General features: G+C 51.1%; 46 protein-coding genes across 46 annotated transcripts in view; 23 read left to right on the top strand and 23 right to left on the bottom strand.

Moving 5' to 3' along the window:
• NECHADRAFT_93018 (uncharacterized protein) overlaps window positions 1-1,597 on the bottom strand; it is a gene marked incomplete at both ends in the record, with an annotated part of 1,732 nt that extends 135 nt beyond the window's left edge. Inside the window, 2 exons of the mRNA XM_003045407.1 lie at window positions 1-1,252; window positions 1,308-1,597. The exon at window positions 1-1,252 is cut by the window's left edge and continues 135 nt beyond it. Of these exons, the coding sequence (XP_003045453.1) occupies window positions 1-1,252; window positions 1,308-1,597 (1,542 nt within the window). The remainder of the gene's footprint in view (window positions 1,253-1,307) is intronic.
• Window positions 1,598-4,851: 3,254 nt separating this feature from the next.
• NECHADRAFT_79537 (uncharacterized protein) lies at window positions 4,852-7,436 on the top strand (the record flags this gene model as incomplete). Its single annotated transcript, XM_003045543.1, has 3 exons — window positions 4,852-4,986; window positions 5,038-5,613; window positions 5,667-7,436. 3 exons carry the CDS (start codon window positions 4,852-4,854, stop codon window positions 7,434-7,436), a joined length of 2,481 nt encoding a protein of 826 aa, XP_003045589.1.
• Window positions 7,437-8,275: 839 nt separating this feature from the next.
• Window positions 8,276-9,752, bottom strand: NECHADRAFT_39199 (uncharacterized protein; the record flags this gene model as incomplete). Its single annotated transcript, XM_003045406.1, has 6 exons — window positions 8,276-8,308; window positions 8,361-8,789; window positions 8,840-8,861; window positions 8,916-9,064; window positions 9,194-9,377; window positions 9,436-9,752. The coding sequence occupies 6 exons, from the start codon at window positions 9,750-9,752 to the stop codon at window positions 8,276-8,278; spliced, it is 1,134 nt and encodes a 377-aa protein (XP_003045452.1).
• Window positions 9,753-10,448: 696 nt separating this feature from the next.
• On the bottom strand, window positions 10,449-11,800 carry NECHADRAFT_79535 (uncharacterized protein; the record flags this gene model as incomplete). The annotated part of the gene is made up of 2 exons (XM_003045405.1): window positions 10,449-11,678; window positions 11,759-11,800. 2 exons carry the CDS (start codon window positions 11,798-11,800, stop codon window positions 10,449-10,451), a joined length of 1,272 nt encoding a protein of 423 aa, XP_003045451.1.
• A 790-nt stretch (window positions 11,801-12,590) lies between these two features.
• On the top strand, window positions 12,591-15,728 carry NECHADRAFT_79534 (uncharacterized protein; the record flags this gene model as incomplete). Its single annotated transcript, XM_003045542.1, has 1 exon — window positions 12,591-15,728. The coding sequence occupies one exon, from the start codon at window positions 12,591-12,593 to the stop codon at window positions 15,726-15,728; it is 3,138 nt and encodes a 1,045-aa protein (XP_003045588.1).
• Window positions 15,729-15,934: 206 nt separating this feature from the next.
• Window positions 15,935-16,865, bottom strand: NECHADRAFT_68763 (uncharacterized protein; the record flags this gene model as incomplete). The annotated part of the gene is made up of 3 exons (XM_003045404.1): window positions 16,225-16,865; window positions 16,092-16,173; window positions 15,935-16,043 (listed from the first exon to the last, which is right to left on the bottom strand). The coding sequence occupies exons 1-3, from the start codon at window positions 16,808-16,810 to the stop codon at window positions 15,935-15,937; spliced, it is 777 nt and encodes a 258-aa protein (XP_003045450.1). The 5' UTR covers window positions 16,811-16,865.
• Window positions 16,866-17,365: 500 nt separating this feature from the next.
• NECHADRAFT_27974 (uncharacterized protein) lies at window positions 17,366-18,127 on the bottom strand (the record flags this gene model as incomplete). The annotated part of the gene is made up of 2 exons (XM_003045403.1): window positions 17,366-17,882; window positions 17,943-18,127. Coding segments are annotated over 2 exons (702 nt in total), but the record flags the coding sequence as incomplete, so codon positions are not given.
• A 2,284-nt stretch (window positions 18,128-20,411) lies between these two features.
• NECHADRAFT_79531 (uncharacterized protein) lies at window positions 20,412-22,228 on the top strand (the record flags this gene model as incomplete). The annotated part of the gene is made up of 4 exons (XM_003045541.1): window positions 20,412-20,610; window positions 20,678-21,667; window positions 21,844-22,056; window positions 22,104-22,228. 4 exons carry the CDS (start codon window positions 20,412-20,414, stop codon window positions 22,226-22,228), a joined length of 1,527 nt encoding a protein of 508 aa, XP_003045587.1.
• A 2,468-nt stretch (window positions 22,229-24,696) lies between these two features.
• NECHADRAFT_39473 (uncharacterized protein) lies at window positions 24,697-25,899 on the top strand (the record flags this gene model as incomplete). Its single annotated transcript, XM_003045540.1, has 4 exons — window positions 24,697-24,763; window positions 25,001-25,365; window positions 25,415-25,455; window positions 25,506-25,899. Coding segments are annotated over 4 exons (867 nt in total), but the record flags the coding sequence as incomplete, so codon positions are not given.
• A 1,040-nt stretch (window positions 25,900-26,939) lies between these two features.
• Window positions 26,940-27,857, bottom strand: NECHADRAFT_39256 (uncharacterized protein; the record flags this gene model as incomplete). The annotated part of the gene is made up of 1 exon (XM_003045402.1): window positions 26,940-27,857. One exon carries the CDS (start codon window positions 27,855-27,857, stop codon window positions 26,940-26,942), a length of 918 nt encoding a protein of 305 aa, XP_003045448.1.
• Window positions 27,858-28,666: 809 nt separating this feature from the next.
• NECHADRAFT_79528 (uncharacterized protein) lies at window positions 28,667-29,798 on the top strand (the record flags this gene model as incomplete). Its single annotated transcript, XM_003045539.1, has 3 exons — window positions 28,667-28,827; window positions 28,979-29,653; window positions 29,714-29,798. The coding sequence occupies 3 exons, from the start codon at window positions 28,667-28,669 to the stop codon at window positions 29,796-29,798; spliced, it is 921 nt and encodes a 306-aa protein (XP_003045585.1).
• A 1,916-nt stretch (window positions 29,799-31,714) lies between these two features.
• NECHADRAFT_93011 (uncharacterized protein) lies at window positions 31,715-32,434 on the top strand (the record flags this gene model as incomplete). The annotated part of the gene is made up of 2 exons (XM_003045538.1): window positions 31,715-32,141; window positions 32,187-32,434. The coding sequence occupies 2 exons, from the start codon at window positions 31,715-31,717 to the stop codon at window positions 32,432-32,434; spliced, it is 675 nt and encodes a 224-aa protein (XP_003045584.1).
• A 462-nt stretch (window positions 32,435-32,896) lies between these two features.
• Window positions 32,897-34,081, bottom strand: NECHADRAFT_79526 (uncharacterized protein; the record flags this gene model as incomplete). The annotated part of the gene is made up of 3 exons (XM_003045401.1): window positions 32,897-33,808; window positions 33,870-33,889; window positions 33,946-34,081. The coding sequence occupies 3 exons, from the start codon at window positions 34,079-34,081 to the stop codon at window positions 32,897-32,899; spliced, it is 1,068 nt and encodes a 355-aa protein (XP_003045447.1).
• A 957-nt stretch (window positions 34,082-35,038) lies between these two features.
• NECHADRAFT_39231 (uncharacterized protein) lies at window positions 35,039-36,582 on the top strand (the record flags this gene model as incomplete). Its single annotated transcript, XM_003045537.1, has 2 exons — window positions 35,039-35,312; window positions 35,369-36,582. The coding sequence occupies 2 exons, from the start codon at window positions 35,039-35,041 to the stop codon at window positions 36,580-36,582; spliced, it is 1,488 nt and encodes a 495-aa protein (XP_003045583.1).
• Window positions 36,583-36,778: 196 nt separating this feature from the next.
• NECHADRAFT_39238 (uncharacterized protein) lies at window positions 36,779-37,054 on the bottom strand (the record flags this gene model as incomplete). Its single annotated transcript, XM_003045400.1, has 1 exon — window positions 36,779-37,054. One exon carries the CDS (start codon window positions 37,052-37,054, stop codon window positions 36,779-36,781), a length of 276 nt encoding a protein of 91 aa, XP_003045446.1.
• Window positions 37,055-37,724: 670 nt separating this feature from the next.
• NECHADRAFT_79524 (uncharacterized protein) lies at window positions 37,725-38,831 on the bottom strand (the record flags this gene model as incomplete). Its single annotated transcript, XM_003045399.1, has 2 exons — window positions 37,725-38,649; window positions 38,818-38,831. 2 exons carry the CDS (start codon window positions 38,829-38,831, stop codon window positions 37,725-37,727), a joined length of 939 nt encoding a protein of 312 aa, XP_003045445.1.
• Window positions 38,832-39,406: 575 nt separating this feature from the next.
• Window positions 39,407-40,028, top strand: NECHADRAFT_79523 (uncharacterized protein; the record flags this gene model as incomplete). The annotated part of the gene is made up of 2 exons (XM_003045536.1): window positions 39,407-39,882; window positions 39,932-40,028. 2 exons carry the CDS (start codon window positions 39,407-39,409, stop codon window positions 40,026-40,028), a joined length of 573 nt encoding a protein of 190 aa, XP_003045582.1.
• Window positions 40,029-41,403: 1,375 nt separating this feature from the next.
• On the bottom strand, window positions 41,404-43,503 carry NECHADRAFT_79522 (uncharacterized protein; the record flags this gene model as incomplete). Its single annotated transcript, XM_003045398.1, has 6 exons — window positions 41,404-42,056; window positions 42,118-42,561; window positions 42,756-42,824; window positions 42,899-43,063; window positions 43,130-43,333; window positions 43,398-43,503. The coding sequence occupies 6 exons, from the start codon at window positions 43,501-43,503 to the stop codon at window positions 41,404-41,406; spliced, it is 1,641 nt and encodes a 546-aa protein (XP_003045444.1).
• Window positions 43,504-48,508: 5,005 nt separating this feature from the next.
• NECHADRAFT_39290 (uncharacterized protein) lies at window positions 48,509-51,259 on the bottom strand (the record flags this gene model as incomplete). The annotated part of the gene is made up of 3 exons (XM_003045397.1): window positions 48,509-50,532; window positions 50,583-50,971; window positions 51,063-51,259. 3 exons carry the CDS (start codon window positions 51,257-51,259, stop codon window positions 48,509-48,511), a joined length of 2,610 nt encoding a protein of 869 aa, XP_003045443.1.
• A 2,079-nt stretch (window positions 51,260-53,338) lies between these two features.
• On the bottom strand, window positions 53,339-55,251 carry NECHADRAFT_100268 (uncharacterized protein). Its single transcript, XM_003045396.1, has 3 exons — window positions 55,020-55,251; window positions 54,660-54,964; window positions 53,339-54,607 (listed from the first exon to the last, which is right to left on the bottom strand). Exons 1-3 carry the CDS (start codon window positions 55,079-55,081, stop codon window positions 53,517-53,519), a joined length of 1,458 nt encoding a protein of 485 aa, XP_003045442.1. The 5' UTR covers window positions 55,082-55,251; the 3' UTR covers window positions 53,339-53,516.
• A 657-nt stretch (window positions 55,252-55,908) lies between these two features.
• Window positions 55,909-56,870, top strand: NECHADRAFT_39582 (uncharacterized protein; the record flags this gene model as incomplete). Its single annotated transcript, XM_003045535.1, has 2 exons — window positions 55,909-56,264; window positions 56,315-56,870. The coding sequence occupies 2 exons, from the start codon at window positions 55,909-55,911 to the stop codon at window positions 56,868-56,870; spliced, it is 912 nt and encodes a 303-aa protein (XP_003045581.1).
• Window positions 56,871-61,847: 4,977 nt separating this feature from the next.
• Window positions 61,848-63,232, top strand: NECHADRAFT_79518 (uncharacterized protein; the record flags this gene model as incomplete). The annotated part of the gene is made up of 3 exons (XM_003045534.1): window positions 61,848-62,042; window positions 62,170-62,961; window positions 63,020-63,232. 3 exons carry the CDS (start codon window positions 61,848-61,850, stop codon window positions 63,230-63,232), a joined length of 1,200 nt encoding a protein of 399 aa, XP_003045580.1.
• Window positions 63,233-64,388: 1,156 nt separating this feature from the next.
• NECHADRAFT_39463 (uncharacterized protein) lies at window positions 64,389-65,598 on the bottom strand (the record flags this gene model as incomplete). The annotated part of the gene is made up of 3 exons (XM_003045395.1): window positions 64,389-65,207; window positions 65,295-65,375; window positions 65,470-65,598. The coding sequence occupies 3 exons, from the start codon at window positions 65,596-65,598 to the stop codon at window positions 64,389-64,391; spliced, it is 1,029 nt and encodes a 342-aa protein (XP_003045441.1).
• Window positions 65,599-71,287: 5,689 nt separating this feature from the next.
• NECHADRAFT_100265 (uncharacterized protein) lies at window positions 71,288-72,309 on the bottom strand. Its single transcript, XM_003045394.1, has one exon. It carries the CDS (start codon window positions 72,010-72,012, stop codon window positions 71,668-71,670), a length of 345 nt encoding a protein of 114 aa, XP_003045440.1. The 5' UTR covers window positions 72,013-72,309; the 3' UTR covers window positions 71,288-71,667.
• A 1,166-nt stretch (window positions 72,310-73,475) lies between these two features.
• On the top strand, window positions 73,476-75,754 carry NECHADRAFT_39197 (uncharacterized protein; the record flags this gene model as incomplete). Its single annotated transcript, XM_003045533.1, has 6 exons — window positions 73,476-74,384; window positions 74,445-74,607; window positions 74,743-74,832; window positions 74,883-75,038; window positions 75,091-75,156; window positions 75,210-75,754. 6 exons carry the CDS (start codon window positions 73,476-73,478, stop codon window positions 75,752-75,754), a joined length of 1,929 nt encoding a protein of 642 aa, XP_003045579.1.
• Window positions 75,755-76,441: 687 nt separating this feature from the next.
• NECHADRAFT_79513 (uncharacterized protein) lies at window positions 76,442-77,807 on the top strand (the record flags this gene model as incomplete). Its single annotated transcript, XM_003045532.1, has 3 exons — window positions 76,442-76,488; window positions 76,541-77,471; window positions 77,529-77,807. The coding sequence occupies 3 exons, from the start codon at window positions 76,442-76,444 to the stop codon at window positions 77,805-77,807; spliced, it is 1,257 nt and encodes a 418-aa protein (XP_003045578.1).
• Window positions 77,808-78,549: 742 nt separating this feature from the next.
• NECHADRAFT_39434 (uncharacterized protein) lies at window positions 78,550-80,038 on the bottom strand (the record flags this gene model as incomplete). Its single annotated transcript, XM_003045393.1, has 2 exons — window positions 78,550-79,042; window positions 79,092-80,038. 2 exons carry the CDS (start codon window positions 80,036-80,038, stop codon window positions 78,550-78,552), a joined length of 1,440 nt encoding a protein of 479 aa, XP_003045439.1.
• Window positions 80,039-80,812: 774 nt separating this feature from the next.
• Window positions 80,813-82,301, top strand: NECHADRAFT_79511 (uncharacterized protein; the record flags this gene model as incomplete). The annotated part of the gene is made up of 7 exons (XM_003045531.1): window positions 80,813-81,008; window positions 81,060-81,079; window positions 81,134-81,167; window positions 81,222-81,295; window positions 81,341-81,729; window positions 81,777-81,872; window positions 81,926-82,301. 7 exons carry the CDS (start codon window positions 80,813-80,815, stop codon window positions 82,299-82,301), a joined length of 1,185 nt encoding a protein of 394 aa, XP_003045577.1.
• A 1,913-nt stretch (window positions 82,302-84,214) lies between these two features.
• Window positions 84,215-86,545, top strand: NECHADRAFT_39397 (uncharacterized protein; the record flags this gene model as incomplete). Its single annotated transcript, XM_003045530.1, has 10 exons — window positions 84,215-84,670; window positions 84,718-84,877; window positions 84,927-85,093; window positions 85,147-85,216; window positions 85,265-85,406; window positions 85,456-85,568; window positions 85,614-85,819; window positions 85,872-85,967; window positions 86,018-86,264; window positions 86,310-86,545. 10 exons carry the CDS (start codon window positions 84,215-84,217, stop codon window positions 86,543-86,545), a joined length of 1,893 nt encoding a protein of 630 aa, XP_003045576.1.
• Window positions 86,528-88,422, bottom strand: NECHADRAFT_68754 (uncharacterized protein). Its single transcript, XM_003045392.1, has 7 exons — window positions 88,330-88,422; window positions 88,237-88,260; window positions 88,156-88,181; window positions 88,063-88,104; window positions 87,959-88,013; window positions 87,108-87,898; window positions 86,528-87,056 (listed from the first exon to the last, which is right to left on the bottom strand). The coding sequence occupies exons 1-7, from the start codon at window positions 88,339-88,341 to the stop codon at window positions 86,669-86,671; spliced, it is 1,338 nt and encodes a 445-aa protein (XP_003045438.1). The 5' UTR covers window positions 88,342-88,422; the 3' UTR covers window positions 86,528-86,668.
• A 2,457-nt stretch (window positions 88,423-90,879) lies between these two features.
• NECHADRAFT_6410 (uncharacterized protein) lies at window positions 90,880-91,835 on the bottom strand (the record flags this gene model as incomplete). Its single annotated transcript, XM_003045391.2, has 2 exons — window positions 90,880-90,981; window positions 91,032-91,835. Coding segments are annotated over 2 exons (906 nt in total), but the record flags the coding sequence as incomplete, so codon positions are not given.
• Window positions 91,836-96,355: 4,520 nt separating this feature from the next.
• Window positions 96,356-98,752, bottom strand: NECHADRAFT_106067 (glycoside hydrolase family 55; the record flags this gene model as incomplete). Its single annotated transcript, XM_003045390.1, has 1 exon — window positions 96,356-98,752. One exon carries the CDS (start codon window positions 98,750-98,752, stop codon window positions 96,356-96,358), a length of 2,397 nt encoding a protein of 798 aa, XP_003045436.1.
• A 2,565-nt stretch (window positions 98,753-101,317) lies between these two features.
• On the bottom strand, window positions 101,318-103,870 carry NECHADRAFT_100263 (uncharacterized protein; the record flags this gene model as incomplete). Its single annotated transcript, XM_003045389.1, has 2 exons — window positions 101,318-102,642; window positions 102,690-103,870. 2 exons carry the CDS (start codon window positions 103,868-103,870, stop codon window positions 101,655-101,657), a joined length of 2,169 nt encoding a protein of 722 aa, XP_003045435.1. The 3' UTR covers window positions 101,318-101,654.
• A 2,484-nt stretch (window positions 103,871-106,354) lies between these two features.
• Window positions 106,355-106,858, top strand: NECHADRAFT_79505 (uncharacterized protein; the record flags this gene model as incomplete). Its single annotated transcript, XM_003045529.1, has 1 exon — window positions 106,355-106,858. One exon carries the CDS (start codon window positions 106,355-106,357, stop codon window positions 106,856-106,858), a length of 504 nt encoding a protein of 167 aa, XP_003045575.1.
• Window positions 106,859-107,727: 869 nt separating this feature from the next.
• NECHADRAFT_68747 (uncharacterized protein) lies at window positions 107,728-109,082 on the top strand (the record flags this gene model as incomplete). The annotated part of the gene is made up of 2 exons (XM_003045528.1): window positions 107,728-108,161; window positions 108,230-109,082. The coding sequence occupies 2 exons, from the start codon at window positions 107,728-107,730 to the stop codon at window positions 108,876-108,878; spliced, it is 1,083 nt and encodes a 360-aa protein (XP_003045574.1). The 3' UTR covers window positions 108,879-109,082.
• Window positions 109,083-109,871: 789 nt separating this feature from the next.
• On the top strand, window positions 109,872-110,976 carry NECHADRAFT_79503 (uncharacterized protein; the record flags this gene model as incomplete). Its single annotated transcript, XM_003045527.1, has 2 exons — window positions 109,872-109,921; window positions 109,974-110,976. The coding sequence occupies 2 exons, from the start codon at window positions 109,872-109,874 to the stop codon at window positions 110,974-110,976; spliced, it is 1,053 nt and encodes a 350-aa protein (XP_003045573.1).
• A 684-nt stretch (window positions 110,977-111,660) lies between these two features.
• On the top strand, window positions 111,661-113,051 carry NECHADRAFT_79502 (uncharacterized protein; the record flags this gene model as incomplete). Its single annotated transcript, XM_003045526.1, has 2 exons — window positions 111,661-111,815; window positions 111,869-113,051. The coding sequence occupies 2 exons, from the start codon at window positions 111,661-111,663 to the stop codon at window positions 113,049-113,051; spliced, it is 1,338 nt and encodes a 445-aa protein (XP_003045572.1).
• An 851-nt stretch (window positions 113,052-113,902) lies between these two features.
• Window positions 113,903-115,306, top strand: NECHADRAFT_79501 (uncharacterized protein; the record flags this gene model as incomplete). Its single annotated transcript, XM_003045525.1, has 2 exons — window positions 113,903-115,219; window positions 115,286-115,306. The coding sequence occupies 2 exons, from the start codon at window positions 113,903-113,905 to the stop codon at window positions 115,304-115,306; spliced, it is 1,338 nt and encodes a 445-aa protein (XP_003045571.1).
• A 246-nt stretch (window positions 115,307-115,552) lies between these two features.
• Window positions 115,553-116,325, bottom strand: NECHADRAFT_79500 (uncharacterized protein; the record flags this gene model as incomplete). Its single annotated transcript, XM_003045388.1, has 3 exons — window positions 115,553-115,558; window positions 115,602-116,007; window positions 116,060-116,325. The coding sequence occupies 3 exons, from the start codon at window positions 116,323-116,325 to the stop codon at window positions 115,553-115,555; spliced, it is 678 nt and encodes a 225-aa protein (XP_003045434.1).
• Window positions 116,326-116,878: 553 nt separating this feature from the next.
• NECHADRAFT_39169 (uncharacterized protein) lies at window positions 116,879-118,582 on the top strand (the record flags this gene model as incomplete). Its single annotated transcript, XM_003045524.1, has 7 exons — window positions 116,879-117,006; window positions 117,057-117,443; window positions 117,494-117,563; window positions 117,619-118,031; window positions 118,082-118,226; window positions 118,280-118,423; window positions 118,475-118,582. The coding sequence occupies 7 exons, from the start codon at window positions 116,879-116,881 to the stop codon at window positions 118,580-118,582; spliced, it is 1,395 nt and encodes a 464-aa protein (XP_003045570.1).
• Window positions 118,583-118,730: 148 nt separating this feature from the next.
• On the bottom strand, window positions 118,731-119,908 carry NECHADRAFT_79498 (uncharacterized protein; the record flags this gene model as incomplete). The annotated part of the gene is made up of 2 exons (XM_003045387.1): window positions 118,731-119,435; window positions 119,492-119,908. 2 exons carry the CDS (start codon window positions 119,906-119,908, stop codon window positions 118,731-118,733), a joined length of 1,122 nt encoding a protein of 373 aa, XP_003045433.1.
• A 578-nt stretch (window positions 119,909-120,486) lies between these two features.
• Window positions 120,487-121,099, top strand: NECHADRAFT_79497 (uncharacterized protein; the record flags this gene model as incomplete). The annotated part of the gene is made up of 2 exons (XM_003045523.1): window positions 120,487-120,841; window positions 120,891-121,099. 2 exons carry the CDS (start codon window positions 120,487-120,489, stop codon window positions 121,097-121,099), a joined length of 564 nt encoding a protein of 187 aa, XP_003045569.1.
• A 1,022-nt stretch (window positions 121,100-122,121) lies between these two features.
• Window positions 122,122-123,785, top strand: NECHADRAFT_79496 (uncharacterized protein; the record flags this gene model as incomplete). The annotated part of the gene is made up of 4 exons (XM_003045522.1): window positions 122,122-122,374; window positions 122,449-122,756; window positions 122,810-122,943; window positions 122,999-123,785. 4 exons carry the CDS (start codon window positions 122,122-122,124, stop codon window positions 123,783-123,785), a joined length of 1,482 nt encoding a protein of 493 aa, XP_003045568.1.
• NECHADRAFT_68745 (uncharacterized protein) lies at window positions 123,743-125,234 on the bottom strand (the record flags this gene model as incomplete). Its single annotated transcript, XM_003045386.1, has 1 exon — window positions 123,743-125,234. One exon carries the CDS (start codon window positions 125,232-125,234, stop codon window positions 123,909-123,911), a length of 1,326 nt encoding a protein of 441 aa, XP_003045432.1. The 3' UTR covers window positions 123,743-123,908.
• A 1,150-nt stretch (window positions 125,235-126,384) lies between these two features.
• On the top strand, window positions 126,385-127,580 carry NECHADRAFT_79494 (uncharacterized protein; the record flags this gene model as incomplete). Its single annotated transcript, XM_003045521.1, has 3 exons — window positions 126,385-126,830; window positions 126,886-127,183; window positions 127,233-127,580. The coding sequence occupies 3 exons, from the start codon at window positions 126,385-126,387 to the stop codon at window positions 127,578-127,580; spliced, it is 1,092 nt and encodes a 363-aa protein (XP_003045567.1).
• A 340-nt stretch (window positions 127,581-127,920) lies between these two features.
• NECHADRAFT_100260 (uncharacterized protein) lies at window positions 127,921-130,817 on the bottom strand (the record flags this gene model as incomplete). Its single annotated transcript, XM_003045385.1, has 5 exons — window positions 127,921-128,994; window positions 129,359-129,940; window positions 129,999-130,103; window positions 130,190-130,325; window positions 130,384-130,817. The coding sequence occupies 5 exons, from the start codon at window positions 130,815-130,817 to the stop codon at window positions 127,921-127,923; spliced, it is 2,331 nt and encodes a 776-aa protein (XP_003045431.1).
• Window positions 130,818-132,302: the final 1,485 nt, after the last annotated feature.

The raw sequence follows: 132,302 nt of genomic DNA, 5'->3' as shown, positions 1-132,302 counted from the left end.
CATGGGTATCTCCAGAACATCCTCGTCCTCCCTCAGTGGACTCTTGTCCACCTTGTCACCGACCAAATCCTCGGGGCGTAGTGGTGCGGGAACCACTTCCAAGATGATGCTCACCCAGTTCCGGCCGCGTTCCCAGATCTTACCAGCTTCAGGCTGACCATTGCTGTCTTCACCCTTCCGCCTCTTGTCTCGGTCATCATCCTTGAGAGCGTCATCCCACATGTCCGTGTTGGCCCCAACCTCGAACTGAGGGCACAGAATGGTCACCTTGCTGGAGAACCTTCCAGGTGTGCTGTTTGGCGTCGCAAGCGTGACTTTGATGCCGTCAAAGATGGGGTTGTTGAATGTGAGAATGTAGTGATAGGGGTTGAGAGGTTTTAGAGGAGGCTCTAGGGAGATCTGTGGACGATGGGTGGTAGGAATTGGCCCGGCTGTGGGATTGAGAGGGCGGATGCTGATTGTCGGGATGTAGGCCTTTGCGACAAGGCGAATCTTGAATCTCGTCGACGTGACCTTGTTTTCTGGCTTGGAGATGATATGTCGACACACCGAGCAACGTTTGGAACGCTTCGTCCTGAGGAGGTATGGTATCGGTCGTAGGCCATCCTGGAACCGCTTCACCTCTACCTGCTGGGCGTTTTGCTCGTTGGAAGCAGTCGTATCCCATCCCTCCTGATGTAGCTTCTTGATTTCGGCAGACTCATCTAGATCCGCCAACTTGAGCCCTTCCTCTGTATTGAGAGCCTCCCGCATCACGTCTGAAGGACCCTGACGCTTCCGAGTGTGTCCATGCCCTGTGTAGATGGACATTATCCGAGATAGGGCAGCTGGGGACGAGAAGCCGACGTTGTCATTGAGCAGAGACATGCCACCTAGTGAAGCATTCGCATCTACCAACTGCGCCTGGTAAAAAGACTTGAGGTTGGCAAACTGCAAATCCGTGTCCACATCGTTATCCGCCGGCGGTGGCTCCTCGGGGTTCTCCTTGCGCCGCTCCTTGAACTCCTTTGCTGTGAGCTTGAGGTCGCCGCCGTTATTGATCTTGGAGAGCTGCGAGTGGATGCCGCTAGGGCGGTCAAAGTCGATGCCGATCTCGGTCGAGGTCCAGTTGCAGTACTGGCAGAAGAGGGCGTACGGGCCGTGACCGTGGGACGAGGCGTCTGTTGCGAGATGGGCTGGGTCTGTAGGCGCCAGCGCCATGACCTGGAGGGGGCCGATGCATACGGGGCATTGGTAGCAGCTTCGTGTACACCTGTGCAAGTCACGTTAGGACGGAGATATTATGACTTGGGAGGGTTGGTGTGTACCTGTTGCCTTCGCTGCGGAGGTTGCTGCTGGGAACCTCAAACAGGCAGTTGGGGCAGTAGTACGTGACTACCTCCTCGTTGACACATCGTGGGCATCGAATCTGCTGGCAATCTTCGCAGTAGAGGAGGTGCTCGAGGGGGTAGAGGCTGAAGTTGGATCGAGGGGCACGGGGGTCAAATGTTCGCTCATCGTCGGAGGAGTCCTGTGGCTGAGGGCTGTCTGGGAGGTCGGGAGGCGACAGGTCGGAGCAGGGACATTGTATGTACGTGTAGGGGATCACGGGCGCCATGGCAGCGGTCATGTCCCGGAGTTGACGAAGCTCGACATTGGGTGAAGGGAGCTGTCTGGAAATCGGGGCCAGGTGAGGTGGTCGGTGTGAGGTGAGCAGCGGCTGGCTTTCGGTGAAGATCCAATCAGGTCAGCTGATCACCTCAATCACCACACCCTCACTCTCACTCTTTCACAGCGTTCTTGTCAACGTGTCTATCGTTTCCGTCGCAGTGACATATCCCGCTGTCTTGATTTAATTTCATTCAAAAACATGAGAAGACTTAATTGAAAGACATGTTCACCAAAAACGGATTGATCTTCTAACAAGACAAAGCTGATGCGAACCAGGGAGCCTCCAAACATGGCATTCATTCCCCCACGTGAAATCTTGCCGAATCGACAAAAAGCAACAAATGGATTGTCTCACAAAAAAAGAAGAAGCAGGCGTTTTCAGTCCCGCTCTCCGCCCTACAGCCCGTTTTCAAGGTACTAAACCCCATCTCCCGAGTCAGTGGCGTTATTCAATTGGGGGGACGATGCCCGGAAAAGGGCGGTCGATGCTTCGGTTGGTGAAACACACAACTGAACAAGAGACAAGCATATTTTTTTCTGACACAGGCCCTCTAATTGATTTCTGGCATCCGCTCTCTGACGGGCTTACGGCGGCGAAAAGAGGCGCTTCCAGCCTTTCGATAGCTTGACTGCGAGGTGTCCAGCCTAGTGTGGGAACGGTAACGGGAAGCTGTCTAGAACGGCCTGCTGGAAGCAGCTATTGATGAGCTTTTTCTTTCTCAAAAGGCAAAGCCGATAGCGGCGTTTCTTCGTCCATGGGATGAGACCAGATGCTTTCAAATCACTCAACTCGTGTATCTTTGTCTCGCTTTCGGGCTCCGGTCTCCTCACCTTGACACCTGCACAACATTCTGCGGGGCCAGCTAACAAGGGGATGATCAATTGAACACGGCGGGTCGATCCATTTTGTTTTGTTGACTCTCTCGGTCGTCGCGTCATGATGAAAGCACAACTTTGAGGGTTGGACCACCACCAATGGCTAAATCCTTGGCCTGCAACCATGTCAAGACTAAGGCGAGCTGAGCTGGCACGGGGATCAAGGAAGAAAAAGAAGGACCACCAATACTTGGTATTAGCGTATCCTTTGCCAAGGGAAGCTATGAAGCTATAATGAGGATGAGCAGATAATATGTGGAAGACTTCTAGAGCGTTGCCTTCTATGACGATAATATCATCTCCTCCTATCTACCATTCTTCCAAGAGTTATTGCGTCATAAAGAAGCAGCATTTGACAAGAGCTAGAAGTACCTTTGGTCTTGGGGTGCCTCATTTATTTCTCAACCGCGTGTTGGCCAAAGCTCGCCTCCCGTGCTCTGGACCATCTGCCCCTTGGCCTAAGCAACTCACTAGTCCACGAGGCTTGCTGGATTTACCGAAAAGGGCTGAAGTATTGAAGTTTCCTGGGTGCCTGGACTGCATGAGGTGTGTGTCGTCTTGTTTACTTTGCCACCCGAGATGTTAAAGGGTCCAAAGGAAGGGGATCTCTTTGACTGCGCGAAGACTCCCATTGGGTATCTTGCAGGGATCTTGGCCAATTACGATCAATATCTCCGTACCCTCACTCAAATTGAGATATAGAACTAACACGTTGCCACTAAGCTAGCAAGTGTCTTAGATAGTGACCTAGTAGTGGGGACTGGTACCGTGTGGGAGTCTTCGCGCAGTCAAAGAGATAAGCAAGATCAACGGCTCTCTTGTGATGATGAACGTCAAAGCATCCAGGGGCATGGCTGATCCATGGCTTCGGATCCCTGGTCCTTTCAGGTGGAGGCGGAGGCTCCAATTTCAAGACCCGCCGGGCTGGACGAAGGATTAATCCCCGATCTAATGGAACGTCAGAGACTAACTAACTAATAGATGGGCTTAGATTAACCACGGATTGATAGAGCTCATTTCACCATGGACATTTGAGCTTCGCTCTTTCAGGACAGGACGGACAGCGAAATTACGCCATGATTTCTTCAACCAAAGCCAAGACTCTCACAACGCCCATCATCATGCAATTCCCCGCTACTGGGGTGTCCGGTAGGACCGGCCTTTGCGTTTTCCTTTGACGTTGGGTCCCCCTCTCAAAGAGGGTGACGGCATGATGCTGAATGCATGCTGCACAGCTGAGTCAAGGGTTGCGTGGACCTCCTACAGACGTGTGCCGCTTCGTGGGTGGTGTTCACAGGCAGTCCGATAGATCGGATCGGAGCTGAAGCAGCCAGCCACACATGGAGATGGGCAGACAAATGGGGGAGGCTCTCCTGTTTCTGGACCGGTGAATGGATCCTTCACCTCTTGTCTTGCTGTACGACGTGGGATGAGAAAGGCCAACAGCGTCGAGTGTATGTAATGCATGCATCAGCTCACGCCGAGACCGAAGCATAATGTTGACACAGCGGGGTCCAGATCTGGTGGTTTCCACGGCCGATCAGAGCCTTGTTGCCAGCTGAAGCTCTTGCTTCTGGCGGTCGGCGAGCTGCTTGCAGGGATCGCCATCTTGTCCCACAAGATGAATGGGTCGCGCTAATACCGGTGGCTTGAAGGGTGTCTCACAAGTTTCTTGTCTTGGGGCCCATACTCCAAAACGCAAATTCCGACCGTCGGGGGGCTTCCTAGCCGAGAGGAACCCAATTCCCCAGGGTTCTGGACTTGGGTGCCTCGCGTTGACGCGCGCGTGCGATGCAGTAGTTAGTGAGCTATTAACCCAGGCCTGTCCCCTGAGGTGATCTCCCGTCTGGCGAATTCTCTCTTTTCTTGAGATTCCCTGCGTGGCACTCGTTTCTCATCATGGAACCCCGGGCTTGACGACTGGTTTCCTAATAGAGGCGACATGTCGGGTTTCTTTTACACCCTTTGACCCTTCCCCTTTGCCGTTCCCGACGACACGAAGCAACCATTGTTTCAACCAACCAAAGATCGCAGGCCGATTGGAAGGAGGGCAAACCATTGAACGCCTCTCGGAGTTGAGCTCTGGGGAAAGGAAAAAACGCCAAAAACAGATTTCGCGGCCCAGGTACGAAGGCTTGGCCTGCAAGATCCCGTCGACACGGCTGGCAGCATTGCTTGTTGAGCCGCGCATTGCTTTCGCATCAATCATTGCATATTTTTTATGACCAGGGGGAGGGGAAATCCTTTCTTACATATACGACCTGGGGAGCTTCAGCACATCCTCACAACGACACGAGTGAATCTTCACACAACTTTTTTTCTTCAATGGCAGGCTCGAGGAGGAGTCCTCGTTTGAGGCAGTTTGGTGACTTTCTCGAGGCCAGAACTGATTCTCTTCCTTCTGTGCAACGGTGGGATGGTGCTGCAAGGACATGTACTGACTGGGACAACATCCGCCGGGTGAGTTGGTATCTACTCTTGTGGTTGTCAAAGACTAATGATGGGATATAGGACCCGGAACTCTGGTTCAGGAATGGAAACTGTCTGGTTCACTTATATGGAAGAGGACAGTCAAGAAGAGGCCCTTCATTCAAGGTGCCCTTCTCAGCCCTACTGGAGACACAATGTTACCCTCTCATACAGCGATTCCTCTTCTGGGAGGGTATTCAGACCCCGAATGTACGAGAACTCATCCTCTGGAGTCGAAGGAACCCCACACGAAAAGTCGAGCTGTATATCCCACCGCCACCGACGACAGACAAGACACAGGCATTCCACTACCACTTGGCAACTCGCAACTTTTTCGCATGGGTGTTTCGGAGATCAATGGTCGGATCAAGCCTCGGCGGCGCCCTCATCGGACTCCTTCACAGCATGCACGAGTTTCGCTCCGGCGTTGATGATAACGTGGCGGACATGATGGACTACTTTGACGAGGAGGGTTACTTGGACATGGCTAACCAGCCTAACCACGCCTTGGCGATGCTGCAACTGGCCGAGTTTTTTGAGATGAAGGAGCTTTACGTCAGAGCGTTTGCTCACTGCGTTGGAATGAGTGATCGCCTCTTTAACAGTCCCATCTTTCAGGTATTACACACTCGGTGAAGAATGTTGGAATCAAGCCACTGACGACCAAATAGGAACTCAGCCCTGAGTCGCGCAAACTCATTCGCAAGGGTCGGATAGAGATGGAATACCGACTGACTCAGTCGACGACCATGCTCAAGACGTTTCTCGACGATGAACTCTCCGAGGCGCACCTGAGCGTTTCGGCTGGCGCTCTAGCTCACCTTGAGAGGTTTCGAAGCTTTCTCTTGTCATTTTACACGACAAAGATGGGGTATTACCCGCCTACTACTGTTGAACCAGATATCGATATTTTCGATCCTCGCATTTATAGGATCATGCGTGAGGATTTTGAGGCTCTTTATGACCTCTTGGTTGATGATGGGTTCACTTCTACTTCTACCATGCCCCCAACAGCTCATGGAGGCATCTGCACATTACAACTAGTGCAATCATTTGATCTTCAACGAGACTACACCCCTCTCGAACATCCTCTCCCTCTACTTCCCGACAACAACCATGGCTCCCGCCGGATGTCATGGTTTCCTGGACGCGTCACCCTCCGGTCGGATCGCCGGGTCACGGCTCATGCGGCACTGACCAATGCGTCCAACCTGCTGAAACCGGGCGTGTCCCAGAACGACCTCGTGCGAGCCTACCGGAGATTCGAGGAGGATTCCATCATGTCGCCGAATAAAGCAGACAAGCAGGAAAAAGTGTCACTCGCTGACGCTCGCAAGGTCCGGTGGATCTTGATCTATGCCGTCTGTCAGGTTCTTCGGACCGCGACTGATGTGCCGCCCGAGGTTGAGGAGGATCGCGATGAGGCTAGTTACAGCCTCTGTATTTCTACTGATAATATCCCGCCTTGGAGTACTCCTCGTGAGATGGGTCATATTCTTCGGCGGCAGACACAGATTGTTACTGGTTTCGACTGGAGTGTGCATGAGGATTCGCACATGGAGGAGTCAAGTGGCAAGATTGAGATCAAGCCTGATATTGACTATTTCGCTCTTACTCACAAGGAGCGCCCTTCAAGTCACTGTGGTTCTGGCAATATTGAACGCCGAGCTTCACTTCCTGCACGCCCATCACGGTCAAACTCGGTGACCCAGGCCCTCAGTCGTTCTTCGACTATACGACGCTCTATGCGCATGTTCAAGTCTTCACCGGCTAGCACACCTCCGCAGACGGTGACGCCGCCTTCGCGACCCATGTACCACGAGATCGTTATACATGGGTATGGCAATGGCACTAACGACGTGAACTTGGAGTCTGAGGAGCCGCATATCGATGCTACAGGATGGCCACAGAGGAGTGACTCGACAGGGTCAAAGGGGGATGAACTCGTGGCATCACCCGAGAGTATGGAGAGCAATGACGACACGATTGACTCTCCTCTCGATACACCTCCCATCGTGGAGTACTACGTTGAGCCTCCTATACCCAAGGACGTCAAGGCACGACGTGAAAAGAGACGTGATGTCATGTCCATGGTTGCGCGCTCCGTCTCGGGCCGCGTCTCCAAGCGACGGCCCATCAGCGCCCTCTTCTCCGACAGTTCCAGATACGCCGAAAACGTGGAACACATGGTTGAGCGTCACAGCTCACTCGGCGGCAAGTCTAGACGCCATAGCATGCTCCCCGATCTCCGTCGCAAGGGCGGCCTATCCCGCAGCGCCACATTGCCATCCCGCGCGAACGGAGAGGAGGAGCCATATATCCTTCATGAAGACTCTGACTGGACAGTCATGCAGACATTTGTAGAGAGGGAGGATGACGAGATGTTGTCGGCCTGGGATGAATACGCAGGTTTGGGAGGATTGACGGATATGAGTCGTTGAAGTTTTTTAACGGCTGTACTTGTGCCCGCTCAGCAAGCGGTGATTTTTTTCCTTTTCTGTCTTGTTGTTTTTAATGCAGATACCCCCTTCTTTTTTTCTCTTATGTATGAACGACATGTCTAGACGAGATAGCTTTACTACCTGCGTTGAGGGATGGGAATTTGCTATGGATTACTTTAGCGTATTTGTCTGGAATTATTCCACAAAAGATGGGATTGCTTTTTCGCATTCAGTGCTTCATGGGATATCTGTTACAATGTAATCTGTGTTGATCTGCCTCTACTTTGTTGTCCTCTGTATCCTTTGCCTGGAATTGCGCCTTCTCTCGTTGTTGACGAGACGGACCTAAGAACTCCGCCTATGTATCTTGGGCCCCCTCTACCAAAGGGCTTTACCAAAAGACCTGGGATCATCAATGTTCATGCTGCGACATACATGGCCACGAGCGTGAATGTTGCTCCATTTGGATTTTCCCTGATGCCCGACGCTACTGGGGAAGGCTGCAAGATTGAAACCAGCCGCTACAAGAGCAGATGGTCAACGGCCCCTTCAAAGACCTGATTGCTTACGACGGTGAAGTCATGGCTCCTCTTGGCGCGTTCAACTATATGCCGGCAAGGCTGTTCGATATAGAGCAATGTTTCTTCGAGGTGAACAGAACAGGCACAGTTTGCAGACCCATGCCTTGCTTTCATCCTGTGATATAGAACTCGACCTAGTTACGCAGTTCTAGTCAAACATAAACGCAACGCAAGTTACTCTGCTTTCAATGTTTACATCATATTCAACAGGCTGTTTGCTACATTTCCAAAACCACCACTTCGCTATGGTTGTGTCGTTCAGCTATACCAGCCACTTTGGTTCCACCTCACCTATAACCTGTCAGCATCCACATCAGAAATGTTTGATCAAGTTTGAACTCACCCAGTCTGGGTTAATCTTCTTGAGGTCAGAAATCCCAAGGTTGGCAGCATCAATAGCAATCTCGTACTTGAGGATATCAATCGCCCTCTCAACGCCCTCGGCACCATAGACATTAGAGTACATAAAGGATCGACCAAGGCCGATGGCTTTGACGCCTAGAGCCAGCAGCTTGATCACATCGGTTCCGTAGCGGACGCCGCCGTCGGCCCATACTTCGGTCTGCTTGAACACCTCTGGGGCTTCGTTGTGAATCTCGAGCGCGGTCTCAATGGCTGAGGAGACGCCGTCGACTTGGCGGCCGCCGTGGTTGGAAATGATGATGGCTGGCACCTTGTGCTCGACGGCGAGTTTGGTATCTTGGACACTGTTGATGCCCTTGACTACCACGGGGAGGTCGGTAAGGCTGGCCAACTTGTCATAGTATTCCCACTGTTTCTTGTTAGTTGACGAAGGATTATGTTCACGCAGCGGTCACTTACGTTGAAAAGAGACAGCTCCTCGCTAAGGTTTCCATTGTTAGTCTGTGATGGTTCGTTGGAAGGGTAGCGGGCTTACTCGGGGTTGAACGAAGACTCAAATCGCCTACGACGAGGTCGGTTACCGTCAGCGACAGCATCAACGGTAAAGACGATAGCAGCAGCACCAGCCTTCTCGCTGCGAGCGAGGAGCGCTTTTGTGTTGGTGTCGTTATTGTCAAGGTATAGCTACAGGCAGCAGTCAGCCTTGGAGCCTTTCGCACCGAAATCAGGGTTCATTTTGCCTGCTGGAAGAGGATCTGGCCCTCCGCCTTTTCAGCTGCAATCTCCTCGATCGTCTTGGAGGCATAAATTGACGGCTGGATGGTGGTTAGATAAAGGTTTCACTGCATGAAGTGGGAAAAGACATACAATGTAGAGAATATCTCCAGCAGCAGCGCCCTTGACAAGGCCCGACTCGGCTTCAGGATGGCATCGGATGCCCTGGGCTGCTGGACTAATATAGAAGGGTGCCGAGAAGTTATGACCAAGAATGGTAGTCCTAAATGCCTCGGTCAGCAATAAAATCACCAGATATGTCTTCACCCATCAGGACTTACGGCAGTGAATTCCTGACCTTGGTGATGTCAGTCAAAGCCCTCTGTCTGAACGTGTATCTTTGAAAGGCCTCGAGGTTGTTCCGATAAGACCACTCCCCGCCAGCACCGTGACGGAACCATGAGTAGTTGCTCTGTGGCAGGTAGTTGCGAGCAGCAAAGTCAAAGTCGTGAAGGGTAGCGATGGCGGAAATGTTGGGCAGGGTACCAGGCTCGATTTCACCAAGGAACTCTTCAAGACCAATATCAGGCTCATTTAAGAACGGACGAGCCGCAAAGGCACCAGATGCCAGGGCAGCTGTAAGCAACTGAGGACGCATAGTGAAAGGGATTTCAAGCCAAGACCTCGATCAATGGTGTAGACTGTACTGCAGCTACCTCGATGCAGGAACCGAGCATGCTCTCACAGGTTATATACGTCGAGGGCATTCGTACATGCAAAACCCCCGGCTTTGAGGCGGCCGCCGTGATACCATACTAAAGTGTTCAGGAGCTGGCATCGGACTTGGCAGAGATCCTCCATCGGGCAAAGATTCCAAGTTTGGTGCAAGTGATGTATTCCGCAAGCCCTAAATGGAAAGAGAGCAACCCCCACGGGGCGATGTTGCTACAACCCAAGAATGCGGTCTTTTGGTGGGAGGGCCGGTGGGAGGTCCGAAAAGAGTATGCAGGAACCAATGTATATCCCCACGTTTGATGTTACTATGACTTGGTCAATCATAATGACAGGAACTCGCAATTTAAGAGATCAGGAAGAAAGAATCACAGGCCGGCGTGCTTGGTCAAAGGCTCGACGAGAGCTCGAGAGGGACTGAGCTTCAGAGCAATAACAGGAGAAATAATACAACCGGAACACAACTTCCGCTTAAACTCAAACTTCCATGGCACACGGGGTGCCGGGGGTTTAAAATGGCCCGCAGTCTGTGGAGGTGCTTTATAATCTTATCAGATCGAACAGGGATCTTAATAACTTTGATCACTGTAAAGCTCACAAGTTGGCTTGGCAAGAGTAACTCCTACTCCGATTCCTCTTCCGGTCCGTCCTCCGGTACATTCTCCCTCATGTGCTCCCATTCCTCCTCTGTAAACACCTGGCTGCGAAAATACCCCTGTTCAGTTGGTCGGACAAAGCCTGATGGCGTCATCTCTACCGTGCCTCTCATCTCGGAGCCCTCCTGTTCCTCAGCATCTATCAATCGCATCCCCGTCTTCTTCTCATTTAGCCAAAGGATGGGTATCTTCCTTGGATACCTCTTCTTCCATTGGGCCTCACTGAGTATCCCAAGCTCCTCATCCGAGACCCGCGGCGCATGGGGGTCAACAGCAGCGGGCAGTTTCGGGCCTGTAGTCAATGTCCTCCACGGGAATCCTGCAACAAGATCATAAAGTGGACGTCTATCCAACGTTATAAACGCTCCGTCATTGACGCGGATATACCAGGCGAGGTTGTTTTCGTCCACCGGTGTAATGTGGATGATCGGGAAGGCCCAGGTTGTGATTTCGTTGTGACCTCTTCTGACATGGCAACGCAGCAAGGTCCAATATCTGTCCTTGTTGAAGTCGTTACCGCTTGGAACGGATCCTAGAACCGTGATTTCGCCTGTATCTATATCTTGCAACTCTACCACGTGCTGTAAGCCTCGAATAATCGAGTCCCAGAGTGATTTAGGGGGGCGATGGCCAGAGTACCAATCGCCGTCGCCATCGTGGTGGTGGCCACCACACCTTTTCCTCCCATCCATGCTCACGCAGTTAATATGGAGCCTTCGGATGCATGCGAGTTTGATGGGACGGAAAACGTGGCCCGAATCCCACATGCCTAGCATGGCATCACATATAGAGGCGAGGTCGATGTGAACATGATGCATGCGAGGCAGCAGGCGGCGTATCTCCTCGCAGAGGTGCGTCGGGTCGCCGGCATTCCCCCCGATTCTGGTCCCATCTCCACCTCGTGTGACAAGCTCCAGATTCACGCAACTTGCAGGGAGTGCTTTGAGAACGGTCGAGATGGTTGACCTGAGAATCCACAACATGAGCTTGGGCTCAGCGGGGTGTGTTGTTAGGGAGAAAGATTGAAGTGCTTCCATGTGCGCAATGACGTCTCTCGCCAGTAGAAGAATTCGTGTGTTCAGCCGCTTATGCGAAACCGTATTGAATCCACCCTCTTTCTGACTAGGTCGGAGAGTCACGGACCGGGTGATGGAGCGGATAGCCCGACGATCATGGCATGCCAGAAAACGATCCATCTGATACCCGCGGAGCAGTACTATATGTCTGTAGAGTATAGAAAGCATAACATCACACCACTCTCGGTTTACCAGTAAACAGGAGGTGATGGTGGACCTCCCATTCTGAGAATGGTAGACATTCTGGAGTATTCTGAACAAAAGTTCAGCTGGGATAGCTCTGATATTGACTGTCATCTGAGGCAATTCGGTAACGGCAGTCGAGTTTGGTGTCGGAAAATGATGAGCAGGGATGGAGTGAGATTGTAGTAAGATTCACAAGAAAAGGGTAGAGAGCTGGTCAACAAAGGCTGGGGGTTGATCGACTTGGCTGTTTGTTGCTAGTGGCAGATACTATCTACAATTGTACTTCAGTATATCACATCATCTATACCTAGTTCCAGGCAACAGCGCGGGTCTACCTTTTTTCCGCACCTCCAGTCAACCTTGAAATATAGATTGAGCGGATTGCTCGCAGTTTGTCAGACAGGCCCCTACGGGCAAGGGTTTACCCCTGTGGCCATGAACGATGAACGCAGAGGCCCTGCGGGTCAAGAAAGATAGGCGAGAGCAGCGGAATATTCTTACAATGGGCATAATACAATACAATAATAAATTTAACATAATTTATTGTATTAATCAATCTTTTAAACCCTTTCACTAATATCTACTCCTTTTAAAGAGAACTCCTACCGGGGTCTAATGTACCTACCGTACTTAATTGAATTACCTTTGTTCTTTTATCCGTGGTCTTGTTGAAATCGAGCAAATCGCATCTGACGAATGATACCCCAGACGGTTGGTTATCCTGGCTTGGCAAAGGCAGGCTGATCCTTCACGGCCGTGGCTGGTAACCCAGCCCATCACAAGCTGAGAGACTTTCACAGCCTGATTTCAGCATGCGCGCTTTCACTATCGTACCAACTCGGCCCCATGGACCCAATCTCGGCTCTTAGCCTGGCGGCCAACATCTTCCAGGTCATAGGCTTCACCAACGACGTCGTCACAATCTCCAAGCAGATTTACGACGCCGGCAGCCCTGCGGGTCTCTCTGAGCTGGAACAGATTGCGACTGATGCCTTGAACACGGCTGACGATATCACGACACGTCTTCGCGGGTGCGAACCTGCGCCCCCGGGCTCTGCTGACTCGGTGCTGTTGCGCATAGGTGAGGAGACTGTGCGCATTGCCCAGGAGTTGAAGGACCTCCTGGAGAAGTTGCGGGCCAAGGGCGCAGGCGGGAAGCCTTGGCATACCCTTCACCAGACCTTCATGACCATATGGAAGAGAGATGACATTGATAAACTTGAGAAGAGACTCGTTGCGGTTCGGGAGGAGCTTCAGTTTCACGTTGTCGCCTTGATCCAAAAGAAGCTTGACTATCAATCTCTCCGGCTCCAAGATGTCGTTGTCAAGTTGGACGACCAAGCCCAGGCTGTTGTCCCGCAGCTTTTTGGCCAACTTGACAAGATCAAGACGCAGAACGACACCATACTAGACAACCAAATGCACAGTGAAACTGTGGCTCATCATCGACACGAGGAACTTATGGGAGCTGTCAAGGTAGCAAAGTATCAACGCAGTCAGCTGTCACCTTCAGACACGGAGAGAATGATTGAGAATGCACAGACCAAGATCTTGGTGTCGTTGTGGTTCGCCACCATGCAGGATCGAGAAGACAACATACAGCAGGCATATGATAGAACTTACGAATGGCTTTTTTGTGATCCTGTTGCGGAGCAGAAGCCTTGGGACAATTTTCGCACCTTTCTTTTGAACGACGCGGAAATATACTGGATCACCGGCAAGGCTGGGTCCGGCAAGAGTACGCTGGCAAAGTTCGCCGCCTATCGCCACGAGACTTCGGCGGCCTTGTTACAATGGGCAGGCGGGAAATGCCTTAACAGGGCGAGCTTTTACTTTTACTACAAGGGTGCTGAGCTGGAGAAGTCGGAGGTCGGCGTGTTGAGGTCGCTGCTCCATCAGGTACTGTCCAAGCGGCCCAAGCTGATCAAGTCTGCTTTCCTAGAGCGCTTCGAGGCGATTCGCTTTGATGCGGAGGGAGGAAAGAGTTTCATTCCCACGTACTGGGAGCTGAAGAGGGCGCTGGAGGCGCTGTTGAAGAGCTGCCCGGATGAACGCTTCTTCTTCAGCGTTGACGGGCTTGACGAGTACGACGCGGACAATCATCAAATGGGGGAGTTGGTAGATGTGTTTGAAGCGCTCTCCAAGTTCCCCAACGTCAAGTTCCTCCTCACGAGCCGCCCATGGCCTGTCTTTAAGGAGCGCCTGGCTGGATACCCAAGGCTTCGCCTCCATGAGCTCACGCGGCCAGACATCGCTGGCTTCGTGGACCGGGAGATCAGTGAGCACATGTCCTCTCGGGAAGTGACGGAGAGTGATGACGCACTCATGAGCTCTCTGAAAGGAGAGATAGTAGAGAACTCTTCCGGCGTCTTCCTCTGGGTGTACCTGGTTGTACGGTCTCTCCTTGAGGGGCTATATAATGGGGACTCAATTGGCGAGTTGCGGAAGCGCATACTCGAGCTTCCAACAGACCTCGAAGATTTGTATCTGCACATGTGGATCAGGATACCAGAGAGATATAAACCACAGGTCTCTCGTATTTTGCAGATACTGTCTTTTGGAACGTCCGAGGGCGCGCGCACCAGCCTCCTGGGCTTGGCACTTGCAGAGGATCTCGACGAGGAGGCTGTCTTCACCATGCCGGTGGCACCGCTCAAGAGGGAAGAAGCCCATCGGCGGATGAATTCCATGGAGGTCCGCATAAATGCTCGGTGTCTTGGAATCATCGAAGTGCAGCACGTCAAGATGGTCCAGGTTGATCCGTGGATGCCATCGCTTGACTCGGACTGCTACGAGAACCGCATCGAAGGCGAGCTCGGAAATCCGTTTGTCACCTTTATCCATAGGACCGTGTTTGAGTTCGCCTCGTCGCCTGAGGTCTGCGTCAAGCTGAAGGAGGCCACGTCGCGATTGGCAGGAAGGTTTGGTGATGTCTTTCAGCCAGAGAGTGCTCTTCTCCGCCTGCTCGTCTTGCGCATCAAGACTTTTGCCGAGGAAAACCTTCACAAGAACATCAACGAGGCATCCGTGTTTCCTTCGAGCCTTGAGGGGTTGGTTTACTATGCCTTGGGGACGTGTCGAAAGGCCGAGAAGGCATCAGGGAAGGCCCAGACTCGTCTGGTAACGGAGCTGGATAAAACCATGACTTATTTCTACAACAATGTGTACGACTGTCCTGGTACGTACCACTGGAGCAACGCCCTACGTTTGCAGAGTGACATTGGGGGTCCTGCCTGGATTCCAGTGCACCAGCTCATGCGTAGCCAGAGCGACATGTTGTCCTTGGCTGTGCGGCACGGCCTCGTCCGATTTGTCAAGGAGAACGAAGCAGTCAACGAGTCGGTGAAACGCAAGCCTGGGAGGCCACTACTGGATTATGCACTGAGACCGGGCTGCAAATCCTTTGGCTACAAGGAAATCCTGATGCTTCGTCGATCCTCGGAAATGGTCGCCTTCCTCCTCAAGGCGGGCGCGAGGCCGAGCCAAAGGTTTGACGGGAAGTCGCTGATGGAACATTTCGTTTGGGATCTGGGAGAGGACCCAGGCAAGGAAGAGGTTGTGGAGATGATTGTGCTGTTGCTCCCTTACGTACAGAAATGCAAGCTGGAAGTCCAGTACTTGAAACAATTGGCAAACCGCCTGAGGGCCGCTTCGTATTGGCGAGAGATGGAGGGGGATGTTGAGAAAGCAATATGTGTGCTACACACACTCCAACACAATGCAAGCTTGAAGCAGCTACGGGGCATAGGTGAGAGTGAATTGATCAGACCAAGACCTAGAGAGAGGCCAACGACGCCCGAGGAGAGGCCAAAGACGCCCGAAGAGAGGTCAAAGATACCTGCAGAGAGGTCAGAGATACCTGAAGAGAGGCCAAAATCTCTTGAAGAGGGATCAAAGTCACCTAACGAGAGGTCAAGGACGCCCGAAGAGAGGCCAAAGTCAAACCGGCTGGTATGGAAACTTTTCTGTTGTTTTGGAGAGTGAAGAGGGTGTCTAGATACCCACCGCGAGGCATTGGATACGTGGTATACAAATTGTGTCGTTAATGAGTAGCGAATCATTAATTATTGAAACTTGGATAGGGTATCAGCTGCTCAAGGCTCCCGGTCGCTCATAACTCATGCCTCATGGTCGGTTCATCATCCCATAGCCCGACTCGATCAATGAATGAAAACAGACCCATCACAAGCTTACTCCAAGCTTTTCTTGACGGATTGGCCGGAAGCCATGGCCAGGCCGTCGAGGATGTTATTCCCAAACACCCAAATCATGTAAGCTGGGAAGATGAGCCAGAAGCCGCTGGGTGGAATTAGTATTGTGGAGTGACAGGCAGTGGAGGAGACTTACTTGGGGAGCATCCAGAGGTAGAAGATGTCGAGCGGTGTGTTGTGGCCGATATTATCGAAACCGCTGTAGTATTCATTGGCCCCTCGTGTTCAGTCAGTAAATATGATCATCAATGCATCATGGCATCGCTTACAGTACAAGGCCGTCTTGCTCAGCGTCATGACAGCCGCGCTGAAGCCAATCAACACAGCCAAAGCGCCATCACGGCCACTGAGCGTCCTCCTCGCAGCCCCATCCGCCGGCCTGCTGTCGGCGCGCGTCCACACTAGCCAAAGGTAGACCACATACATGAGCGACTCGACGACGTTGAGGGCGCTCTGGGCGCCGGTGAAGCCGTTGTGCGCATCCCAAGACTTGAAGCCGTATACGTGATCGACCTTGCCGTATAGCTCGTATGGCACCCACAGCGGCCAGTGGAGGTTCCCACCAGGCATGGTGCGGGGGCGACCAAGAACGTAACCCGTGTCCCATGCGACGAGGGGAACCGAGACTGCGAGCCAAAGGAGGGTGGTTGTTGAAGGCGTGTGCCGCCATGTCGCGGATGGGACATTCTCGATCGAGACGCGGCGCTTCTTGGACGTCGTGTTGGATGTGGTTCGAGGTGCTCGCTTGCGTGTTGTCGACGGCGTTACCGGGGCAAAGTCCGGAGGAGGAGGAGATGGGGAGAGGGATTCGGGAGCGGCGCTTGCTGCGCGCGAGGTGGCTCTGGTTGTGACCATTGTGAAGCTGTCGAGGAGAATGATTGAGGCGTCGAAGGAGAGAATAATGCAGTTGTTGCAGGGAGAAAAGAAAAGTAAACAAGTCCGGTGATCACAAACAGGGGGAGCCTAGTTTAAACAACAACAACCCCTCGGAGGATCAGTCCGGGTTCCGTTCGTGATGGGTTTCCCAAAAAGGCAGCTGTCAAAAGGTCCCTTCCACTGCCCGGGAGCGCCAGATGCCGTCCCATGGGTCAGCACTGTACTCCGTAAAGTGCCTGACATCCGCTGCAGCTTTTGGGTGAGTGGGTGCTGGGGTCTAGTGGACTCGGCAGTGGTTTAGTGGCGTTCGAGATGGTGGCATCGATGCGGGGTGAGCGTGGTGGTGTGGTGGCTAGTCTGTGACGAGTTTAGTTGGGGTTTGTTGAAGATGCTGGGAGATTAATTTAATAGAATTTGTTATTTGAGTGGTACAAGGTCATACATGTTTCGTATGTACATTCACGCCGAAAACGTGTCACCGCCGTTCTCGAGGTACTCCGTCTCCTCCGCTGTTGGGTCCCTCCCCAACGCGTTGTTCCGGTGAGGATACCGTCCAAACCTCTCGATAATCACTTGGTGCTTCTTTTCAAAGTCGACATTGATCTTGCCAAATGCCTTGGCAGTCTCGGGGTCCGCCTGAGCAACCTCTCTAGCTCTCTTCTCATATTCATCTGCCCCGCCAGTACCCTCCAGAAGGCTCAAGATATCCTGCTGCATGCGTTCAAACCCCAGCACGGCCTTTTCATGGGCCGATACGTCTTCTGAGTGCATGAGGGGCATGTAGAGCCAGTTTCGGTGGGAAAATTGCCACCGCAGTTCGGGAGCCTTGTAAGGTAGGCCTTCTTCGAGAGCCTTCAGCGTGAGCTGCACCGCGAGGGGATCGAAGAAGGTGAAGCAGATGGCCGCATCAGCGCCACGGTAGCTGTTTCGGGGAACCTGATCTAGCAAGATGACCAAACTCAGCCAGTCCAGAGGGTCGCGTGGCTGGGCAACGGCCAGAGTGTCCTCCACTGACGTGATTTCCGCGGCCCTGATGGCTTCAAGGATGGGGCTGAAGCGAGCACTGCGGCCGTGAGTTTATGAACCAATTGGTAACGGGAGAGTGACTTACACGCAGATATCGTCAAATTCCTTGCCGCCAAAGTACCATCGGCGCTGATTCTCGGCTCGAGGAAAAACCCGATCGGCCTCACTCGTAAGATGCTCAAACCAAAAGGCCCGGAGTTCCTCGAGCTTATTGTGGGTGAGGTGTCCTTTAAGACCACCAAAGTTTCTCACAGATTGAGAGTCCATGTTTGTCGACAGCTTCCGGGCCGATGAGCTGAGTGTATTTGTCCCCGCAAAGTAACGATGGTACACCCTCGCTGGCAACGAGCTCGAGGAAGGTAGCTGGGACAGAGCGAGTCGATGATCTGAAACCCATTCAGCACTTAGATAGCAGAACAGTATAAAGAACAACCAACATGCTACACGACGTGCTGGACCACGCGCAGCGGCCGATGCTCTCACCAAGGCCCTCATGATGAAGGTTGACGGAGTGAGATGACGACTCACCTGGGATTTCCAAGAGATGAACCAACTCTTGACTTTCGAGTACAACAGAGTTAAAGAGTTTAGAGGCGGGAAACCAAGTCAATTAAAGTAACTAGCTGATGAGTAATGACATCAAGCTAACGATTGGATTTGTCAATATGTTTCCGGCTCGGTGTTCGCTCGTTGCCCGACTTCCGATCGGATCCACTTCCCCGGATCATCGGGCGTCCGAGGTTGGATCCGGAGCTTGGCCCGTCTTGATTGCCTGATTGGGTCAGCTGAAGCCGGAGTTAGACGGCGGGCACCGGAAGCATGCTGAGTATCTTTACGGGTTATGTTTGGCCAGTGATAATGCGATTGATTGCGGCGTTGTGCGGCGTTGGGTTTGTCCAAATGCCCTCTCTCTTGAAAGCATCGGCTCAACATTAAGGGATCACTCATTGGCCCTCCTCAAAACATAGCAGCCTTATCGCCCTCGTCTCGATGAAATGACGGGCGATAAGCAAAAGAAATTCTGGCGCGCCGACTCACAATCTTGGGCGATTGATGCAATGTAGCCTTACTAGATTTCGAGTTCTATGACATTCGACTCAAAGCTTCCAAAGTCACGGTCGAACCAAGATTTTGAAAACTTCACCTCCCTCATAGCTTCGTCTTTCGTTGTTGCCCAAATGCCGTGCCACTTTCCTTTCATTTGCACCTCAACCCTGTCTGCCACATTCAGCATTCTTGCCCACCATTCTTTGTCCACGGGATCTTCGGCGAGTATGGTGACGGTATTATACAAGGTCATGCCGGGTCCTATTTCGACAAATGTCTCGTTGGTCGGGGAGCTGTCTCTTGGTGGAAGAACTCGGCCCCCAAAATTCACCATCGGTAGGTTGTCGGGGGTGATGTGAAAGAGTCCCAGGCCGAAGGCTTCAGGGTCGAGCGGAGTGCTGATGTTGAGAAATGTTACCGGCATAGGACTTTTGTTCGTTACTTGTATATGGATGATGATGATGGGGTCCTTGTTGACTTGCTCGATGTTGATGGTGAGATTTCGAGCTTGCTCAGCCTTCCTCTCTGCAGCCTCCCGCGCGAGGGCCATCTTTTTCAGGTGTTTATCCATGCATTCCCGCTCCTCGCGCGTATGCGTACATGGATGTGGGTATCCCTTGAAGCCAGGGGGGTATTTTCGGATGCACTCCTCATACGCAGGCCTGCAAACTTTACTCATTGAAATCAGTGACCCTGCCCAAGAATGGCCTTCAAGTAGCCTAGCCATGACGAGCAATAGGAATAGAACTTGGAGTCTAGATGGGCAAGCCATGGTCGTTTGTGATGATGGGGTTGCTGATAGGTTGGTGATGGTAAGCGCCTAGATGAATGATATAGGGTTGGTAGCTTGATGCGCACGGCTGGCGGCGGGACATTCGACGAGTATTTAAGTCTGAGCCAAGAGCATCAAAGTCGTTGGGGAAAGCGAATCGATGACATATGAGAGGGAGACATATAGATGTTCTCGGCCCTTTTGACCATGAGATGTGCCATCTTCTCTACCAAGTCAGCGTGACGTTCTTCTGCTGCGTTGTGAGTCAAGTACGCTGTATGGGCTCGTGGGTCAGTATCAGAGAGACAATGCGGTGAAAAGCGCGTTTCTCAGCCGTCTGGTTAGAAGGAGTGGCCTCCTGGTATTTACCTAGCTACCTATGCAACAAGGGATTAAGAGCAGACCCCGTGAACTACAGTCTGAAGCCAACCGTAAGAGAACTATGCCATGGACCCCCCCCTTCAATTAGACAGGTACAATATGCGCACCTAGAAGTACTTGTTTCCGAATTACAAACGGTCTGTGACAGGTTCATTCCCCCTCAAGACAGACTACTCGTGCACCCTGTGCCAAAACCTAAACCTCCTCATAAACCCTTATCAGAAAGCTTGACCCTCCTCTTCAAATACTAATAAGTAGATCATCAAAGATCATCAATGTTTTTAAAAATTCTTTATTTAAAGACGTGCGGCCACGTCACCACTCAAACGAACCTCTTGCATCCTGGTCGCCAAAATGTGGTTATCCTATGGATCCCTTCTCTTCGCGGCTACCGCGTGGATAATCGCCGTCAACGCACAAAATGACACTGGAGACAAGTATCCAGAGCCCGGTAGGCCGTTGGCACACATCACCGAGCGACATAACACATGTGGGCAAGAGGGGAAGGCCGGTGATTACTCAGGCTATATATCAATAGCAATGGAGGATAAACGTAAGAGCAGGCCGAGTCGCAAACAGTTTCGTTGTGTTGCATTGCGAACACTACTAATCTGTCCCAGCCAAGGTAAACATACCAGTCAAGGGAGAAGTCCCAACCAGAGAATATGCAAACATGTTCTTCTGGTTCTTTGAAGCTCGACACAAACCCCAAGATGCGCCCGTCGTCCTCTTCCTCAACGGCGGCCCCGGTATCTCGTCCATCTACAGAGTCTTTGACGGAAGCGGCCCTTGTAATATCGACTGGCAGGGGAACATAGGCCCTAATCCCCACAGCCTCAACGAGTACGCCCATGTCCTCTACGTTGACCAACCAGTTGGTACCGGCTTCTCCTTTGGAAACGCCAGCTTCATGGACAACCGCAAGGATGCCAGATACCTGCATCAATTCATGCAGCACTTTTATGTCGAGTTTCCCCAATATCTAAAGAACGAGTTTGGCATCTGGACTTCGGACTGGGGCGCTACTGCTGGAATCGCCCTCGCTCAGAGGATCCTCAGGAAGAACTTCTCCCTCACGTGGATTGGTGTGGGCCTAACGTACCTTGGTATGGGCGGCCTACAGGGCGATCCCCAGATTAGACTCTCCATGATGGGTTTGGAGAGTCCCAAGATTGATCCCCCTTCACAGCTTGCACACATGTACACATACATGGCCCAGAACCCGTGGATTAATGTGCAATCGTTTGAGGACAGCGAGGATGCACTATCAAAGTACATGAAAACGCTCGAGGCCGATCTAGTAGCGTGCTCTGAGAGGATAAAGCAGGACTGCCACGAGGAGTTGGAGGGATATAGGCGAGCCCTCCGCAGCTTGACAACTCCATACGGGCTGCGGACCGAGTTTGACCTGTGGGACATGCGAGATGCTCGTCACAATTCTGACAGATCCCGCAATATCGGGATGAGAATGACACCAGCAGCAAAATGGCTGGAAGATCCCAAGACGCAAGCACACCTTGGAGTGACGGTCGGGAAGTTGGCGCGCGAACCCGTTAGGTTTGAGCCATGGAACATAACTATACTCGGGCCCTATTCACAATACCAAGAGAGTAAGTGCAGAGTTGGTCACTCATCATGCGAAACGCTAACAGGAACAGTCATCAGGTCCTGGAGGAAGGAACTCAGAGAGATCGTGTACTCGAGGATAAGAACTATGATCGTTAGCGGCGATGCCGGCAAGTCTCGTCCATCTCTCTTATCTATTAGACGCTGACACATGAAGTAGACCTGATAACGAACCCTCTCGGCCTCCAGTGGCTTTCGCAAAACGTGACGGTGGGACTTAATCACAAGTTTGAAGTTGAGCCGCTGGAGTGGGACTCGTACAGCTTCAATCTCGAGCGGGATAATCGGAAGCTGGCTATTGGCGAGTGGAAGAGGCTGGGGCACTTTACGTTTGTCTCTGTCAAAGGGGCCGGGCATGTCATTGCGGAGAGAAGTAGGTACTCTTTGAACTCCTGTCTGATACTTTGCTGACACGGATAGAACCCAAGACGTTGGTTAAGCTCTTTTGGTCTCATGTGAGGAACAAGCCGGCAAAAATACCGCTTATACCATGGAGGAAAGACAAGGAGATCATTGAAGAGCATAACTGGGATCAGGAGAGTTGAGACCCCTGCGAGCTGGCCCCCATCCTGTGGTGGTTTTAACCATTTGCTGTTTATGTAGCTTAGTATACCCTTTGAATTTGAAGAGGGTTAGGTGAACTTCCTCTAAGATGATGAATGTATTCTTATTATCTTCACCACAGAAGTTTGATGATGTTGCTAACTCCAACCTAAGCAATGACGGCCCTTTGGGCGCTCTGGCGTTCTGGCGTCTAAGGTTTTAAAATTACGTACCTATATATATTGACATGAAGCAACTTATATCTATACTCATTTCCTCTAATAGCTATGTAGCTATGATGGGAAATTGTTGACGTGCCGACTGACACTCTATGCTTCCGCTGTAGATCCAGATTTTTCTCCGTCAAGCGAAATTCCCTAGATGACGGACCTTGCATCGGGAACCCCTGCAGGTTTCAGCTCGGCGGAAACATGCCACGTTATTCCAGCAGGTGGTAGATATCGGACGAGATGCGGATGTCCTCTTCCGGGGATCCCTTGTGGAAGAGATCTTCAGGAGCAACCGTCTTTTTTAAAAAAGGGAATGAGGGGGAACAGGGCTTTCTCCAACAAAGTGACTCCAATCTCATCTCCAAGAGCGGACAGGGATTGGGCCAATGTATGGGGGATTGACTCGAAATCATGCCACATGGTGTGCATTCACCAGGGGACTGATCTCGCTCTCCCCGCGAGAAAAGAAGGAGACAGATTCTTGCAGTTGAGCCTTTCGCTTATACGAACTGCTGCCGGGAGACGAGGCATCGCCTGATGAACAGATCTCAGCTTGATGCTCCAGCTGTCGGATCAATCTCTAGTCCTTGGAGTAACTCGCCGTGATCATGGCCTGTGTCAGGCCTCGGTTGCGTGTAAACAGCCCTAGCGCGTGCTAACGACGCCCGAAGCGACGCTGGAGGGCCTAAGATCGACGCCGTTTAAGGCTGTCAGCCCGGATCGACAGGCGCTAACTCAAACCACTGTGAGGCTTATCTGCAGTTGCTCTGATGGATGAGCTCATGAAACCGGAGACTTGGTTCCGTCTGCAACAACGTGTTGGCTGCAGAAAGGGAATTTAATTTGGTTATGCAGCTCTTGGGTAATGTGTTGGTGGCGTCTTGGTCAGCCCAGAATTGGGATCCGCTGAGGACTGGTTGGTTCCCTGGTTATGGGAATGGCGTAGCATTTGGAGAGATGGAATTACTCTTGTGCCATTCTCGGGAAATAAAGAAAGACGTTTGGAGCAGCCGTATGGGCCAAGGCAGTTGTGATCATGAAGTTTGCTCTCTTCCTTTCTCCTGCGTCTCGTTCCTTGCATCTCTTAGTTGCTGGTCCCTGTCACTCGCCCACCCTGCCCTTGTTTGTCTTGTTTCGCGGGCATTGATGCCTGTTATCCGATGCCTGTTTGCGGGGGAAGCCTCAGAGATTTCCATCCAGCTACATCCTTCGACTTGTTCCTACTGTAGGATGTTGGTCCAGAGATTTTCTCCAACTCGAGCAGCAGAAGACGACGTCAAGGATCTTGATCCGTCAAATATGACTCCCGTCTCCCGCGTCGAGATGGATGGGCCCAGATCCACCCGGGTATGACTCGTACTGAGCATTGCGCCCACTTGCTACCACTGAGTAGTTAGTAGCAGCTATCAACTCCACTGCCTGAGCACGCATGGAATATGTACTCTATTTCTGTGATTCAATTGGTAAGTAGTCACTGTGGTCCTGTCCTGCTGAGCCTGTGGTGCTATTCAACGTCTGATGGAAGCACGAGGCTGTCACGGCATCCACCTTGTAGACACACTCATCAGCCTGAACCCCATTTCTGAGAACTGAGCTCTTCTTACCGTTCAGTGAGTTTCTGATGGCATACCCGAGATTCCTCTTGACCATCAAAAAAATCTCCAAGAGGTAGAAATGGGCAGCCCAGGCTCTCCTTGTCAATGAGACAGGCGCAGGAATTGCACAAACAAGGATGACCTCGACAAACACAGATGCAACCTTTGAGGATGTGACTGTGCTTCCCACCCTCAAACCAACCAACGCCTCAGCCGCAGATTTCCAAACAGGCCATGAGTCCTCTCTCCCCCTACCATTGATCGTCGCGCGGCCCGCTGGAGGAGAAGAAGCTGCGGATCCGACTACGCTCTGTCTGTGCTTTATACCTACTTGCCTGGTCATGACCTTGTTTTAAAACAGCCATGAGATCGGGAGCTTCTTTAGCGTCGATGCGCCTTGCTTTTTGGAATATGTATCCTGCCGCTCCCTGTTTCGGCTGCCACTCTTTCATGTTTGCCGTTTGAGTTTGTGTTTGCTTTGTCGAATATCTCCAAGAATACACCGAAACGTACTCTCTTTCGAATCTGACGTCCGCTGACTGCGGGCTCCCGTTGCCATCATGACCGAACTATGGAAGGGCCCGCTCTACAAACCAGGTCCGCTGAAGAGGAGGCCCGTCTTGGGATCACCGCGGCTAACATGTTTTCCGGACAGTCAAACCGAGCATAGATGATATGAATATCGCGAGCATCGCCTGGGGAGTTTCCCTGGGTGTTTGCATATTCACGTTTGCAAAGGGCACGCGACAAACCATCAAATCGTGGAGAAGGGGCCGAAAGTTGAACCCTTATATTATCCTGCTGTGGATGGAATGGGCGAGCAGCTCTATTATGAGTGCTATTACCTGGTGTTATCTACGGTCTTACATCCCGGGAGGTTTTCCCTTCTTCTTTGTACTGGGTATGTCATTTACTTGCCTCGATGACCCCCATAACTGACGCAGGGCAGTCTTTCTCTGGTGTATCCAACTTCAGGCCCTCATCCAAATCATCATCAACCGAATAGCCATCCTCATGGTCGTTCGACAGAACGCGAGAAAGCTCAAGATCGGCGCATTCATCATCATCCTCTTTGTCAACATTAGCGTGTTTTGCATCTGGATCCCAGCTCGTCTGGGGATCAACAAGACCTGGAAGGACATCAACAACGTCTGGGACCGCATCGAAAAGGTCATCTTTTTGCTCGTCGATGCCGGTCTTAACCTGTACTTTATTCACCTGGTGCGGTCGCGGCTTATTGCGAATGGCCTTACCAAGTATGGGAGGCTGTTTCGCTTTAACTTGGGCATGATTGCCGTATCCATGACGATGGATGTACGTTGGACTTGTCTGGTACAGTGAGCTCATGCTAAAATTGACTCAGGTCCTTCTCATTGCCATGATGTCTCTTCCCAACGACATTGTGTAAGTCAGCTCATCCAGCTGCCCCTACTCACTCACCAACACCACGACAGATACGTCCAATTTCACCCCCTTGCATACCTCGTCAAGCTCCATATCGAGATGAACATGGCCGACCTCATAACAAAGGTGGTCAAGGCCAGCAACCCCTCAGGCTATCCCGACTACTCGGGCTCTCGCTCCCGCACGACACAGCAGGGCAAGAGCTCAGGGCGCGGAGTCACGGGCAAGCACACGGCGTCCATGTTCGCCGGCGGGAACACGACATACATCGAAGCCGGGGCCGAAGACATTGAGCTGCCAACACGAAACGAGCACGGAATCCAAAAGACCGTGAGGACTGAGGTGGTTGTCAAGCCGTCGCGACAATCACAGTACGACGACCCAGACATGGCGAGCGAGTCAAGTTCCACGAGGCAACTCAAGAGGGAGCACTTTCCGGTATGAGAAATGGATACAACTATTGGAAAAAAAAGAAGCACTGTCTGATCCAGATGTTTGATGAGCCGTCCAGCACCGCTTAATAGTATACGATACCCGCCTGCGTTTTCGAAATCTTCTTTTTTATAGATCATTTAGACTACAGTACTTGTGTAATAGAAAACAAGGCGCGACCCTTTGTCATTGTCCTGGACTTGCACCGCAGCGCCCTCAAGGCCCAAGGCCAACTCAGCTCTGAATCCACCAATGAGTGTTAATTGAACGACTCGTCACAAAACAGAAACGAGAGTAGATGAAATGAGACTCTTCAGATCCCGGGAGATTGGGTAAAAGTAAGCAAGACGCGATGCCTGTCTCAACTCTGGCCCACAGCACTCACACATGGGGGTTTGCGACAAGGCACTGGAAGAAGCTGTCACATTGTTGGTCATTTTTACCGAGGCATAATCGGAATTAAACTCTCGTCTAAGCAAGGTACCACAGTTAGCTTCGATCAATGATCGACGAGGCCTGGCAGGCCAGCTGAGAACGGACTCTGTTCCGCACACCTGGTCCGATGCCCCGACAGCCAATCTCTGACAAGAAATGTCAGTCATTTCTGAAGACGCCTTGGCAGATTCACGACTCGAATGACAAGACGACATCTCATCTAGACGAACAACGGCTCAACGCTCCCCGTCATGCGATCGCAATTAATTTAATCGGGACATCAGGCCACGTCTTACCAACCCTGGTGATCGCCATCATGGCCCGACCTTTAAGACTGGATGGCCAACATGTTGCCAGGTTCTCGTCTCCGACTAATACGACTGTCGTCAATCGGCCTATCTCTGTGTCAACCCCTATCACACACGACCCGTCACTCTGGGTTTTACAGCACATCAACCCTTGACATCGGCACGACCCTAGGCTCATGGTACTCAATGAATAGATTCAGCTAGTCGAACATCTAACTATCGCTCTTCATCGTAAGGCTGTGGCCAAGAGTGCTTACACCACCGCATATTCCAAGCTCGCAAGTCTTATACCTCCCAGAAGCCAGTGGCCTATACCATAAACTGAGCGAACCAGTCCAAGAACTGCTGAGGCTCCTCCTGAAAATAAGTATACCCATGCCAGCGCTTCGTCGTACCCTGGATCCAGTGCAGTTTCTTCTCGGCGATGGGGATGTTATCATACATAGCCTGGACATCCTCAGGCCGTGTGCCAGGGTCATCATGGACCTGGTACAAAAAGGTCGGAACGTTGACGTGCTTGGAGTCAGACACTGGGGCAACATCATCGATGTGAAAGCTTGTCTTGAGGAAGAATCGCCGGTCGGCTTCCTCCATGTAAGAAGCTGGGGCTCCAAGTGCCTGGAGAAGAGTTTCGAAGACGAGTCGCAGAGTCAGAGGTTGGGGAGCAACCATGCAACGGACGCCCTCGAAAGCTTCGGGGTGACGCTTCATGGCGGCCAGAGTCGCGTTGGCTCCGGCACAACGACTAAAGAGACCGATGGGCATGTCGCTGGTGTCTGGGCGGTTGCGGATGTAGTTGAGCGAACCAAGAACATCGCGCCATTCGTAGAAACCAAACAGGCCGTTGTTACCACTTCCGCTGTGGCCGTGGTTGCGCAGGTCATAGGCAAGAACGTTGTACCCAGCGTCATGAAGGATCTTGTAATCGGGGATAAAGTTGACATCAAAGTCGTTGCCTGGGACGAGCGAGTCCCAGGGCTTTAGATGAGAGGGAATACCAGCACGGCTGAACCAGTGAGGGTGGTTGGCTATGATGACCTTGTTGGAGCCCTTGCACGGGATGAACCACCCCTCCAGGGGAACCCCATCTTCAGATGGGAAGAAGACATCCTCGTACTCGAGGCCAGCTTCTTCCGGGTAGTGGATGATGGGTGCGAGAGTCCAACCGCGGAAATCGTCAACCACAGCCTGGATTGTGGCATAGATCTGTTCCTCGGAGAGGGTCATGTTGGTGTGTAGATGGTGTAATGGATGATGTATGTGCTGTGGCCTGGCTGAAAAGGAGGAAGTGTGTGGGAGCTGCTGCGAGTTCTTGTTATCTTGTGGCAATAGTTGAGTCCGTGCAAGACTTATAAGGTCTTTTATCCTCCATCCATCTTCTGCCTCTTGGCATTCTTGATCAAAAGCAGACAGCCCTCCACAGGTCGAATCTCCGCCAAGCTTCAACACCTGCCATCACAATTACGGTCAACTGAGGTTGTAAGGCTGTCAGACGTCGAATTGGTTGCAGCCACTCGGCTCAAGGTTAAATCCATATGAATATTCCCGTTGTTTTCACTTTTGTTAATCGGACTTGGAGATGGTTTCTTCGCCACATCCGACGCGGACTTTATTTTTCCATAATCCCGTTTAACTCCAGCCTACTTGCCCGGAAATTTCAACTTTTTCAAGTCGCCAAGATGTACGAGGGATAAATGATTACTGACGAATTACTTCTTGGCAACTTTAGGAAACTCAATCAAGAGTTACTTAAAAAGGCTTCCTAGGCATGAGCCCACTGGGGTCAACCTCTAGCTTAACTTCAGGATACTCGCCCCCTTCTGTGCGGATGACTACGTGAGGGGAGGTTTCCCGGTATTCATGAATTGACCATGAGCAGCTCATTCTCATGAGACTTGCCATAAATGAGGGTCAAATTGTCAACCTGAGTTGAAAGACTCGCTGGTCCAATCCTATTAATGCCCGATGTCTTGTTTGCCATGGAGCAATTAGCAGTTCTCTCAACCAAAAACGGCACTCGTAGATATTCGACAACAATGGGTGATGAAAATTGGCCATCTATGCAGCCCTTGGCCGCGGCTCAGGGAATATGCCGTCATAGTGCCGAGTTCTCTGTCCTTAGAACAGCACTCTTTGTCATGATTCCTGGCGCAGCAACTATGTTCTCTCTTGTTGAGTCGTGTTTATTGTTAAATTTGTATGTTCTTTGTTTACGCAGTGGTTGTTCTCCTCTATAACTAGAAGTTACCTCATTCTTAACAATGCCTCCAGTATAATCTCATAAAGAACCATCCTTACCACTCTGAAAGAACCAACCTATATAATCTTTTATATGAAACGCACGCCAGCTTCGCGGCTTGGCCGCTACAAGACTTGAAGCACCCCACTGACCAAAGACATACTTATCAAACAGTACAGATGCATTGCATTCTCACCGAAGCCGGCACGGAATGCCGCGATAGCGTGCTAACGACAGCTGCAAACATACTTGGAATCTTGACGTTCGCATTCGGCCTATTTCTATCATTCACTGCCTTAGTAACTATCACTCGGAACGCTGACAACGAAGTTCGAGACTTGGTGATGGCTCTTGACCGGACTGATGTGCATCTCGGGGATATTAACGCCTACCTAGCACAATTAGAAACCGAACGAGACCCGATCATGAAGGTGATGCGACCCACGGTGACTGGCAGCTACAGGGAGTTCCTGCAAGCCCGAGATGATATCAGGGACTATTTGAAAGAGTTTGCACCAGAGATTGCCCAAGAACAACCGAAGCCACCTAATACCATGGGTATCAACCATGGGAACACTTGGCCGCAGAACACGACTGCACCTCCACAAGCCGGACTGGACTACAACAACAATTCTTACCAGACTCCCCAAGTGCCACGGAAATCATCGTCCCTGTGGACTCGCTCTAAATGGTGGTATCACAAAAAGGAAACTGCGGCAAAGATGACAAGGCTTGAAAGTTGCAGGCAGCACTTCAATGCCATCCAGCTGACTCTTATTGCGAGGTAAGTTTGAACACAGTTGACCCTTCGTGTTCGATGACTAACCTGTATGTTCAATTACAGAAAGATGGAGCAGCAGAAATCGTCAGCGGAATCATTGTGTCGGGCTGTTGATGGCCTCACTCCTAAGTCTGCGTACTTTGAGTAGAGGTCTGTGGCAGGTTAGTCTTGGTGATTTGGGAATGGCGGAGATATCTTTCATAGTCGATGATCTTCAATAGGCTTCCCCCCCTAAGCATTGCGGCTCTGGGCTAGTATCCTTCCGAATACTGTTAAATTCTTTTGTATCTATTTCCGAGGTGGGTTTGTCCCAGGCATACTATGAGCTACTAGTTGAAATGAATAGAAAGACTAGGTTTTTAAAAGAAATAGTGAAACATCGACAACTCGCGTTAGGGTATATGATAGGTGAACGATCCGCCATCTTTGCATGAAGAATTGGTGTTGGTGGAATGTCCTGGTTCTGGGCCACAGCCGACCCAGCCCAGGGGAAAATCGCGCCGTCTGCAGTTCCTGGTTGCATAGCTTCCGATAAGGTTATGAGGCTTAAGCCAGAGACCGATCTGGGCTTGATGCCCTGAAACCTTGTTCCGTAGAAGGTCTAGATCTCTAAACTTAACTCGGCACTGGAATTTGCCAAGCCTATTGACGTAGGGTAGCTCCGGATGGTTTCATGCAGGCCTGCAGGTCAATCTTTGAAGCGTTGTTTTGGAACTTGCTTGATTGGTGCATGGATGAAGATGGGAAGAATTGGACGTGATGAGATGTTTCCTAACCGTTGTGAATAGACGTCGGGCTTGATAGACTGAACTAAGGTGGCAGAAATGTACCTTGTTATACAATGTGCACATAAAAACCAGCCCGGCCTCTACCCTTGGCTCTTTGTCGTGAACTGTCATTTGAGATCTAGACATTGGCCCATCTCCCTGATATATATTATGTGATCTCTTACAACATGGATTTAATACCAAGTATATTCCTCATCTTAAGTAATAAATAGTCAACTTGTGTCCTCTTTATAACCAGTAGAGATGGATATCGAGTTGCCCTTTGCGAGTGAACTCGTTGTACCAAAGCGTTTACTGGCTGTAGTAAGCCAGGGGGCGTTCAAGCTGGTCCCCCAAAATGACATTGGATGACGCATTTCTAGATATTAAGCCTGCCAAGGCCAAAGAAGTTGGAAGAGGCTTGGGAGACACCAGTAGAAACACAACTGTGAATCAAGGTGTTTGTTGTGCCAAGCTCTCCATGGACCAGCCCGGTTTGTGAATCTCCCGTCTGGGCTGACGGCATAAAATATCAGGAACACGGGAGCTGGCCTCAGGATAAATGTCAGATCTCGATAGCGTGGTCGAGTAGTAGCCAATATCAAACTCAGCCTGCATATCAAATGCAGTCAGACTAAGATGCCCAGACGCCAATGATACCAGACAAGCAAATACTATGCACGCTTACAAAAATATCTCCTTCGTATGCCTCGTACTGCGTACGTAACCCTCTCCTTTGTAAATGCCGCACAAACAAAATTACAAGTTACACAAGAGTGAAAGCCTCATCCGCGTACAGCTTGCTTTTCTAGGCAGACGAAAGCCAAGAACGACGAAAACATCTGGGCGCTTAAGGAAGAAAACGTGCAAAGCCCTTCCCGTCGTTCAATCTCTGGGGCAACCCGCCTGGTGAGACAAGCCACGGGAAGGACACACGACAAGGTGTCAGATCCTTCTTAATCAAATCGACACGATGCACGTTTTGGATGTAGATCCATGAGGCCCCCGTGATGGTTGCGGGCTTGGCTTAGTGCCTCGTGGCTGGAATGTCTTGGATGCCGTGGGCTAGCCCCGATGACCCGATGCCTTAGGGCTGGCCGCGTCCGGCAACATGAACAAGAGGATTCAGAGAGAAGGCTTGAGTATAAATGTCGTTTACCAACTTCCAGGTTGTCGATCCATCCTTCGTTCTTCTCTCCTCAGCTATATATCACACATACACTCGCCACCAAAAAAGTCACTCGTTGGCCCTCCTACTTAACCTCGACACTCGCTACAATATTTCCATCTTGCCAACATGAACAAGATCTTCCTCTTCGCCCTCTCGGCTACTGGCGTTCTGGCCGCTTACCGAAGCCCTCTCCTCGCCGCTCGACAGGTCGTCGCCATCCCTTGCTCCGACCAAGGCCTCAAGGATTGCGGCACAGGCTGTATTCAGCAGGATTGGACCTGCTGTCCTAGCAAAGCTGGAGGATGCCCTCCGACTGCATACTGCGATGTTGGTACCAATGGCGAGTACGGCTGCTGTCCCAATGGTAGTCAATGTGGTGGTGATGGCGGTGCCAACACGCGCGGCATGACCAGCACCATTGTCATTCCTGGTAGAACGACGACTATTTACAACCCTCTCGACACCGAAGAACCTCAGGGACCCATCGTGGAGACACAGACGTCTCTCATCATCGAAGTCAGCCAAACAACCATCGATATTCCCATCTCTCAGGGTGGCGGCAACACCGCTGCACCCAGCGGCGATGGTGGCTCTGGAGGTGACGGCGGTTCTGGCGATGGCGGTTCCGGTGGTGATGGCGGTGCCGCTGGCTCAAGCGACGTCCCTCCTGTCATCCAGACTCCCAGCCCGGATCCCAACCCAGTTCCTGCTCCTGGCACCGAGACTGCATCCGGCACACCGGTTCCTGTGCCTGTCCCCACACCCGTCACCGTCAACGCGGCCTCGTCCAATGGCTACAGCTGGATCGGTGGTGTCGTGGCTGGTCTCGCCGCTCTACTGCTTTAGAGCCCTTTGACTAAACTTTGTCTTTCATTTGTCGCGGGAATGGCTGCTGGCTAGTGAGCAGCTAAGGAATGGTCTGGACCGTCAAAGGTGTGGCTGCAGCTATAGTTTCAGGAACACATTGCGCTAGGGACAGGTACAGGTTGTGTGCCTGATCAGATGTAATCGTCTATCGATATAATTAATGAACGAATCAGTTGAAGTCTCACGTTAGATCTGCTGGGTAGATGCGGGCGGATGATCACCCGTCTTACACGCATACGCGACGCGGGGATTCAGCCATTGAAACACTAGAATTCGCATTAATCCGGCAATAAGATGACAAGGAGTCAACGTCTGGTGTATGGAACCATGGGTTCTGATGTAAAGATCACAGCAACGAACTGTTGAACCGTTGCCAAGTGCGACAAAGGCACAATTGATATGCGACAATGAATATATTACTTTTACCTAGACAACTCCCGCTTACTCAATCTTGATGCACACCTTGCCCTGGTGCTTGCCCGACCACTGGTACTCATAAGCCTCCTTGAGCTGGTCAAGGGTAAAGATCTTGGGATCCACGACAGGTCGGAGCTTCTCTGGGTTGGCCTCGATAGCGCGGCACATGTCCTCCATCTGAACCCGGCTGCCGACCAAGATACCGCGGGTGGTGCAGAGGTGAGTAAGGTTGTCAAGGAATCCAGGCTGCTCCTTGTCGGTACCACCAACGAAACCGATGATGGTGATAAGGCCGTCAATCTTGATGCTGTTGAGCGACTGTTTCATCGAAACGGGACCAGCAACCTCGACGACATGATCGACACCGACACCGCCTGTTAGCTCCTTGGCCTTGGCGCCCCATTCCGGCGTGGAGCGGTAGTTGATGATGTGGTCGGCGCCGAGCTTCTTGAGGAGCTCCGCCTTTTCGTCTGAGCTGGTGGTCGCGATAACCTTTGCGCCGGCGGCCTTGGCAAACTGCACAGCAAAGATGCTCACGCCACCGGTACCCTGTGTGAGCACCCACTGCCCGGGCAGCACCTTCTTGTCCGCGACACCGAAGAGGGCGTTCCACGCGGTGAGACCGGCGCAGGTGAGGGTCGCGGCCTCGTGGAAATCGAGGTTGGAGGGCATGGGTACGAGACCCTGCTCGTCAAAGGCGCCGACGGTGCGGAGCGTGCCGTGGAGGGCGCCGCCCAGGCCAGTTCGCATGGAGAGGCCATCGAGAGAACCGCCAATGTGTCCCTGGTTGAAGAGAGTGACGACCTTGTCGCCGGGCTTGAAACGCGTCACATTCTTGCCGACGGCCAGGACGGTACCGGCGCCGTCAGAGCCGGGAATGACGTTGGGGACAGCCGGGAAGGGATATCGGCCGAGCGGGATGATGAGGTCACGGTACTGTGACGTTGTTAGTGAGGGGAAACTTTAACGTTATTGCACAGTAGAGGAAAAGACGCACGTTGAGGGACGCGCCCTGGACTGTTGGAACGAGTTAGCTGGGCTCAAGGCATTCAATTGTTGTTCCTGAAACTCACTCTTGACCAAGACTTGGCTGTCGCCGAGTTCAGCAAGAGGCTGCTCAGAGAATTGGAGGGCATTGAAGCCATCCTTGCCATCCTGAGCGGTGACGTTCCACTGCTGGACGGTCTGGGGAATCTGTGTCTGAGCCATTGTTGAGGATGTGATGTCGAGATGTGATGATGAGGAAATCTCTTGCTTCTGGATGATGGAGATCACCAGACTAGCTCTATATACCCCATTCCCTTGATCCAGAATCCCAAGATGCCATAGTTGGATTTGTAAGGAACCTCTCCGTGGAAAGCGCCTTGTTCCTAGCGACTGGGGACTTCCCTGGCGCAACCTCGGCGGTCCGCGGGTCCGCAACGCATGGCACGTCCATCCAGTAACTAGTCATTGACGTGATGAATTGTCCGTTGATCGTTCACCGCGGAGAACAAGAGCCTGGCAAATGCCGTGTATGGTACGGGGGGCCGCTCCGGGTAACACCCTTCCAGCCCGTAACAAGCAAAGCTCCCCGTGCGATCGTGCACCATTGTGTCTTTTATTGCTTGATAATGCGGTGGTTCCCCGCCTAGTGACCCACGTTTGGGCCGGACGTTTATGTCACTTTTCCGACTTTTCGGACCCGGGTCGGGATGGGATGGTGGGGGAGGGGAGGTTTCTAGAAGAATTCATGCGTTGACAGGTGGTTTTTTGTGTGTCGTTGATCTTGGAGGTTGCATGTTCCCATGACTCGTACCTCATGCGGTTCCGGTTCCGCTTTGGTCAATTGGCGGTGTCTACTGTACTGTACTGTGTATGAGGACATTGCCTGAACAATTAATCGTGAATGGATGGCAATGTAGGGTATGTTGATAAACACGATATTGAGAGCTTCAGATGAAGGTAAAGAATAGAGCTATCCCATTCCTACCATTCCTTCCAATTGACATCCATGCATCAATTGGCGTGATCCCCTTATCGGGGTTACAGTTGCCCCGCTAACTTGATCCAAGCCAGTTCCATACTCTGGACACATGTCAGCCAGCACCTTGACCGCGTATAGTTACACGACTTGAAGCAAAAAACAACTGATAACTTGATTAATAGTTCCTGACTTGACTATCCATGGCTCAGATCAACATCCAGCAAAACGGACTCGGCCTCCAACTGCCAAGCTCCAGTGGATCCTCTGCATTGACGACCCCTCGGCGCACCGCTACGCCCAACCCCGGCCCCCCCTCTGGTCTCGTCGTCTTTTCAGGTGGAAGCGCCGCGAACAATCTCGTCGACGTCTTTGAGAGTGTCCGCGAGGCTAACCAGTGCACGCTCAGCTACGTCATTCCCATCTCAGACAATGGCGGCAGCAGCAGCGAGATCATCCGCGTGTTTGGTGGGCCAGGTGAGACCCCTTCTCCTTGCATGCAGGTCGCAGAGCTAAGACTGACCGGGGCCAAGGTATCGGAGACGTGAGGTCGCGTCTGGTTCGTCTTATTCCGAATGATGGGAGTCCTGAGACGGCTGCTATAAAGCGCTTCTTTAATCATCGCTTGCCCAAGGCATACACTGAGGCGAGGTCCGAATGGTTCGAGATTCTAGAGGCCACGCATTCATTATGGGACGACATTTCATCACCGAAACGCGAACTCATCCGGTCTTATCTCAATAGCTTCAATCTTGAAGTTGTGAAGCGCATGAGACCTAGTAGTCGGTTCGACTTTTCTGGCGCCAGCATTGGGAATCTGTTCCTCACTGGGGCTCGCCTCTTTACTGGTAGCTTTGAGGCTGCCATTTATCTCTTGAGCTCCATTTGCTCAGTGCCAGATCGGATAGCAGTTCTTCCTGCTCTTAATACCAACTTTGCCAGTCATATCGCTGCAGGCTTGGAGGATGGGACAATAATCACAGGCCAGAACGATATCTCTCATCCCAGCGCGCCAACTGCCGCTGTTCCCGGGACATCAGCTGGCCTTCACAGCCCGACAGTATCGAGACATGAGGTGTGGGATCATCATCATGTAGAAGATGCCAACCTTCCGGGAACTCTACCAGCGCTGCGACGGCCTGCTATCGCCTTCTCCAAGGAACAGGAAGAGGACTTGCCGGCGAGAATATCCAGGCTCTGGTACATCAATCCATATGGCGAGGAGATCAAGATGCCTGCCAACCCACGTGTCTTGGATGCACTTCGCTCAGTACACAGCATAGTGTACAGCATTGGATCCCTGTTTACATCCCTCATCCCAAGCCTTGTCCTCCGCGGTGTGGGGGATGCCATTGCCAGTCCTCAGATCCGGAACAAGATTCTCATCCTCAACGGTACTACCGACCGAGAGACAGGTCCCTCTACGGTTCCCTTTACTGGTCTCGACTTTGTCCGCGCTATCGCCAATGCCTGCGCCGAATCAAGAGGTCTACTAAAGATAGAACAAGATGAGTTCTCCCAGTACGTAACGCACGTCATCTACATCGAAGGTCCAAATTCGCCCAAGGTGGATAAGCAACAGTTTGGGCTACTTGGAATCGATGCGACAAGACTATACGGACCCAAGGATGAGACAGGCAGAGGAGGAAAATACGACGCCAAGGCGTTGACACAGGCGCTCGAATCCATCATTGGGAGAAAGGATGCTCGGTCTGATAGGAGTAGACGCAATACTCTCGTGGGATGATCAAGGTTGGTGTAATAGAGGTATTTTGCATTAAATAGGAAACTCGCTTTGGGTATGTAATCGAACCTGGGCTGACCCGTTTCAGCCGTTCTGTATATCTTCCATCGCCTTGTAACACCTTCCTGCAGTGCGCCATGTTGTACAATCCTGTTGTCCCTCAACCATTAAATCCCCACGCCTATCCTTTCCTCCACAATCACAGAGACCCCTGCGATAATAATAGATAGGTCATGACGACCGGCCAGCAAGTCGATAGTAGTAGCGCGGCCATGACGGAGCTGAAGCCGACATAGTTCTTGTCAAAGGGACCCTTCCAGCGGTCGACGAGGGCGCAGGTGCTGAAGATGACGGCACATCCGTAGAGGGAGGCGGCCCAGAAGATTCCGAGCTTGATGGCGGAGCCGCGGTCTTGGGGGCTGAGGACGACGCCCGAGGTGTCGGGGACAAAGGTTGAAGAGAGGTTGTTGCCCATTGTGGAGGTTGGGTAGGATTGAAGTTGGAGATGTGTGTTGGTTGGAGATGGGGCCTTGTGTTTTTTTGTTGGTAAGAAGTTTGAGATTGAGAATGTAAAATTGATCCAGCAACTGTTTAGCTCGCCTGCGAGTAAAGAAAGGAAACTACAAATTCCCTCCCAAACAGCGAGACGGCGTCAAGAAAAAGGCCTTCTCCAATCCCCCTCCTCGTCACATCGTGAGCAGACAGGGGTTTCCCAGCCCGTCACAACAGACCATGCCCTGTCGCAGGCTGGCGTCGATCAGAGACTACTGCGGCAAGCAGCCAATGAGACGTCTCAGGTGCCATCGGACCAGGCCAAGCCGGTCGCGGATTCGTCTTGGTTGGTGATGCGGGCTGCAGAGGGGGGACCAAGGCGTCCAATTGGCGCAAGGGTTTAAGCGCGGGGAGAAGCACAGGGGGTGGTTGATGATAAGAATGGTGAGTCGATTGAAGGCTTGTGATGAGCCCATTAAACAGTAAAAAGCCAATGACTTTTCTCTGTGAATTTTACACTCCCAGCCTCTGGTCATGCTGACTTTTGTTCACCGCATTGACAAGACACTAGGTCCATTGTTTGGCGTCTTGTCTCGCGGTTACAAGCGAGTTTTGAGTTGCTGCAAAATGTGACAGTGGTAAAACGTCTCGCCTCAGGCTTTCTCTAGCCTCTCTAACCATTGCCTCGCCAAGTCCGAAACCTCCCACTCGTCCTCGTCCCCTTTGGCTTCTTCCACAAGAGCCTTGATTGTCGGCTTGAGCTCCTCCCACATGCTTACGGGCACACACTCATCCACAAAGTCGAGAAGACTCGCAATCCACCCTCCGTCTCCTCTCTCTTTTTCGATGAGCTGCCTGATCGGCCCCACTGTCACCTCCGGGAACCTGGCCAGCTGGGCCCGACAGCCACGGAACGGGGGCCAGTTTGGGTCGGCGAGCCAGTCGAGCAGGCCCGGGACGTGCGGGCGCATCTCCTCTGCTGTTTTTACACGTTCTTTGAGAGTGCGCTCGGCGACGTAGTCGCCCTTTGTTTGAGGAGTCCACACCGCCGCCGGATCATCCATGAAGCGGATGAGCGATGCCGCTTCGCTGCGTAGGCCCGTCGCACCTTGATAGTGCGACGCCGTCGTGTCGGAGGCGGTTGTTTCGGATACGGCTTTCAGAGCCGGACGGTAGTGGTGAAGATCCTCAAGAGGCAGGTCCACGACGACTTCGTTGAGGGCCGTCCAGGCAAGGTAAAACTCGTCTTGGTCTTGAATCGGTGATTTGAGAATGTCGGAGACGGCAGCTACTGTTGGAGCTTCCGTTGCGCGTGATCGGATCACTTTGGTCCCGGGTGGTTTGCGCTGGTGAGATTTGAAGATGGCTTGGCTGGTGGATGAGAGGATTGCTGGGACTCTAGCTCCAAATGCCTCCTCATCCAAGCCAGCGAGCAAGCCGAGGTCTGTCGTGTTGCCATTGCCCCCGACGCTTGTTGACGTGTTTTCTTTCATGTCTTGAGTGCTCATCGTGAGTTTGTCTTTTGTCAATGTTTGTGAGTGAGATGCAAGTTTTTGGTGTTTAGTGTCTGTCAGCTTGCTGAAGACATTCACTAGCAAAGCACGCCGTCAGAGTCACACCGACCTCTTCGTAAGCACTCTTCCAAAGCCACAATTATCTAGCTCCACATGCTGCATAACTGGGCAGCGTTGCGTCTTTGCTGGAGCTTGATGTTCTCTTGCATGGTCAATACAGGGATCAGCTCACACCTTCATGGTCATCGTGGTCGAGGTTGAGTCGATGAGGCCATTCACAAGCCCACGTCCATTCTACTTCCCAAATGCACAAAACGAACAGTGAAAATGCCTTGGTTTAGACATTTACATTTGTCTTTCCTGCCTCAGTGTCACACGTTGGCCCAATCCTTCACCACTCGATGTCTTCACTCGTGGTTAGCTTGTGCAACCAAAAGTGGGCATTTGAGACTCAAAATTCCATATTGACTGGTACCTGAACGGATTTCTTTGTCTTCCCAGCATCCAGCATTCTCCGGTAGACTAGATTCTCAAGCATCGAAGCACCCGGAAGGGCCTTTGTGAGCCGCCAAGTGCAAGCCAAGTCGACCTGTTCTTTGTGCTGTTTACGAACAGCATAGAAAATGATGGAACAATACAATGAAACAAAGATAATGCTGTTTACCTATTTTCCTTTGTTCCAGGAACACTTAAGGCATATGAAAACTTGGAACCTTTCCCTGCGAACCACCAATCGACAACTCTCAGAAACCCATACTTACAGACCAGACAGCACGGAGCTACTCTCTGGCCAGAACGATATCAGGGTGACTTTTCTAGATATGGAGGCTATGATATGGCAACACGTTGATAGGGATGGCGTCTACCCTAGATGCGCCAGAGACTGGGAGGTGTACGATTTCTACCTGGCCCTCCCCGACCTCCAAGCCTCCCTCCGCGAACTCTGGGATGACTGGCTCTCTAAGCAGCCCCCAGGTTACGCCTTCAATCCCTGTTTAAACCGCTGCACATGGGTTCTCCTCCTTGTAGAGATCGAGCCTCTCAGGTGGTGTTACAACCGCCCCAACCCGAACAAGGAGACTTGGAACGAGACTGCTCATCTTGTCCGTCTGCTCGTGCGATGGCAGGTCGTGCATAGAATCATGGAGCGGGCTGATAATGGGCCCTTGGATGTAGAGAGCCGTATCATCTTTGTGCGTGATACCCTCGCCATCGTTGCTGTCTGGGCTAAACTTCAACTCTCTGGGCCGGCAACGATTCGTCACGTAAGGGGGGCGGCGACTCCCCCGTCGCTTCGGTAAGTCATCTCTCTGCTCGATCTGCTCGATCTGCTCGATCTCTTGTAGGTACTATGCTTCCAGGTGTCATTCAGCGAGTGCGAAGGGAGTCAACTGCACTGGCGTGGAGGAACCCAGGTTGGTGGTTCAAGCAGATGATAGTTGACAATTGACCAGTCGATAAATAATTAATCATTCTTTACCTCTTCAATAAGCTTCTCCATATGGCTACGTCTAAAATTCCATCATTAATTGCAAAAAGATGGTCACAGGTCCCTCAGATAGCAACATCCCATAGCTCTCAGGGAGCTGGGCTGGTAAGGCCCGAGGATCAATCAAGGAAAGGAACGCTCGATTTCACCCCTTCGCACCGGTACTCGGTCTGCATTTATTACGTATCCAATTCGATCCGAAAAAATCCCAAAATCCTCGTCTCGGCATCAACCGTATGACGGCCTCCCATATGATGCGCTGAGGGCTTGGACAGTTCGGAGTTGAATCTAGGACACATGGAATGCCAGAGATCGTTGGTGACCCGTAACCGTGAGGCCAGATGGGGGCTGGTCTCTTTGTTGCGAGAGGTAGATGCAATTCTGTTTGATATGGTCTTGTTTTTTTGGGTGCAGGTGATGGGCAGGTGTTGGTGTTGAGTTGGCAGTGTCAAGGACCGTCAGGGGCCGTCAGGGGTTGATATGTGACCTCATGCAGGTACCGCACCAAAAACTGGTGGAGTGGATTAAAAGTGGGTCTTGATGGATTGGAATAAGCTTCTCTCACAGATGGAATGAATTTCATGTACGGAGTACAACCTTTAGTATTACTTCAGGCCTAGGGAGAATATTTGATACTCTCTCTAATCTCCTTTAACTAGCGCACTTCATTCGTCTCATTATGTCAGGAAGTTTGACAAGACAAAAGATCCTCCAGCTCATCCCATGTACAAGTGACCGTGAATGAATGCAGTTGCAGACGATATTAACCTCCTATGCCTGCCACCTTGAACAGGCACCTCAATCCGCTCTGCCCCGTTCCAGCAAATCAACACCTAGATATGAATTTCCTTGTCTGAATATTGACTTTTATAGTTAAATGTCGGTCCTTGATGGGATAATTGGGCCAGAAGACAGTAAAAATGTTGAACTCGAATCCAAGCCCGCCGCCGCTGCAATCAGTTAGTCTCTCATCCCTTGATCTAGGAGTCCATCATAACTTACCTCCTTCAGTAGCTGTCCCGGCGCTCCTTTCATCTGCCCGTGAATAGTTGCAGTAGACGGTATCAATCCCTTCGATCCCATCTCCCACTTTGAACAGACGCCTTCAACTCCCTCGCAGCAAACGAACGCCAAGACATGAATCTCCTAGTCTGAATGTCGACCTCGAATCCAGGCTCCCCACAACTGCAATCAATTAGTCTCTTGTACCTTGATCCCAGATTCAACAATCCTGACCTACCTCTTTTGGTAACTGTCCTGACGTTCCTCTCATCTGTCCCCAGCCCAACCCAATCCCCAGGACAGATGAGAAGTCCCTTAGTGACGGGACTAAAACCATCGACGATTCCGGTTCTGGATGATCCTGTCCGCCTGCTGATTCGCCCTTTGAATGTCCTCAACCTCCCGAGCGTCCCTGAATACTCGTGGAACATTCGCCTGGAACCCCCACTGTGGAGCGAATGGGCCAAGCCCATCTCGCCTTCGTACCCAGCGAGGTCCGGGACTGACATCCCTAGAATTCCTCCCACTCAGCGTGTAGTATCCGTCGTCTTCGTACTCTACTTCTTCTTCCACTCTTCGTGGCCGGCGGTGACCAGGGCTGACCCATCTAGGACCTTGGCGATGGTCATTGCGTCGCGGCAGGCCTTGTCTTTGCCGTCTGCGGCGGTGAGAAGAGTCCGAGTCACTCCCAGAAAAGTCGTTCCACCCACCATCATGGAGGCGACAACCGCCTTCTGGGCGCCTGGCGGGATTCTGACACCCTCTATGGCTACAGACGTGGTTCTGGCAAAAGTTGAATCCGTCCAACCGTCGAAGCTCGCAGCTGTGTAGCCTGCAGACGTGATCAGAGCAGAACCGGCTGTTCATGCGGGCCTCTCCAGAGCAGCCCATCCACGAGCACGTGTGCATAGCGCAGTGTCGTGAGTTTGGGTCATCCGTGTTGGTGATGCATTGCTGGCACTCCTCGGTTGTGCAAGTATCTGAAAAGTAATGGTCAGTCTAAATCTTGTCTAGCTATTGTCTAAGATGGATGGAACTCACGAGGGGTACACCACCGGTTCTCTGGGATCAATCGGTTGTCACGCCATCTGTTGCATCCCACCACACCGCACTTGTGCTGCGGGCAGTAATCGCTGTTGCCATCGACTATGCCATCACAGGGGGGGTTGATGGGGGCCCGGCACAGGTGGTGGTAGGCACACAACGTCTCTGGATGTCCATTGCCATCCAGGTGTGTGAAGCGCCTGCAGCCTGCAAAGCCACAGGGCTGGTGTTGAGAGCACATTTTCTCGTTCTGGCCCTGTGGATAGACTTCCAGAAGACACCCAGGCTCGTTGCAAGTGTGTTGCTTGCAGAGCAGGCCGTCGGGAACTCGGATCTCTTCGCAGCCTGGCTTGCTGCATTGGTTCTCCTTGGCATGTGCTGCGCAGAACAGGGTGACAGAGTCGCGACGCCTCTTGTAGCAGCCTCCCTCTGTGCAGGCATCTATGTCTTGTCAGTCTTCATATTCAGGCAGGATGAAGAGGGGCACGAACGGTCCGGACAAAACCATCTGTCTGCTCCAATCTCGGAGTATTTCAGGTCGTAGGGTTCAAGCCTGACGTGACAATCAGGGTCGGCACATTCGGCGTCTAAGTTGATCAGCCTCTGGTTCATTGGTCTGGGTGGCATCAACGTACGCTTCTCACAGAACTTTTCACCCTTTCTTGTTTGGTCACCACAGTTGTTTGGTCCAGCTTGACAGGCGTCTATCATCCGTTAGATACGACTCGTACTCAACTTGGACGTGGAATGCTCACGACGATGGCAGAAATGGTAATACCCTCTCGTGGAGGAAGACCTAGCAGGCTCATTGGAACATCCATCAGCCGCGCATTCCTGCCTGACACCTTGTCTTTGAGCTCCGGCCGGCATTCGGACAAGTGCTTCGCGCCGCATGGTGTCTCGAGGTGCCGGATGTTTGGATGAGTGTCGCTGATGAGGTTATCTGTAACCTCCATGTTAGCTTGCGTTGCCGTGGACTCGACCCCTCGACGAGGTTGCATGGACTGACCTTGGAGTAAGGATAAAAATCTGATGTTTTGATCTTTGGTTATAGTAGCTTGTAGTTGCTTGTGATGAGCAAGAATGATAGTCGCCATTCCAGGGATGAAAGCCTCGTACTTATACTGGAGATGAGGCTCTTTGTCGATAGCCCCCTTAGGCGCCAACGAGACTAAAACCGATGGCCCTTCCATCCGATTCTGCCTCTTCTCAACTGGACAGTGACTCACTGTCGAAAGCGGGTGCTCCATCAAGGCATCCGTCTTTCGTCCTGTCACCCCATCTCTGTGCTCTCATAGCAAGAGGCCTCCGCGGTGAGGGGGGTGCCGATTTTCGGGCTCGAGCATATGTAAGGCTTTTTGACTCTCCCCTGAAGGCAAACATGTTTCTGTAGCCTCGCGGTTTGGATGAGGCGGTGACGATGTGGCTGCCTTGTCTTTGTGGTCTTGACCGTGGACAAGCATAGGTTTGGGGTAGAGACACCTGGCTGGAAGTACAGCGGCGTACAAGTTTCGGTCGTGCATCAGAGCTCAGCGTCGGGATAAATGGGAGGGGGACAATTTTTGTACAACATTATGGGCTCGACTGCTTGTTGAGAAGGAGTTTCAAGGTGACATGAAGCGATGGATTGAGAAGAGTCTATCAGATGATCAGCTCTCGTTTGTTAAGAATTCGTCGAGGAGTCTACCTCGGGTTCGCTTCCGGTTGGTTCCGTCCCGTAGCCGTGAGAAGAATTAGAACGGGTGTGTTCCCATTCGACTCCCATGCTGAATTAGTCTACATGCAACGTCTCACAAACTAGCCATACGCGTGACGTACCTTGTTGACAGCCCTCGTCAAGATTGTTTAGCCGCCCCTTTCCGTCCTGGTACTTGACCGGCTTCGAACTAGCGAGTCAACGGCATAGCTGAAGACTCTGGGACTCTTGTTGTAGATTTTAGGTCGAAGCAGGTTGATAATAGTAAGCCTGACCGAGGGTGCTGGTCGTCCATGACTGCCAAAAGAGACACGAGGCCAGCCCAAGCAAAGTCGTGATGATAGGCAGCGATGGTGGTGGTGGTCGAGTGTTGTTGAGGCTCAAGCACCTGCTCCGCTGTCAGTATCACAGTCTGCCACAAACTTCTCGTCGCCTCGTTTTCGAACGACCGTGTGTCGGCTGCTCCGCCCCTGTCCTCTCGATTGTCATGTGCTAGTTTTTCTGGCGAGGTCTTCTACGGCGTCTAACGTGGGACTCGTCATAGGATGGTCGAAAGCAAAGACGCCCGGTCGTAGTGGGAACTCGAGCTGCATGAGTCATAGCATAGAGCAGGCAGACTGTTCGTTGGGCAGCGTCTGTGCAGCCAGAGACGGGATGAGCTCCCTCTGCCCCGGTTGATTCGGTTGGTCAGCTTTACCGCCAAACGCTGAATCTTGTGTTTCAACAGCCGCGGGGAGTTCCCAACTCACATTTTGGTCCTGGATGCCTCTTGGTGAGTCCATGCGGCTCTGCTGAGACACGTTGGGGTTTGGTAGGAGGAAGTCTGGTGCATGCATACGTCAACTGCAAGGAATGGAACATGCATGTCTCTCCTCCACCATGCCATGTTTTGATGACATCAAAGAGCAGCGTGTTTCGGTCCATAAAGAATCATCATCAAAAAGTCCAAGAGACGTCTGTTCCAAAGAAGGATAGTCACGTGTGGGGTTCGAATAGGTGAGGGCTTCGCAGCCACCAAAAAGTAGGAGCCTGAATTTTGAGAACAATTTTCTCTATTCCGCTACAGAAGTTCCAGACGATTCCCCATCCATCGATGCCCACTGGCCTTTCCCAAGCGTTCCTCGCCAGCGCATGCAGGCAACCGTCGGCAGTTGTTTTTGTGACCGCTTGCCGAGGGGTTTGCCCTATCAAACCTCGGATGCCCCTTTTTGCCCGACTGTTTGTCCCGTTGTCATTGTGATACTGGCCGTGGAACCGAACTGCTCGTGCCTGGCTGGCGAAATTCCCAGCTCCTGATCCGCACCCGGTTGTAAGATCAGTCATGGCAATGCTTCCTCGCTCGCTCCTTTCTGTGACACAGTGCGGGTTTGCAGGAATGGAGGAAGGATTCTCAAGAGTTTGGTAAGGATCGTTTCTCATTGAGGTTATCTGGGAGAGGAGAGAAATCAAACTAACAGCATCCCATTAGAAATAGGCCAAAACCAAGAGAATGCCAGATTCGCGCCGTGCGGACAAGTCGAACAGAATGGACCATCGGGGCCCGAGATAAAAAGAACGATGAACGACGAACGATGACCGAGGACGAGGCCAGGCCAGGCCCAGGTCCCAAGACCAGCAACACAATCTGGCCCGGGCGAACCACCAGGCGAACCTGAGTCCCCTCAGGGCCTCAGTGGGCTGCCCTAACAAAACGACAGAGGTACAGATTCAAGTCATCTAGCGGAGTCTGTGACAGCAGGATTGCCTGAGCTCCCTCTCTAGGTGCCATCTGACCACTCGCTCTCCGCCGTATCTCTGCTTCAACTACCCGTTAGTCCTACGCAAACTCAATGGGGGAGAGACTGCTGACTCTTACCTCTATGGTCCTAGAGACACTGAGATGGCGCACCAAGACTTGTCGGGCAGCAATTCTTCACGAGTATTTCACGATCGGGATGGCCTCGCATTTAAATAGCACCTTTTCCTAAGTACAATGTGTTCCCCCCGCCTCGCAAGGTTTCCCCAATGCAGGAGGAAAGGGGGCTCGAGGACTTGTGGAAGCTGACGGCTCGGCTAGGACAAGCCACACAATCTTGATCATAGGCGAGGTGTGCTACTCATTATACCTGCTGACTTCGGGGATAGATACACTTTTGATTTTCTTGCTGATTCATTGCCTTACCGTGAGGACACTACGGACCGATTTGAATCCCAGATGACGTGGCCATCGGACTCCGAGTACGAAACCCTTTTCACCGGGCTCTTGATCGAGTAGGAATAGGCGTCGTGAGACGGGTTTGTGGATGATCAGTCGGTAAGAACTTCCCTCTTATGAAGAAGTCCGGCAGTTGGATGATCAGACAAACCCAAAGACATCCTCGGGATGAGATTGCGAGACCACGAACTCCCACTCTTACAGTTGAACAACGTGGTTCTTTTCCCTTGAGTGGAAAGAGCGTTGGATAGGTAGCAACGAACCCAGCTGACTTAGAATTCTCATGCTAGTGTACACGGACGGACGAAGAGTGCGACCCAACAAGCCCCAGAGCAGTGAATCATCTACTCAGAGAATCTATCATCTGCCGATGCTCTCACAGCAAGTACCATTCCCAGCCGAATACGTGAACGGTCTACACAGGGAGAGGGGATGAGCCACAAACATGGCAATCTCCGGAGACATGGACAATTCAGGGGCCGAGGCAGATGAAAGTGGAAGTAGCTCCGTTTCTATACGTTTCAAGCCATTGATAGTGTCGTACAGTCTTTTCCCAACCCCCAGTACAACAGACGGTTGAGTGGGAAATCATCCGCAAAATGGTTCTCTTAACCCCCTTGTCTGCCGAACCGCCCCTGACTCGGAACGCCACCAACCTCGCTCCAAGGTTTCTTCCAAGACTATCACGTCAAGTTACGAAAGCAACGAAGACGATCAAGGCCTTGTTATTGAGACCTTTGTCAGCTACCCCACAGGTATGTCAAGTGCTACTCTCCTAATGCTCCTCCAAACCTGCCCTCGCCGCTACCAAAAAAAACATGATCCGTTCGACTCCAACTGCCGAGACAGCATGCAGCTAATCCGACACTCCTCTAGAAACTGAATCAAGTTGTCTCAGATGACTACACTCCACGTCCTCCCCGAAGACCAACCCCTCGCCTGCGTTCTGGGCCAGCAGATCCTCAAGATAGGGGCACCCGAGCCGAGGATAGAGAAATGGCAAAGGCCCAAGATGAAGGATGGCAAGATGACAAAGGGGGGGTGGAAGAGATGGAGAAAAAATCCATATCATGTGCTCACGGCATATGAGATGAGGAAGGATGCACTCTTCATTAACCTCAGTGTGTACCAAACGGCTGGCAAACCCTGAGTTCAAGGTTAGTAGTGGCTTATCTTTGCTCAAGGCTCGCTGTTTCCCGCCAACACCTGAATCCAATGATTCAAGACCAACCCCTTTTTACTACCTGGCCTTGACCATGTTGCCTAGTTCAAACCCTAACCTTGGCCTGGAACAGAGTCCCCTCGATCCCGAAGCACCCACCGACCCCCGATCCTCTTCCGCCAGTGCCTCCTCCGAATTCCCTATTTGCCAAATCTTTTCCAACACGATACGATCCTCTGGGCGTCTTATATCTCTCTATAGAGGATCCAGGCCAAGAATTGGGTTCTTTGGTATTGAGCATATATCCGACAGGAGGTTAAATGGTGCTTGGAAAAGGGGTACTACTAAGCATTCTAGAAGAGTCTTCCAATTCAATCTCTTCCATTTCCCGCCCCTTACCCTGAGATGCCTTCGTCTATCAAGAGAAAAACCTTGTCCAGCAGAATTTCATGGGTTCCAAGACCCCCACGTAACCCTCCACCTCTCTTCAAGTCTCTATCGGCCGACCACATCTCCATTGTTCAAGTCACGGACTAACAATTGCTCCACTGCAGAAATGACTCTATATTCGAACGTGTCCCCGGCCTCCGTCCCAGCACCGACTTCGAACGTACCAACTCTTGGTCCCCCTTAGCGGAAGTAGATATCACTTGTTGCTTTAGACACCACAAGCTCAAAGTCATCTTCAGAAACCTTTCCCAGACGTTTCCTCGAGACGTTTCATTGATAAGAATATTCGTTTCTTACCCGAGTATGTTCTCCATCGGTCTTTGTCTAATATTTGTACAGTGAGTACCTCCTTCTTCCAGAAAAATCAAACTAGGTTCAGTGTTAGGATGTCGAGCTGGAAGCTAACAGAAGTTCTTCCCTAGACGCACCTCTGCCCCTGATACACACGATCGTTCTCCGATTCCCAAAAAGTTCTCCACGTACAAGGGTCCCGAAGTCTAGCGAGTTGATGTGGTGGTGATGGGCGATACCACGTAGCACCTGCGTTCCAGAATCGAGACGATGCCGAGGTTTATGGCAAGATGGAAGAGAACCGGTTCGGGCAAACGCCTACAGTTTACTGGGGGAACAAGAGATATCAAGGGACTGGGATTATACAAAGAGTCAGTCGAAGCATAGGCTAGTCACGGAGCAAGTCACAACGAAGGGACCAAGGAGAACGTGAATAATCGTCATGTTCCTCATGCGACGTTAGACCATAGTTATAGGTACATCAAGACACCCAACGTGCTTGCTTGCTTGTTTGTGCTATGCCTGTAGCCATCCGAGGCTACTCATGAAACGCCAAAAAGAATAATGCAGTCTGCCACCCTTCATCATGCAGTATTTACTTCAGGGTTGCCTTGAGAGGCAGGTTGCGGGAGCTGCTCCCGACATATACGGTCTTCTCGTAGTCTGTAATGACCCAGTTCTGAGAGACGACGTCCCAGTTGCTCAGGTCGCGGCGAGTGATGTCAGTTGTGAATCTGACACTCTGGCCAGGCGCAATGTTCTCAATTCGGTCGAACCCGCGAAGGACGCGGACGGGCTCGTTCTCGCCACCGAGACTAACGTAGAGCTGCGGGATCTCGTCCGAGGTGGCGTTGCCAGTGTTGGTGATGATAGCACTAACAGTGTACAACACATCCCAAAGATGAGGGTTTCCACCTGGAGCACCAGAGGATGGAGGTCGCGGCTGAGCTGACCCGTCGAGAGCTCCGGGGGGCAGGAACTCTTCGGCCGTCTTTCCGTAGTCGGGATCGCCAGAAGCCTCTCTTCCGGAAGAAGAAGTATTCAACCAGGGATAGATGAACTGGTAGATGTAGCGAATTCCATCGGGGAACGTGTAATCGGCAAGGTCGGTACTGTAGTTGCCAAGGACCGGAGCGGCAATCGTCTCGCCAATAGGAGGATCGAAGGGAATCTTGTTGTGAGCTTGAATGTTGAGTTCAGAGTACTCAAACGTGGTCCAGGACAGACCATGGCCAAACTCGTAGATGGGACTGGACTCATCATTAGACTTGCTGCCGTCGGTGCTAGGAGAAACCTGGTCAAAATGACGATAGTCGATAAAGACTCCCTCCGTGAAATCATCTTGAGGAGCACCCTGACCATTGTTGGGCTCGTATAGGACATCAGTGCCGTAACTCTTTCGGGTGCGACCCCATGTGAAGGGAGAGCGACCAGGGCTTGTTTTGCCATAAAGGATGTCCACAAGAGCATTGCCGGACTCCTGTCCAGGTACACCAGCCCACACTATGGCGGTAATGTTCGGGTTGTCATACCATTCCGTCAGGATGACAGGGCCAACAGTGTGCAGAACAACAATGGTGTTGGGGCAGATTGAGGAGACGTTCTTAATTAGGTCATCACCCTCGTTCCACAAGGTCAAATTCTTCCGATCGCCTTCGTTGCCGTCAACATCGATATATCCCTCTCCGGAATTGGCATTGGCAAACACAATAGCCGTCACGTTAGGTTGGCTAATGAGACTGCGTGTCTGTTCCCACTGGTTGTTCCGCAAGACACTCTCGTAGCGAGTGCCGTCGAGGACAGCCTGGTTCTGTAGCGCTGAGTCGGGAGTAACGAGGTAAGGGAACTGGGCTGTTCCTGAGCCCCAGGACATGGCCAGAGTGCCGTTGTTACATCCGCGGTCGTTACAGCCGTTGGGGCCAGCAGGGTTCGGGCCGGCGTCCTCGCCAACGACGGCAAGGAACTTGGGCTTCTTCAGAGGCAATGAGCCAGAGTTCTTAAGGAGGACGGTGCCCTTGGCGGCCGAGAGTCGAATGTGTTCGCTGTGGTCGTGACGAACATCAACTCCGAAGTTGATCTGTTCCCAGTTCTCTTGGGCAGCGGCTTGAACGTAGCCAAAAGTGTCTCGAGACCAAGAAGAAAAGTTGATGTCAGGAAGGTCCTCAACAGTCTTGCCAACCTTGAAGAAAGCTGCCATGATTCTCATAGCCATGTCGTCAATACGCCAGTCGGGAACAGTGCCATTGACTACAGCGAGGGTCAGGTTACCACCCCAGAAGCTGTATCCGGTGTTGAACAAAGTGTCACCGGGCATGGTCATGTCAAGGCCTGCAACAGCGGTAGCAGCTCCAGCATGTTGGGCTTGCCAGTCACTCATGACGAAGCCCTGGAATCCTAGCTCGTCCTTGAGAATTCCGTTGAGAAGCTTAGAGTTTTGGCAACCGTAAGAGTTGTTCAGCTGCTGGTAGGAACACATGATAGCACCAACACCAGCCTTGACGGCATCTGCGAACGGCCAGAGATAGAGCTCGTGGAGGGTCTTGTCATCAACGTTCGACGACAGGGACTCGGTGATGTTGTAGCCGCGGCCAATGGATTCGGGGGCTTGGCGATGGTGCTCTAGGTTGTTGTGAGCAGATTTATCAGCGAGGAGAAGTGAAGAGGCATACCTTGTTCGTTGCCGATGTAGTGCTTAGCACAGGCGATAGTACCACCATCTTGAATGCCGCTAACAGTCTCGGCCATGGCAACGCCAGCAACGTAGGGATCAACCGAGAAACCCTCCCAGTTGCGGCCGCCAGTAGGAGTACGACCAAGAGGACCAGTAGCAGGCCCAAGTGCAACGTCGATGCCTTTTTCACGATGCTCGGTGCCCATCAGGAGGCCACGTTGGTACCAAAGGGCACGGCTCCAAGAGGCACCAGCTGTAATACCAGTAGGAAAGGCAGAGTTATAGTCAGACAAGCGGATGCCGAGGGGGCCATCCTGCATGCAGAGACCACGCATTCCAAAACGAGGGAGTGAACCCACGTTGCCGACGCAACGTTCGCCCATCCATCTGCCTCGAGTGTTAGCAATGCTAGTAGACGATATAGGAAGCAGGCCAAAGCAAAGTGTCACGTCAGGAGAGAGGAAAACAAGTGACTCACCCAACACCAGTGGTCAAGTTGACCTTTTCAAGAAGGGTAAGCTGTGAAACAAAATCTTTCGCCTTGAGATAGGCTTCCTCCCAGCCAGGAGCAGCAGGATCCATCCATGGCGAAGGATAGTGAGGAGGTGAATGCGCCAGAGTGTTATTGTTCACACCGAGCTGTAGTGGTTTCTGGTCAGCTTGCGAACCAACCATGGGGACAAGCCCCGAAAATGCCGCGAGAAGGACGGTGAACCGCATCTTGTCGATCTCACAGAAGCGAATTGTCCTTTTATTCCTCGTGCCAATTTTGTAGTTCGTCTAACCACTCGTCGTACATACGCTCAAGGGCGTAGTTAAAGAAGAAAATGCAAAGCAACAAAACACCCAGAATGAAGATCACAACAAGTTCCAAAAGAACGAGGTCGTAATCGGGGGGAGCGGTAGGGGAACGCATCTCGGAAAGCACAGCGGCAAAAGAATGGCAAATAGCTTGAACTTGTGCAGGGGTTGTGAAGCGGAGCGACGATGATGATTTGCGGTGGTGAAAGGCGGAGGTGGAGAAGAAAGAAGGGAATTGTGGGAAGATGCAAGGGTCGTGTGGACTCGAGGGAGGGGTCCTTCAGTGGGAAGTGGGATTGCTCACCCTGGGAGGAGCTGCAGCGTCTGTGGCAGTGGCCAGCAGAAGAGCCCCGAGGAGCCAATCCGACCTCATTCTTGCTGTATTTTTCTGTTTGACGGTTAATTATGTGTTGGTATTTGTAGAGACTCTCGAATATGGATAATACAAACATTTAATCTGCTCTGTATTTATGTTGTTTTGGAAATAGGTCTGTGTTGTGGTCGGCCCATCTGCCGTATGCCCCTGGAACCACTGTAGAGCTCAGTCAATGGGACGATATAAAGACCAGGCCCGAGGAATCAAGCCTGAGGGGATGCAGTCAAGCAGGAGGGAATTGGCCTATATATAAAGAAAGGCTGAGACTACTGGTCAATTTAAAAGTAGACCCAGCAGCTGCTGTGTGGCCTTTTATGTGCCGATATTGCTCTCGTGCCAGGGCATCCGAACAAGCGCATGTCTTGCCCAGGATCTTTACCCTCTCCCTCCCCTCTTCTTCCCAAATGCTCACGCCAACCCATTTTTTTCTCTTCCGCGTATCCCTTCCCCCCCTCGAGAAGGGCTCCAGACTTGGTACGACATATCCTTCAAGGACTCGGAAGCTTTTTTGGACACCAAACTCGATGACAAGCTCCAGAACGCTCTCGCCGATCGTTAGTCGTACCCCACAAATCCTCCAACTGTGAAGGCTAGGGCGCGGTCCAACAGCCCGGCATTGCCAGGCTACGCCCCCCCCTGCGACTCGTGGGGAATAGGGCCGATGATGGACCAGTTCAAGCAGTTGCAATGACGGCAGTCATGGGCTCTTTTGCTGCGAAATGACCAGCTGATGCTGATGCTTCGGCTTTACTCGACCGACAGGCATCAACCCATCTTCTTCAATGGTCTACAGATGTAAGGTTTCTGGCCCATGTTGACGTCAATTTCTTTTTTACGTGATGCATCCCAAGTCTTCTTGGCATTGATCCTTGTCGAGGGCAGAAGAATCGATAGTTGATTCCAAAACTCCCGGGCTGGAGATGGTGATCGACATGCTAGCTTTCCCAACGGCGTAACTCAGTGTTCAGTTTCATCTCACTCGATCCCCTTTCCACGCGTTTGACAGCTGAACTGGCGTACGCGTTTTTATGTGTGCAATTGGAGCTTCTTCTACTCCGTAGCTGACCAAGACACAGGAACAGCTTTCTCTCATACGTTTGACAAGCCTCCAATGGTTACCTTTAACCCCCTGGCTAAAAGATGACGCCAACACCTTCGAACCCTTGTTCCTCACGTCCTCCCCGCATCCCAAAAATCCCCCGCGTCGTCGACCGATCGTCCGTCCATCGGCCCCGCGCTCTTCGGCCCGTTTCGACTCCAACGAGGGCCTCGTGGTGCTGCACGCTCTTCTCTCCACGAGGGGGAACCACCATCCGTCGACCGAGTCTAAGCCCCTCCTCCCTCGTTCACAAGGTTACAGTTTACCCGGATTTCCACTCTTGCCATGCAGAAGCAACGTGGTATAAGCCCATCCTGTGGAATTGGTGTTCCGTGGTACACAGGTCGGGTTGCTACAGGTTCTCACGCTCCGGCTCGTGTTGGTCCCGACCCGAACGTGGACGAAGGGATCCTCAGGTCAGGTAAAATAAGGTTAAAACGAGTACACATGTCTAGAGGTCGTAGAGCTTGATACCTGTCTAGGCAGGTGAATAGTCTTGTCTATTTGTAAGATGTTGTTCCGCAGGTGATCCATCACAATAGCCGACTAAAGCCTGGATCGACCCATTCTACTTGCATATCCCTCTCTCTAATGCCAACAACACTCTAGGCTGCTGTAAAACTTGATCCTTGGCTTCCCCATTGCCCCATAATCCATCAGTAGATTCCGGGGATGATCCGGTAGCGGACAATCTTGCGGTACTTTTCCCAGTCCTCGCCGTACTTGCGGTGACACTTGTCGTCGTCACGGCGCTCGCGGTGGATGAGGAGGATGGCAAAGTACAGGATGTAAAAGTAGGTGATGAGCATGCCCCATCCCTTGGCCTCACCCTGGACAACCTCTCGGCCATCCCGCATCACCAACGCTCCCTCGGCCTGGGCACCGGCGTTCAGGATCTGGTAGCCGGCAAGACCAGTGGGTAGGCAGTAGGGCCAAGACTGGATCCAGTCGCCCAGGTAGTTGATGTGTCGAGCAATTCCCCACCAGCCAGAGATGAGAAGCTTGCTACCCTTCTTGGTCTGGATGTACTTGAGCTGGGACACCTTGGGGTCGTTGGGGTTGGTTCGGAAGTTGTTCTTCTCGCTGTTGGCAGAGCGGAAGATGTAGAAGCCAAGACCAATGAGGGACAGCATCACAGCAAGACCAACAGGGCCGAGTGAGACAGGGTGCACAGCCAGGTACCGGGTCTGCAGGGAGTAGACAAAGGGCACCCAGACAATGTCACCAAAGGCAAGCATCATTCCGAAACCGTCAGTCGTGATGTCCATGGTGGTCAGAATGGCTGGCTCGTTCCACCAAGAGTCAAAGACGTAGACGGCCTGGACAAGTGTGATGCAGATGGAGCTGTCGGTAACGTAGCCGTAGTTGCGGTACTGCTGCGCACACCAGGAGCAATTGAAGATGATCCAACCCATCATGCCAGGTCGGAGCTCCAGCCACTCCTTGAGGTCAACCTCGCCAATCAGGGGGATGACAACCCGGGGGTTCAGCTCGCGGCCAATGAACCAGTCGTACAGCATGTTGCCCGTGTGCCCTCCCGCGGCGAGCTCGCGGTTCTCCTTGTTTCCCGGCTTGACGCTGAAGCTCCGGACGTAGACAAAGGTGGCCACGGCGTACGAGAAGATGGTGTTGGCGGTCAAGATCTGGATGAAGTTGTCCGAGATGAAGGTCCAGACGGGGAACTCGGCGCCCTGGGCTGCGGTTCCGGCGGCGAGAATAGCCAGGGTGAACGAACTGCTGTACAGAGCTGAGACAGTCAGCACTTTATTCCTGCAAGAGTTGGGGACGGTGTAACACACTGTTGAGTCTATACTTGAGACGACCCCCAGAGCGCAGCTCAGTGCCCTCCACCTCATGAGCGGGAAGCACGCGGTAAAGGATCAGAGACAGCAGGATGTAGCCAGCCGTAGCAGCAGAAGCCTCCCAGCTAACAAGTCCAGCGAAGCCATCTTGTGGCCATCCAACCTCCTGTTTGAGCTGGTCGAGCGAAAGGGTCTTGGGGCTCAGCAGAGACGGCGCGGGGCAACCCGAGATGTCGTTGCAGACAAAGTTGAAGACGTATACGAGGACGGGAAGGAGGAAGGAGATGGCGAATGCACCGGGACTAACACGTTAATTAGTAAGTAGTCTTCAATCGTGTTAGTCGAGGGTCAACTCACGGTCCAAAGAACTCGTAGCCATGCTGCTCCTCAGAGACAGCCTTGCTAGACTTGAGAGCCATCTTGCGGTGGACGAAGCTCGTTGTGTCGCGGGTGCAATTGAGCAAGGGTATGCAAGATCTAGGAGGGATCTCGAGATGTTATAAAGCCCCTGAGAAGCCACTTCCTCACAATCAACTAGCAACGCTCAGGTTTCAACACAAAGCCCACCATTGGCAAAAAAATCTTTTCCCTGAATGCACGTACGTACACGTTTACCGTCGCGGAGTGATCGAGTTCCGCGTCGGCTCATTTAAAGACGGCCTGCGCAACAACAAGGGCCCCGCTACCCGTCGTATTCGGCTCTGAGAGCAATTGACAAATAGAGAGCTTCGATAAACTTTCAGGGGGGAGCACGGAGATCGGGAGCCAAGGACGCCGACTTGGACAAGCTTCACCCGGACAAACACTTACGCCGGTGTCCTCGTCATACTCGCTCGCCTCTCCTCCCACCCTGTCCTTGGTGTAGCTTACAGCCAATCACCAGCCACCATCGCCACGGGACCAAGCCCCCCTAAACTCTCAAGGGCAGGCTGCCGGGGGGTGTTAATTTGGAGAAGACAGTTTGAGGTTTTGAGTGTCGATGGGGAACGCACGCGTAATCAAGGGATACCATACACTTTCACTTGTCAACTTGAACCTGTTCATCTTCAGAGTCGATTGAAGCCTCATTTTTTGTATGTCGAGATTTGTTCACGCTCTCTCCATCTTTAACGTTCCTTCTTTTTTGGTCTGTGACGTCTAGTTGTCCAGGTGCTGCTGTCGCGATTCCAACTGCTGAATCTGCCTCGAGGCGCGACCACGAATCTCGTCCATCTCGTCCGTTTAAACGATCCCTAGACACGTCGATATGCGCTTCCGATCATTGCCGTTCCTCCTCTCCATAGCCTCAGCCGTCAGCGCAGAGCCGGACGAGCTTCCGTCCACCACAACCCACGCCCCAGCATGTACGGCTACGTCGCATACCGGTAGTGGCGGCTTCTACGACCTGCGGCCGGACATGGCTGTGATGGCCGATGACAACACAAAGAAGTCGGCCGTGACCAAGGATTACTTCTCAAAGGGGTATGACTACGGCAGGAACTTTACACTCAACATCTGCGGCGCCGTTGTCGACCCCGTGCACGATGTCGTGGGTGTAGATTCTGGTCTTTGGCAGAACGTAAGCGCATACTACATGTCGCGCGGAGAGATTATTTCTATAGGGTTGGTTGACATGAGTATGTCCGTGAGAATGCGCCAGCTAATAGAAGCAGCTCCCAATCGATGGATTTGCAGAGTCGAGGTCGCAAGCTAGTTCTACAATACACCGGTGGCTCTCCTTGCGGTGAAGATGCCGAACCGACAAACGTATTCGGACGACGGAGCGATTTCAGCTATAACGATGAGGATGCGACTTATACCCCCGTACCCGAGGCCTCTCAGGAGCCCAAGCCGGTAGACACTCGAAGGCGCAAGTCAACCACCATCTCGTTCCACTGCGACAGAGATCCCGGCAGCACCTCTGCCAGCGTCTCTTTTGTGGGAACCGACCCTGAAGAGTGCGCCTACTTCTTCGAGGTGCGGTCCTCGCACGCCTGCGCCCACGCCGAGCCGCACAAGCCTGGTAGTGTAGGCCCCGGCAGCATCTTTGGGCTGATTGTGCTCATCGCCGTGCTCGTCTACTTCCTGGGCGGCATCTTTTACAACCGAACCGTGGCCCACGCCCGCGGGTGGCGCCAACTTCCCAACTACAGCCTCTGGGCCGGCATCTGGAGCTTCATCTGCGTGCGTCGTCCCCTTTCCTCGAAGCGGGAGAGATATCTTCCCTGAGTCACTGGACATGATAAAAAAAAGGAGATTGTGGGACTGACGGGGGAATGTTTTTGTTTCTATAGGATCTGTTTCTCCGCCTCCTTACGGCCTGCATCCGTCGCATCGCTCCTCGGCGTGGCTACAGCAGAGTGAGCTCGAGTCCCAGCCGAAGGGATCGCAACAATGAGGCTGAGAACCGGCTGATTGACCAGCTGGACGAAGAGTGGGAGGATTAAGGGAGTTTCAATTCGTCATAGGTTCTGGTGTTTTCTTTCTGGGGGTGTTTTCTCTGAAGCTGGGTTTCTTCTTTGTATCTAGACGGGGACACACTGGAGTTTGATGGGAGGTGCATGATTAATGGGTCGAGACACGCTGCATTATCAACTAGCTCTGGAAGACGAGTTGGTATGTTGAGCAATGCCATGATGCTATTATTCCATTATTCCACATTATTTGAGCAAGTGTCTGACAAGCAACGTGTGACTCCCCATACCAAATCTGGACCTGAGGGGAGCTGGTGATGTTGGAGTGTAGAGTTTAGTTGCTACCCTAGAGAGAAGCAAAATCCCCAGAAATAGCAGATGAACCCTCGACCCACGGGTTCGTCATGGGCAAATTTGCCTCAAGAGACAATCTCCAATTAGCTACAGCAAACCACGACAGTTGCTGCAGAAGTCTATTGATGGATGTGTTTGCTACGTGACGAACCACAGTCCAGACGCGCATCTTCAGCGCAGTCTAGTCAAGCCTTCAAGAGGGTCTGAGCGAAGCAAGCAAGCAAGACAGACATAACGCACACTGCATTCATAAGTGTGAGCGGCACGGCCCATCCCTAAGGTGATGTACTGTACCTAAGTCGGTAGTCACTGTTCTTCTCTCTCTCTCTGTGAGTGTCTCTCCAAGCCACATTGAGAGCACGGGCCCTTGGGAATGGATGCCTCTTGCAGAGCCTGATCGAAGGGAACTGCTTTAGCGTGGACTCGCAGATGGGGATTTCCTGCAACTAGGCAGCAGGCAAACATGCGTTTGCCCAATTGCCATTGATCTTTGTCATGCATGTCCTCATGGGCAATCGGGTTCTGCTGGGTCCGAAGATTGACATGACGCTGCGGATGTATCCAGTGCATCCGGATTGAGCGAGCCTTCATAAAAAGCAATTGCGGCTTGATGTGTTGTCCATTCCATTCTTCCTATTGTGTGTGTGTGCGTGTGTGTGTGTGTGTGTGTCTGTTTGCTTGTTTTCTCACGAGATCTGCCTGATGCAGACGAACGAGAGTGTCGAGGGATATGCACTCATCGTCTGTGACGTGACAAACCGACGAGTCGTCAGGGGGTCGAGGGTCACTCGTCATGTCACTCCAGGCCCTTCTCTGGCATCTGTCACTTTTTGAGAAAAAAAGTGAGAGAGAGAAAGCCCTGCCCCACCTTTTGGCTCTCAGATCTCCGATCCTCAGATCGATTCAGCCCCAAGGCCATCAGGTCATTTTTTTGGTCTTCCCCCCTTAGCCCACCAGAGTTTAATTCCCCGTAGAATGAAACACAAGATCAGATCAGATCAGATCCTAACCTCAGATCTTGCTTGATCCCACGGACCCGGAAATCGGTTCGATCCAAACCTGCACTGCATGATGATGAATGGGGGATGGGCAGTGCAGCCTGACCTCCAATAACAATAGGGGGAGAGGAGACGGGGACAAAAAAAGAGAGGATGAACCCCTGCTCCTTGTTTCTCTCCAACGGTTGCAGTTCCCCTTGCCCAAACCAAAAAGCGTAAGGTGTCTCTATTTTTCCTTTGGCTCCAACGGGCACCAGCAACCGTTTTTTTTTTGGACGTTGACGTGTGTGGGCTCGTGGAGAAACAGTTTGTCTAAGTAAGCACCCAAGCCTTATTCTAGCGACATCCATCTCGAGTGTGCCTCCAAGTAAAAAACAGGATTCTCCCTTTGTCTACGCAATTCTTTGAGATACCCGGGCTTGCGTTGGAATCACAGTGGGCCAGCATACATTTCTGCAGTGATGACCGTAGCAAAAGTAAAAAAAAAGAAAGCATGCCCTTGACTTTCCAATGGCAGAAGCTCCCTGCATCCAGTTTGCTGCCCTATCCAGCCGAGTGCACAATTTCTTTTGCCTCCCCAGTTGGAAAGCCTGGACGAGAGGGGAAAGTGACATTTGAGAGGAAAGAGGGATCCTCAGAGGTGTTCGTCCTCCCGTTCGTCGTCCAAACTACGTCAACATGCAATGCAATCCTGGCAGGCAAAGCAATTTTTCGTGCTGTTTCCTCAGGGCCTGCAGAGCGTAAGCGGCCAGTCTAGTTGGTGAGGCCAGAGACGCTAAGAATGGTGGGTGGGAAAATGTGGCAGCAGGAGAGGCGAGCAAACTTGGGGAGTGATCGTCGTTCGAGAGATTTGATTCTGTCGACTTGAGCTCGGCGAGAGGCTGCAAGAGGGAACTCGAATGTACTGGGGCTTGTTCTGTCTGGCCTGACGAGTACAGATAGGGGAGAGGAGATCACGAATCATGGGATCATCTTCGAAGCAAACAATTTCTGTAACCCGTCCTTGCCGTTCTAATCTCAGGTCCTCGAGTCCTGTCTTGCCCTGCCGTTGCCGACATTGGCTGAGAGCTCCCAATTGCTCCCGCGTTTCAAGCCTCTTCCGTAGAGAATCAAGGACGGATTTCCCAAAACCGAAGGGCCTGCTTAAGCCAAGTGATCTCGGCCCCAGAGGACCCCGTCATCCTAGGAGTTGGAGGGTGTGCCAGGGTGCTTCCCTCTCCCCCGCTGTCCCTGCCTACAGACACACCCCCTCGTGGTCAGCATGCAGAATGTCTCTCTCGGAGAAGACACCCCGTGGGCCGTTATCCTGGACACACCGCCCACCCCTGGACGCCATCATGCGGGTTCCCACGCGGCGACAGGGCAGAGGCCGTGTGACCTATCAGTCCCGGATCTCTGGTATGCGGCTTTCGCTCAGGAAGGAAAGGTTGCCTTTTCTTTCAGAGGTCTGTTCCCACTTAGTCTCGACGACCACGGCTCAGCCCGAGGATATCAAACTTGCCCTGTCCGGGGCTGAACCACCCCCATCCGAAGTAGAGGGAGCGTGGGAGGAGCGAGGAGGGGGGAGTGTATACGACTCGAAGGCTGCGACGACGGGAACGGGAAGCGCTGGGAGTGGTCGAGCTCGAAATGTTTGGGTCTTGGTTCGGTGTCTGCGAAATCAAGGGGGGAGGAGAGTGGAGAGTTGGACAAGTCCTAATGCACAGAGTTAGCAGCACGACCAAATTATGATTTCCGAGAGTGAGAGGAGAGGGAGAAGAGGGATCTGGGGAACCTTGTGTCCTGTGTCGGCGGTCTGGAGCAGGTGATGTGCATGCTATGCTGAGTCCCGACATGACACGGCAGTGACCGACTTTTTGAAATTCTAAAGAGATCCATGGAAGACTGGCAGACTGCAGGTATGCAGCCGGGCCTTATGCAGCGAGACGATGAACTAATGGGGTAGCACAAGGGAAGATATCCATTAACATTTGACTACTACGAAATGGTAAAATGTTCAAGTTGCCGTCACCGACTCTGATTCAATGCACGAGTGGTGAATTAAAGATGAATGCCAGTGTGCACACCAAGCTCATCATCATCACAAACTTGTCCCTCCAGTGATTTCCCCTCCAGCCTGGGGTGGACCGCCAGCTGCAGCTCTCCGAGGGGCATCTCCCTCAAGTTTGCCCTCACCCATTTTTTTTTATCAACCCGGATAATTCAAACAAGGCCCCGACGAAAGCGGCGGGGGTCTTGACTCCCCTCCCCTTGGCGTGCAGACGTCAGTGCCCAGGTTAGGGCCAGATCTGAGCGAGTGCCACCACCTGCAGCTAGCCCACCTCCCCCCGGCATCAGATGCCGTGCTCTCAACGGCTCATATTTGCAACGATTATGCCGAGTGGCTGCCAAGATTTTTTTAAAGTGTCACCCCTGCACTGTCTCTGACCCGTGTGGCTTTGGTTCGCAGATGACGGGCTTGGACCCATATGGTCAGATTTGAACGACGACAGCCAGCAAGCGCCACGGGTGCAGGCAAGCAAAGTAGGATACATTTAATCTACGGGGGGTGATTTCGAGAGCGATATGCACTGCCTACGATGCTCAAGATGCAGGGGGGGTACGTAGATACTGGAAAAAAACATGCAGGCGAAATGGGCGACGAGCGTCTGCCCGGGAGCCTCCACCACGGGAAGAGGAAAATACGACGCTGGAATAGCCTGTCGAGGAACTGCAGGCCAGGGGCGAGTGTGTTGCGTGCTCGAGCGAAGAGAAATCGGCGCTGGCGTGGCTGACGAGCAGGTATATCAGACGGCCTGTCCCCCCAGAGATCCAAGGGGACGCACCACCTCAGATGTCACCTCAGATTCTTCTCAGATCTTCCTCAGATTCCATCCCTGCTCGTTGCCAAATTCTCCTGAATAGGCATAGACCCCTGTTCGACGCCTGAGGAACCGTCTGCCGGTGCCTGCGCCCCCCATTGTCCCGTCAATCTCAGAGGTCCCCCATTGGCCCCAGGCCAACCTCTGCGGACACAGTGCGCCTAGAACCTTCTCAGCCTGTGCTCAGATTTCCCTTGGGCGAACGATCAACGCTTCCATTTTGGGATATTTATCAGATTCTTCTCAGAATGGTTTTTAACCGTATTGATCAAGACATCAAGTCGTTCGCCGGAGGGGGGCTTCTGCCACCAGTATATAATCCCCCTCTGAATTCTGACAACCTCTTCCCTTTCCCTTCCGACTTCACAACATCATCTTCTCGATTTGCTCCTTATCCAAGCAGCAAATCTTCAGATCTCTTTCACATCAACCCATCAACAACATCAAGTATGTTCACCACCCACCCGACCTTGTTCTTCTTTTTCTTTGCATGCAACCTCTATTGTATACTGACGCTCCGGCACCTTTGCAGATCCCTCTTTGTCCGCACATTGTGGCGGTCAACCCTTCTACGACAAGATGAACTTCAGCAGCATGGACTTCAACAACATGAACTTCGAGACCGACGACTTCGGCATCACCCCTGAGGATCTCGAGCGCTATCGCCAGTGGCAGACCATGCTGCAGCAGCACAACGACAGCTGGAACATTGGTCCGAACTCACCCTTTGCAGCGCCACTCCCAATTGACCCTGCTCTTGAGCGCAATGTCATGGTATGTATCTTATTTTCTTTTCTCGTCTTCATCTTTTTCTCTTCGTCTTGGCACTTCCCCTCTTCTACCATTTGACTCTTCTGTCTTGGGCTTCACCTATGACTTTGATAACTGACCAACATCCAAGATGCGTCACGCCATGAACAACCCCGTTGCTGCTCCTCACGTCCAGCAGAACATCCAGCCTGCCCCCGTTGCCGTTCAGGAACCCATTGCCCAGGGTATCCAGAACAACGTCGGCTCTGAGATTGTCTTCCCTGCTTTCGAACCCGTCCACCTCGATACCAACCAGCTCGCCAACATCGCCTCCGCTGACCTCGCTAAGATCGAGCAAGCTGCCGACTCTGACCACAACACCGACATTGCCTCCTACGACGAGGATGACGTTGACGCCGAGGGCGAGCCTGCCGACTTCCAGGACTCCATCGGTCTCTTCCCCAACCCTGTTCCCATGTCATCTGAGAATGTCGCAGCCATTGCTCACCTCAGCACTCTCCCCCCTGATCAACTCGCTCAGGTCATCGTCGATCTCCAGAACCAGCTTCGGCTCAGAGAGAACGACATGATGTCTGGCGAGGAGATGGACATTGACCAGCCCGAGCAGATTGACGGTATCCCCACTTTCGCCGACGCTGCTCTCTCCGGACTCAACAACATCCAGAACAATCAGGTCCAGTCCCAGGTTGATCAGACCGCCAACAACTCTCGCCCTGACATTCGAAGCTTCCCCCGGCCTGATGGGACTCGTGCTTCCAAGGATCGGTACCTGCTTGATCGCCGAGCCGATGGGTATACATATAAGGAGATCAAGGAAGCTGGCGGCTTCTCCGAAGCCGAGCCTACCCTTCGGGGTAGGTGGCGCACGCTTACCAAGGATCCTCAGCATCGCCTGCGAAGTCCCACTTGGAAATACAACGACGTAAGTCATATCCACCTTGAACTGCCTTTTGACTTGTACTAATCATCTCCCTCTACAGATCGTGCTGCTTCGCAAAGTTACGTACGATTGGTTCACCGCAAACAAGCTGACACCCGAGAGTGGTGTGCGACCTCCCTGGAAGATTCTCGCTCAGCAGATGTTCGACCGCGGTGCCAGCTACCACTTCGGCAGCGGTACTATCTCCAAGAAGTTCGCCGACGTCTACGCCGCCGACCAGGAAGCCAGACGAAGGGGCATCACCTTCGCTTGAACATCACTTCTGTCCAAGGCTCTACGATGGTAACGATTCTCACGACTAACGAGTTGATACCCAATTCACAACTTCTCGATTGCTTCTTTCCAAAACACAAAAAAACACGGTGGCTCACAAGGATTTGACTTTTCACGGTTGCATTTGCTCTTTCATGTACTCTAATGATTCTCTTTTCTTCATGATGATGATCGCTGCGCAAGGGGTTCAAGGTCGCACACACAAAAGTTCAAGGCAAATGGAAAGGCACATAGGTTCATCACACATTCAACAGCATCTGGTTTTCACTCGGAAGGATCAAGGGCAAGGTCCGAGTAGAGTAGTCAACCACAGATAGCTTCAGGGCATGGTACCCAGCACAAGGATGAACAGGCTGCCTCTAGTTATATGAATTTGATTTTTCACATCACATTTGGTCTTGATTGATACTTGAATGCATCGTGACTTGTTTCTTTGTTGTCAATGGTGGTGGTGCCTGCAGGCTGTTGGTGTTGCACGAGGGGATTCACAAACACCAAGGCTGACACTCCACGATAAACCAGCCCTCTGATGGTTTGACTCTTTTATCTTGCACATCAACAGTCGAAGAACCAAATTATCTCCATTCATGTCTTTTTTATCTACGGTGAAGGTGTTCGTGGTCGCAAAATGCGCCGCGGTACATTTTCAGCCCCTGGCCAACAATTCTCCAGGCTCTCACCCAGTGCTTCATCCGGGTTGTCAAAATGCATCTTGTGGTGTGGCTCTCCAAGCGAGAGAGGGCAAGGTCACGTGTGGAGGAACATTGCAGAATCCAGCGCATGCAGAAAAATCTTTGCACGCTTGCCAGCTGGGGTCGAGTGCGGTCCAGTGCATTTGGAATGGCATCTGGTTTTTGATGGGGGTCATGTGAATCTTGGTTGTTGAGCTGATCACTTCCATTCCCCTGGAACTGCTACAGTATCTCGAACAAGCATTGGAAGAGAGCACGCATTAAGTTGAGTAGATGCTTTGAATTATCAAACATGATGCAAACCGTGATCCATATCCATTCGTACATACATGAAATCCTTTCCCTTCAAATTCGTTGGATCAGAAGTAACTTCCAGCATCAGTCACAAGTGAACTGCAGAGTATGACTTCCCATTTATCTAGACCGAGCCGGCCGAGACCGCTTCTAAAGGGACAGGGGGCCAGGGTAGAGGTAAGCCGGAACACCAATACGCTCAAGACCGCGCTTGAGAGCGCCAGGAAACTTCTGGATGATCTGGTAGTCCCGCTCCTCCTTCACCAGGACGGTGCCAGCCAGGATGGTACCATTGACAGAAAGCTTGATCCCGAAAGGCTTGCCCTCGGCGTCTTGGAGGTGAATCTTGTCGGATAGACGGGGCAGAAGAACCATGGTGTCCTTGGTCATGGCGAGGTTATAGCTGATGCGAGACGGTCCCTTTAGGGAGGGTTCGTTATCATGCTTGGGATGGCGTGTGATGGTAGCTTCGACCATGCAGCCCTTCTGGTACATGTTAAGGTAGGTGGAGTGCAGCTGGTCAGCATCCATGCCGGAGATATTGCGGGCGATGGCTGTGAAGGGGAGTTTGGCCACGATGGTCCCAAATTGTTTGTCCTTGACAGTGAGCTTGTCGGCAATGACAGACCAAGGTGAGCCTGGTCCCAGACCATCCTTCATACGCGAGATGGGTATCATTTGTATGTGACGATGGGCCTGACTGGCACCGGAGAACTCGCCACTGTTAAAGAAAGTAAAAAGGCCGTCACCGCCGTCAGCGTTGTCATATCCATCAATGCAAGCACGAACGGCCGCAAAGTCATCCCTCTCGAGTAAATGGTCCTGATCCTTGAACTCGTTGGTGGCAAGGATGAAGTGCTCAGCTGCAATGGCGAACTTGTTCAGGACAAGGCAATGGGAAGGGCCGAGGTCCGCGATACGGAGGGCTTCGGGAGGATTTTTGAAGGGGTCGAAAGCAAGCATGCGAGCCTTCCTGGCCTCTAGCCGATGCTGGCGGTTGATCTCTTCGACCAAGTACTCATCGGCTTTGAGGACGCGATAGGGGTCCGTCTCAACCTGGGCCGGTGGCTGGGGATCAGCGGGAGCGGCACCGGGCTCAGGCTTGCGTGAGAGACCAGGAGCGAAGCGCAGTTGAAACTGGACAGAAGTTAGTACTTGCAAGGATCACACGGGAACATGTATGTCATCGATGAATGTCATGTATGTCACGTAACAGGGGGACGGCACTTACAGGGACCCCGCCAAGGGTCAGGACAGCCACCTCAGTGGAGTAGAACGTGAGCTCCTTCTGGCCAAGGGCGCGTGAGAACGCGGCCGAGACTAGTCTAGGCAGGTCATTGATGGGGAGAATACCCGGCATCTTGTCTCGAGAGAAGATATAACCGAGGGGGGCCGTAACGTCCGGGCAAAGGAGTGACGAGTTGGCGACGTGAACTTGCTTGCTCTGAGGTGGATTGTCTGTTTGTGCTGGTGCGGGAGAAAAAGACAGTGGGCGAGGTACCTGGGTACAAGGTTCCACAAGGTTCGATGGCGGCACGGGTAAGACATCCGGACCATTGACGTTAGGCTCCCTGCCCCTGGACCCTGACACCTTCAGCGCTTCTCTTCTGCTGTAACCGCCTTATCTCCACTATAACGTTCCTCGCTTGAGCATTCTCCGATACTGCACCTTGAATATCGTGCAACTGTGCTCTCCTGGCTCAACACCTTGTTTGATTTTATCTTGCCATTTTTAACATTTTTTCAAAAACTTCGTGCATCATACTGACATATTCGACGCTCTGTTGAAGCATGGTGCACTCTCAGCCTTGCTCAGTTCCTCTCTGTTGACAATTCTGACCTCCCGGCATCTTGCCTCACGCCCAAACTCCTCTCCCTAGTTCGCTCACCCAGTTCCTTGGTCCCTTACCGAGTAACCAAGGATCTAGCAGGAAAGAGGTTCCTCTGAGGCTTATGGAGCAACCGGGAAACCTGTGAGTAGTACCAGATTTCCCCGTGGGCGCCGCCCCTAACAAATCCTAGACTCTCCGACCGCCATCTCCATTTCCGATAACCCGTCCCGTCCCTAGCGTCACCCTGGCCTACCGTCTTTCGTTCCGAATACTTAAAACTCCCCGATGACACGTCTATATGCATGCGGTGTCACTAGAGCACGTTGTGGAACCTTGCCACCAGAAGATTCCCACGGGATCACAGCAGAGAAGAAATCTTGGCACCGAAATTGCGGTCAAGGATGAGCGGTCAGTCATTAAAGATCCATTGGAAGCCTTGCTGAAGCAGGTAGCCGGCTTTGGGGACGGGAGACAGGGGCCTGGCTTGGTGATTTAGTTGGAACTCATGTCGTACACAGGTGGCTCGCCCGTCCACTTGTCGATCATTACCAAGGTGGCAACGAGAAAGAGAACCTGACCGCCTAGATTTCTTTTGTATGTACCTAGGTATTTGTTTATTGGTGAGAGAACCCTCCAAGTCCCCTCGAGCCGAACTTGGCTCGGAGTGTTTCTCGCATGCAAGATTTCGATGAGACGCCACACCTAATTATTAAGTTATTTACCCCAGAAATGATCAGGGGTTGAGAAGATACGCTTGAAATATGTACCAGAGGCACCGTGTAAGTGCTGAGAGTCCCGTGGATCCCTGGCAGAAATGTTACTGACACCCCTTACTCACCCAGGTAGCCCCTGCGATCCTACCGACGATCCATCCTTTATAGCCCACGGGCACCAGCAGAAGGAGACGTTCCAAAGTCTTGAAGAATTTGGGGAAAGAGAAAACACCCCCGGAGCTCCCTGGGTGTCTACCCCCTGTGCGTCTGGGGTCATTGTGGCACAGCAGGACTGGGTCAAGGGTCCGACTTACACGTGCAAGCCATGCAAGACTTACAACAAAGGAAAGGGCAGGTGGTACCTCAATGTCCCGGAAAGCCAGACTGGGATCCCTGGTACGATATGAATCACCACTCATCATGTGCTAGGACTAGACGCAGCAATTTTATGAGCGTCAGGGACAACTAACGATAGGCCTAACACCATTACATTACAAGCCATGCATGGATAGTGGGAGCGTACCACAGCTAGCTTCTGGGAAGTCATTGCCACGTGGCGGTATATCCCTCAGCATTCAAGGTACGGAACTCTCTGGCCCTCCTGTAGTATGGTTGCTGTTGTACACCCCAAAAGATCCGACACACCCAGGTAGCGGCTGACGCTAACAGCTCGCGTTGACAAAGAACATAGCTAGATCTTGAAACTATCGAAACCCCCTGTCCTCTTGTCCCCCAGCGACCGAAACCACCGAGCTCGAAGTTGAAGCCCCATTCTGCGAGCGAGTACGAACCCCCCGAGCGAAAAGGCTATTTCCTACTGCTGCGAGAAAGCTAAGAAGGATAAAACCTACAGACTTAGAGTGGATTTCCAACTCTAGAGCAAGTGGTGGCGTACACGTAGCCAAGCTTATAAATACCCTTGGTTGTTGGGTGGCCTAGATCGAGCGTTGCCCTTCTTCACGGTATAGAGCCAGGAACAACCGGGGCCTCAGGGAATGCGAAACGGGCACAATAGGTTTATATTGAAATAAAAAGGAGTTTTGCTTGTTGTGTATATGTTCAGAGCACAGTGTTGGGGTAGAATTTCGATCCTTCGCTCCGCGGGACGCCGAAGAAGCACCCCCGAGTACGAGAATAGGGGCACTGGGCTGCTAACCGGGTCCGTTATGACAATATCAGTCTGGCTCCCTCCGAATCCATCGATCCCTGGGAGTACATCGCCTGCAACTCCCGAAAGATACGTGTTTGAACTCTGAGGGGGCACGATACAGGGCGACAGCCCCTGAAAAGGGCAAACCGTTGCGATGATAGTTTGTAATTGCGATATATAAAAATTAAATGAGTACAAGCAATAAAAAAGGGGAACGCAGAAGACGTGCCCCGTTTCTCTCCTCAATGGAGACATAGGTTCAGCCATTCTCAGATCCGTCCAAACCGGCCAGGGGTAGTTCTTCAACCAGTAAACTGGCGGGCTAGATGAGATTTCCACCAACGTTTCTCTGTTGCCAACTCCATTTGTACTATCCCGAAGTGTTTGTGACATTGAAGCAGAGTGACGTTGCTAGGCAAAGTGGTCGTGGAAGGTAGATTGGGGAGCCCCTGAACCAGACCGCCTGGTGAGCCTGGCTTATGCAATATCATTCTGGGCTTTTCAAAGAGCCTTCGAGATGAGTAGGAAAGTACTACATCGCCGGATCTTCTGTCCTTGTGGTGGTCCTCAAGTCTGAGAAAGGGAAAATGCCCAGTGGATCACCCAGAAGAACCTTGTATGGATATTCGTGCTCGCTCTCGTTCTCGTTCTCGTGGTGATGTTTCGTTGTATTTCCTCGTGTATTGGCTTATATAGGCTCTCGATTGAACTCGGTAACGGGGGCTGTTCTTCGACCGGTGTCGGTCTGGGATGGAGGGATACGACAAGGGGCATAGCCTGCGGACCTGGAACGTCGATGGACCTGATCAGACGAGTGCCTGTGTAATGATATAGCACACACCTCTCAGACCCTAAAAATTCAGCAGCTGTAGACCATACAACTAGTCAAACTCGCGTAGTGTTCGAGCAGGATGCGATTTGAGGCCGGGTTCGTGTTGACAACCGTGGATTTCGCGTGTAGTCAGCAGACATACAATGAATTCGTCGAGGGAAGGGAGCGATGTGGCAGAGGGTCGCGTTCGTCTATAGAGGGCCAGTGGATCGGGTCATCCTCTGGTATTATGGTCTGTGCCGGGCGCACATAGTTCTCGGCCCAGAGGCAGGGGACGGTGGGAAGAAAGGTTGAATAGATATTTCGAGGAGATCTCTGTAATATAGAAATAATCAGCGCTCATCCCGGGGACTTTTCAAGAGAAATGCTCCCCAGCTTGCCAACTGAAGTCCCAAGTCCAACTGAATAATGGTAGTCACTCTGGTCTTGGGAAATCCTGTGCCCCTGACTTGTACTGTATGGGAACGAACTCAAGTTCCGAAGGAAATTCTTGCTGGCCCGTCGGCATTAGTGACATCGAACCTGACAGGCACCTCGAAGTTTCAGGACACCGTATATTCCGTAGGAGAGCAAAGGCAGCTGTTCAATATTCGCTTCCATGGTATCAGCGGCAGTCTGCAGCGAGTCACTCATCCGTGGATTAACGAGGCAGAGGGGGAAGATGAACGAACCTAGTAGGAGAGGATCTGGCCTGAACGGCTTGTGCCTTTTGGTGAAAATATTCTCCAGATTCGAGAGAAGAAGAATTTGGGGGTTGAAGTCAGCGCCCCTTCAAGGGACTCTTGATATGACAGTGGCCTAAATGACGCTGAAAAGAACCGAGCCTATGAGCTTCAGGGGCAAGGGGCGGTATAATTAAAAATAACAGAAGGGCAACCACTGTGTTTTCAAAGATAATTACATCATTTGACTCAAAGCGGTAAAGCAGTCATGGTTCCGATAAGACATGTAATCTATCTCTGAATGGAATATCAGGCAAACACTGCCAGCTGCCGAAGCCACCCTCGGCTGCACTGCCATCTACGGCTTGGGCAGGAAAAATGTTGTTCCCATTAATATCAAACTGCAACGGATTGCTCCCCTTGCCTTTGATTGTTTGATTTATTTGAAAGCCCCCTTTGTCGTCACTGCGATCTTTCTCTCCCAAGTGCCACTAGATGCCTTTGTCTATTCAGCTTTCTGGATTCCTGGTCTTTCTTACTTCCTGAGGGCACCGATTTGTTGCTGTGGGTTACATAGCCACCTGTCCAGATCCTTCCTCGTCCACATGATACCGCCTAATATCCTCAGGCGCATTATCATACGCCCATGAGCGGCCTCTCTGAATAACAATGCTGGAATAGTAAGGCCAGTTTACGGTGGGAGGCAGTGCAAGTTGGTTGCCATATGGTGCAATGACGTTGAAAACTCTTGGCTGACTCGTTCCGTAGGGTCTCGGCGCCAAGAAGTCGGGCAAAACCATGATGACGGGGGCGGCCACACTCAGCCATGCTACCAAGGATGTCGATCATTCAGCCTTCCTGGGCATCACTCAGTCAGCCCTCAAAGAATAAGATCTTCGGTCGATCATCTAGAAGCGCTCGGTATGTCCTCATCCGTCTCCTGCTAGTTATATATTCTGACGGATTTCCTTCACATAGGTTCGAACGACAAGCCAACAAGCTGTTGACAAACCGAATCTATCACGACGTCTCCCCACTCTCAAACGATGCTCAAAGTCTTGTGTCTCGCCGGAGTTCTATACGGAACCACCGCGGCCCAGGAAGAGCTCCCCCAGACCATCGTCGGATGCGACTATCTCGATTGCCCGTTCGGCGATGGCACTCCAAGATACCAATGGGCGAACTGCACCCTAGCAGACAAGGACTACACAGCTGTTGGCTTCTCGCGGATACCTTTGAGTTCCAACTCCTCCTGGCCCGGCCTCTCATGGCTCTATGGCGCCGAGCAAGACAGTTCCACCTCGCCCACGTTCGAGAAGAACTTTTACCTGGGCGCACCACCTGAGACGAACTTCTCAGACGTGACGGCATGCGCCATCTTCTTCCGAAACGTGAGCGGTGGAGTTGGCTTTCAAGGCTCCAGTAGGACGTCACAGGGTACTTGCGAGGAGGCCATGTCGAAAGATTGCGTGGTAGCTTTGAACAGGCAGGCCGCTGCCGTTGACATCGACGGTCTCTCTGCCAAGGACGCATGCGACAAAGTGAAGGATGAGCTGCTGGAGACCATGGACCCTGGCTGCTATTCATGGGCTAGGGATAGAGATTGGAATAACATAACCGCCGTGCGTAAGTACTTGAAGGTTACCTATAGCCATACATCTAGGTACTCACAATCTCGCAAGCCTTGTCAGGACCAGACGCCCCCGAGCCCATCTCGCGCAAGGAGAACTCAACGTCCAACTGCTGGCCAGTCTCCCCCAAGAACTACAGCCTCACAAAGGTCGAATCATACATGGTGGATCGAACCGGGGTTCGTACCTTTGTCTTGCAACAAGAAACTGCCTGCTAATCTAGGTCACAGGAAGATGACGACGAAAACGTGAACAGTGTGGTTCCTATCTTGACTGTCTTCTTCCCAGGAGACTCCGACACCATCCCCGAGCCCGAAAGCCAGATGAACTGTATCAAGGCTGTGGTGAACCCCGATATGGAATTTGATGACGAGAACGGCTCCATGGCTCTGAAGGATGTGCCCATGGTCTTGACCATGCGGCTTTCAACACTTGCAATGATCGCAACTCTTTTTCTATGAGACGATTGAACCATATCCGGTAGCTAATTATTTAGAACAGCACGGAGTAGATACAATTCGACATTATCAAAGAACGTCCAACTGAGTCCGAGCATCTCGTCTTATCCCAATGACAGCTTTTCGACCAAGACCGATCGTGCCCTGTAGTTCAAGAATCACTACGTTCAACACTAGCATCGCCCTGACTAGCCTCCCCTTCAAGTGCCTTCTCCCGACCCTTGTCAATGTTATATTTCCTCACACGCGGCCGAACCGATATATACTCGTCATCATAGACAGGGTCTTGGAAACGCAGGTCGATGGTGCATTTGAGCACGGAGTGGCGATAGGCCTTGACGTCGATCTTTTTAGGAACCTCGATGAGAATGTCTCTCTTCCACTCAGGAGCATGTATGAGATATTTAATGGGGAAGGGAACATCGTCTTGGTGGTCTTGGGCGTATGTTCGGAAGACGACGTCTCGCCAGGTTTCGTTGAGGTTTCTGAATGTCATGATGGTGGTCGAAGGCGTAGAAGCTTGCTTGGCTTGAGGGATAAGTCAAGAGTCAACTTTAACATAAAGCTTGTGCAAAGATATCGTCCTGTGTTGGTTGAGGATGCAACACGTCATTTGATCGACATTGGCATTCTCCACGGAACTTCTCCAATGGGAGAGGAGGAGTTCACCCCCTGCTTGTGACCAATATGACATGGATTCCCAGATCAAGGGAGCTTTGGATCTCAAGACCTTACGTCAGATCGAATGGTAGACGAAAGATGCATCAATCGGACCCCCTAAAAGCCCTATACAAGGGTGTACCTCCCAGTAGACAACAGGATGGACCTCTACATCCCCCTCGCCATGCCTTTGACTTTAAAGCTTCTTTCTCTCTATTAATTCGCAGGATTGGGAACATATCAACAAGTATCTATCTCTTCAACAACCTATGAAAAGCTCATACCGCGTATAGTTGGCCGGGGTAAAGACTTCAGTACGATCTGGAAAGGGGTAAGAACAAAGGTCTCTCCCATACTCACATCCACGTCAAAGGTTGCCCGTCGACGATCTATCTCTCAACAAGCGTCGCATGAGTGCTCTCTGACGTGAACGCACGGGTTCGCATACTCGTGCTGTTCGGCTTCACGATTCTCGATCCTTGCTGTGGGAGTAAGGGAGATGTTTTATACAAACGCGATTCGCCAGGAGGGGTAATCGTTCTTGACAAGGCTCTCACTGTCCAAAGATGGGCCGTTCTTGGTTGGTTTTCTGAGGCTCGTGATCGTAGCCATCGTTAGATGCAGAAAGACAAGGCTATCGGTCCAACTCCACGTGTGTGGACGTGGTCATGCGCTGATTAGTGATTGTTGCAACATCTTCACGAAGCTTGTCCCGCATGGAATTTTCCCGCTTGATCCCGAGGCTCACCCGAAAGCACTTCTCGAGTGTCTTCGAATATTTGGTGAATGATGTTGCGACCAGCTGAAATGGCCCCCAAGAGGGACAAGGCGACCGATTGACACATGAAAATAAAACTAGCTAAAGCCGCAAGATGCTGATTCTGGCCAAGGCAGATTTTGGATATCCACTGAGCCGCAGCCATATTGAGAGGCCAATCTGGTTGTGCACCAATACTCGTATCACAACAACACAACCCCTCCGGAAACAATGCGGCCCATTTACCACATCATCTCTGCATTCAGGCGTCGAAAAAGGCAAACCGGTGAGTTGGCGACGGGTTGAAACGCCCCTGCTATTGGATGGGCCTCGTTCTGCCTGTTCTGCAAGTAACCACACTGCTGACGCCGAGGCATGCAGAGTCAGCCTCAGCTGCCTAGAGGCTAGGGATGCGGACAATCCCCTCTTTGTCCAGGTCGAGCAATCTTATTTAAATTGTCACCGATGCAAGAGACCAAACTTTCTTCAGTCAAGCTTTTCCCTCCGTCATGAGAATGCCCCCTACCTGTCGTATGCCGGGTATGCCCCCCCTCCCAAGGGGATTCATAGACCCAAACGGCGACGAAAGCGATGACGACCTTGGAGGCATCGACAGCTCAGTCCAAGTGGGCATGACTGCTGAGACTAGAGATCTCTACAGAAAAGACTGCGATGACCCCTGGCAAGAATGGGCTCCCGAAGAAATTGGCGTCAACGCCAACTCGGCCGCCACAGCTGCCAAGTTTGCCCTCATCATCCGCCGCCAGAAGCACCGGGACGACAATGGGGAGCTCGCCCTCGCTCTGTTCTCAATCACGGTACAGAGCCCACTGATCAAGAAGCAGTTGGGCTCCGTGTTTGATGGGTACAAGGGCATCAACACAAACTTGAGGAAGCTCGACTTCAGGGCTCCTTTTCACGAATTCTTTTACCGATGGGAAGAGTTTGTGCAGGCCATGCCAGCCGATACTAAGGAGAACGAGGCTTCGAGGAGTCACTACAAGCTTCTTTTCGACACCGTCTCCAAGGAGATGACGCCTCACATCGAGCAGGTCACTGACCTCGTCAAGAACAATGTCATCTCTTTTCAGTATGTTTGGGCTCTCTTTGAGCCTGGCATCGAAGTGTACACCAGAGTCGATGGTCACGACCGCATCCTCATCCTCCTCCATGCAGAGTATCAAAAGACCGACTGCGGCATCATCTACAACCTCTCGTGTCGCTATGTCGACACTGACGGAGAGCGTTTTGGATACAGGAACATGGATATTGTCATCCAACCGTTTGGGAACTTGAAGCCTATTCTGGAGCTCGACGTTGTCCCCGCCCGTCTGCAGCCCAACATTGAAGCCATCCGGGAGCAGCTGATAGAACGAGGTCAACGCTTCGTGGCGCTGAAGGGAGTTCACCACAGATCGTACACTGGTGTCTATGAGCGAGCCAACCCCCCCGTTGGACATCCAAAAAAGCAACATGTGAGTATCTCTAACCTGTGTTTTTCGGTAGCAGAGACTAACCAGCCAAAGGTTATTGAGGAAAGAATCGTTATCGACGGCAGCATGTTTTCCAAGTACGTCGATGAGCACCAAGGACGAATGCCACCTCTTATCCCCCTCGACGAGTCACCACACGGGGCCAATTCGGACATCGAGAAGAGCCTGGACCCTCAAATCCGTGAGAAAATGGCTTCCCACCCACCTCCGCTGCCCATGTATCGGATGAGACAGGTCGCCGCCAGCAGAGGGGGACGATACGCTCCTCCCATGCCGCCTATCCCAATCACAATCATGGACTCGCAATCGAGGCCAGTGGCACCAGAGGACGAGAACCTCGCTGAAAAGTACTACCATCTGTGTACACACGTAGTCAGGGGTTTCTGCCTCAAGGCAAAGGACTGGGGTAAGCTTTTTACCCCGCCGTTCCAAGAACAAGTGCTTACCAAGGTATAGGATATCTCGACATCAACCTCATCGAGGACATTGTCTGGAGCAACACTGCGTTTGACCAGCTTGTTCTGCCGCACGACTATAAACGCATTATCCGGGCATTCGTCCACGCTCAGATCTCTGGACTAGATAATTTTGACGACGTGATCAAGGGAAAGGGTAAGAATTGGCACTCTGCGAACGGAAAGACCCATGACTAACAGACCTACAGGACGGGGCATCATCATGCTCTTGAGTGGAGAGCCAGGAACTGGCAAGACCCTCACATCAGAGTCAGGTTAGTATCCATGCAGTCTCTCATCTCCTCTATCATACTTACATTTCCAACAGTCGCCGAAACCATGCACAAACCCCTATACGGCATGAGTGCTGGCGAACTCGGGGACGACGCCGACGAAGTCGAAGAGAATCTAAACCGCATCCTCGAACTGTCTACAAAGTGGAAAGCCGTCCTCCTCGTGGATGAATGCGACGTGTTCCTCGAGCGCCGCTCATCATCTGACCTTCAGCGCAACAAGCTAGTCGCCATCTTCCTCCGTCTTCTCGAGTACTACCAAGGAGTCATGTTCCTCACTACCAACCGAGTCTCATCTTTTGACCCTGCCTTTGAGTCCCGTATTCATTTGACAATTCACTACCCAAAGCTGGACGTTGATAGCAGATTGCACGTGTGGAATACCTTTGTCAAGATCGAGGCTGGTGGCGTCTCGGAAGCTGAGCTTGGGGAACTTGCCAAGGAGGAGCTCAACGGGCGACAGATCAAGAACGTGGTCAAGACGGCGCGTCTGTTGGCGTTTGAAGAAGGGGTACCGCTTTGCTCGGGTCATATCAACACGGTGTTGCGGATTAAGAGGGGGAATATCAAGATGGACTAAGTAGTTGTGCCGGATTTTCGAAAGATGCTATGATTTCTGCTCAAGTTGAATTTTCAGGGAGATGTTTCGCGTTTCAAACTATGCTTCAGCTTTCTGGGATTGTTACGTTCAGCAAACCCCTGGAAACGCCCCTGACATTTCCCTGCAATACCAAATCTTCAATTGCGGTATAGACGCCCGTCATGCAATCTGTTACAATTACTTCTTTCATGCCGAGAGAGAGTCAAAAGCTGGCTTGCAAAGGTGATTAACGTAGGCATCGCTGGCGCCGGGCCGCGCATGGCGTGTTCGGCCGGCCGGGACCCCGAATGGACAGCGCCGGACCCACTCGGTTTCGGCACCCCGGGCTTCACGGGCACCGAATAGGATTGACTTGCTGAGCCACCTCCAAATACCTAGATGCTTCTCTTGTAGCTGTTTTGATGACACTTTTCCATCGATGAGACCCGTACGAGAGCACCTATCATGTTTGGTGACCCGTATCCAAGTCTCGCCATCGGGGCTCCGCGGGTCCCGAGCACATCCAACATAGACAGCTCATATACTTGTATCTTACAAGAACCTCATAGCCCAAAGTCAAACACACGTCAATAAATTTCATTTCATTGTCAAAAGATCAGTTACCAAATCATATCTCACCTGCCTTGAGTCTTTCATCTCCAACGCCGCACACCCACAGCAAACACTATGCAGTCCAGTTCAGGATCACGGGTCCTCCGTACCTTGGGCCGAGTGTAAGTCCAAAGAACCTCGTGATAGAAACATGTCTGACTTTCTTGCTTGAAGCGAACGTTACCAGTCCGCCCTACACCTGTTGGATCTCTATCCCAGCACCGTCTTAACATGCCACTACAAAATCCCACATCATTTCATCACAGCTCCTGCGGGTCAACTGGACCTTGAGGAGTTCTGGGAACATGCAGTTACTCGAAACATCATTCAGCATCCTTTAATGCAGGTTGGTCAAATCAACAAAGATTCCGCGGAGCCAGCATGGGTCCAACTTAACACTATTGACCTGTCTCGGCATATCTCCTGGAGACTGGTCAGCTCTTCAGAAGACTATCCTACAATTCGCGAAAGGATACCCCACGAGCAGCTCAGAATGAAATTCGTTGACCTTGAAACCCGCCCTGGCTGGAGGATGGTGGTACTGAAGAGAGAATCTGAGGATTTATTAGAAGCCATCCTGGCCTGGAATCATCCCCATTTCGACGGAACTGGCGCAAAGATATTTCACGAAACCATGCTTCAGACTCTAAACCAGGCCAGTGAAGGCTCCGACTTTCCACTTGTTCGCAACCACATTCTTAAGACAGTGGCCAACAATCAAAACCTCCCACCTCCTCAAGAGACTGCCGGCAACTGCTCTACTTGCTTTGGCTACATGGCCGACACGATCTGTGAAGATGTCAAGCCGAGGCTCTTTGGGTGGGCATCTACACCTCCCATTATCTGGCCACCTATCTCCGCGAAACCTTATGAAACTAGGTTCCGAACCTTAACCATTGACAGCCGCATGCTCCAGGGTGTACTCACGGCTTGTCGAGCGCACAAGACAATTCTGACAGGTCTTCTGCACGCCATCGCCCTCATCAGCCTCACTCCAAACGTTCCAAAAGAGGTGGTGGAAGTAACAGGGAGCACTCCTCTCAACCTGCGGCGATTCATCCCAGCGCGATCTGAAGCGTTCCCCGACCTTGAGCCTGACAGGACGGTCAGCTGCTGTGTCACTTCAACAAAACACAAGTTCGGTCAAGAGTTGCTGGATTAGATTCGCGGTCGGATTAAGACTACAGTGGATGGTTCCAAGTTTCCAACTTGCGCAGACATCATGTGGGATGTGTCGGCGAGAGTGCGGGCGGAACTTCAGGAGAAGCTCAGCCAAGGTCTCAAAAACGACTTGGTCGGCATGATGGGCTTCATTGCCGACTGGAGAGAGTATGCCAAGGAAGCACAGCAAAAGCCAAGAGCGGCCACTTGGCTCGTCACCAACTTGGGAGTCCTCGATGGAGAAAACAGCCCAGACCTGGTCGATAGGTGGTCAATTTAGAGGGCGGACTTCTTGTTGAGCGCTGACATTGCCGGCCCAGCACTGACTATTTGCCCCGTAGCTGTCAATGGCCATGATCTGACCATTAATATCGGCTGACAGGGGGTGTTGTTGACGACGAACTGGGAGAACAACTTGCGGTGGATATAGAGAAATGCATTCGAGATATGACGGTGACGCGTTAGTTTGCCACTGAGGACCCAATGTACCTGATATATCCCATAATAAACCATTTATTATCGGACTTTGCTCTTCTTTGGGTCGGATATAGAAAGCCCTGTCAGGAGATCTTCGGCAATGGATACCTATGGACGGAAATATAGAGGGCAATAAGACGATAAAGAATCCTGGCCTGAAGCCCCGTCCCGACGGTAAAAGCCGTCCTCTCCTTGTCAACCGCCAAGGTTCCATCGATCTAAGACACAGATGGTAATCCTTCAGGGCACAGACCGGGGACCCCCCACATAAGGCCTTGAACCACCGGCACTCTAGATCCCGATTCAGGGGTCCTGGAGACTTGGCAGCAAGGGTCAGGAAGGCTAATTCATCCCCTGCTCCTAGCAACTTGACACGAGTTCAGTTACCAAAGCCGTTCTTGCAGAAAAGATGGAACACAAGGGATTTAACTGGCACGAGCTAATGCAGGATATCCTTGATTTTAAGTCTATTAAGCATAACGCATCTCCACTTTCTATTCCTTCGTCGCTAACCCCTGACTAAGTCCGTAATCCCTTTCTTCTTCTCAAGGGAGTCTGAAGCCACCCTTACGTCTCTTCTGGAAGAAGCCCTCAGGGTCATACTTGGCCGACACCTTGCGCAGGAACGCGACGTTATCACTACCGTAGCTCAGGATGGGGTCCTCCTGGCTAGGGTCCACGTAGTTCAGGTATCGCCACTCACGTAGGCCATCGATGGTCTTGGCATACTCCTCCAGAGCCGAGGCAAAGGCGCTCGCCTTCTGACGCAGTAGCACCTCTTGCTCGGCCGTCGCGACAGTGCAGGACAGCAGCCACATGAGGGAGTTTCCATCGATTCTGTCAAGACCGAGCACGTTGCCTCCGTGCTCGACACCGCGGTCGGCAAAGAGCTTGGGCACAGGCTGGAAGAGGTTCTGGGTGCCGAGCTCTGTAGCGGGGATCTCCTCCAACAGCTCCTTGACAAAGGTGTCGTGGAGTTCAGCGGCCTTTTGGATGATGCGAACATCATTGGCGAATGTCAGACTGAACCAGACGTTGCTGCACGAGTTGTTAGTAGTGGTACCACGAGAAAGATCGCAATACTTACTAGAGGCTAGAGGGAAGGACATATGCCTCAGCCATGTCACTGACAGGTCGGACGCTGATGTCATTAAACAGCTCCGGAATGTCCAATGCCTCATCGAAGGTGGCAGGTCGTTCGACACCGTTGGTATCGACAATGACCTGAGCGACAAGCACGTCAGTGGACATGCCCGGGTTGTAGGTCCAGTTGATCAGATACGCCGCCTCGGGGTTCTTTTCGTTGTTGTTGGTAAAGTTGACCATGGCGTGAGCGATGGCATCGCCCTGGGACAACTCCGAGGCGCGGATACCACCCCAGACATTGCCAGCTGGGAAGGTTTGCAGGTCGAAGCGTGTGACGATGCCAAAGTTGCCCGATCCACCCTTGAGAGCCTTGAGGAGGTCGGGGTTTGTGTCCTTGTTGGCGTTGACGATGCTGCCATCAGCAAGGACAATCTCGGCGTTGACAATGGAATCGCATCCAAAGCCAGCGCGGCCAGTGTAATACGAGTTACCACCGCCGGTCAAGAAGCCAGCGACGCCAACATTGCCGTCTCGACCACCTGGAACAGCAACACTATGCTTCTCGAGCTCCTTGAAGACATCCGCCCATCGACCGCCGGGCAAGACCGATGCCAGAGAAGTGGCAGGGTCGTACTCGGCGCCCTTAATAAGGCCAAGGTCGATGGTGACGCCGTTGTCGACGTTGCTACCACCCGCCCAGTGACTGTGGCCACCGCTTCGGATAGCAAACTCAGCGGTAGAGTTGGCACCCAGAACGCGGACGATCTTGGACACGTCTTGAGCGTTCTTGGGTCGAACGATGCAAGATGGTGTCAAGCGGGAGCTGGCAGACCACCAAGATTCCACTCTCTCCTCATACCCATCTTCAGTAGGGACAAGGAGCTGGTCACCTTCCTTGAAGCCCGCAGCAGAAAGCAGAGAGCACTGAGACAGAGAATTAGCATTCATTTTCGGCAAAAGAAAGGTGTTGTGTTTCTTACTGCTCTAGCCGCCGCGTCCTCAGCAGTTTGACGCATCACGAGCGATGAGGCGGGACCCGCGAGGAGGATCGCCATGAGCGCCGATGTAAACGGATGGACCAACATGGTGGGGGAGGAGGGATCGACAGTGGGCTTAAGTTTATCGAAGACAAGGTGACCAAGAAGGATAGTAGCATGCAATGCAGGTTACTAGTGCAGGGTCAAGGAGTGCTGATGTGACACGACAGGTCGGGAAGCGCCTTTATAAGTCAAGTCACCTCCCTTTTTTGTAACTCTTTCGGACAACTCCTTCTCCCCGTGGCCGGAAATTGCAGCGGAGCTTACGGACGAAAACGTGAGGTATATTCTTTGCTGGTTTATGCCAAGGCTCTTTTCTTCCCTCTTCCGTACCATGTACGGAGTAGGCTATCCCGCTCGCTGTCAAGGATCAACCCCCTGGCACCTTGACCCGGGGGGAAGGGTCCAAGCCAAGCGATGGTACTATGCAGGTAATAATAGCAAGGGGTTAACGAACGGTATCGGTGCGTCCGTGGCCAAGAACAAGATGCTGTCATGCAGGCCAAGATTCCCAAAACCCAACCCTGAGCCTCCTGGATCTAAGTCGGGTTCGGTTGGTAAAAAGCTGCGCCTTTTCCGCGCATGCCCACCAAATCAGCTGCACGAGAATCCGAATTGTCGGGTCCTAATTTTCTCATTCTCTTTTGTTTCCTTGTTCTTCTTTCTGTTTGCTTTGAAATCCATCATGTCCTTGGTTGACGGCGTTCTCGTCGCCATCCCGCCCCCAGAAGGCTATGTCGTCGACTTTGACAACCCGCAGCGTACCTCTGTCGAGGCTACGTACGTGATCTGCGGAATTGGAATGACCTTGGCACTCTTCTTTCTCTTCCAGAGACTCTTTGTCAAGCTGTTCGTCAGGAATAACTTTGGGATCGACGACGGTGCGTTACAGCTAAACAGCAGTGGATCAGATGGAAGCTAACAATTGACAGTGCTCTTGATCATCGCCTGGGTATGTCTTGTCAAATGTAAACTGCCATCTGCCGATCAATCGCTTATCTTACAGGTTGGGTCAATCACAATTCAAGCCCTGTCTCTTCGTGAGTTTTCGACATTGACCAGATCAAAACGGAAAAATGTGCTGACACTTGCAGGCTCGTTCGCCGAGGGTTGGATGGGAGTTCATGGCTGGGAGATTCCCTTTGAAAAATTCCAAAAGGCCATCCTTGTAGGTCTGAATTCTACTCCATCCGTCCTTGACTAACCGTCGCAGTGGGCAACCTACATCAACTCGATCGTCTACACCGTCCCGACATGTCTATCAAAAGTAGTCATCCTCCTATTCCTCCTCGAACTTAACAAGGGCCAGGCCTGGTACCGATGGACAATCTTTGGCACCATCTTTATCGTGTCTGCTTCTAGCATCAGCATCTTCTTCGCCTCGGTTTTCCCATGCACGCCGTTCCGCAAATCTTGGGATCTGAATATTCCTGCGGATGTAGGCTCTTGCATCGATCGACCGGCCATGTTCCAGGCGACTGCAGGGTTGGGTGTCGCAACCGATGTCTTGATCATTGCCATCCCGATACCCATGATCGTTGGGCTTCATTTGTCGGCTAAGAAGAAGGCGGCTCTTCTGTGCCTGTTTGCCATTGGCTCTGCGTGAGTGTTTTTTCGTTCGTCGAATGCCCAATTATTGACAATCATAGAACCGTCATCACGTCCATGGTCCGACTCGCTCTCCTTATCTCCCAGCTCGATGCCGTCGACACAACATGGGGCGGTGGCCCAATCCACGCTTGGATGTTTGTTCCCTACCCCTCATATCCTTGCATCCACTGACTAACCATTGAAACAGCTGCGTCGAAGCAAACCTCCTCATCATGTGTGCATGCCTATCGACACTCCGCCACTTCGTCAAGACGGTTGCTCCCCGCCTACTATCGAGCAGCAGAGGAACCAGCACGGGCAAGTCAAAAACAGGCCACTCCTCGGGCCACGAGCTTCGAACTATTGGAGGAGGCACAGGGGGAAGGTCGGCCAACAGGGCGCCCTACACCCAATTCGACGACCCCTTCACCACAACGGCTGAAGCCGAGGGTGGCTTCGGGTGGCGACAGGATGGAAAGTCAGGGAGCTTGGATGACAAGTCAAGTAACGATGATGGGAGAAGTGACAAGGGGATTCTCCAAACGACGACCATGGTGGTGGAATATGAAGCTCGTGCGGTATAAAGCGCTCCTGAAGAGAGCGTAGTGTGATAAAATGATTAGCTAGTCTAGTTGGAAGACTTTATTAATTAATGCACTTGTAGATATCTCATTGTCCTGATTTGTGAGGCCTAAAACGCAAATACCAGATGATGATGCTATGCCGACACATCTCAGTACAGTCAAAATCCATGGGAGGAGCCCATTCCGTGTTGGTCATGTTGCTACATGCCAGAAAAGGCTTTTCTACAGCCACATTACCGAAAGAATTCTCCCCCCAGTCAAAAAAACCAGGAGGGCGGTTCCTCAGCCGGCAGATGGCTACCGGGCTGTCCCTGAGTATCACCAACCGGCCGGCTCACTGGCAGGGGGTCATCCGTATCGTATTCAGATAAGGAAAGTCGCCTGATTCTTTGCAAGAATAACCGACCAGTTTTGGATAAAGGCGTCCCCACAAAGTCTTGTCGTAGTCGGGGTGGATCTTGCTTCGCGTCGCTGCCGAGGTTCAGGAGGCTCAAGCGATCCCTGGCTTGGCTTCCCTGTGACCGTTGATCGGAGAGTCACGCCATCTACGTCACGGAAAAATGCATAGGTGGTGAGTTTAGCTAGCGAGTTGCCTCGCCTTGAGAGGCTCTAAAGCGTTGTCGACTTTCAGGCATCCTGGTCGCAGACGAAGCTTGAGGTGTTCTCGCTAGCGAAGACAGCAAGGTTCCTGTCCCTGGCCGTCAACATGTCCCGGGTAAATAGAACGTTGTATTTTGAAAAAAACCATTAGGAGAATCTTGACGACGATAAGAACCTGCAGGGAAGGGAACTATTCCATAAAAGTGGTAGAGACGACGGGGCTCCGAGGCATGCTGAGATTCTCCCACCGCCGGAAAAGGCGTCCCAGATCCATCGGCGTCAACACCTTGCCATACCATCATTCTTGTTTTGGCTTCGAACTTCGCCTTCATCGGCTGAACTTGCCAGGTCTCTTAATGACTGTCAAACTCTTGGCTGTAGATGACATCAAGTTATCGACTCAAAGCATGGCTGTGTTCCTCGTCAACCCTTCACTCCTTAAGAGCAGCGACGAGGTTCTGAGTGGCTCAAATGAGTGACCACCAATCAACGGCTAATATTTTATTAACATCTCCCTAAACATATGAGAGAGAGAGACATTTACCCAGACGTTCTCTAGAGAGGTAGATAATGAGACTTGTAATTCCCTCCTAGTTAAATAAGCTCAAATGCAATTCAATAAGGTTATAAGTAAATAATTTTAAGCTTAAATACTTTAGCAAACCTAGCTTCTTAATTATCACCTCAACTAATTTTATTAACTTGTGATTATTTTAACTAATTCCAATACCTTCCAATCTATTCTCTGGTAATAATCTTATCACCTCGGCATGAGCCAAGTCCCCGACTATCCAAATATTAAAAGATAGAATAGTGATCGACATAAAGATAACCTAACTCTGTATGAAGTAGCATCTTGACCGGCCCACTATTCGATCGTGGTCCATACCACTCCAATCACGGCTAGATGATGTCCAACGTTGATGCATCCTCGACAGCCAATTGGCTGCCCGAACGATACCACGATGGTCGGTCAGTCTCAAAACTCCGACAACCACGTGCAATGAGTTTGCTCCTAGTATTCGATGCTTACAATCCTGACGTTGGTCATTGGATATCTCCCTCTCACATCGCTGCCTCTTTCGTGACCGGTAGATAAGGCCGAGTTCCGTGAGGTGCTGCCAACAGGAGTGATGATGTAACCGGCGCAAGAAACGTGCAGGAGACCAGACAAACTGTTGGTTGTCGAGCTAGAGGAGCATGTTCGAGCAGTAAGAGGCACAGGCAGAGTGAACTGGGCTTAAATGATGTTGATAAGTTTGGCCGCAGCCACAAAGTCCAAGCATAAGACCATCTTCCTTGACACCGCCAAGATGAGGACTACACTTGTATACGCAGCCGGCTTCTTGGCCACGACAGTCTTGGCTGCGTTTGACGGCAACCTCAATTATGCCAGTCCCTCCCGTCGTCACATCCGCCTTGGCATTGATGTGCCCCTGGTAAAGCGTCGATCCATGAAGCGCGGCAACGTCCTTTATGAGCACTCTGAGCTTGAGTTCACACATGGCGTAGCCTCTGGGGATCCATGGGCTGACAGCGTCATTCTGTGGACTCGAGTCGCTCCCTCGGCCAAATCGAGTGAGAGCACAAAAGTAGTAGACGGCACAGCGGGATATTACAGCCACGAGACGGAGAAGTATATCAAAGCTGATCCTCATCCTATCTGCCTAGATTGGGATGTCTATGGCTCCGATCCGTCCAAGAAGAAGCTGAAGCCTGTGAAGAGTGGACGGGCATACACGACTTCTGATATTGACTACACAGTCAAGGTAAGACATCTACCTCGTTTCGAGAATTCTGGCTCAAGATGTAACAGGTTGAAGCCACCGGGCTGAAGCCTCTCACTGTCTATTTCTATCAATTCACAATCTGTGGTTCTGATAGGAAGAGCGTCGTGGGTCGTACCAAGACCGCCCCGACAGCCGACGATGACGTCTCCGACCTCAGCTTTGCTGTCTTTTCTTGCAGCAACTACCGTAGGAGACTTTAATCTGATGATCAAGGATTACTGCTGATACTCTCCAGCCAACGGATATTTCAACGCGTATGGAAATGCTGCTAGAAAGGATGAGCACGACTATGTCATCCACCTAGGTGACTACATCTATGAGACTGGCCGAGACGGGGAGAGGGCCACTATGCCAGCCAAGACCATTTTCACTCTGCACGATTATCGAACTCGGCATGGACAGGTAATTCCCCACAGTGGGACTCGAACAATGACAGATCTAATGTGCTGCTTCAGTATCGCACCGACTCCGACCTGCAGCTCCTTTCGCAAAACTTTGCCTGGATCCCGACTTGGGATGACCACGGTAGGCTGCACCTATAGGGCCGCCATAAGTCAACTAACATTTAGACAGAGTTCGCTGACAACGGGTACCGGGATGGCTTCTCCCACATGAACAACACTGAGGATTCCTTCTTGAACGAGGGCCCCAAGGTCAGCGTTGACACTCGAAAGGTCAATGCCGTGAGGGCTTACTTTGAGTGGATGCCTATTCGGTATGAAATTGAATTGTCCGTGTGGCTCTCATGCTAACAATCAGATTAGGCAGACGGATCTGGATGATGGCCTGAGAGTCTGGAGATCCTTCCAGATGGGCAAGCTCTTGGATCTCATTGTTCTCGACACTCGAAACTATGACCGTAGCATTACCTCGCTTGGTATGTAGCATTTATCCTGTCAATCCTGCTGCTGACCATGTCTAGGCTGGAACGATGAATACGTTGACTTGATTCGTGATGACCCCAGCCGCACCTTGATGGGAGGACGTCAGGAAAACTGGTTCTACAGGTCCCTGAGCAAGTCTCAAGAGAGAGGTGCAGCTTGGAGAATCATTGGAAACCAAATCATCTTTTCTCGAATTACTGAAAACTGGGGCAATGGGGAGATTCTTCCTACTGACAACTGGAGCGTAAGTCACCCTTTGCCTATTGGTTCACTTACAGGCACTCACACTCCGCAAGGGATACGTTGCCAACCGAAATCGAACCCTGGAGCATCTGTATGATAATGAGATTGGCAACAATATTTTCCTCGCTGGAGACAGTCACCAGAACTGGGTAAGCCCCTAAATGCAGGTCACCTTTCAAAGTGCTCACCGCTTCTCAAGGTCTCAGACTTGGTCTGGCTCGGACATCACGACTATGACAACAAGACCGGTTCTGGAAGCATTGGAGTCGAGTTTGCTGGTACTGCCGTCAGCTCTGGTGGTGTTAACGGCCCCATCGAGCCCAATGCCGGAAAGGCTGCTCGCGAGAGAGTCAAGAGCAATCCCGAGCTGATGTGGCAGGAAGGTTACTATCGGGGTTACTTTCGTCTCGATGTCAGTCCTAAAAAGGTCACGGCGCAATTCTATGGTGAGTATTCCTCTGAAACCTTGACACGGCTACTGACAGACCTAGGCTCTCCTTCGGTGGCTACTCGTAACCCTTGGGATATTCCTCTGGCCAACTTCACCGTTTTCTCTGGTGAGAACCACCTTCATAGACCAGTTGCAGACGGCCAAGTTGAGTCTGGCGCACTTCGATATGGAGAAGTCAAGCACACCAATCTCTCTCTCAACACCGAGACCGGCAAGTGGAAGCACGTTGAATTTGACACCATGTATGTCAACTCGTCTGAAGTACCAAAAGAATAGCATGTCTTAGATATGAGTTGCCAAGAGAATTACATAGAAAAGCGGCTATTTAGATATGTAGATATTTTCAACAAAAGACCAAACCAGTAAAAGAAGCAAAATAATCCCAGACCTCCATCTCCATCACTCAGCAGCAACTTCCTCCTCCTCATATTCAACAGCCTCGTCATCAGCGCTGGCGTCCTGGTACTGCTGATACTCGGATATCAAGTCGTGCATGTTAGACTCCGCTTCCGTGAATTCCATTTCGTCCATTCCCTCGCCCGTGTACCAATGTAAGAATGCCTTGCGACGGAACATGGCTGAGAATTGGTCCGCGACGTGCTTAAATACTTCCTGAATGGCGGTCGAGTTACCCACAAAGGTAGCTGCCATTTCGAGACCCTGTGGGGGTACAGAGCAAAGGGCGGTTTGCACGTTGTTAGGGATCCAATCGACGAAATACGAAGAGTTCTTGGATTGCACGTTGAGCATCTGGTCTTCGATTTCCTTGGTCGACAGGCGGCCACGGCTGGTATAAGTTAGCAAAGTGAAGGTCATCATCCCTATGTGCATGACTCACAAAATAGCAGAACAAGCAAGATATCTTCCATTCCGGAAATCAGAATCCGCCATCATGTTCTTCGGATCAAAAATCTGCTGCGTAAGCGAAGGCACAGTCAGATGCTGAAACGACCGACTACCCCTGCTCATAAGTGGCGCAAAGCCAACCATGAAAAAGTGCAGTCGAGGAAACGGAATCATGTTGACAGCCATCTTGCGAAGATCCGAGTTGAGCTGACCAGGGAAGCGGAAACAAGTCGTCACGCCCGCCATGACCTTGGCGATGAGAAAGTTGAGGTCCGAGTGGGACGGGGAGGCGATTTTGAGGCTTCTGGTGCAGATGTCCATGAGGGCCTTGTTGTCGAGGCAAAATGTTTCGTCAGAGTTTTCGATGAGCTGGTTCAGAGCCAAAGTTGTGTTGTATGGTTCAACAACCGTGTTGGAAACGGTTGGTGAGGGGAGAACTGAATAGGTGGCTATCATGCGGTCAGGGAATTCTTCCTTGACCTTGGACAGAAGAAGGGTGCCCATTCCTGAGCCGCTACCTCCGCCGAGAGAGTGGGTGAGCTGAAAGCCTTGAAGGTGTTCGCAACCTTCAGCTTCTCTTCTCACCACATCAACAACCTCATCGACGATCTCAGCGCCTTCCGAATAATGCCCCTTGGCCCAGTTGTTTCCGGCGCTATCAGCCCCAGAGACAAAGTTGTCTGGGCGGAACAGTTGCCCCATGGGCCCCGCGCGGATGCTATCCAGGGGACCAGGCTCCAAGTCGATGAGGACTGCGCGGGGAACATACTTGCTGTTCGTTGCCTAGAAAGTAACCACCATTAGCGGGCCTTTTCTATGTGAGGCTGTGGAAAATTGACTTGCCTCGTTGAAGTAGACATTGAGTCGCTCTAGTTGAACGTCGGATGTGCCGTTGTATCTGCGCAGAGCTGAGCAATGAGTGAAAAGTCAAGAGTTGGGAAACTCACGCTCCATCAAGGTCGATTCCATGCTCACCAGAAACAGTTTGCCTAAAAGAAGTCAGTTCTGCTTCTCCTAAAGTCAAACAACTGCTGCAGTACCAAAAGTTTGTTCCAATTTGATTGCCCTGTAAGAAAATCAACATCTACACCATCAAAGCAAACAAGGGTGAAATTCCTTACACATTGGCCGACTTGAAGGTGTACCTGATCAGAAAGGGTAAGTCGTCAGATTTCGCAACCTAAAGAGTGTCATGCAAATTGTCAAAAACTTACAATCTCGCGCATTGTCGCCTGGTGCTCTAAACTGCAATAGGAATCTGCTGCCTTTGATTTGCTCCAGAAACACACTGAGGACGCGTCACGGAGTACGACAACTTAGTTATACGGCGCAAACCTGATGCCTAATGGCGAAAGAGTATTCTGGTGCCTATTTAAAGCTGTAGCCTAGTGGCCTGACACATGGGATGGGATGGGCGGGAATCCCTGATTTTTAATTTATCGGCCGACAGGCTCTTTCCGGTCCCCGATTGCTAGGGCTGTGGATCTTGGGTAGACATTTCTAGTGCGTTTCGTTTGCGACCGAGACAAGTTGCCCTTGACGACCTTGCCTCCATCATCCACCCCTTTACTTTGTATTCTGTCTGCCTAGTTTAACACCATCATTCATTCCTCCATCTTGTGTTCAAAACGCGGGGGCCTTGTGCTGACAATAATCGCTGCCTCTGGCCAAGTAATTTGTCCTCATCTCGCTTCTGACGTGGCACGGATGAGGGTCGCTTTTATCACCCGCACTCAATTGCATGATAACCTGTAAGGCGCCATTAGAGGTGGGCGACTTGCCACCGCCCGGTTTTTCTCATAAACGACGGTAAGAATTAATCATGATGCCTGGGAATTGTCAAATAGAAGCCTTGAGTCGTTAATGGAGAGGAACATGGCTCTCAACTGTCAGCGCTACCTTAACCCATGAAACCTACTCCAACAGCCCGTCATAATTGTTGTCACATCTCGTCACATCCTGTCACATCGCAGATAACCACAGCCCAACCACGCAAATGCGCGCTTTTCGTTTTCCGACCCAAGTTGTCAACAGGTGCCCAACCCTTAGCTAATCAGAGTTTCAGCGAATGCTTCGCAGCCACATCTACAACACTGCAACTAACCCCCATGTACTAGAGTGCAATCGTCTTAGACTTGGGTATTTTCTCAACTTGGTTGCAACTTGGTTGTGCACCATCTCTACTGCCCGTCATTCTGCTCGCTTGCAAGACCTTTTCGCAATGTCAGCAAGTTGATACGAACGTTGGTCATCGTCATCTCGGCAAGCAATTTTTCATCCTTCAAGACAACCAACGACAATGGCCAATAGCACCCTGGTAAAATTGTCAAAATCGCACGAGTTTCACGACGCTTCCATAGGCCATAGCCAACGCACAAAAGACAATGAAACTGCAACTCAATGTCACGAAGTCTCTCAGCAATAACAAGTTCCCATAACTCGTGCACGCCGTCCGTCTCAGCTACACAAGTTAAATAGACGAAAGAGACTAAAGAAAATGTTTTCCACAATACTCTCATACAAGCTCAACCATGTCTAGCCAACATCTCCATCCCCACAAAGACTCTTGTCTTCTCGCCAGCCTACAGGTCCCAGTTCTCATGTGCAGGTATAAGCCCGCCCGCCAACACCAGAAACGCTTTGCCGGGGCAGATTTGCTGCTGGACCAATGACTCTCAAGTTGAAGTGCCAAGATTTTAATATTTGTAAAAGCAAATAAGCAGCATTGCCGAAACCTAAAACTTCCTTATGCATATCTCTCATTAGGAGAGGAAGGATTTCAACGTTGACTGTAAACTATCCCACGAGGGGGTTAAGGGCTAATATATATTAAAATACTTGTAGGAATTAATTAAACTCTATTTACCTAACGAGCATTCTCGGTGCGCGGAGCGTGCTATAGAAGGGTCACCGCACAAGTCTGCATAGGACATAGCAACCTCATTCTTCCAAAACTCTAGGAGCAATTTTCCATGCTTAAATCCGCCAAATTATTGGCCTGGAATCTCGGGGCTCTGCCATTAACTATTGCTGATGTTGTTTCAGCCTCTCAGGGTTGGATGTCCACGACTCCACGGATTGCGTAGCTCAGAACCAATAACAGGAACGAAATACCAGCAGAGAACTCAGCAATTGAAACATAACTATCCGAAAGGCACTACTTTCAATCAAGATGACATCCACTTCCGGGATTTTAGAGATTATCTTCGTTCAGGGACATCAGTAGCATCGGCGTATGAGTAGGTGACCGTCATCTCACACAACCCTTGCCAGGCCTCATCATCTGGGTGCATGCAAATGGCGCCGGTCTTCTTTCCTGATTCTGAAATCCCATCTGCGTTTGAATCCCGTTCTTATAAATCGGGTGATTTTCACTATCTCGGCCTTTTGGCTACCTCCACTCCTATCTACAACGCCCCTTGCGATCCCAAGTAGGTGACTTTCCATAGTGTCAACCTCAGAACTCCAGTTCTCTTTTTCCATAAGAATAGGCCTTCTCTCCAGTGTACTTTAACTACCCCCATTGATACGCTTCAGAAACATTGTTGAATCAGCTGACGTATTGAAGTGTGGCTGGCAGAATAACATATTCCACCCACCAGCGTCCGACGCGCCTCTCATTAGCACCAAAAACCACACGATGATGAAAGCAGCCGCAACAGCAATGTTCACAAGGTCAATACAGTACATATTATTTATCTCTAGTATCTAATTACGCTGGCCATTGCCACTCATACCCACATGTCTCGTCAAAATACATCCGTCTATATCCCTGGGAGCCCGATGACCTGTCTGACAGCAGGCACAAATCGAGGCACAATGTACACAATGTAGAAGCCTATAGCGGCGGTCAAGAGTCCCGTAAACTGCAAATAGTTAGTCAAAATGCGATAGACAGGTGCTGGGGCAAACTCACCTTCTCGAACCAAGTGTGGAAGTAAATGGCCGTCATCAGCAGCATCCACACGCTCAGACCCATAACACCGACAGCAAACTTGCCTCCCACTCCAAGAGTCGGCTCTTCCACGTACTCCTGGGATGTCTCAGCCTCGACGTTGGCGCTCTTGAGAGCTCCATCCGGCATGACAACGCATCTCTCCTCGTCCTGCCCGAGCCATCGCCCAACTGCCCAGCCAACTTCCTGGAAAAGGAATGCAGTACCGAGGCTGAGGAGAAACACATGGCCTGATATGTCATGGCCGCCCTTCCACTTGCCACCGGCTGCTTTGCAGGCCACAGATGTCACCATCTCCCCAAGGCCGCTATCACCCATCTCAATCTCCCTCCGAGCGAGTTCGCATCGACCACCCGTCCATCGAAAGCCGCGGTCGATCAGAGCGGGGCCAAAGCACCACTGCGTAACGAGGATCCAGACAGTCGTCACAGCTGCCCATCGATATACTGCGCGGAGTCGACGTCCCGCGTCGGCGGTACTCGGGTGTGTAAAGATGAAGAGCGCAAAGGCGACTGTAATCCATGCCCAGCCTCTCTTGACAAAGACGACGTTGAAGATGTTGGACTTGAGCGCAAAGTAGCTCGGGGCGACTTTGATGTCTTGGACGTGGGCTTGCGCAACGTGGTCGTATGGCGCGGCGCGCGTGTCCGGAGACACAATGGAGAAGATGGTTCCGAACACAAGAACGGCGGGGAATAACGCCAGAGTGATTCTCTCGAAAGGTGTCGGGAGGAAGGGCGACGTTCGCGGGGTCGAAGTCGAAGTTCTCGTGGGTTCCATGGCGATGTTGCTTGAAGAGTCGGCCGCTCTGGCGGCGCGTCGGGTAGTAACCATTCTAGAAAAGCAGCAAAACAGCAGAGCGCAGTCCGACAGGAATCGCAGAATGTTAATTAACGGGTAGAAAAGAGCCTCTGAGGCGGAAGGAGGAGGAGTTTAAGTGGCGCCAAACGGCTTTGTTGGCGAAAGCTGGCCACCACGATGACGTCGACGTGGTGGCTCTTGTCAGGGCCTCAGTAATGTCGGCCGGAAGAACAAATCCCCGAGGCTTTGTCTAGGTAAAGACAGATGGTGTGGAGGTTACGAATGTGAGCGCAAAGGCCCATCACATCGCGAGATCTCTTACATTGAATGCGTGCCGTGTCGGCGCTGCCCTCTGTCAGCACCAAGAAGTCTTTGTTCCTAGAGCTGACTGGGTTGCCATCCCGACATTCATCCTTTGATCGCTCGCGGGGTGCCAGTGCCCCACACCGACACCAACCAGAGCGCCATCACACAAAGCCAGGCTGCCACCGCCATCCGACCACAATCACTCGCTCAAGCCAAGCCTTTATAAGCTGGTCCAAAACGCTCCTCCGTCAGCGAAGTAGCTGCATACTACCAGGCACGCATGGCGCGATGGGATCCGTCTTAGACGTGTTCCCTAAACAGACCATTCCCCTCTGGGGTCCTTCGCTTTTGGTTCGTGATGCTCCGGTAGAAGGTCGAGCGTTCGAACACAAGTCCTTTTTTTTTTACAACGTCTTTTTAGGTTTCATCTCCATCTTTTTATCAATCATGCTCCCTCTAGATTGCGTATGTTCTAATATTATATTTCTGTGATGAAAGGCCTGCGCCGTGGAATTCGTTGAACCAGTCCCGAGATGCGACTGCGTCGTCCGCCACCCTAGACCTTGATACCAAAGAAACCGTCCTTCCTCTGCTGAACCAAATCAGCGCCCATAAGTAAAGAAGCTATTTCGGCGACCAAAGGTCAAGTAGACGCCATAATGTTTGCTATTTCACCATGATTGAGAGCGTCTTGTTTGGGTGTGACGTCCAGCCTGCTGCCTCGACGACCCCTGCTCCATTGCATCCTTGAATCCTCCCCTCTTATACCAAATCAGACCCAGCATCCATCAGCGAAGTAGCAACAATACCATTGGTACAGCATTTGGTACAGTAGTACTAAATTACACCTTATCTTCGGATATTTCCTCCCTCTAACGAGGGACTCTTCGCTTTTTGGGTGCCGTGGGTCAGTTCGAGCGATGACAGGAGAAGTGTTTTTATGTTGTCGCTTCACATTCTGGTTACGCTCGTCCCTTTGACCTCATTTCTCTTTTTTCCCCTTGCACACATGGTATTTTTTACATCCATAGACCTTGAATCACTTTCCATCTGATGATTTGAGTGTTTCCGTCCCTCTGAGCTCCTGCCTGTTGGCTTGAAGTGGCTGCCTTGGCCCCCACCTCGTGCTGACCTTGACCTAGCACCTTTAAATGTCTAACCAACAGATTGCTCTCCTAGCGAAGTAGCTACAGCATTGCCCTTAGTTCAGTGGCCATCTATGGCCGCCTGAAGCTCAGATTTTCTCTTCCCTCACGGGAAGCTCTTCGCTTTTTGACAGTCAAGAGTAAAGATGCCGGAAGCAAGCGTTCGAACTATAGTAGTCTTGATGTATGCGTGTAATAGCTTTGTGATGTCTTTTTTCGTTACTTTTTTGCCCTCTACTTGACATCTCTCTCTTTCTTCTCAAGATTTTGCATTCAAGATCCAACTTTAATACCACTCTTTGAGCGCGTCCGTCTCTGCTTGTGTGTGTGACCGTGAGGGCCGCCCGCTTGACGTCCCGCCCCTGCTTACTCCGCCTTCGCACGCACCCTCCCCTTATATGTCAGACAAACAGCTCACTCTTCCAGCGAAGTAGCTAAACATTGAAAGCAATTTGGTTTAGTGGCTAGCTTCGGCTGCCTGAAACTATGATCTCTTCCTTCCTTACGGGAGGTTCTTCGCTTTTTGGGAGTCCAAAGCATGGACACAAGAAGTTCGCGTTCGAACCATGGCCGTCAAGATGTACACGTGCAGTAGCTTCACCTTGGTCTTTCTTTTTCTTTTTTGCCCTCCATTGTTCCAACACCGCCGTCTTCTCAAGTCTTTGGCTTTTGATTCTTCCTCAATACTCCTGGAAGATGTCCTCCTCCTCAGGTTCCTCGCGTGGGTGACCCTGAGGCAACCACCCAAGCACCCGCCCGTGCTGGCTCCACTTCACCCAACCACGCCCCTTGCCCTTATATACCAAACCAACAAAAGACTCTCTCAGCGAAGTAGCTACATTGAACAATTTAGTCGGATGGTATGCCTCGGCTGCCGGAAGACTGCCAGTAGTACCAGCTCCTCTTCGGAGGAGCCTTCGCTTTTTGCGGTAGGCGATGGCCGTGTAAGTCGAGAGGACTTGCGTTCGAACATTGGCTGTGGATGAAGCGTGTTCTCTGCGTGACAAGTGTCTTTTTTCTGTGTTTTCTTCTTCTTCCATATATCTGATACTCATAATACAAATTTAATCTGCTCCGTTCAAAGACATCCTACGAGTTCTCCCTCCTCTGTGCTCATCCCTGACCATTCCGTCAAGTCTCCTCGCCGTCCGGGCACGGTCGGCATCCGTGCCCCACCTGCCGGTGCCTCCTTGGCCGGCTGAGTCACTGCCCGACACAACCAACAACCTCCCAACAAAGTGAACCTTCCTTTATCAACTAGGAAAGCACATTCCCTCTCAGCGAAGTAGTGAAACTCATCAAAGAAAGAAAACTCACTTTGGTCAGGTTGGTAGCGCGTTGCGCTCCCTGGCTTTCTTCGTTCTTTTTTTGCTGAACAACACGGTTCAATCCTCCATGTTCCACTTTTTTTGTGCCCTTATTGTAAGTGTCTTGACGTCTGTCGGCTGCGAGCAGCACCATTGAATTCGGAATTATGAAGAGCAATATTTTCATCGCTATGCATTAGAGCCTTGAATATCGCAAGAGGCTCAGGCTTCGCTCGTATTGATGCCAACACAAGTAGACACTCTTTGTGGCATTGACGTTGCTCTCGGGCGACAACACAATGGCGATCTTGTCACCTGGCTCCTTGTGATTGAACGTGGCCCTTAAACTCGCCATGAAAGCAAATCCATCATCGTATATCCATGTACGCCATCAGAAATATTCACTGTGCTCAAACACCTTGTCCAAGCAACATCCACGAGGTCACAAGCAAGAGTTCCAGGCAGCAGCACGTGCTTCAGAGGCGAGACCCTTATAAGCCAAATTAACACAATTTCTCTCAGCGAAGTAGCTTCATATCTAATCAGCAAAGCTGATTATACACTTCTTGTTGTGAAAGAACCCGTCACAGATGTGACCTTCGCTTTTTGCCGATGACAGAGGCTCGAGTTCGACTCGCGAAGCCTCTTTTTTTCTTCCCTCTCTGTAAACACTATTCCTCTTTTTGGCACCACTAAGTTTCTTCCATCTTCGTCGCATCATACCAAAAACAGTCTAGTTCATAAGCACACAAACACTGGTGGCCGTTTGTAAGTATCTTGGCGTTTGTCAAGTCGAGGGGGCACCTTGGGAATTGACGTCTGCGCTCCCGTGACGAGGATGACAATGTCACTTCATCGTTCGCTCACAAGGATTTAAGATAGACTAAGAAAAAGAACTGCTTTTTGAAATGAATTTTTATCTCAGTGACATGGTGCCTATCTGATGACGGACGTCTCTTGCCTTCTTAGTAGTCTCCGGCATCAGGTCCGGGCGGAACGCAGCATGAGGCAACATTCATCCAGGCAGCAACACCAGGAGCACGTGCAGTAGGCAAAAGAGACTTATGACCAAGATTAACACTCGATTCTTTCAGCGAAGTAGCTAAACACACAAACTTACGATATGGTTTTCGCAAAGAAATTGTCACACAGTGACCTTCGCTTTTTGCCGATGAAAGGTGCAAGGTTCGACTCGCGGAGCCATGGGTCTACTCTTCTTTTTGGCCGCACAGGTAGTTACAGATTGTCTGCTCCCTGTCTGTACGAAGTGTTCTGGAATAAATTTCACGTCATTTCTTTATTGCATCCTGGCCGTATCATGTCACAGAGATTCTCCAGTCACAATCACTTGGGTCACAAGCACAAAACTTGGTAGCACGTCGATTCATCGTATTCTACTACCTTGCCTCTAAAGCAATGGCTATATCAACATTTCCCTTATCCGAAGCGTTTGCCGCTTTATCCCTAAAACTCCTTGTTCCACCAACGGAACTAAATGATCAAACCAGAAACCGGCCCAAAATAGTGTCATCATTCCAGTTGCCCGGATTCGACACGTCAGAGAAGTTTGAGAAAGTAGAAAAGAGCAAGGGAAAAAGAGAAAAAAGAAGACATGTGACTTGGGTATGCATGTGTATGTACATGTTTGTGTTTTTGTACGTCTGGACCGTTGTTGGTCGGGGTGATCATTTGGTCATGGCATGTTGTAGTGACGCATGAGAGGCGCTTATGCTGACGAAGAAAACAGAGCAATCGCAGCACAAAAGTTATTGCGGTTGTCGGCATCTAGCATGACAGACTTGCCGTCGACAGTCACCATGTTGATGCTGGCCTTTGTGCTGATGCCGTACAGGTGAACCTGCGAGTTCTCGATGCTGACCATGTTGTCTTGGCAGTTGTTGAGAGGAACGCACTCCTGGTCGTAGTTGTCAAAGAAGCTGTAGAGACCACCGCCAAAGATGAAGATGTCCTTGGAGTCGATGGCCCGGACACCCCAGGTGCGTGCGCACTTTGTCGAGTCACCCGTGCACGAGGCAGTGAAGTCGGGGTCGTAGAAGTTGGCGTTGACCGTGAAGGGCACAGTGGCGTCGGGGTTGCCCTGCATGTAGGCAGTCTCGGTCTGGATCAGAGACATGTAGACGTTGCTGGCGCTCTTGAGCTGGTAGTTGTAGAGAACGTTGTGCTCAGAGGCGGTACCCCAGAGCCAGGCACCCTTGCTGCTCTCGATGAGGATACCTCGGCCGTTGTAGATGTTGATCTGAGAGTGGTCGGCAAGATCAAGCTCGTGGTCGGCGACCCACAACCAGGTGTTCTCCATGTAAATGCTGGCTTGCTTGGTGACGTGCATGAGCATAAAGGCACCGACGCACTCGGGGTTAGGCTCGGTCTTGACCTCGGGAGTCTTCTTGCAGGTGTCGGACTGGAGCTTGGTACCAGCAGAACCAGCGACGCGGAAGTGAACGTCGAAGAGACCAGCAGAGCCGGGAGTCTCACCAGCGACGTTGAACTCCATGAGGATGGCACCAGGCTGAGGGCCAAGAGTCTCAAACATGAGATCCTGGATCTCGACGTTGCCGACATCACCCTCCTGACCAATCTGCCAGACAGGCTTGGGGTTGGTCTGGTCCTTGAAGTTCTTGTCGCCGCCAGCCATGATGAGAGGCCAGATCTCACCGACAATCTTGATGTCCTTGGGGACCTTGACAGTGTCGGTGATGACGTAGGCGCCGTGGTCAAAGTAGACAATCTGGCCGTCAGTGATGCCGTCAAAGACAGCCTGGATAGCGGCAGTATCATCAGTGACACCATCACCCTTGGCGCCCTTGGACTTGACAGACACAAACTGGGTAGAGGGGATGTTGTCGTACTGGGGCTTGCTCTTGGTGACGACCTTGCCAGCGCTGTCGAGGAGGACCGCGGGCTTCTGGATAGGTGACTGAGCGTCCTGGACAGCCTCACCGTTGCCGCCGACGTAAGCGCGGCCCTGAACCCACGAGTCGATCTTGGCGTTGCCGGCGAGGACGGTAGCCTCGGTGCCCTTGTTCTTGACGGCGATGGGGACGGCAGAGGACATGTCGACGTTGTCGAGGACCAGGGTACCGTTGGTACCAGGCTGGGCGGGGTCGTATGTGGTGAGAACACCGACCTGAGTGTTGGAGATCTTGCTGTCGAGAAGAAGAATGGAGCCGACGTTCTGGATGTTCTCACCGGCAGTCATGTCAACACCGATGTTGCAGCCGTCAATGTCGAGTCCGTTGAGAGTCCAGACCCAGTTCCAGTTCATGTAGACGGCAGTGTTGCAGTTGCGGAAGGTCATGTTGCGAGCAGTGAACTGCTGACCACCGAGGAAACCACCATACTTGCCACCGATAAAGACAAGATCGGTCATGAAGCCACCAGAGCCGTTGTCGATAAAGATGCCCTGCTGGACATTGTCCTCGCTCTTGTCCTCAATCATCTGAAAGACAATGTTCTGGAGCGAAGTAGCCTGAGCAACTTGCCAGTGGACGCCAGTACCCGAAGTCTTGGGCATGCCGGTGAGGTCAATCTTGAAGTTTCGGATCTGGCGGAAAAAGTTGTTCTGGTTGGTGTGCCAGTTGTTGCCCTGGTCGTCGTAGGGGTCGCAGTCGATGACAGCCATGCCCGCAAAGTTGGCGGCGGCCTTGAGAACGGGGAGAGACTGGACATCGCCGACCATGTGGGTGTAGTAGTAAGGGAGGATGGGCTTAGAGACAACGTAGGTACCGGGAGGGAAGTAAACAAGGGCAGGGCGGACGGTGCTCGAGTCGCAGCCGTAGCCGCAGCGGTTGCCATCAGAGAAGGCGGCGTTGATGGCCTCAGTATCGTCAGTAGCGCCATCACCCTTGGCACCGTAGTCCTTGACGTTTCGGAAGATCTTGTAGTCGGCAGAGCCACCGTAGGCGACAGCACCCTGACGCTCAATGGATGCGAGCCACCAGTCGGCGGCCGCGACACCGTACTCGGGGGCAGCGACAGGAACAGCAGCCGAAGGAACAGCAGCTGAAGGAACAGGCACCTGAGGAGCAGCCGAGACGGGGAGAGAAAAGAGGCGCAAGGCCAAGAGAGACGCGGTGACGATCGTCGAGAGCCCCATGATGACCATGTAGAACCAGCTAAACGGAGTCGCTTGGGGTGTTGTTCGATCTAATGAGAGTGGTGGTGATGTTCCAGCGAAAGGCTGTGGAGAAAAGAGTCAGTCGCGTGCTTAATGAGCGCAGGATATCGCGGTGAGGAGAGAGTGATGAGAAATGAATTCTGCTTGGTGACGTAGAAGGGAAGCTTGATGAAGCCTTTGAAGGCGAAAGGGGATGAGAAGGGGAGGACAAAGAGCCACAGCGACAATGACGATGGCTCAATGAGAGAGTGTGATTGAAAGAGGAGAAATAAAAAAGAAAAGAAAAACAAAGAACAATAGAAATAAATATCCAATTGAGGATGAAAGGTGAAGGTCAAAAAAGGTGAAAAGTGGGAGACACCTGGCGACCAGCTGGTGTAAGTGAAGCGAGGCCAGCCACAATAGCCCGAGGCTATCGCTGGTGAGACCACTAGATCTCAAGGCCCACGTTTTTTCTTTTTTGCTTCTTTTGTATCTCATCCAACCAGAAGCAACTTTGCTCTAAGCCAAGAAGACGCATCCGTCTTTCATCTCGCGTGTTGTGCGTGTCTGAGAGTCACGTCAAAGAGGCAACACTTACCAGGAAACAACAAAAAGAGGTCAATGCGGTCAGTGCAGAAAAAAATGTGAAAGGTGACCAAGACGTGTTTAAATCCCTGAAATGAGAGAGGGATAAAGAAAGAAATGAACGGTGGTTAGAAAAAAAGAGAGACACACGCAGAGGCGCGTGTTCACACGAAAAAGACAGTGACGATTTTTGTCGGTGGTGGTGGTTGCAGAGCGAGAAGAAAAAGAGAAGGGAGAGACACGGGAGAGCAGGCACACGCGTTTTTGAGGCAGGTTGGAACTTTATCACACACACACACACACACACATCCATCCCAAGAGCAATAGCTCACCTTTGCATTATTGTCCTCGACAGGGTCATGGACAGGGATGCCGTCGTAGTCTTGGTAGACTGACGGCATCATCCTCGAGGTGGAACCATCCATTGATTCGGGCTGGCTGGGGTTTGGTTGTTAGGCTAGACAAGGGAGAGAGTTGAGGGCATTCCCATTGGACCATGCGGACACCAGCGGGTTGTTTCAAACACGGCCGGGCATATGGGGCCAAAGCGGTAGACAGGACCAAGCTGAATGATGTCTCTGTTGGTTTGACAATATTGGACTCGGATTTAACAAGCTATAATGACCTGTCGTTGTAAAGACACACAAGGGATGATAGATAACCAAGCACTTGTCAAAAAAGGGGTAACATGCAAAAAAAAAGTAAAGAGAGAGAAGTAGAGTTCACAGGATAGCACCCCAGATGGAGAACACTACCCAAAACCTCGTGATCCGAAAGAGGCAAAGACAAAAAAAACGTACAACCCCGGTTCAGGTACCCTTGCCTCTAGCGCCTTGTTTCAGTGGTTCCCCCCGGACGAGCCAGCGTGTGGCTTTGAGGGCTCACATCGGATAGAGACCCTCTCTTTGTCAGGCGGCAAAGGGATGTTGTCTGTCTCAGAAAGAATGGATCCTTGTGATGTATTTCGTGGCATCCATGTAGCGATCATGAGAGCCGGTCCACGAGGTACATGTGTCGTTCTTGTGCCTTGCAGGATGCGTCCACGAGGTGTCTAAATGCCGACAAATTTAACTTCAAGCCTCGCTGATGCAAATCTCCACATGCACTCGATGTCCCCATGGCGTCTGTCAGCTTCGCAGCCCTGCCATCGAAATGTCTCTTGCACTAATGCGAACAATGTGATGGATGCTTCAGGCAGGAATTCTATATGCATCATTGTCCCGCCGCATTCCAAAGGGCATCACTCCCGATCCCTTAATCAGATCTCTCCCTCCTTGCCCCGCTGAACCTCGGACCATCGCTAACCAACGGATCGATTCCTCCTCAATCAACCTGCGTCATGGCTCCAAACACGCGCGCGACTATCCGGGGCTGGGTTGGACAAGCGCTCAAGTTCAGGATCAAGGGTTTTGTATATCCACAAGTGCGTTCCATAGATAGGTGAAGACGACTCTTTGTAGTGGCGGCTATAGCAGAATCTCTTTAGCCAACGATGCGTCCTAGGTAACCCCCGTTTCGAAACACCCCAACCCTCGATGGCCGCATTTGGCTCGACCTCATTAAACAAGACTAGAATCAAGCTCTTGGCGACTCGACGCCTATCAATCAGGCTACATCGTGTGGCGTCGACGACGACGGCTACCTACATGATCTTGTACCCATCAAGTCAACGTTTCACAGCATTTGATCGACTCTGCCATGCAGGCATTGAAACAGAAATCTTCTAGATCCTTCAACTGCTCACCATGCATCGCATCATATGAGTTCCAACACACATGGCGTTTCGTTTCCCCGATCCCTCATCTCGGACTCTGCTCGGCCCAATTCTCCCCCAGACTCCAACTTCGACGCGCATCCTCATTACCCCCGTCATCTCCCGCCGTTACATCGTCCCGCCCCTGAATGGCCTCGGCTTCGCCCGAGCAACCCGAAGCCATTGGTTCGTTTTCGGCAAGTCGACTCGACTCAGCTTGTTCAGAAAGATGTAGAGAAATGCTCATATAATCATATTACACCAGTGGTCTATGTGATCCACAAATCGCTAACAGTATGCCAAACAAGTAACCTAACCCCACACGGCAACGAATCGCCATCCTTACATACATCCAGATCTCATCTCATAGGGTGCTCCGTGAGGCTGCACGCCTGGTCATGTCACCAACCCGTCCAGCAAGTTTCCATCATGCTGCCGTGCCGTCATGCGATAGATACCCCACGTCTAACCATCCAATCCCTCCGTATCATAAATCGTTACAGCCAACTTGCAACTCGACTAGCGAATTGTGTTGACCCATTAGTATCCTGCCTCTTCGTCTTGTCAGCCTTAGATGAAGCCTCCATCAGTCTCGACTGGCTGACCGCACTCAAGCATCTCGATGCCGTCAACGTCGGCGCCAAAGTCCATGATCAGGATCTTGGGATCCTGTCCGGTGCTCACGATACGGCGGTAGTCGCTCTTGGCACTGAGCACCCAACTAGCGTGCCATCCAGGAAAGTCCAGCAACTGGTGGCCCGTCTCCATGTCCCAGACCTTGATGTCCGTATCGTAGCTTCCGCTGATGAGTCGTCCGCTCACGCTGTCAATGTGCAAACTGCGAACGAGGTTCTCGTGAGCCCGCATCTCCCGCAGGCACTCGCCCGTGTTGGCGTCCCAGATGCGAATCACCTTGTCGTTACCCGCAGAGGCGATGTATCGACCGTCCTCGGAGAATTGCGAGCATGCAAGACCCTTGGTGTGACCCGTGAATTCGCGAATGTTCTTGCCCGTTTCAATGTTCCACAGCTTGACGCGAAAGTCACCCGAGCAAGACACGATGGTGTTTGCCCGCATCTGCACTGCATTGACAGGCCCACTGTGTCCACGGAGTTGTTTCAGAAGGTTGCCAGTCTCGCGCTCCCACACACAAATGCTGAAGTCCTTGCTGCAGGTGACGATGTGCTTGTCATCAAAGGCCAGGTCCAGAACAGCAGCGGTGTGACGGCGAAGCTGGCGGATAGGTCGATATCCCGCCTTGACGTTGTAGACGATGCAGGTCGAATCGGAGGATCCAGTCACCAGGATCTCATCATCATACTGCAGGCACAGAATGGATGCCTTGTGGTGAGTAGGGAATGAGGCGAGAGTGGGCATCGAGGGTGCGGTTCTCTCGTTGTCTGAGCCGGTCGCAAAGTGAGTAGGATTGCCTTCCTCATCCAGGAGCATATCAGGCTCATGGATGACCTCGGGAGGCCCAATAGCGAGACGGCACTGCAGAGTGTGCATGTCCCAGACGCGGATCGTCTTGTCTCGCGAACCAGTAATGATTTTGTGCCTGATCGAGTCAGTAAGTGATCGGAAGAAGTTGATAGATAAACTCACTCATCGAACTGAAGGCAATAGATGCTATCCTTATGACCATTCAGATAAACAGGGCTCGCCTTGCCGCCCTTCCATCTGTGAGTCAATTGCTGCTTGACACGATAAATCTCACGCCAATCATTAGTGGGTGCAATGGCCGGGACACCGAGGCCAGTTCCGGGTGTGACGGGAGTGCTGGTGGCATACGTGGTCGTTGTCTCACGGAGACAAGACTCACGCCAGATGTGCTGGTTGCTGATGATGTTCCTCCAGCTGCGGCAGACCTCGCTGGCCTTGGTGAGAGCTGCAGCGTCCAGGCATGCGAGAATATGGATGGCGAGCTCAGTAGGAAGCTTGGTGACAAAGTCAATCTTGCTAATGACAGACTCGGCATCAGCTTCCTCGGTGCCAGGCAGAGTCACTGTGATTCCAATGCCACTCTCTCGGTCGTTTGTCTCATCGTTGGTGGTAGGGTTGAGCCACATGCTGTGAAGACTCTGGCGAGCAAAGTACTCATTCTGCATGGCAGCTGAAGCCTTTGCAGCGGCTCCCGAATTATCAGGGATGATTGGTGGCTCTCCACGGAAACCAGGAATAGGAAGATTAGGGGGATGCTCCTGTTGATGGTGAAATCCGTGCTCATGGTTCAGATCCAGTCCATAGATGGATCGTGAGTGTCTGACAGTGGCCTGTCGAAGTCTGTTCCAGGTCGAGTGTCCATGAGATGTGATGGGTCGTGCAGAGTGGTGTTCAGGGATCTCTTCGGCCACAGAGGGTCGACGATGAACCATACGGTTGAACGAGACAGACGCTCGACGGATGATTCCCTTGATCGCACCAGGAGTATGGAAATGATGGTGTTGTTCATGACCGTGGCCTTGGGCGCCGTGACCTGACTCGTGCACCTCCTCTTCAGTATCGTCGATGGCGAGGTCGTTAAAGTGACGCGACAGATGATGCGAGCTATCATGTCCCCAAACAAACGACTTGGGGCGTCGCCAAGGAAGTGACAGACTCATGCTACGGTGTTTGTGGCCGTACGTGGTCGCCCCAGAGCCGGTCTCTGGACGGAAGACGCCGGGGGCCGATGCCTGAGATTCAGAAGCAGCACCTGCGCCCATGGCAGACGATTCGGCGGGGGTTTCCATCATGGCCTCATGAGCAGGAGCCCAGTCGTTGACGGGGATGATGCGCTTGGTCATGGTTGTTATTGAATCGCAGGTAAACGCAGAGGATGTGTTTCAAGTTCGAATCGACAAGAGGGATCGTAGGGTTATCGTCGGTTGTCGGTATCGGATGAAACAAGTCGTCGAGCAGATACTGCAAGTTGCGATGCGACGGCGGTCAGATGAAGGAGTGTCGGGACCAAGTCAAGGACAGTTGAAGCCAGCAGAGGAGCGCAGCGCAAGCCTCAGATGAAGGAATGATTCAGCGCAAGATGCTTGCTTGCTCTTGTACTGTGAGGTGCTGCTGGGACGACGACCCGTGAGCGAAGCGGAGAGGCGGGCGCAGCTCGTCAGGTCGTATGACTGAATCGAGGTTGTAGGTTTGTTTGTTGTTGCAGCACCTCGGGCAGTGGAGGAAGGTGCTGTAAGGTTTGGGTCTGGGAGGGGTCGCCTTGTGTAGGGCCGGCTGCGTTTTGGGACAGCGCTGCAGGAGCTGAAGATGGTCCAGCTGATAAAGGAAGGACACGACTGTCAATAAAAAGGAGTGAGAGTATTGGAAATTTATTTCCTAGTGGGCGATCCTCTTTCGCTTGAGTCTCGGACAGGCAAGAAAAAGAAAGGAGGAGAGAGAAGACCTTGAACACAAGGAAGCGAAGCACAAGAAAGAAAAGCGTTGCACCGGTTCGATCAGCAATCCCGGTCAAACCAACGGGCGGGAGGTGCAGGACAGGGGACCAGTGATATTTACAGTCGACGGCAGACAAGGGCAACCGGATCGGGGGTCAGGAGCCGAGGCCAAGGGAGAAGATTTGAAAGGAAGAAGCGAGTCAGGGGACAAGAGAATGACGATCAGGGGAACTGAGGACGAGAGGGTGTTGAGACGGGAAAGGGGCGAGAAAAGGTCTCACGATAACAAGATGCCAGTCTATCCTCAGTCAAGCAATGTTACCGGTGAACCAGCTGTGATGTCAGGCTGGCGTTCCTGTAGGTTCAGGTTTGCCAACGCCATCTTCAGCGCCAGGGACAGCCCCAAAAACTAGCGTCCCCCGGTACCCGAACAGCAGCTGCACCAGACCAGAGGACTGGGAATGGAATGCGGGAGGACGGAGGCCCAATCTCTGGCCGGCGAGTCCCAGTTTTTCCTCGGGGGCCGCGATGTGGCCATGACTTGAGTGACATTTACGACAGGGACTGTAATTACTTGACACTTTGCAAATTATTGTCATTGTTCAACTTCCTTTTCTCCAGTTGAGCGGTGAGAATACAGTAAGAAACGATTCCGGGACAAGTCTTTCTAGACTCGACACTAGCCCGGCCCCTCCCCCTCCATAACTCGCAAGTGGCGCGTAACACAGACATTCGGTGTTTTGGGGGCAAAGGGGGCCCAGTAAGTGGCGATGTGCACTCGCAATCGTTTTTCTACAGGTCAAAGGGTCTTTGGTATGGGTTGCAGGAGCGCTGACCTTTTTTCTTTGTTGACATTGACGAGCATAAATGTTTGCTGTCCAACCAAGTGTAACGCAACCCCGTTCACCACAACAACAGCGTTGCTTTTTGATGCTACACTGCAGCTGGGTCTCTAATAAACATTACCAGGCAATAACAGAGACCATCCCGGTTCAGCTAATGCCCGGACCTCAATTCGCAGGAGCTGTCCAATCCAAACCCCAACCCCAGTTCTTCAATGAAAAAAGGCCCCCCAACAGCGCCACTGTGACTAGCAACCCCGGATTCCACTCGGCTCGTTGAATGATCTCATCCGCAGGGATAGAAAATTTTCTTTGTGAGACCCTGGACCTCTATTTCCGGTGGACGGTATTACAGAACCTGGTCATCTAAAAGCTGAGTCTGGCACAAGAAGAGATGCTGTGCCACTGAAGCACTGTAAGCAGGAATTCCCTTGATTCGTGCCCTTTAAAGATCTGCAGCGATCTCGGCAACGAGCACACCCACAACCGTTCGGACCATTAAACTTCCGGGAAAATCTCTGCGGGTGAGATCGACTGGGAAAGGAAAAACTAGGAACCTTTCAAGTGCGGTCTGGAGCTTGACCAGACGAGACGGAGCGTCCGATGGAAAGGTTGTCGTAGCGCGACGCCATTGGTGCTGCATTGGGGGATCTCCTTGATCGTCCGAGGCTGTCTTGGGCTTAGAGGTCTATTAACGTTTCTTACCTCGCTGACCGTGGCTGAAGCGTTTTGGCCAAGACAAGTTTTACATGAAACTCTGGCCTAGCTTCAAGCCAGGCCGGAGCTGTTACAGAATGACGATAGCTTACATGCCAGAGGTCGATGGACATGGCTTCAAAGATCTCGTTGTAAAGAGCACCGAGATAACGGGGCTGGCACGGTTCTCGTGGGGTCAGAGATTGAACCCTGTGGATCAAGTTTTTCCCGAACCAGGGCCCATTGGGAGAGTTTTCGTGATGGAGCATGAATAACACGTTGCGAAAGCGACAGCAATATCACCTCTCCAAACCAACTTACCAGACACTCAATTGCCTCTGTAGAGCTCGTCAAAATGGCTGGCCAGAAGAAACCAGCCCAGGTGGCATTCCGCATCCACTTCATCTACCGCCTCTTCTTCCTCGTTGTTGAACCCATCTCCGCGCTTGTCGGAGCCTACTACAGCCACTTCCGGCAGGAAACCTACCTCAACCTGTTGAACTCGGACTCGGCACCATCCCCGGACGCCAATGCGCCGCTGGCAACCTCTGTCGCCATGTCGCAGCTGGCCAACATGTTCTTCTTCTTCGCGGTCAACGAGGCGCTCGTGCTACGGTCCACGGCGGACCTGCGCGTCTGGCGCACCGTGCTCTTTGTGCTGCTGCTCGCCGACGTGGGACACTTGTACTCGATGCGGGAGCTCGGGGCGAGCATCTACTGGGATGTCGCCGGGTGGAATGTGAGCGATCTGGGTAATGTGCCGTGGGTCTATGTCGGCATGACCATGAGGCTTTGCTTTCTGGCTGGTTTTGGTCTGGGCGAGTCGCGGGCTCTAAAGAAGAAGGACTGGAAGAGTTGAAAGACAGTGGATGACTGTGAGACGTGGTGATTTGGTTCTCGCGGGGTTGGACAAGATATACCCGATATCCGATCCGATACACGATGGGATGACAAAGTTGGACAATCAAGAGACAAGTGCATGTTTGGGATACAAACATCAGGCAATTGAAGGAAGAATATAGATAATTGTTCGCAGAAAAGGATGCCCCCATTCAGGACCAAGGGAACAATTGAAAACAACATCACCAACACATTCTGAACTTACCCTTCATCTCATGCCACTCTTTTCCCCACGCATCACCTCCTTGGTGGAGGAATCGGCATCCGTCGGATCAACATTCCCACGATAATCCGAGGTGACTGTGGGGAGGAGACCCGACTCATGATGGATCCCTCATGACGCCCGTCACCCTATCGCGTGCCGTTGCGACGGCCGAGTTGGAGCTCTGTCTCTTGCGGGATTGGGGAAGAGAGGGCACCATGATGCGAAACCCCCAAACTTGAAGGTGAGTGATTGAAACGAGTCCAATGAGGCCCGTTTTCACCCATAGCCCGCCTTGACCTCCCCCAATGGCCCATGACATGGTGCATCCGATGGCACGTCGCTCTCTGCTGTCGCTCTCGCGTTGGATGAGGGGCAACCCATCGATTGCCCCTCACCAACCCGACCGACATGGCAGTAAAAGGCGACGAGGAGTGGGAATGGATGACCTGAGTGGGGGTTTGTGAGGAGCAGGACAAAAGCTTTATAAGGAATACCCCAGCTGTTGCCATTGAGCTCTTGTTGTTCTTCCTTCTTGCTCTCGTCTTTTGCTGCATCGTCATCTGTTGAGTCCCATTCTTGACCGTGTCTTTGTGATACCCCCACAACACCACCACCCCATCACCATGTCTTTCCCCGAAAAGTTCCAGGGCTTCCAGTCCCCCAGCGCCGAGCGATGGACCGACTTTGAAAAGAACACTTTCCAGCCCCGTCCCTTTGGTGACTACGACGTCGACATCAAGGTCGAGTGCTGCGGCGTCTGCGCCAGCGACCGTCACACCATCAGCGGAGACTGGGGTGACTGCCCCTACCCTCTGGCCGTCGGTCACGAGGTTGTCGGCAAGGTTGTCCGCGTCGGCGACAAGGTGACTCTGGCCAAGGTTGGCGAGCGCGTCGGTGCTGGTGCTCAGGTTTATTCGTGCCTCGAGTGCCGTCAGTGCAAGAATGACAATGAGACCTACTGCAAGGACCAGATTGACGCCTATGGTGCTCCGTACCTTGACACTGGTGTCAACACTCAGGGTGGTTACTCTTCCCACACCCGCATCAACGAGTACTGGTGAGTTGATCCCATTCCTGCTCATTTGTGTTAGCATTGGTGTTCATAGACTGACCTGACACTCACAGGGTGTACCCTATCCCCGAAGCCCTCTCCAGCTCTCAGGCCGCTCCTATGCTCTGCGCCGGTATCACCGTATACAGCCCTTTGAAGCGCCTCGGTGCTGGCCCCGGAAAGAAGGTCGGTATCGTCGGTATTGGTGGTCTTGGCCACTATGGTCTTCTCTTCGCCAAGGCCCTCGGTGCTGAGGTCTGGGCCATCTCCCGTACGCGAGCAAAGGAGGAGGATGCCCGCAAGATGGGTGTCGACGGTTTCCTGGCCACCGCCGAGGAGAACTGGACCAAGGGCCATGAGATGACCTTTGACATCATCATCAACACCGCCACCTCTTTCGAGGGCTTCGCTCTCAGCCAGTACCTCAGCCTTCTTGATATCCACGGCCACTGGAACTCTGTTGGTCTTCCCGGCGGTGACGGCCTGACCGTTCGCAACCAGGACTTCCTCTCCAACGGTTGCTACATCGGCTCTTCGCACCTGGGCAGCCGACGTGAGATGCTCGAGATGCTGAAGCTAGCAGCCGACAACGGCATCAAGTCGTGGGTCGAGGAGATCCCCATCTCGACCGAGGGTCTTCAGCTCGCCATGGAGAACCTCCGAACGAGCAAGGTGCGATACCGATCGTGCATGGTCAACTACGACGAGGCATTTGGCGCATAAATAGAGAAGCAATAAAAATTGGATGAAGGAGGGAAAGAGTTGGGATGGGAATGGTTAATGGTGGAGACCCCAAGTCGACCTCGGCGCGGGGATGGAGACACCTTGATAGGTTCACGAGGATGACGACTTTGTGTTTAGAATTGCACGAGTTGCCCTCTGTTACATGACGAATTGAATGACAAATTGAACATGCTTTGACGTTATAACAATTGATTTCCAATCTTGCTGAGAGATGCCTCTATAGCGTGGTGGGTTAGTCCATTGATGGTGTTTTCCCCGATGAGCAATCTTGGTCTGCAAAAGAGGCAATTCGTGCTTGGAGACAGCGAACTCGCAGGCACTAACAGGGTGTTTCATATCATGACCGGGTCATCTCTTTCACCGCACAGTTGGGCTCATTGCCGCACATTGATCCTACTCGCCAATCAGCCACGCAACCCTCGCCAATCGCCACGTAACATGAGATTGAGAGGGAGCAGGAAAAACCTGGTGAATGCGCATTTATCAACGCCAAGAACTATTCATGGTCTCGTGCTGACATATCCGTATTCTTCGACCCATCCCATACCCCAGCTTCCCCCGAACCGGAACCCCCCATGTCATCTGCCACTATCCCCAATTCTGACTCGCCGAAGCCTGCAGCAAGCAAAACGGCGGGTGACTCACGTTGCAGGCCTCTACAGGCGTGAATTGGAGTCTCAGCCAACATCTCGTAGCCCAGCTTTGGTGGCATCCTGTTCTTTGTTATCCTCTTTTGGGATTCGCCGACAGAACAAGTGCGCGGTTGGTAATCCACGCGAGAGTGGGTTTGTTATGTGACTCGACTTACAGGGACGTGATTCACGGTTTCGTGATTGTTTAAGATGAGGCTTCTGCTGGTTTTTTGAGGCATTGTACAAACAACCTCAAACACCAAGAACAAAGAAACTACCTTGCACTCAATTGGCTCTCATCAACAAGACAATTATCTACTTTCCACTTTCATCCAAGCTCATGAAGTTCCATCTAAGATCCACTAATAGATCTTCAAACACCAACAACATGTAAGTCAATGCCAGTCCCGGGTAGGACAAGCACCCACTAACAGTACCACAGGGGACAATCAACTCCAGTATCGCCGACTACCCCGGTCGATAGCGGCGACCCGGGCAGCTCAACATCCGGGCAGCTAAACCTCTCCCTCCGCTTTCGCCGTATCTGCAGCAAGGGCGAGATCACCTCTGTTGGCCTCTCGCCCTGCAGCTCAGCCGCTTTTGCCATCTACATGGCTGCTCAGACCTCTCAGTCTTGGATTGATGTGTTTGACCTCACAACTCAGCGGGGCCTATCACAGACCAGCGGCTCCCACGCCGTCTTTGCACCGAACACTGCCCGCTTGGCGACGATCCGGGATTGGATCGTTCAGCTTCCCGGAGGAGTGGACTTTCACCACGCTAGCACCGTTCTCCTACGGGACTTTACGAATGGAAAGACTTCTGTGGAACTCAAGGAAGCCAAGGGCGAGCCGGTTGCTTGGAGCCACGACGGGAGAGTCATTGCTGTTGGTGAAGAGAGAAATCGCATTGGTGTCTGGGATGTGAAGAACGGGCACCGAGTCGGAAGAGTCCTGAGCCACATTGACGCTGTTACGCACGCTGCTTTTATGCCCGATCACAGCTTGGTAACCATCTCTCGTGATGGAACTCTTCGAATCACCAACCCGGTCACATGCAAGACCACCCGCCGTCTCGAGATTGACGGCTCAACCAACCCGCGAGCTCTAGCCGTCAGCCCCGACGGTCGCCGAATTGTCTCAGTCTGGGGAACGAGCGTGCACATCTGGATGCCCCTAGCCAACGACCTAACCTCGTACAACCTCAACTCTGTGCGCTGCTCCGAAGGCTGGCCGCTGGCTATCTCATCCGACTGTCGCTACATGCTCTGCAGAACCGAAGCCGGCTTCGATATCATGGACGTTGCAACGGGAACCGTTGAATTTGAGAGGACTACGGAGGAATTGGTAATGTCGGGTGCTTTTTCGGAGGACGGGACGGAATTGGTTCTTGGTAGGATGGATGGCGTTGTTGAGGTTTGGGATATTTTTGGGCCGAGGAGTTGAAAAGTTACAAGATACCCCAGGACGTGCTTGATTTTTCTGATTTTGAGGGAGTAAAGTTGTTATTTATTGATTTCCTTATTAGTGGAGGATTTCTTTTTGTATTATGCGGATGTAAATATTGCAGTATGTGTCTTTATTTGACTACTTTATCATATCCTCTTCGTCTAACTGCTTCATCGGTCAACCGACAACCAACAAGTTCTTCCTGGATTCGTTTTTGGGGTGATTCATCACGATGGATGAATACCGATTAGAAGCTAACCACCCGACTCCAATGATTGATTGTAGGCCAGTACTCTTTTGGGATTGTTGGTTTGTGCAGCTCTCTCCCCTGAAAGAGATTGGGGGTGTTGGGCACGGAAGCCAAGAACACAACATCAGCTTTTCTAGAAGATTGCCCAAGGAGGGAACCGAGAAAGTTCATTAATGAAAGCAGCCAATTAGATCAAATTGTGTGATTATCGTAAAGTTCTTTCTTGACAACTGAAGCTTTGTGCAGGTTAGTGTTCATTGCAAGTTCGCATGGCAACTACCAGTATATAGTTTCCAGTAGAGTACTGAAATAAAACATCTTTGGACATTGCAGCGCATACTCCCTACTGAAGATCTCTAGTGTGGTATTGTTCACGCTCGTTTCTCTCTCCACGATACCCTTTAATCATACCAGACGCCCACATCGCCACCATGAGTTTCACAGAGTGCAGTACCGAGATCCTCCTACAGATCTGTGAAGAGTTTTGCCAGCACTGCCAAGAAAAGCACCTGAAAATTCCCAGACCAGACTGGTTCCAAAGGGACTCCTCTCGTCAAGCTCTCCTCAATCTATCGTCGACAGGAGGGTAGGAGCCATCGCTCAACGGGTACTTCACCATCATTTTGGGTACGTCGATAGAGACAGGCAGCGTGATGACATCGTCAAGTTCTGCCGTACCATCTCCAATAACCCAGAGCTTGGTAAATGTCTCCGATGGGCCAATCTCTCAGTATTTGGGGCAAAGATACACAGGGAAGTGATCCAAGCTTGGCTACCGGATGCTTTAGAAAAGGTCGGGCACCATTTGGCTCTCGATGTACCATTCGGGCTCGAGCACTATCCCAATCGCGCCATTTCGCCGCTTGTTCTGCTTAAAGCTCCAAATATTGAGCGAGTCGACGATGACGGCAAGAATCAGGGGTCATTCTTTCACATGCTTGCCTGGCACACCGGGACCGTGGTCCGCGATGGTGCACTCCCGCAGAATCTGAACAGCGTCCAGCTGGGAGGTTGGGTCTCTTCTTTCCAGGAGCATGACGAGTTTTACCTAGATCTTTCCTTTCGGGGCCTTGGGTATCTACTTAGTTCTCTGCAGAAACTTCATACCTTGACTATCTACTGTCCAGGGTTTGAGGCTGGTGACGATCGGGTGTTGTTTCAGCACCTGCGTGTGCTTCGGCTCGGTGAGTTTTTGATGCGTCGAGACGATTTTGAGAGACTAATCTCGTGTACACCACTGCTTGAAGAGTTTGCACACTTTTACTTTGGTGTCTCAGCCGAGGTGAGAGGTGACACAGCAACCATTCCTGAAATTTGCATGATTTTGACACAGAGGAAGAAAACTCTGCGACGGCTTATGCTTGATGCCTCGTGTACAGTTGATGATCTTGACCATCTAAGAAGGCTCGAAAATCTGGAAGAGCTGAAGATCTGGGCAGGGCCTTCGCTCACGCCTCAGCAGGAATCGGATCGTATTGACAGCCAGGCCCTGGTGGATGCGCTGCCGCCATCGCTCCGGAAGCTTCATGTGAAGGTAAAGATTCCAGGTCTGGACATGGCTGGTGAGGCTTTGATGACATACATCTCATCGACCTATAGACGGTCGCGCGACGAGCAGAAGTTGAAGCAAGTATACTTTGACGTCTATGAAGAGCCAGCTCGGCGGTACATTCCTTTTAAGAAAACTCTTGAAAAGAGATGTCGGGAGTGGATCAAACATGGGACTGTTGTGTTTAGCGTGAGGAGATTTGCTTGGTATGACATAGGAGATTGGGGGTCTGGAGAGGGCACCGTTGATGAAGAGGATAACAGGGACTTGTGAGATATGATAATTTACGTTGCATTACATTAATTATTGCAGGAAAAAAAAAGACTTCATTTAAAGGCCTGGTAATCATACGACACCTCCCTTGCAGATCTGTTCTTTATTATAGTTGCAGCCCGGCCCTTGATGGGTTAACTGAGCCTGAAGATCGACACCTCCCTTGCTCCAGCCAACTATTTCTCATAGTGTCAAAGGTTCTGTTACAGTGTGTAGAGAAAGCATTACATGAAACTTTAACTTAATCAAAGCCTATTCGAGGGCCTGCAATAACCTAGGATATGAGTCAAGAATAGAAAACCAGCGTTGAAAGAATATTACCCAAACAAAGAGGGCCACCAGCCACGATAGCGAGGACCACAGACCAGTGTCATTTCTTTGATCAAAAGCCGCCAATTAGACTACACAACATCGCCACAACAAGATATGTTCTTTGTTATTTTGGCCGAGTCTTTTATTGAAGGCAGTAGAAAGGACTAAAAAAAGAAGTCTTTGCCTTAGAATTGGGACATGATGCTATGATATGTTGATATTGTTTCCTTTGTCATAGCTGAAGCCGGCCCCTCGAGGGGTTCATTGAGCCAGAAGATGGTGACCGATAACTTCTCTTGGAAGCATCACCATGTTCACACACACGCAAAATCTCTTTGACTCTTCAAGCTTTGTCTAGGATATTTTTAATTGCGAGCTTGGGTGCCTACCAAGAAGTATATCAACTCAGCGGAGGACATGTTTTTGTGCAAATCATGAAACCAAACATCCATCGACACAACAACAACCACATCTATCACATCTTATATCTCGCCCTGCAACGAAAATTATTGCACCGCAAACAGTCCGTTATCGCCAACATGGGTCTTCAAGATCTCTCCCCCGAGATCCTTTTCCAGATTTGTGAACTCTTCTGCGAGCACTGCCGGGGAGAGGAGCACGGGATGGAGCAGCCGCCAGAGTGGTGGGGACTTGCCAACCCTCGCAGCAATCTCCTTGCCCTGTCCCTTGTGTGCAGATCGATCGGGTCTGTTGCCCAACAGGTGCTTCACCACTTTGGGTATATGGAATATCATAGGGAGTCCAAAGCTAAATTCTGCCGTACAATCTCCAATAACCCAGAACTAGCCAAAAGTCTTCGGTGGGTTAACCTGTCGTCATACGGAAGCGACGAGGCGCCACTGGATATTGTACAAGGATGGTTGCCGGAAACTATTGACAAGCTCAGTCACCATCTGCTGGATGGAGGGACTTGGATACCGGACAAGAATCTCCTGAATGCAATCATTCTGCTCCAAGCGCCGAATCTTGAGCGAATTGACGATGACGGAAGTCACCACAAGGCAGCATTTAACTTTCTGGACCATGACGCCGTGATCCGGGATCGCGCCCTCCCACCGAACCTGAAGTATCTACGCCTGGGTTACGCCTTTACCTATCACCTCCGTGGGACAATTATGGACCTTTCCTGGGATATGCTTGGTGGCTTCATTGATTCTTTCAATAAACTTGAATCCCTGCACGTCTACTACCCCCTCGCTTCGGGGATTGACAAGCGGCTATCATTCGACTCCCTCCGTACCCTTCAGCTCGACCAGTCCTTTATGCCACGAAAGGACCTTGAAAGACTCCTCTCATGCATGCCAAAGCTCGAGGAATTCGCCATTACTCGGCTATTCGACGGCAATAGTGATTTCCCTGAACCTGCCACTGGCCCTGAAATCTTGGAGGTATTGGCAGGACGAAATGACACTCTGCGGAGACTCGAGCTCGATATGTCATGCACATATGATCATGTTGAGAACCTAAGAGCTCTAACTAATCTAGAGGAGTTGAAAATCAGGTTGGGGGAATCTAGGCATACCGCCTATAGATATCGCCAGAGGATCGACAAACAGTTCTTTATACGCATCATGCCACCATCACTCCGAAAGCTCCACATCGACTTCTTCGATAAAGAGAAGATGTTTGAAGAAGCTAGCGATGGCCTGATGACGTACATCTTATCAACGTACCGAGAAAACCCCCAGGACCAGAGACTTCGAATGGTGCAGGTGGACATGCAACGCCTACCAAAGCACTGGCAGGTTTGCCAGAGGGATGCTTTTCAACAAGGATGTCATGAGTGGGCAAAGAACGGGACCCTGGCATTTGGCATTGAACTGTTTGATTGGAATGTATACGAAAAGAATGCCAGAAGGGATGAAGAATATGAAATGATGAGACTACTTTTTGACGAACAGCGGGGGAGAGATGAAATATGAGGAGATGGTGACATTTACTAGGTACCTAGGCATGAAGAGGCGGTGTTGAACTGGGCTGATAGACATATATAAAACATTGACTCGATCAAAACTTCTCCAAGAAACAGTGGACAACCTTTTGAAACTTTTCCGGCTCATCGGCTGCTGGATTATGTCCCGAGTGATCAAAGACAACCAATTGGCTGTGAGGAATTCCCCTGCTAATATCCTCTGCCTCTTGAAGAGGACAGACGACATCGTGACTTCCTACAACTACCAAGGTGGGAGTTTGAATCTCTCCAAGTCTGCCTCGAACATCGAAGCGAGGTTGGCTGAACGAAAAGGCCGCGTTGTGGACTTCCCAGTGCAGACGAGACTCGCCACCTGTGCTCTCGAATGAATCAAATGATGGTGGCTCTGATGATGGTTCATCCTTCTCGGGGGTATAAATGGCGATGATCTCGGCGAGACCTTGTTCGGCGTCCTCCTTGTCCCTGACGTTCCCAGACCATAGCCTGGCCTGTCGAGCGGGATCCGGCTTGATACGGTTCGAAGTCAAAAGTGAGGCAAGGACTCGATGGGTTCCTAATGGCCCGCATGCCCATGTATTCTGCAGGATCAAGCCAGAGAGACGGTTGGGAAAGGTCAAGGCGTAGCTCAGCGCGAGAAACCCTCCGTAAGAATATCCAGCCAGGATGAATGTCTCCACTCCCACCCACGCCCTGCATAAATTGTGTCAGTAATATCGGAAGTGATCAGAGAGGAATGAATTACCTGAGCTCATCAACGTCGGCAATCCAACGCTCATCAGTAAAGGGGCCCTTGATGTCGCTAATACCACTGCCCCGAGCATCGTAGACAAGCACACGGAATTTCTCAGCAAGGAACTTGTAGGCAGACTCAGTCGATGTGTGACTGGATAGTCCCGGGGCACCGTGAAGAACAATAACAAGTGGCTTGTTCTTGTTTTCGGAACCGAGAAGCCAAACGTGAAGCTTTGCTCCGTCGCTGAGTTGAATTTGGGTGCTGGTGCTGGACATGATGTGACGTGTTGGGGTGCTGTTTGAGTTGGATGAAAACGTTTGTGTTGACGCTCTGGATGAAGGGGATGTTTGGTCTTATATGAATCTTAGATATTAGGGTTGTATGAGGCAGGATCTGTCATCCGACTCTGACAAGTACCAACGCCTGAGTGAGTAACGTTATCGTTGTTCATCATGAGAATGGCACTTTCGCTCAGCGAAGCGGAGATTCGCGTAATCAGTATTCCAGAGTATTTTTTACTCAAAGGAATTTGAAGGCTGATTTGCCAGAGTCAGGTCATCAAGGAACAAGGAGTACCGTGGTTTCGGAGAGCGTCGCTGAGCGAGGTGGAGATATTTCCAAATCGGGCAATTCTCGCTGAGCGAGAGCGTTGATGGTCCACCTTCTCCATGGCAATCAGTTAGATGATTGAGTGTTATTCCAGGGTGTAGAAGATCAAATAAGAAAGAAAGTAATAAAGTATCTGAAGCCCCATCTTTCAGAGGAAAACATTACCTCGATTTCCCTGTGCATCAGTGCCAATCTTGTTTCGCCTCTAACCTCGCCAGAATGACCGACTCGGAAAAGCAACAAGACAATGTCTTGCCCTGGGATCAAGACCCTGATAACCCCCAAAATTGGAGCAAACTGAAAAAGACTGTCAACCTCGGCATTGTTTCCATGTTAGCTTTTATCACGTAAGTAGACGTTCATCTGCTCGCCTAACAAACACCTCACTGTATGCCAGTCCGCTGGAATCTTCCGTCATTGTTCCCGGTGTCCCACTTTTGAAAGACGATTTCCACGAAACAAGACGGCCCGTGACATCTCTTGTTGTGTCAATCTTTGTTCTAGGATTTGCGTTTGGCCCTCTTCTACTATCACCGCTATCCGAGTTGTATGGCCGACGGTTGCTCTTCAACATCTCCAACCTAGTTACACTGGGCTTCTCCATTGGCAGCGCTCTTGCACCGAATATTGCGTCTTTCATTGTTTTTAGATTCATCGCTGGCAGCTTTGGGGCTGGGCCTATGAACATTGGAGGAGGAAGTATTGCTGACCAGGTTGCCCTCGGAAAAAGGGGCTTTGTCATGTCCATCTTCTTCACTGGCATTTTTCTTGGGCCTGTAATCGGGTAAGTGAATCGTCCGTGAGTCTCAATCTATCATCTAACTTATCTACAAGACCGGTAATGGGAGGCTTCATTGCCAAGAGTCTTGGTTGGAGATGGGTCTTCTGGGTCATGGCCATTGTTGTAAGTCTTCACTCTCCCACCCTCGTTGAGCCACCATCTGACTAGGTCGACATAGAAGGGCCTCATGACGATTGTTACCTTTGTATTCCTTTCCGAAAGTCATGCTCCGACAATCCAAAAGCAAAAGGCGAGACATGCCGCCGAGCAAGTCGTCTCCACCGAAGAGGGCAAGCCCAGCACAAGCGAGGTTCTTCTGAGAGCTGTTTCAAGACCAATGCGCATGCTGATCCGGAGTCCCATCGTCACCGGACTCTCCTTATACCTCGCCCTTGTCTATGGCTACCTTTATCTCCTCTTCACTACCTTCTCGACAGTTTTTCCAGAACAATACGGCTTCGGTATCGATACGTTGGGCTTGGCTTTTCTGGGGCTTGGGATAGGGTGTATGCTTGCACTTATCGTGCTTTCGTGGCTTAGTGACTGGGTACAGGACCGTCTGACCGAAAAGCATGGAGAGTCGAGGCCGGAGTAGGTGTATTCTGATGCTGAGTGCAAAAGGATTGACTAATGGCCATTAGATACCGCCTTCTTCCAATTGTATTGGGCATACCACTGCTCCCGATTGGCTTGTTTGTCTACGGGTGGACTGCTCAGTACAAAGTACACTGGATTGTCCCTATCATCTTCACTGGCTTCACTGGAGCCGGTCTCATCTTCTCGTTTGTGAGCCAACCTACCACTCTGACCAAATCCCCCAACTAATTACGCTGTTCAAGCTTCCCACACAGATATATATGGTGGACGCCTTTACAACTTATGCGGCTAGTGCGTTGGCGGCAACGAGTGTCGTCCGCAGTATTGTGGGCGGCTGTCTTCCCATTGCGGGTCTGCCATTATACTCGACGCTTGGTTACGGATGGGTGAGCCCCGGTTGGATACAAGTCTCAATAATTATCTGACAAGTCTTATAGGGAAACTCGTTGCTTGGCTTCATCGCCATGGTGGTCTCTATTGCCCCTCTTCTTTTCTGGCGATACGGAGAGATGTTGCGGAACAAGTATGATGTCAAATTTGACTGATTGGAGTTGGACATCGTTACTTGACCAAGCATAGGTATCTCACGGATTCTTCTGAGTTAATGGTCTCGACACGAATTAGATTCTTCGATGTGGAGCTGAAATCCTCGCCGTAAAGAACTTGCTTGTTAGATATTTCCCTTCTGCCTGTTCATGATCGGATCAGCTCCGAAGCCCAATCTTCCTTTTCCAATAGTAATTTGATGCAATGAAGTCGTCTCTCGAGGTTCGAGGCAACACCGAGCAACCACGTCAGATTCAACTTGCCAGCATCCCCCAATTCTAATGTGCCCGCAATGTATCTTTCCTCAAATTCCCTAGCACCTTGATGAAACTTTTCCACCAACATTTCCACATCTCGCGTTGCGTTCTGTAGCATCAATCGCTTGAGTGAGAGATCGTCTTGCTTTGATGGATGAAATATCCCTAACCCAACACGGGTAGTGTCGTTTTCGAGATGCACACTAGGAGCTTTCGCAATCTCGCATAGTAGGTTAACTTGTCGTTGGTGAAGCATAGCAAGGTTCATCAGTCGGGGACAACCGGCGTCGCAGTTTGGACAAGAGAGATATTTTGTGGCGAGTTGATATACATCCTGCAGCAACCGCAGGATTTCATCGAGGCTTGTTTGCCCTGGGGAGTTGAAAATGTCGCTTAGAATGTTTGCTTTATCGTGGATCAAGATGTAGCATAAACCCGGGCACCTTTGTCCTTGACTGGGGCTTGAGGAAGAAGGCGGAGGTGGAGTGTCAAGAGAGTCAATCAAGTCTGTGAGGGACGGGGAGTTGCTTGTGAAAACTGTCAGGTTGTTTGGCAGCAAAGATGGATCAACTTGAAACGTATTGCTTTGAAATAGCTATTTTAATTAGTCTTGAGTACATTGAAATGAATGATCCATTCGGGTTCACTCACAGTGTTGTGGTCAATGCCAGACAAGAGAGCCTCAGGGTTCTCAGTTTGACTGTTTTGTGCCACGAAATCCAAAGCTGAATGGAGCCCCACATTCAACGCCCCAGTCGCTACACGTCTTGAAACGTCTGGCGTGTATGATGGTTCGCCGCTTGCTTTGCGTTTACCCCGTCGCTGAGAGATGCTGTAAACGCACGAAGAGGCGTTTGACGAGGATACGCATCGTCGACAAGGGACGCCGCCTGAACATTTGACCCTCGATTTCCGACATGAGTTGCAGGAGGTGTTATACTTGCGAGGATGAACGAGATCCGCAGTGTCGCTCGAAGTCGTGGAGCCGGGAGTAAGGGTAGAGGGCTGATGAGTCTGGGGGTTCCATCGCGTGGTGTACGTGCTTGGTATTCCGGTGGAGGTTGTCATTCTTCGCTAGTAAGCAATCAAGTCTCTGATAAAGGCAACAACAGTTTATGGGTGTTATTACCGAGCAAAGAATGCAGGTAAAGAATAGAAAGGAGTGAGTGAGGATGGATTTGTAAGCGATAGGGTCCATCAACAAGGGTGCGGGTAGGACCATATTTCTTGAGATTAAACAGGCAAGGACAAATGTTAATAAGCACCTTAAATTCCGCGAAATGGAGCCTTGTTATTGCGTTTCTCAGCCCTATTGATTGACCACGTGAAGCAGTATCTTGTTTGTTCAACTCAGGCCACTGAAACGGACCACCTGGAGCGCCTAGCCTCCTAATTTGCAAGGCTCGTATTCTTCAGAACCATTTCAACAACAATCCCTGGCCTAATAATAAGTGAATTTCCTATTGGCTGCTTCGTTTCAGCTTGTCGCATTCTCTCAGGGGTCACAGAATGTGGCGTCGGGGAAAACCTCGGCTAGCCTTTATCACCAACTTCAAAGCCACGTCTTTCCCCGCAAAATTTGACGACCTATCTCCGTCTCACCCCTTTGCCCACGAGCCATTTCTCTCTCATAGCCCAGGTTCAAAATGCCTCGTGCTAAGAAGACTCCCACGACAGAGTTGGTCGTAAAGCCTCCACGAAAGAAGCCAGGACCCAAGCCAAAGCCGCTGTCAGAACGCGTCTACAAGCCGGCCAGGCCAATTCAACGCATCGAGAACAGCTACTCTCAGAGAAGAAAGGAAGAAGTTCTGCTGTATCTTCTCAATCACACAATTTACGACCCCGATAGTTGGAAGTCGGTCAATTGCTATAGAAAGCCTTTCCAAAGAGATGCTGCAAAGCATTTCAAGATACCAGAGGCCACGATACACACTTGGTGGAAGAATAGGACATCAATCCTGAATCGGGAGAAGAAATCGAGGAAGAAGAGGACATCCAAGGGTAAATATCTGGTCTCGTTTAACTGAATGTGGCTGACTCAGTCATTAAGACCAACCCGTCCCTGAAGCGGGAGAAACAGCATCGCTAGAGACGGACAGCACGGGGTCAGAAGCGCCAGAAGCATCAGAAACTCCAGCATCAGAGCCAGCAGATCAAGAGTCGCCAGCTCCACAAACAGCAGACACAGATCCAGCCGCAGGAGACCCAGCAACAGCGGGCGAAGCCGGCCCTGAGTCGAGCGAGGCTCAGAATACATGAGCTCCGGGGTCAATTTGATCTCTTTTATTGAAGCGACCTGGCCCGGCTTCAAGCATGCAATCGGTGAGCATGCCGGATTAGAATAGCTCGCTTGTCAGCAACGCTTTCTATTCACAATACCCCCTATCTTGTCATAGATAGAAGGGGTCACGCCATTCGCTGGATGAACTTTCCGTGGACTTCTTATACTTCCGTTGAGAAAAGGGAATATTCGGATATTCTGATGGCAACAAGAACTAATACTGGTTAATCCGAACTGGCTTGATGTGTCAGGGCTGTTCTTGGCTCTGCCTAGCCTAGAGGGACCTTTCACGATGATCTGGCTGTACTGATACTTTCCTTGTTTTGTCTTGTGGAAGGATATTTTACCCTTTCTATTTTTGAGCGATTTCTTTGGTAACGTCTAGTTTCGGAGTGTGTGGGATCTTTTTTGGAGGATCATGGATGAAAGGATTTGGGCTATCATGTACACAGCTTACACCCAGGTCAAGTTATAGCCAAGGCCGAGCTCCTTTGGCGAGTCTTATGCCCAGAGCAACATGTTGGCTGGCTTTACTTCAGCATTTGGCAGTGCTTGAGTTCATGTGAGACAACGGAGTCAGAGATAAGACGGGATCCTTGAGTTGAACCGGCTGGGCAAGGAATTGAGTTATGTGGCAATGAGATAATATAAGCCAAAATACTACCCAGAGTTGTATTTTTGATCACCTACCTTCTGCCATGAACTGGATTAACCTGTCTATTGGGCGGAACTCAAGCAGCCAAGTCACCTTCGCTGCCGGTTCAAGCGCAGTAATCCTTCAGCCTTCAGCTGGATGACACCGCCAAGAATAAACCCCCCCTTGGCATGTCTTGGCCAAAGATTTTGCCCAAAAAGGAAACGAGTCTGACATCTCCACATAAACAAGGCGTCCTCTCACCAGCATCCCTCAACCCATCCTGCAGCATAAGTACGTCGGACGATCCAAGCTCTCTGCCCCCTCCCGACCTAAACCAGCAAAACGTCTGCAACTGCATGCATCATGAGCGACCCGAAAGCGTGTTGGGAGTGCCACAAGAGACGCCTCATCTGTGACTTTGCAAGTCCGGCTTGTCAAAAGTGCGAGGCTAGGGGCGTTGCTTGTCCTGGGTATGGAGAGAAGAAGCCGTTGAAGTGGCTGCAGCCTGGACAGACGAGGTCTAAGGGGAAGAGGGCCAAGAAGGAGGTTAATGTTATTCGGCTTACGTTGAAGGATCCGAGTGAGGCGACGAGTGTCTTTGAAGCAATCGAGTATTGTGAGTACTACTGAGCCTTGGATCCCTGTAGTACCTGGAATGCACCTCGATCTGATGTACTGATCACCTTGCAGTCAACACCCACATCTGTCCCGATCTAGTGGCCAATGGCGCTGGAGGTGGCTCCAACTGTCCCTTCATCCTACACCCCTCTGAAGCCCCGTACATCCCTACAGCCATCAGACACACCATGGTGTCGATTGCGCTAGCTCATCGTGTGCTGCAGTCGGAGCAAGGGTTTGAGGCCGGCAGGGCTTTGTTCTCCACGAGACTGCAGAAGCATCGTGGTGCAGCTATTCGGCATTTGGCGAGTGACTTGGTGCCGGGATCGCAGCCGGACACCATTACGTTGGTGTCTATCCTTACCTTTCTTTTGGCCGAGGTGAGCCATTCAGTGAATTGAGGGAGCTGATCTAGTGGGCTAACAAGTCTCAGGTCCAGCAGAGCTTCTCGTCTAGCTGGCGCCAGCACTGTGATGCCGCCAACACCGTCGTCGAGCTTCTTGGCGGAATGAGTACCATCTTGCTCTGCTACCCATTTATCCGGCCGGTGGTTCGGTACTATATCCTGTACGTGTAATTTGAGTATTTATTCACCTGTATGTCCAGTTCTAACCCTTCTTAGTATCGAAATATTGAGCACTACGACGGTACCGGTGGTAGGAGAAGCCCGAGCACGTCGTCAAATGGAAATTCTCGTCTTTTTACCCATGGCCTTCAACATGGGACTCTTCACTACCGTCCCCTGTGCCCCGGAGCTTCTGGTTGACATCGTCTTTGTGAACCACCTGCAGTCACAAGCCCAAGCCTACGAAGGAGCCGTGTTCGACACCAACCTCCAAAAGGCTTCTCTAGACTTGCTTCAAAGAATCCAGTCCTTCTCTGTTGGAGACTGGGTCACTGGCATTGACCTCAACGAGAAACTAAATAAAGATCCGAACAAGTCTTCGAAGCAACGTCAGTCAATCTCGTGGGACTGGCGGAGTGTTGCGTACATCTATCAGTCTGCCGTTGCGTTGTACTGTATTTCGTCACTGCTTTATCCTCAGTATACCCAGGATATGCCCCAGGCCCTTAACGAAGACGTTGACATCGCGGCCGTTCGATCGGCCTATCTAGCCACCCTACTCTGCAACCTCAAGGAGATCGCCTCAGGTTCAAACCTGCAGCTACGAAAGATGCTTATTTGGCCGTTAGTCATTGCAGGCATTGAAGTGGACGTGAACGATGAAGCGTCCAAGAAACTCATATGTGGTGAACTGGCTTGGATCAGCAAGGTGGTGGGGACGGCCTCGCCGCTGGTAGGTCATGACTTCTTGTCAAAGCTTTGGAAATCGGACTGGATTCCCACCGGATATGGAAGGAGAAGCTGGAATAACCTGTTTGACAGGCCCTATGTGTTTGTGATGTAATCGAGAATTTTAAATAGACAGACTGTTCTCAACCTCCCCTTGGACTTCAAAATAGGGCTCATGCCGTACAAATGAAAGTCAAGATTCATTCGATATTTCTCACAACTCTGTTCCTTCACCTCTTTATACACTCGCTATAACCTCATCCCAGTGTATACGGGGATCCGAGTCGTCACTACCAAAATTTGAGTCACTCCTCGCATCCCAATCTGCCCAGAACCCCCATTCTTCATCATTGTCAACTGTGAACCACTGGCCCCTTCTAGCCTCACACCTGACACCACGATGTCCCAGCCATGTCATTATCCGCCCAACTGGGCGTTCCATCGAAGGCCTGTTGTCAAGCCCCTTACTTACAACAATGCCGTAAAAGTACACATGTGTGAGCTCGGGGAACCATTCAACCCTATACACCCCGGCGGTTTCCAGCACTTCGGCTAGCTTAGAGCTTCCACCCCCGTCGTTGTTTGTGTGAAGGTCTCTCATACACTCTTCCTCGCCCCGGGCCTCAGCCTCACTATTCAGGATAGTCACTTTATGCTCCAGTACCAGTGTCTGAAGCGTCCAGTGTGAGGCCATGAGAATGCTCCTCCAATCTTCAGAGCTGTCCTCTTCAGCCTGCGTAGACCACCCTTCATCCTGAGCGTCGTCCGTGTGCTTTCTATGAGCAGGCGAACACAGATAGAGGTGATGCAGAATTGGCAGCGATAAGCCTTCCTCGGGCAAGAATCCACTCAAGGGACGAGGAAAAGCCTGAACGCGATTTAACCTTCCGTGATCCGGTTCTTCATCGGAGTCATCCAGATTCTCTTCCGATAAGGATGCGAAATCCCGGTCAGACTCCCCAGCATCGGATCCTTCGGCAGCCTGAATAGGTCGGTCCAGCATCCCGAGTTCTAGGCGCTCCAGCGTTGGACCGGAGCGAAGAATCCATCTAGCTCCAGCCTGGGGGATAAACCCAAGGAGCTTCGCAAAGCGGAGTTTAGCAAGCGGCGGGCTTCTGATTTCATAGGTGATCTGGTCAGACTCATCCCAGCGGCCGTGTAGCTCCAGAGCTTCCAGGTTGACAAAGTAGGGCAAAAGATCCCAGATCCTATCCTCGGGTTCGATGACACTACAGAAGCTTTTTACTCGGGTGGCGACCTTTTTGAGCCTATCTCGGTCGGTTTTCAAGAGATGCTGCAAGATATCTAGTGGGCAGATTCCGCGGCCGTAGTATCTACCAAGATAGAAACGATCGGATGAAGGCTTGAAAGGTGGCGGGTGTTTAATCTCGTCGCGGCTCTCGTGGAAGCCATCGCCGTGCAGCTCAATGTCGGCCCAAATTCGGGGTTCGATGAGGTCGTTGATGCGCCTGCATGTGCGACTGAAGTTGTTTTGTTGGCCAAGGGAGAGGTAAGAAGAGATCTCGACGATGATCTCGTTAGGAAGCGTTGCCGGAGAGTGCATTTTTAGGGACTAAGAGGGGAAATGCGTTGCTTGATTAAGATGAGTTCTGATGTCTTGCGCGTCTTTATAAAGCTGAGATGACCAATCCGGCTCTAGCAGGTTGCTTGTCCAATTAGCTGATTGCCGAGGCATTGACGTCATCGCGGATCTGCATCGTCAGCCCTATCCTTTGCGCCTTGATTGACGGTATCCACCCGTCGTCCCCTAGGAGGAATTTCGATAAACCTGCGCGATATATTGTACATGGTATTGATGAGCTGACAAATCTGCTCTTTCTTACAGTTGAAACCCGGCCCTTGAGAGATGACGAAGCCAGAAGAACATGCGATTTAAGTTCCTTCCGTACCTTCAGACTTGGGTAGTTTGTATAAGTTCAAGGAGATATATGAACGCCACAGCTTGCATGCGATTTGGGTCTCCTCGCCGTGCTCGTCTCTCTTTGATGTCTGGGCCCGTGTGCGTGCGAGTTTAGAGAGATCAACTTCATCACAATAAGAAGGCCGGATTTGGATGAAAGGGACGTGGGTTAATTCTGCTCACTGATGCCTCAATCAAGTCTGTCTCTCTTTGCCCCGAGACTGTTGGTGCCTGGAACAATTCTCCTGACAAACACTCAACAACTCTAATTATCAATACACAGCCACCACCAAACTGTAACTCCCCTTTCTTAACTATCCAACCCCAGAGCCCTGTGCCTTGATTCTCAAGTTCTCTCAATGATCTGATCCTGCGGTAGGTGGGTGATGAATTCCAGGCGACTTGCCGAAGGCAACCCCATTCTGTAAACCCCAACATGTGTTACGATTACGCCGAAAAAGCCGCCATTTGAATGGTGGCGGAGTACTAATTTAAGAACTTAATAGTCTAGTCACATTAAGTGTCGCTACTTTGCGTAAGTATACCATGATCGAAGTATGTCTGTCGAAAGCCCCTCAGCAGGACGCTTTTAAGTTGCCTCTGAAAACTATGTCCATGCAAAGTTTTCTTGCCAAAATAAACAGAAGAAAGGCTTATAAAAGGGTACGCCTAAGGCAGAAATTCTTTCTTCTCATTCTTCATCGTTTGACTTGAACAACACCATTCTTCTCATCCCCTTTATCTGATCCCCTCACCCACGATATTCATCGCCAACGCGAACAACTTACTCATCATGCCTATGACTCTTCAAATCCAAGAGCACGGCAATGGCTCTGATCTCCTACTAGCGACGCGCAGAGAAGAGTTCCGCCAGCTCGCACGCATCCAAAAGCAACTTGAAAGACGCTCCAAGATTATCATGTTCGATGATGAGCAGCTCCAGGTACTCAACATCGTGCGAGGCTCGCCATTCGACATAGATGAGGATGATCCTATTGACCCTGATCCCCGCTACTTTCTTCCGGGCCCGATCGAGGAAATGGAAGATTCATTGGAGCTACAGAGCGAGCGGGACGTATTCCCATGGCCAAAGGCCAAGCCGATTAAGAATCATCATTTCCAAGGTAGAGATGAATCCGCCCACAGTATCGCAACAGAGGAGGCTTGCTGGGATGCCATGGCTCGCAGTGGTTTCTGCGAGGAAGTTGCCCAGAATTCTTCTTCATGGACGCCTCACGAGTAAGATATTTCTTCCATCACTCTTTTGCACACGATAAGTAACACTTTTCTGTAGCTTTACTGGAATAGGACTCGTGTGCAAGAGGTCCTGGCGGTCTCCTGAGGATGGTCGCCCGCGCTGGCAGTTTTGGTTGAGTGGTGACTTTTACATGCGGCCCCGTCCAGGAAATTGTCCCCGTAAACGCGGTGTGTCTAATTATAACCCTGATGTACCTCATGCTGTTGGTACCGTCTGCGATATAACTCGTCCGAGGGACCAGGGTTTTCTCCACAGCGAGTTGCTCGCAGCCGTTTATCTCCTCAAAGCACAAATTGGCTCACCAAGCAGGTATCTTGGCCACCACGTGTGTCCTGTACGTCTCCATCATGTTACATCTTGATCGTGCTTCTGATTTGTCGTAGGTTCTCATTGTCAGCTTTCACGCCCGGTTCTCAGCTCGCATCATCCAAGCATACTTTCAGAATGGAAAAGTTGTCATTCGACCATCCCGCCTTATCAACTTGCATACTCGAACCGTTTCAACAGAGGTCAAGCTTGTTATTAGGTGGCTTAACAGCCGGCCAGTCGGCGACACACGCCTGCCAGTCCAGGCAGTCCCAGTCCTTGACCAAGTTGAAGACAACTTTGATTTGCCTGTTCAGGTGACGGATGCTTTGGGAGTTTCGCCGGAGGATACTTGTGAGAGGCAAGCAACAGAGGGGGTGGAGGTTGTCTCGTGTAGCTTACCCACGGTTACACTTTTCACTTGAACAGTAAAACTTCTACCGTGATTGGTCGGGTGCCATTCTTTAACCGGATAATAGTGAAAGGTTAAAGTTGGGACTTTCTAGGGCCAAGAGTTGGAGATGGACTTTATAACCTCAGCCTGAATGAGGTGATATTGATTAGCGGAGAGTTTGCACCAGACTAAGTAAATGCTCGTTTTGTAGCATAGCATAAAAGTTAAATGAAGGAGTAGAAGGGTTTGTTGGAATGACTCTTTACCTGGCATCTGTTTAGCTTATCATTGGTGTGGTTAAATAAAATCAAAAAGAAATACTATATAATCACCAAGGAACAAATAAAGCGACTGACATGACTCCGCCTGTCTCACCATCTTCGCTGCCTCATTTCTTCTGCTTTTCTCCTCCTATACTCTCGCAGGACCTCTCTTGCTCGCTCGGCCTCCGCAAAGATGTGACTTAGCCCATACTTTTCCGGGTCCTGACAGATCGGACAGTTGGCAACAAGACCATCATCCACACCCTCTTCAGGCTGATACTCCCTGGCATCAAAGTAACGGTCTCCATCATCATCATCATAATAGACATCGCCGTCATCGCTCATTTCTGCCTGGTAGCCAGCCAACTGCAAGGCGTTGACAAGCAACCGTACAAGCGGGAAACGAGCCAACTGTCTCCAGCTGTATTCTGAGCCATCATCTGAGTCGTATGATTCCCCGTAAAGGATACCAGTGTCGGACCAAGATGCCAAGAAATCAGGGACCCTGAGCTGTTCTGATCGCTCATATGCTTCTTGACATAAACGCAATGATTCCCTTTCTGGTTCTAGCCCCCAGCCGTAATCTTCCAGCTCTGGAACTCTAAGGTCATATGAGACTGCCCTAGCGACCTCTTGTGCCCTGGTAGTGGAGGAGATAAAATAAAAATATTGGCGTCCGTGTCGGCTGATGACAGATTTAAATGTTGCGTGTGGGTCTGAGCTGTGCCATAGGAGATGGCTCAGGACTCCTTCCAGTTTGAGAAAGTTGAGGGCATCCAACTTTCCCTTCGTACCGAGTCGTGTTACTGAACACCAGACAGTTTGCCATGCGCTTGATGATTCATAACCGTCGAGTATGGTGTTTGCGTCACGAGATAGCAACCAATGCATTACCTCAATATTTCCTTTTCTGATGGATGCATTGAGTGGCGTGTCGTGTGGTCTAGTGATTGGGGCAGGGTTGACTTGAGCGTCGAATTCAACTAGTAAAGAAGCCATGAAGACGTTGACTTTGGAGTGAGATAGTAGCGGGATCTTGTAATTGTTGGGGTCGAGTTTCACCTCTTCCAAGCCGAACAGCAGTTCTGCGATGTCCCCTGCTCTTATGGCTTCCTTCAGGAATTCGTTAGGGCATCCGCCGGGATTCCAATCCGAAAACCCGACCGAGCGCAAGATTTTTACCTGCTTGGAAAAATAGGAGGCATTAAGTAATGATACTGGGGACGATACAAAACCATCCAGCTGTGCTCCATGGGATATAAATAGGGGCAAAACCCGATCCGAATGAAATTGAAAGGCATGAAGAACAGCTGGGTAATGAAAACTAGGCGTATGAGCCATTAACATATACCGAATTCCTATATGTGGCTCCAAACTCACGTGCGTTCATTACCTTGAAAGAAGTTCGGGTTACAGCCTTGCTCTAATAAAAACTGGAGTAACTTGATCTTCATCCGCTCTGGAAAAAATAATTCTTGGAATGCTTGCTGGCCCAATTAGTTATACGTTGTTAAAACAACTATCGAGTTATTCAGGCGGCACTCACTTCAAGTAGACCATCCCCCTTTTGATCTACATCGTGAATACTTGCTTCTCCGGTCTCCAAGAGGTGCTTGACAGTTGGAAGGTCGAGGCCATGGCACGCTTTGAATATTGGCGCGTCATTTGGCCGAACATTGACGACCGAGATTATTCCAGACAAGGATGGCATGCTAAGCCAAGTCTGGGTGAAATGCTGGGCCCTAATCTCCAGACAAATTATTCGCTGGCCTAGGATGTTGACCCTTGTTTTGATTAAAGCTCGAGCTTTCCAAAGATTCTTCTTTGAGATCAGACTCAGAGATCCCTTGACGCGCTCCCGTGAATCATAAGCGTCTTGCGACTTGGCTTTGGTTTTGAATGACCAATCCTGCCTGGCAAGGGGTTCTTTCCATCTCCATTCTTCAGTTCTCTCTTTGACTTGTGCAATGATGTCGTCATCGGAAGAGATAGCACTTGCTGATGATTCAAAACATAATGGTTCTGTCGCCACATCCCTGGGTCCTCGAGACGGTGATGTTTGCGGTTGGCCTGAGCGGTATGTTGTCTTCAAACTCGAGAGTTCAAGGGTCATCTGCGTTTGGGTTTCCTATTGAGCATTGAAAATCAGTATGACAAGAGCCGCGTATTAATAGGATCGGTATTACCGTGATCCGGGCCTCAGCTCTCTCCTGCGAGTTCAGAAGTTTTGTCATCGTCTGGGTGAACATGAGAGAGTTCCTTTGTTGATCTTGACGTAGTCTCTCAACGAGCTTGCATGTTGTAGTAGAGGCTTCTACAATCTGGTGTTGCTATCAGCAGGGATGATAGGCGCGCACCGTCGCTTGAATCGGCTGACCTTTGTTCCCAACAAGCCAGACTGGGCCTGAAAACATGACCCTAGCTCCTGAACCGCACTGGTGATGTCGTCTCGAATGGCTACCTGGCCTAGTTGGACTGCGGAAATCGAGGCTCGGTTGAAAGATGCAAGACGTCTGGTATAGAGCTAAGTTAGCAGTAGTATGGAATAAACATTTACTAGGTACCACTTACACACTGAGGATACTCAGAACGGTGTCAAGAGCAGCCTCAGATTCTTTCACGTCTTTGAGGACTTTTTGAGCCTTTCTCTTATCGATGGCAGCCCAACGAAGCCTGTGTGTTGCTGATGATTGGCCCCCATCTCCGTGCAGCGTTCGGACTTTTTCCAGCGCCGCCAAGCTAACCCCAAGACAGCTGTAAAGCAAGCTGTTGTGGGCGTCGGGGATGAGATCACCTGCATCGGCGTTTGCCAGGTCTTTATCTAGCTCGTTCGCATGGTGGAGGAGGAGACCGAGTCGATCGATCTTGGCGCTTAACTCGGCGAGTTCTTTAGGAGCGTGGACGAAGGACTGGACTAGCTGACGAGCTTGGTCCCCGATGTCGACGGCGAGTTTGAGTAGTTGAGCGATGGCGGCCGTGGCGCCCACGATCTCGAGAGGTTCCATCAAGATTTTGCATGGAGTTGAAAGAGAAAAGATCGAAATCACAAACCAGGCTGTGGTCGGGCATGAAACACAACTTGGATCACGTGGGGGCGCAGCAAGGCGTCTGCATGATGCTGCCGATGAGTATGCCTTGTGTCACTTTGTCTGAATCTTTGTTTTAGATAGTTTATCTAAGGTAATTAAAGTAGAAACCATTATGTTCAAAGATAATATATGCGCCAACTAGATAAGTTTAGTAATTCGCTGAGATATTATATTTAAGCTCTAATTAAGCCTATACTCCTCTATTACCTAAACCTTTCTATCTTTATAACTAAAACCTTCTTCTTTCCTAATAGCTTAAGTTACTCCTATGACTTAATAACTTAAAAACCTTAATCCCCCTTAAGCCCTAGCAATATATCTTCTATAATTTATCCTCTATAGCTAGCTTCCTTACTTTATTTATATCCTTATACTAACTTTAATATCGCAATTAGCTCTAATAAGCTATTAACCTAGCCTATATTACTCCTTATAGCTGCGATAAAGGTATAATTCTCGAGCCTTAGGCCTATAAGGGTTTAGAGCTTATATAGCTCTAATAATTAATAGCGCTATATAAAGCGCCTAAGCGCCCTAGATACTCCTAAGCGCTTTAAAACTATAAGGAATACCTTAGTACTTAAGATAATTAACTTAATATAATTATTATCTTTAAGAAAGGCCTATTACTTATTAAGCCTAATTATTATATTAATATTATAAATTAATAATAGCTTTATATTTTCTTTAATATTACTTAATTTTAAGTCCTTAAGGGGAAAAAAAAGAAAATATTAATTTATATATATAATAGTAATATTATATAACTAATTAATAATTATTCTTATAAGTATTAGGTTTAAAGCTATAATATTAAGAGATTATAACTTAAAAAGATAAAGAGGTAAATAATTCTCTTATTTCTTATATAGAGGTTAAAGTAATTAAAATACCTATAAGAAGTTAGACTTTTATAATAATATAGCTAGGTATTAAGTTAGGGGAAAAATATACTAAGCTAATTTAGGCTACTAAGGTAATTTCTTATATATAAAAAAGAGAGGTAAAAGCTATAAAGCCTTACTTTTATTATTACTTTTACAAGCCTTAAGTAAAAGACTTTTAGGCTCTTTTATAAGTTATATCTTTATTATTATAAATTAATTAATTATTCTTATTATTTTATATTAAATTTATTTTATAAAAAAATATATAAGATTTCTCTTTTAAAAAAACCTTAAAAAGAATATATAGAAATTTCCTCTCTTAGGCTATATAATTTAATATATTTTATTTCTTTAATAAATCTAATATTTTTATATAAGATTTTTAATATTTTTATTTTTTTAAATTATTAATATATATTAAGAAAGATATATATTATTTAATTAAATAAGAAAATATATTTTTATATTATTAATTAATAAATTATAAATATAATTATTATTATTAAGTTATAAG

The sequence above is a fragment of the Fusarium vanettenii genome (assembly GCF_000151355.1).
Source record: "Fusarium vanettenii 77-13-4 chromosome 4 genomic scaffold NECHAsca_19_chr4_3_0, whole genome shotgun sequence".
Classification (NCBI taxonomy): Eukaryota; Fungi; Ascomycota; class Sordariomycetes; order Hypocreales; family Nectriaceae; genus Fusarium; species Fusarium vanettenii.
The sequence above is the reverse complement of the archived record's forward strand: the minus strand, read 5'-3'. Positions and strand labels throughout refer to the sequence as shown.

Coding starts and splice junctions, on each gene's coding strand:
- NECHADRAFT_100268 (XM_003045396.1), bottom strand. CDS start 55,081: ATGGCTCTCAAGTCTAGCAAGGCTGTCTCTGAGGAGCAGCATGGCTAC. Junction 54,965..55,019: donor GGCTACGAGTTCTTTGGACC/GTGAGTTGACCC, acceptor TTAACGTGTTAG/TCCCGGTGCATTCGCCATCT. Junction 54,608..54,659: donor TCTCAAGTATAGACTCAACA/GTGTGTTACACC, acceptor TGACTGTCTCAG/CTCTGTACAGCAGTTCGTTC.
- NECHADRAFT_68754 (XM_003045392.1), bottom strand. Junction 88,105..88,155: donor CAAATTGGAACAAACTTTTG/GTACTGCAGCAG, acceptor GACTTCTTTTAG/GCAAACTGTTTCTGGTGAGC. Junction 87,057..87,107: donor CTTGCTTGTTCTGCTATTTT/GTGAGTCATGCA, acceptor AACTTATACCAG/CCGTGGCCGCCTGTCGACCA.
- NECHADRAFT_100265 (XM_003045394.1), bottom strand. CDS start 72,012: ATGACATTCAGAAACCTCAACGAAACCTGGCGAGACGTCGTCTTCCGA.